The following is a 106,289-nucleotide window of genomic DNA, read 5'->3' on the forward strand; positions in this document are numbered from 1 at the left end:
ATATTTTTTATAAGTGTACTTAAGTTTCAGAAATAAGTGATACAGCCTAAATGATTATCACGTTTCTAAACGTCATCTCATCTGCAGATCATTTATATTTTGTTATTGCATTATTTTCAAATAATAAATAAACAAAATATATTCTTTCTATAAATTATTTAAATATTAGAAATGTTAATTATGTCTACAATTAAATAGTATCATTTGTTTCAAATGATTGTCAATATATGTTAATGAACGTATTGTTAGTAGTTGGTAGTTTGGTAGATTTCCATCAGAGCTTGGTATGTTTCACCGTGTCGGTCCAATAGTTCTGTATAGTCATAGCTTCCAATGAGTTCAGGAATGAGTCGTTGTCCAAACTGTACATCTCCTCGGAATTGTCCTGAAATTAACAAGTAAATATTATGACCTATACTTCCATAGTAATATAATATACTAGCTGTGCCCGTGGTCTCACTCGTATGAAATTTATAGTCTACTCGTATGTGTTATTCTGATGTATTAGCTATATTACTGAAAAATTTATCAAAATTCGTTCGGTAGTGTTTACGTGAAAGAGTAACAAACATCCATCCATCCATCCATACTCACAAACTTTCGCATTTATAATATTAGTCGAAGATGTCTGTCCATTCCACATATACATTTATATCTCATAACATTAAAAAATACATTACAAAGATAAGAATTGTTACAACCGCTAACATACATAGATAAGCAAAATTACGTCAAGTTATATATCAATTAAGGGTTGGTAACATTAATATACTTCTTGCTTGGATGTTAAAAAAGTTATTTAATGATCACGAAACTCCCCTTCCATATTTACTGTGACATTTTTATCAAGCATCTAATCGTTTTATGACAAAAAATTAACTATAAATAACGTCTATAAATAATAATAAATATTTCTGTTTTCCTTATTATATATTACCATAACAATAATCTACAGTACCGTATCTTCGATGCCTACTTGTTCGACAAGAAAATCCAACAAGATCAAATTATTTGTTTAATTAAATAATATGTATTATTGCATATATGACTTTTGCAATCAAAATCAATAATTCAGGATAGAAATGAATACGAGTATATAAAACACTTTTTCAAAACGTTGCTACAGGGTATTGTAATTTTTCATAATGATAACACTATATAGTTACATACAATCTTATTAATACATATTATAAACGCGAAAGTTTGTGAGTATGGATGTTTATTACTCTTTCACGCAAAAATTATTGAACGGATTTTGATGAAACTTTACAGTAATATAGTTTATACATCAGAATAACATATAGGCTATAAATGTCATGTGGGTGAAACCGCGGGTATCGCTCGTATAATATATTTGACATTATACACAGACAAAAATTTTAAATTCATATAAGATTATGTTCATATGTTGATTATAACTTAGGTGTATTACCTAAGTATAATGTACTTACCCTGATAGTACTATCATCAAGGTATCCACTGGAATCAGGATTCGAACACTTGTCATTCAAAGTCTGCGGTTTGTTCAAATACCGCCGTCTATAAAGAACGAAGGCTGTGCTGCCTGCTAGCGCTCCCAACACCAAAGTAGCAAACGCTATCCCAGCTATTGCCCCGGTGTCCATTCCCCCATCATTGGGTTCTATGATTCTTCTAGAAGATTCTATATTCGGTGGTATTCGTGTCTGCAAGAATGTCGTTTCAAGCGATAGTGGTTTCTCAGTCACAATCCTGCTTTCCGCTACTCCTTCTACGTTTGTGGTATCTTTAACGAAATCCGGTCGAGTTAGATTACGTTTCTTTGATGTAAACGTATTGTTTTGAGTTTCTGTTACATTATTGTATATTGGTATTACTGTTACATTAGTTTCTGTTGTCGTATTATTAGGAACCTCAGTGACTGTAGCGTTGTCAATTTCTGTAGTGTTTACTGGAGTCCATTGTATTGCTGGATGTGTTACCCCAAGAGTAGAATTAGATGTTGTGTTTCGAACAACTTTGTCAATTTCTTTTGTAGTTTGGTTACTTTCCGTTGCATTGGTAGGCGGTGGTTTTGTACCGACGACTTGAGGAGTTTTAGTGAAGTACATAGCCCGACCCTGCCTTTCTGAATGTTTCTGTTGATCAACTTGAATGTCTGTGCTTATGTGTTGCAGTTCTTCAGACTGGGGCGCAGCAAGGGTTCCACTGCCGCCTCCTGGAATGTCAAATAAATTTAGGTTATTATTGAAAAAAAAAATCTTTATCACATTTTCACATATAATAATAAGTAGAGACATAAATATAAATAAAATTCTAATAATAAACCCAGCAGAACAAAACAAAGGATCAATAAAATAACAATGAAAGATATGTAAGCTATTGTGTTTATATAAATATCAAAAGCTTAAAAAACAGACATTCGTGTAAACCGAAATCCACGAGGATTACTAACAATAGAGAAAAAGGCGAGTTCAATGCCATTGTGTGTTCTGTTGAAAACATTTGAAATTCATGATACTGCGTCGTTATTTACATAAATGTATGCCGTACACAAGTGTACGCAACAGTATAAACAATTGAAATTAATCCGTGGGGATTTCGTTTGTTTTGTAGCGAGTGGAAATATATTCTGAAGGCATTTATTTATTAACTCTATTGCACCAGAAATGACCATAATTTAAAGAGTGAGAACGTACAAAAGGCAGGTTTATCGCTTAAGCAATCTGTTCCAGACAACGTTTGCACTGAGGAATAAATACAAAAGGTGACGAAAAGATGATGATGATTATAATAGAAAACAAATAATGTTAGAATACACATTATATTAGACATGAAGTTATACTTAATACTAAAATTACTGTTTTTTTTTCACAAATATATGGACCGTGCACTTTAATTTGCTTTCTTTATTTCATTATATTAAGCTTCTTATTTTATTCCCTCATAACTGTTTACAATTCAAATTCTTAATCCATAATCACTTCAAATTAAAATTTCGAGTCATTAGATTTTGGCCTGGTCTCGTATAACGATTTAATGGATCAATATGATAATTAAACCTTGTAAAAATGTATGTTAATGCGAATAACGATATTAATTCAGAATTAAAATAATAATAAATAATAACTCAATTAAAATTTGCACAATTATTGTATACAAGGTATTCTGTATATTTACAATACTACTGTCAGAATAGTATAATTAGAAATTACTATTCCACATTATGAGAATGTTTGTCTGTCAAAAATAGCTTTACAGAGATTTGAAAAATTGAGTCTGTCATTCATTTAACCTGCATCGTCGTTAATTAATATTCACACCGCTAACTATATAGAGGTAAGGATATCCGATACGAGATACGAGCGTCGTGTACTGGAACAAGAACTGTATACATATTCATTACGTTAAGATATAAGCTTAAAACTGTGGCGGCATACAATCAATTATTTGTCAAGTCTTTTTTATTAAAATTTAAATATATATATATTTTTTTATGGATGATAATGGAATGGTACACCCGCATGGTCTAACGGTTTAAACTGTAGGGGCGCTAGCGGAGGATGATAAGATGAAGGGCAGGTCAGTTAGCCTATCGTGACAAATTCACTAGGAATTTATTATAATAGTTTTAAGGGGGAACAGCGTGGAGATCAACCTGACATGACCATTGCTAGCAATGGGATCATCAGTCGACTACTAACAATCCACTTTCCTCCAATATTTATATATTGGATAAACCAATTATTGAGCATCGTTTAGGGCTATCTAACATCATGACTATGATTCTTAGAACCAGGGCATATCAGAAAGAGCAGGGGAAAGCCAAACCTTCAATGCCGTTATTCGCACAAAGTTTTACCTGTGTAATATTTTAAAATTTTGCCAATATGCCAAAATTTTATGCCGAATGTGCATGCAATTTTTCCTAAGGCTAAAAATATTAGTTAAAATGTTGTAGTTGCTTCAAATTAAGTGAATTTGTGTAAACATGATTTCCATTTTCATTTAATATATCAATAGAACAGCTTTAGATAGACATACGATTTATATGTGTCTGTAGCACACACATAACAACAAAAAAGACATAATGGCACAAAAAGAACAAATGTGAATGAGCAATAAAACTGGTAATCATGTGTGCGTCGCATCACACATAATGATCATAGCTCAGTTTATTGTTTCGCCCGCAAACGAGGGATATTCTGTCAGAAACAAACGTTGGCCACGAAGTTCTGAAATAAAGAGTCCATTTACAGAACCTTAAATAAGTAAGGACTTATTTCCACTTATTCCATCCACTTACGTCCAGACGCAAAAAACTCACTTGATTCTAACCACTTCGTTCTTACGAAAGTTACTAAATCACGTGGGGTTTTCTCAACTAAAACCAATTCTAATTATTGTTCTCTAATTTGAAAGCTGGTGCTTCTCATATGATTAAGATCTAGCCAGTAGTTTATGAGCTCTCCCAATTAATGAGATTGAATTACCCCTTTCCGAGTCTTGAATATTTAATGATAATGATCATAGTGCTGCCGTCTGCGCTATCAGAATGAGACTGCAGTTTATTAAGATGGAGTCAGTCAGGTCAGTTATGAAATCTCTATCACGAGAAATTTGTTAGATTTATTAGACAATTTATTTAAGTATCTATTTATGTAGTTTTAAAGATCCTGACTAATCGAAAACAACCCATCCCACAATTGGTAATCTGGTAAGAAATTAGAGTGCCTAATAAATACCACACAACCCTCTGTTTGGATATTGCCACATTACAGAGTGAAAAGGATATAATGGGATTTATATTTACGGCATCGCCTGTCTCTGTTTATCGAACGCTAAAGGAGCTAGATAGAGATATGTCTTCAAACATCAAAAGTGGATTACGTTGTTTTTCCTTTAGCTTTGAGCCGAATAGTGAGTTACTGTGGATTTATATTACGAACTGGGTCGCAATCACAATATTAGAATTAGTAGCGATGTATGTCCAAAATTTATTATATTTATTTCCATTTCACGTTCAAAACAACTTGATCACTGCCGACGACTTTATTTGTATGGGGTTTGAAACCTGATTTAGAAAAACATATCCCTAAATCTTGACCTACAATGTTTCTCTACAATGACGTCAAACGCTAAGAAATTATATCTTCAATTATCAAATTAATAACACTATATCCTCATACTACACCATATTCTTGGGATGGAGGACCAGGTCGATGTCCAAGTGTGACTATTTGGATATCAAAGTAGTTATTTCCTGGTGAATTTGTCATGAGGATTAAACTGACTCAGCCAATTAGCGCAGATACAATATGTGCTTTCATAATCATCAATAAAAATGAACTAGTATCATTCTTGGATGGCAATTCTGTTTAAGACTTTTGACTTCTGACTAAGATAGTGTATAATTTACTACCGGAGCTTCGCACGGGTGTATATGACGGAGGAAGTGTTATGATAGGTACGTTATATATTACACATATAAATCTCCTAGAAGAAATTGTCGAAATAATAGTGAAATAGTAGCAAAACAGACGAAAACATTATATTATATTATTTATACATTTTGGACTTGATTATGTAAAGCTGTTGCACGCTTTGCCTTTTTAAAGCGATTGTAATTGGACCTATTGTGAAAAATAATGCATCATTTGACAGTTGAACATCCATCCATAAAATCTTTTCATATCTTGAAACTAGACCGCCGCTACGATTTACGAGTAGATCTTATAGGTTTTTCTTTTGTTTTATCACAGTTGAATAGAATCTCATAGAAATACGCACGTCACAGCTATTGGATGGCTGTTCTGACTGGGTCATTGTTTCGATCAATGCGGGTCGCGGGTCAGGGATAAAAAAGAGGAATTATATCGACGTAGGTCACATAAGTACGTATATATCTACCGCTATTTGTACGAAAACTAAACATACCACTAATGACTGTCCTGATAGTACAAACACTATTTTATGAACAACAAATCGTCTTACGTCCTAAAATATAATGTCATACGCTGTTTTCATCTATAATCTGGTTCTTTGTCTATTTCTTTGTAATGTTTTAAACTCATGAAGTACTTGACAGAATTTAAAAATTCTTGCACCTATATAGATTGGCTACATTGATAGTTAAAATAAGTTATATACTAAGCACGTAGCACCGCGGGACATAGCTAGTCAATCATAAAAATCAATTTGACCAATTTTACTCCTAGGAACTTCGAATACAAACTTAATCGTGATCAAGTCCTTATGTTCATCTTATCATCCTCCACTGGTGCCCCGTCAGCGTAAACCGTTAGCGCAAGCGGGTGCACCATTCCATTATCATCCATAAGTCGTTGTTACATGTAACCAACTCCCGTCGCTACATTTACACACCTACATAGATAATTGATTGTAAATGTAAGACCATTAGCACAACCTGTTGTAAAACAGTATTTTAAGTGATAACTTATCTACCTTGTTTTTGGGTCAAATTAGGATCTCGTGCATACAAAGCTCCGTTAAAAGCTAGTTAATTACAAAGGTTTTGTAAATAACTAAAAGCATATTGGACCCTTTTAAATTAGTTGACACAACCTCTAGAGAGGGACCTACATAGTTTAGGTTCAATTATTTGCGGTGAAAATACAACCTCTTTTATTTACTGAGGCACGACCCGTAGGGTTAACAAAATTAAGGGTTGCAGTTGTGTTTGCTGCAAAATGAGGGTGACCCTGAGTTTAATCATATTTGCTTTGAAGTAGGTTTTTTTTTCTCTTATTTTTCCCATCCCATCGTACCTATACTATTAATGTGAGTATCCTACTGTGTATTTAAAACTAGAAATATAGTCTATAATTCATAAAAATACACTTTTAAATTATACAATATTTAAATAACTGGCGCTTACCTGCCTATATAGGAAAGGATATATATTATATATAGGAAAGAAATATATTAAAAATTATTAAATGTCTTCCATTTAGTGATTGTTGGTATAAGTCAGTTGCATCTAATTAAAATATTTATATATAATTTATATTCCGAACCATCGATATCCCATTAAAACTAGCACTTTACCGCTTTTTATTAATACATATATTAATTTATACAAATGGTGATGGGTATAGTAGTTTAATACTCAATAAATATTTCTACGCTTCATATAAGCAAATTTTGTAATTGCCATGTCTTCATTAACATCTTGTACTGCACCCAAAAACGTTCACAAATGTATCAATTATTATTATAGTATAAAAATCAGACTATAATAAAGCTGTAATGGAAATTTATGAATGTTAAACCAACCGTTTCATCACAATTAAAGTTGTTTCTGACTTTTCGATTAGACCGAAGCACGTTTAATTAAATATAGCCATTAACAACTTAATTAATGCTAAGTAGCAAGATGGAGGACGTAACAAAGGAGTCGTTATGGACGATACCAGCAAACAATTAGGTGGGAATTAATTCCAAGGGATTGTTTTCATACAACTTCGCATACGGTCGGATTATCTCGATCTTTATTAATTTGCAAATTTACAGTTTTGTTATTGTACGCGTATCTATTTTATTAGCAAATATTAGTAGGAGGCTGTTCTTGATGGGGGTTAGTTTTGATGTACAGATTAAAGTGTTTTAAGAGGAGAGTATGCTCAGATATGACGGCCGATAGAGATCAGTGGAAGAGAATGACATACTGCGCCGACCCCAAATAATGGGATAAAAGCAAGGCAATGATAAAACTAAAGTAATTTCTTGAGGTAAAACTACTTCTACATAGATTGGTTACAGCTAAAAAACTAACCACAGCAGCCTATAGACGCATACTACTAATAATAAGAATATATAATAATATCTCTGGAAAATACACACTATCGTCTAGTCATCTAGTCCTAAACTAAGCAGAACTTATGTTATCAGTACTGGACAACTAAATAAATACATTATTTTTGTAAATGCACACATAATATACATAGAAAACATCCAGACCGCTACAAACAATCATAGTGATGAATACAAATATTTGCACCGTACGAGGAATGGAATCCGTTACCCCCAATATCGTCCAATACCATTAAACCGCTAGACCCCCAAAGCATAAAAATCTATCTATCTATAAAAATATAGATCACAACTAAACTAGCGAAGATGTCTAAACATTACATATTATAAAACAAAGTCGCTGCCGCTGTATGTCCGTTCCTATGTATGCTTAAATCTTAAAAACTACGCAACGGATTTTGAAGCGGTTTTTTTTAATAGATAGAGTGATTCAAGAATAAGGTTTATATGTATAAAACATGTTCACTCGGGGGAAGCCGGGGCAAGTAGCTAGTAACTTATATTATAGGGACCCTATCGATATAGGTATAGGCAAGAAATCCCATTTACCATCAGGTGGGCCGCCTGATTTACCATTCCAGTTACATAAAAAGAAATCTTTAGTAATTACCATGATTGCTATTTGTTAATAATTACGGCTATTAACTAGTTTCATGTTAACAATTATATATACCTGTAATAAGTACTATTAACTAGTATTGTAGAGCGTTATGGCCTAATACTCTTGATAATGGACGACAAAGGTGTACTACCCTCGGCGGAATTAAAAAAACATCAACTTTGACGTCATTCTAAATCATTAAGAACTACATAATTGTACAGCTGTTTAGCACATCGCCTTACTTTCAATGGTCGCGAGTTTGATTCCTCGTACGATACAGATATTTGTATTCATAAATATAATTATCTGTATCGGTATGGGTGTTTTCTATGTATATGACGTAAGTATATAGATAAAAAAGTGTATGTAAGTGTATTATAAATATAATATATAGAATATCTTAATACAAACACAGTAGCCGAAGAGTTAAAAACACTGCTACTCCAAATACAAAGCACGGCTAGTAAATCATCCTAATGTGCTGGCCAACCAACTGATAGTCGCCGACCATATATGTCGACTTAAAAGGCATAGGTTACTGGAACCTGATAATTAATCAGGACCACCAAAAGAAATGATGATTCTATTGCGAATCACATTACCCGCGACGTAACCTTTAACGGATGTGGTCCGTTCATAGTCTCGACTGATTGCAGGATGGACACAGAAAAAAAGTTATGATGTAGAAAATAAGAAATAGAAAAAACTTAAAATAAGCACTATGACGCTTATTATTATCTGATTGCACAAATAATCACAGCTTAGCGGTTTATATGTTGATTATCGCATACCTATTACTTGTTAAAGTAGAAGGCATGCGATATCGTATGCTTAATGAGTAGAATTAAAAATAAGGCCATCCAAAAGTGCTTATATCAAGTTTATATGAATAATAATATAATAATATAACCGTGCGGACAATTAACACAGCGCCATCTAGTCCAATGGTAAGCAGAACTTTTTTTTTTGGGTACTAGACAAATTATGTAAATAAATACTTTTATATTCTTATAAATACATACATAATATATATAGAATAAAGATAATTTCTATTTATTATTGAAGATTATTTCTGTTTATAAGTAGCAAGTAGCTTTGCACAAACTCTCGCTCAGTCAGAATGCAATCTCATTGATTTGCCGTTTTAGGTAGAAAAAGTTTTTTTTTCGGACTACTCTAATGCTGTTGGCCGCAGCTGGCCTTTACAGCTTCACCGGACGTTAGGGGGCGAGTGCAAATGGCACTCCAAACCCGCGGAAGGACTTATGGAGCGGCTGAAGGCCAGCTCCTGCCTGATGGATACGACTTTTGAGGGCACCAAAGGGGTTTGAACCTCGGCTCAGGTCGTCGTAATTTCGATCCTCGTTTGAATTGGATGGGGGATCGATCGGAGGGGGGTAGAAAAAGTACACGATGTACTTTTGTACGTCCTAGAATAAATTATGAAATAGTACCTATATAATATGCTGTAGTTACGTGAGTTGACGTCAGCATAAACATATTTATTAGCAGGTGACCTAGGAAAGTAATCTAGTTAAGTGCGTAAACAGCTGTTAGGAAAAGCTAGACAGACAACGAGAATAACTTGGTTGGTATAACAATAACTTTATTTTAGTAGATTTAGATTATATTTTATTTACAATCACTTTTCAATACTCTGTCCAAAGATAGTACAGACAGTGTACAGACTACTACTGATATTTTTTCTTTATTTTTGTGTTGCTAGTAGCTGAATGAAATTAATGAAAATGAATAAATAGAACCTTCTCATTAATTAATTTAGACTAGCTGTTGCCTGCGACTTCTTATTCCGTCATTTTTCGTAAAATAAGTAACCTATCCTTCTCACAGTTCAGTGGTTTTAATGTGTTTTCCTAACATTTCCCTTCACTGCTCTGCTCCTATTAATCGTAGCGTGATGAAAAGTATACTATAACCTGCCCAGGAGTATGAAGAATAATTGTATCAAGTTTCGTTAAAATCCGTCGAGTAGTTTTTGTTTCTATAACGAACATACAGACAGACAGACAGACAAACATTTTACTGATTGCATTTTTGGCATCAGTATCTATCTCACTAATCAGATATTCAGATAATCAGAATAACTATCAGGGGGTGACCCTGATAGTTATTCTGGAAATACATATATTTCATGTACAGATTTGACATCTTTACATAGTTATAAGTATAGAATAGAAGATATAGATTTGTGATAATTAGGTTACATATTCTTTAAAATGTTTGGTAAAAAAAGTGTTTAGAGCCTATAACACTTAAAGAGGTCTGCATTTAGCTTGTTGTTGTGACTTATAAAGCGTTATAGTGTTGTTTTGCTATAGCGCTGCAAAAATAAGTCTGTGGTAAGTATCCAGGCAAACGTAAACCAACATTCCAAGTCTCAGTTAAGGGCTACACCACACGATATATTTTGGTATCGGAAATAAAAGTAGTTTTTCCAATTGTTTTCTTTTCTTTTTCAAAAATAGGAAATTTCCCAAATGGTATGTGTGTATTTTAAGTGAATTTATCTTCAGCAATTCAGAACAGATTTGGTTGTCGTTGGATTTTTTCCTTTTTTTCTAGTTATAATTAATAATGTTCAGTTAATATTAATTCAATATTATTTAGTTATGGTCGAAATTGGATATGTGATACAAACATTTTTGGTAGGTCAATGCAGATGCCCTGCAGTCGTGGTGGACTGTTTCCATCGCGTGACTCCGGCATATGGCATCAGGGGACATCTTGGAGTTTTTAGTGAGTAGGAGTCTCACAGTACCCGCTTGCTTCCCCAGGGGTAGGCTGGTCTCCATGAGGAATTTTCTCCAAGTAAAAAAAGCTCAATGCAGATAGAAAACTCATGCCACAAATATTATCCACTCAGGATCTCCTTCCGATTGTTCAGATACCCTCTTGTATCTTTCCTCAAATCAAGAGAAAACCCATAAAAATTCAAAAATAATCTCTTTCCAAAGGTTGTCTGGAAAAGATTGCATTAGTGATAAGACCGCCTTTTGTACTTAGTTTATTATTAATGTTTTAATTTTGTTAATGTCCTTTCTATGTCAGTGCAATATAGTGTTATAAATTAAAAAAAAAAATGTAAAATGTCAACAAACTGTAGAGTGCGACAATCAAATGTAGATTAGTAAAGTTGCCATTAAGTTCAGGTTAAGACTCAGTACAGCACCAATGGTACCACAAAACCGTTAATATCATGTAGTCTTAACATCTTACTAATGTAATAAACGCTAAAGTTTGTCAGTGTATGGATGCATGTTTGTTACTATTTTGCGGAAACCGCGAGAACAGCTACTTATTTATATCTCAAAAAAAAAAAACTATTTATAAATAGTACATATATAGCAAAATCACTGTTATCATTGGTCTGTCATTACGCCTAGAATTTAAATACGATTTTACTATCATTTATAGAATAACTTTCAAATTATCTTATACGTGTGCAAAGGTAGGATAGTTCGTAGTCTATAGGTACTAATGTTATTAAGAGTATGGTTGATGTTGTTTTTTTGATGTTTGAGGATAAGGTGTAGCCTCATCCTCAAACAGCATCAAACTATGATCAATAGGAAAGAAGTTTTAATGAAAAATGTTGCAAAAACGAGGAAAATGCGGCACAGACGAAATTGGACGGGTTAACTAGTTACCTATGAATTGCTATTTAGACAGGGTACAAAAGTGTTTGCATACAAGTATTATTACAGGGGATTGTGTACTATAGCCCTTAATTCGCTAGGATAAACAGTACACCCATGCTTCTCGTGTCGCTGACCGTAGCACGGCCTACAAACCAGTTCCTACGCGGTTTAACCTTCCAAGGTTCGTACTTCCCAACAAACACCGCACCACACGTCCTTAGGGAACCATATTTTACCCCGACTTTACGGAAACTCGGCTAGTTTTTCACAGAATTATTTATTAACTCAATTATGCACTGAGTTAATTACAGTAAAGTTTTTTACTACTTCGTAATTAGTTTCTATTTTAGTGTGAGGCACTAAAATACAGATTCAAACAAACCTTACTTTGTACATAAAGATTAAAATATTGATTTTAAGAATATAAATACATACATACTATAACAAAAATGGTGACATCGGCTCTGACAATTACGCTCACACTCTCACTAAGGGTTTGACTGACACTGACACCTGTACTGACAAAGATGGAGGGATGTAATGAAAAGTAATTCTGCGGAGCTGTCAACAACAACCCTTAGGAATGAGGAAAATAATTTGGGGAGAAAGAGGTTAACAAAAATGTACCAGTCGATTTTATTACGTCTTTTCTTAATTGAGACATTTCTTAACAGAATATTGGAAGAGCTCATTGTACCATGAGAAATAAATATAACTAAAGACCATGCAATGCAATGAAAACAAAGAAGTATTATAGGAATGAACGAACTAATAAAGGAATTAACGAATAATGGCTATGTGGTTAATTTATATGCGGTTAAAGTGGGAGCGAGAGGTATCAGTAAAATCTCTCTAAAATATATTCGCCTATCTAGTAGTGGGTTTTATATTAGAACGTGTGTCTAAAGCTGTAGGAGCAGGTTCCTACCAAATTTGTTTGGGAAAGGAGAGAAACACGAGCGATGAAGGTGAGTAATGACATACGTCAGCTCAGGGACCCCTTAAACCTACAGGTCACAAATCCCGGGAGCTGCTCGGAGGTACCTATATCCTAATGGGTTCATTCCGTACTGTGAATCTACGGAATGATAAGAAGACGGTCTCTCTCTAGCTAAGGATGTTAAAATATAACGTGTAATTAACTAAATATAGACATATCATCATCCTCTACTGGTACTTCGCTAGAGTATACCGTTAACGCAGGCGAAAACATAATTCCATCATTATCCATTAATCTACCAAAGAGAGATGAGCAAAAAACTCAAAACAGGGCGAGGAAATAATCATATTTCGTCGAGAACGATCTGAAAAGGTTCAGTTGAATAATAAATACACTACTCAAGAGTCGAGTCTGGAATTTATCAAGCGTGAATTTGTCGTTGCACGTTAATCCATTTTATTTTCGAAACGTCTTTCTGGTAACATACATAATGCAATATTTGGAGGGAATTTATTTCGCTAAATGATATTGGGGGAATAATTATTGGTAAATGCAACAGATGGTTAAACTACTATATGAAGGCTTCATCACAACGCCGCTGGGACGATCGACACTGCGATGCAAGAGCGACGCTAATGCGACAATTTTCTTTGTATGTACTACATGACATAACAGGGCGTGTGGAATGCATTTACCAAGATAACATTTAACTAAAGGACATTCTTTACATTAATAAATATAATTAAATAAATTTAAAACTTCTGTTAAAACATACTTCCAGAGTAACGCCTGTTACTAAACGATTACTTTAAATGGTAAATGTGCATGACACTAGTTGTAGGGTATTTTCAATTGAATGTTAGGTAGACACCAAACTATTAACAAAGTGATTATAAAAAAACAAATTAATTAAGTTTCTTTGTCAGTTCTTCTCAATTGAAACTGAACTGGATGATAGGAGAAAACCATAACTATTAATACAAAAAAATGCTTAAGTAAAAAAAGGTCTACATTAATAAATAATTTTTAAAATAGGTAATCCCGATATAATTTCTAAAATAAAAGTTATTTTTTATAATATTATCTATCTACGAATGAAAGTCCTTTTAAAAATGGCCTAGCCGTTTCACAGATAAGCGAGAACAAACAGACAGAAAATATATATATGTATGTAAGTACATTTGCAAAAAGCTGTTAATTTGCAATTACAAATAGACACTTCAATTTCATTTATTTGTATGTATTGTATCGATAAATAACAATAAACTATTTTTAAATTTATACCTTTCGATTGAAAATAGCTACCCCTAGGACATCAAAGAAAAACTCATTAATTTCAACGCCTACATCGTGGCCATAAAATAAACAGAAACGAGTTCCGAGAATGCTCTGAAAGTGAGATATAAATTATTTTCTCGACGCACTTACGAGCAGGATTTATATATATAAAATCCACTCGTACATATCGCACTTGGCATTAACAAAAAAAAAATGGAAAATCGACTCTAAATAGGATCGATTAAAGTCTAATTTCGAAAACCTGCGATATTTGAGTTACTGCAGTTTATTATTAAAGGTGTGATATATTGAATGGGTGTTTGGAGAAGACATGATTTGGGTTCTTTTTTATGCCAACTTGCGGCTTCTTGTCATTTTATTACTATGTACTTACATAAGACATATTTTATTACTTCTATCTCGAAAAATCATTTAAACATTTAAATATTTTTTATTAATGTTAAATGGGGTTGCCAGTAAAGGTGTTATTTTTCTTGCATTAACTAGAATAGAATAAAATAATTAAGTGCCGTCGAGTCTAAACTTGATAATGTGAGCCCGCTTTATACATTAGGATCTTAATGCACCATGCGTTAGGTGACCAAACTTTGATCACCATTTGATAGCCATCAAATCGACCACAATAACCTAGCAGGGGGTACGAAAAGATATAAATACAGACCGATAAGTCGCAGGAGTATATTGTGTTTATGTAATCTTTGTATGTGGGATTTAAAAAAATGTTTCGTTAATCTATACAGCTCATTATCATACACCTACCGTTTCTATTAGAACGAACACGAAAATTCTCTCACTTCTAAAGAAGGGTACAGATGATTAGAATAATTATTGAGATAGTGTCACTCCATGGTGACTGAGAGTTAGCTGCTACTACTTATAGAGGCTTTATTAGGTGAAACTGCGGAACACCATCCCAGACTATGGCCCACCTATTTTCCTTTGTGCCTAACATCCTGCACATAAGGTTAAAATCTTGTGACTGAATGCGCTAAAGTGGTGGCAACTTTCTGAGGTAAAAATATTTAATTGCCATTCTACCTTAAGTCATAATACACGCATATAGAAAAAAGTCATAACAGTGACTGGGCCGTACGTGAATCTTGTGGATTTATATCTCGGTTTTGATATCAGCGTTTCCTTAACCGAAGAGTGATTCAGAAATTTAATTACACATAAAGGATGTCGGTGTCGGTGTCGGTGTCGGATGGATTTGAACTGGCTATATCTTGGGTGTGAATCAGGGTAGTAAACCACTAGGCTAGTATCTTAAATTATTAGTAATATAATTATATCGAAGTATTCTTAGTTTATTATAAACGGAATGTTTTCATCCTAGTCTGGTTACAGATTAATACCAAGTAATTACTGCGAATATCAATATAGAACCACTCTCTTTAGAAGTGAGCTCGAGTGACTGGTTTATCAAGCCAATTAATTGGAATAGGACCCTCACTGCTGTGATTATCGACCAACTCTCCATTGCCAATAATGTATAGTTATCTAAGCACAAAATCCAATTATTAGAACTTGGTTGGCGCTACACAAAGTTGTTTAGTATAGTAACGCACGTATGCTGAATCATTACTACTATTTCATTCAGTAACATGATATATTTAGGTTACTACTAATTATTACTCTCGTTCATGTGAAGGAAAGATCTTTGATTGGAATAAAAATTTAGTGTAGGTAATGTTCAAGCGAATAACACTATTATTCGTATAGTATAGTTCCGATCATTTGAGTCAATTATCTACATCAATGTTAATCAAATAAATCAACAACAAATACATAAAACAATCAAATAAATATACATATTTCACATCTATAGTAATTATTCGTATAGTTATTTAAAAGAGTGTGAATTTTGTAAGTTTTTGTATATGGGAATGCCGGAGTCTGAGACCATTGCAGGCATTGATTTGAAAGCTATTATGTACTTTATAAGCGATACAGACCATTACTTTAATAATATTAGTAAAAACATTCCTCTCGGCCAAACAAAAGAATACACTACAATTCAAAAATTCGTGCTCTCTAATGTAGGTTGACAAGAACATTTGAATAAAATATATAGATCTTATATTAAATAACGCCCTTTGATCTTTTTATCTCAAATACGAGAACCGTGTTGAGTATATGAGATGTAATATAATATATGCAAATAGGGACATCGCTTGAATTCAAATACGAGAGCTCGTCATTTCATGTCTGGAACATATCACATTCAGCTTTAGTTAAAGCCTTAATAGTTGCTTTGAATGGTTATCAGTCATCATTGTACGATACGAAGCAATGATTTTTTAAGACGTTGAAAACCGCATGCCACCGGTTGGTCACTCCGCAAAGATAGTAAATTTACACGTTGGGACTAGGTAATCAGCCGTGAGCACTTTAATTGAAACAAATCTAGGGGTTAAATAATGTCTACCTCAAACTATTGTACACTAAAAACTTAAAAAATAACGTAATTAATAATAATAAAAAAAAATGCCGGTCCCTATGTGAGAAATAAGATTTTTCAATGCGGTCTTCGACATGTTAAAAAATAAATGTATAATAATATATCCGACTGCATTAATGGTATACATATATACGCTGACGGGGTAACAGTGGAGGATAATAATAATATGATTAACAATAACACTGTCCAATTAGCCCATCTTGATAAATGCAACAGGAATATTGCAAGGAACGGAGCCAATAGTCCACCACTAGTACCAATCTGTTTACCCTTGAGTGGACTCACCAGCTAATGTAACTGTTTGAGAAGGCTGCTAAAGTGTTGCAAGCCTTGATCTATGTCAAGATCATGATTGCTTAAGGGTCTACGTCTGTTGGACAATGCGGGTAAAGAACCGTTTTCTATGATTCCAGATTTGACATAGTGCGCTATCTTTTAGACGTTCGCTTAGGTCTACTAGCTATGGTTTACCACTGATATTATTTCTGTATGCTCAAATAGAAACCGTTCGAATAGCGGATGTATTCGTGACGTCTGAATCCTTGCTGATAGTCTACACATGTCTTTGGAAGGTTACCTAGTGCTCGATATTATTGCTGGCGTTCTGACTAGGACTGCAGCTCGCAAAAAAATTCTGTCATGACACGGAAAATAGATCCGAAAACAGTTTTCGATTCCGATAACACTTTAAATTTAAATGCATTGGCATATTAGTATGCATGTATATACAGGTACATAACAGAGTCTACTCATGTCTAGGATTACTCAAATATGTAAAAGCATTAAATGTCGGGTTTGTTAGTTACTAAATGCTTTTAATGTTACAGTTTGACCTTTCATAATGTCTTTACGGCGTACAATTCTCATCTAGAGCTAAGTCGTTAATGTATAAGATAATTTTGTTGTTTAAGTTGCTTTTTGAAACTTACTGAGTAAAATGAGCAGCGTCGTAACCCAGAACCAATGCATCCACCAGTGCAGCGTCATGATAGTAGCGTTGCGGTGCTTGTTGATAACTCCGACCTGAAAGAAATATAAATATAATTAGTGTTTTTTTGTAGCAAAAATATAGCATATTATCATAAGTGGAAGCCACCGTATAATAAAAAACATCACTATAGAGATCATACAGTCTCTGTATGTACCATTTGGGAGGATTAAGAGATATATATTTTAAGAGTGATATTAGTACTTTAATAAGTATATATTCTCGGTGGTCGATAACTGACAATTTAAAATGATATTTAATCTTACGAAATGTTTATAATATATTTGTCCGCCATATTTTGAAAGAGAATGAAAACATTAGGTAATAGAAGGAATAATTGCTTGTATCGGTCTGGGTGTTTTCTTTTTAATATATGTATATATTTTAAAAAATCCATCTACTCAATTTTCAGAATGCTTGGAGACCAAAATAATCAGGACAAAGGTACCCATGAATTCGACTCTGTAAAAAGAATAAAGTTAAAATTGTGTTGCTTTTGTTTGAAGTAAAAAATTGGTTCTATCAATAAAAAAGTCAACACAATTACCGAGTCTACAGGTGACAACAATAAGAAATGCTATTACGAATTCTGTGAAGTTCACAAGTGCGAGGACTCATTAGCGCAACGTTTATTGAACGATGGTTTATGCGATAGACTGAGAGCGCTTTGTTAAACTTCATTTTTTTGCTTTGTTGTAGCCAATTTCTTTAACCCTTTCAAGCACTTCAAAATAAGGAACGAAGAAGTGCTTGAAAGGATTAAAGAAAAGAGACAGATCATAGATATTGTTGAGAATAGGCGGGGAAAAATATTGGGCACTTGATACGACACGACGGAACTAATTAATAACATTATCGAAGGAAAAATAGATGGAAAGAGAGGAAGGGGAAGACCAAGAAACAGCTATATCAAACAAGTTAAAGAAAAAGTTGGAGTAGTGTTGTATCAACAGCTAAAAAGATTGATAGAAGAACGTGGAAGGTGGCGAGACCCCAGCGACAAGAGCACAGCTCTAAAATTATAAATGAATGAATGTAGCCAATTTCGTATCAACATTTGAGAGATTTAACCGAAAACTAATTTAAACATGTCTAATGGTGTATTTAAACATTTAAGTTTTTAATCAATATCTGGGTGTACGGGCAATTGTCCTTGTTGTAGTCAATTTGGTATCAGCAGACTAACGTTTGTGAGATCTAACCGAAAACTAATCAGAAACATGTCTAATGGTGCATTTAATTAGCTTACCTGTCTTGTCTAAATTAATAGTATATTTTTTTATTTATGAATAGTTTCTGCTTGCAACTATACTTCTGTTACTTGGAATATAATTGAATAATTATATATTCATTTCTATCCTACATTCAAATACAACGTATTTGCCTAATTTTATGTCTATTGTTTGATGATTAATATAAGGACGTACACACACATAGATTTTCATGCCAGAAACCTCTGACGTTGTATGCAGAATAAATCAGCAAAGTTTCATCAAAATTGGATGAAAAGTTTAGGACCGCATAGAGTTAATTCTATTAAAACAACAACTTCAAAAACTCAAACAAAATTGGGACCAATCAGAAAGTATAATACTCTTTCAAATAAACTAAAGATTTTTTTTAAATCGGTTTATAAATTTCGGAGTAATGAAGTAACAAATAACAAAAGTTCAACCCTACTTGAGAATCCAGTCCTCTTTTTTTTGGAGTCGGTAAATTTGGAGTAATAAATATTCACTTGTAAATAATAATATTTGTAATGGTATCTCCATTACAAATATTAACTCAAAGATATTCTACTACTTTTGTTCCCGCTAGACGTCTCTACTTTGTTACACCACTTAAACAGTTTCAAAGTACTGGCGTGAATTATAGCACCTGAAATGAGTTTTGACAAAATTATAATGTTTCAGGAGCTAAGTATTTCTATTTATGTTGATAAATATAAAATAAATTTGCTTTAGTTTTTAGGTGTTTGTTTTAGTTTTGGATTTTTGTACGAGACTTTAACATCCAAAAAGAAATTTAATATTGTTTTTGAAAAGATATTTCACTTTTATATTTATATATTATAGCTATTACAACACACTTTACAGAATAATGTAAATATGCGTAGAAAAGAAGAAATTACCTGATCATGTGTTGTTAGAAAGATGTACATTATTTTTAAACAAAGAACGAATTAAACTAATACAAAGAAGTGCCATAACTAGTAAATTCAATTATATACAAGTAATATTACGTTTAGAAACCAATTAATTCATAAAACAAACTCTCTACAAACTCATTTCAACTAAATTGTGCTTTAAAACATTCAATAAAATTTAGATAGAGATTTAGATTAGATTAGTAGTTGTATAGATTTATTTGACGTTTCCAATCATTTTCATAATATCACAAAAAAAGAAGTACTAATTAACGAACTAACTACTAAGGTACATTAAAAATGATTCTTATTATTAACTAGCGATCCTAAAAAACGCTGGAACGACGTCATCATTAAAGTTGTGGGGCGCTCTTGGACGAGACTTGGTAAAGCGACAAGTGGAGAAGGCTGGAAGAGGCCTGTATTGAAGATAACTAAATGGATACATAAATAAAAAAGAAATAAACTAATGACATGTTAAATGTTATTTCATGCTAATAATATTATAATGAACGTGAATACAACAACATAATAGAAATAATAAATTAATTTAATTAACAAATAGAATAAATAAAAGTGGAGATGGATCTGGATGTATATAAATAATTAGGAAATGCATGTAATATTCTTGCTATTTTAGGAAGGCTTTTTTATTCATTAATTAACTACACGCCCCGGCTTTGCACGGGTGTGCATGTATTATTATAAACCTTATTCTTGAATCAGTCTATCTATTAAAAAAAACCGCTTCAAAATCCGTTGCGTAGTTTTAAAGATTTAAGCATATATAGGGACGGACAGATAGCGACAGCGGCTTTGTTTTATAGTATGTAATGATTATGAATTTGTTACATGGGTAGTAGTTTATTTTTAAAAACATTTGAAAACCCAATGATGACTCATAGGAAAGTAAGGTTATTCGCTAGAGAATTTCATATACTACAGAAATACCGATAAATAAAATAAACTCAAATATAATCGGGGTTGGAAATAACCTCGCGAATAAAGATGAAAGATTCATACTCAGCATTCAGCAGTGAGTACTAACAAACATCTTCCGGACCTTGAAAGCTCAATAATAATATAACGAAGCAATAAACGCGGAATATTAGGAAGCAAACAAATTTAATCAGAAATAAACGCAGGTGGGGTGTAACACCTCTCATAAAGTATGATATAACTTCGCAATATTTCCTCCTTGTTTGTTTCAGGGATCTTGGTATTTAATCAACAGAATGAGATTCAGAGGAAATTCTTGAGTTATGACTTCTTTATCTTTCACGTTCGTTTATATAAAAAGAATCTGATGTATCCTTTTTATATATCCTTATATTAATATACGGCAGTCGGTATCGCGAGTTAGATTCCTCATACGGTACAAACATTTGTATTCATAAATATGATGATTTGTACTGATTTGTTTTGTTTACAAAAAAATATATATGTATTTATATCAGTGTCTAGTACCCATAACACGAGCTCTTCTTATCTTGTGACTAGATGGAGCTGTGTGAGTTGTCTATTAGATATTATTACTATTATATTATTATTACAAAGGAATAGGACATCGCCCCGAGTATGTCATCGTACTATAAAGACTATAATCAAGGTAGGTAAACATGTAGGTTGTGCTAAATGCAATCTCAGACCGTGACGCCATTACAATTTTCGGGTGCAACCGTCAAGGTTCGATGAAAACGAGGTGCAGCATTATCGTGCCACAGTCATTCTTAATTATTTTATGTTTTTTTATAGTACTAAACATGCATACGGCCCATCTGATGGTAAATCGTTATCGTAGCAAAAAACCATTTATCATCAGATGAGCCGAACCGTGCCGTAAAAAGTAAAAAATTATCTTTGTACCAGCAATAACAATTAAACAAAAGAGATTAGTGGGTGTGTCTAATCCACGGTAGTGTGTGTAATTATTTTTTTCTAGATTTAATGTATTTTTTATACATAATTAAAAATAAAACATTCTGCACTCCTTCTCTCCATAAACTATAAGTGTGCGAAAATTCATACTCGTCCGCGCAAACCGTTTCTAACCCTTTTTGTAGAAAGTACAAACTTTTTGCTTCACGTATTGATAATGAAAGTTAATCGGGTCTTAACACGAATAAAATAATGGTAAATAATGTATTTACCTCTCATGAAGTTTCAACTATGTTGCACTAGACGTGGGAAGACGACTGGAATATAGCGATATCAATGTTGGCAGGTTTCAGTAGTTTGTCCAACTACCTTCATTAGATTGTATAACGTGACCGAAACATCGAGTGAGATATATAAATAATAGCAATAATATACAAGATTAAAGTTTCGTGTTTCAAGTTAATCTTAGCCTTCTCCGCTTTCTTGCATATACACGACTCGAAATGAAAGAGTTCTTAGTTTTCAACGTAGAGTCTACACTAGAAACGAGTGTGCTTCTATAAATAAAGCGAGGATAGCAAAGGTTGTATGCAGCGTTGACATAAAACCCGGAGATGTGGGTTCCCTTTAGACGTTTCTTTGGAAAGAGTCTTGAAAACGAGTGGTCCCGCCTTGAGTTTTAGTCTGCTTGGAAATAGAAAAACGTAACTATGGGTACTCGATTGTAAATAATGGTTACTTGTATTTTCGAGTTGTTTAATTAAGTAATGTTACTCTAATGAACTTCAATACTCAATATTTACTGCATTCCATAATATTACAGTGAAAGTTGTTCATAATTGGCTTTAGATTATTATGGACCCTGTTAGGGCACGCAAACATAACAAAATTATTATTATAACTAATCTATAGATATAAATGAAATTGGAGTGTCTGTTTGTAATAATGAAATAATCGTTTTTACTATGTGCATATGAATATAAATACGGTACATACACCAAAATAACATTTTTTACAATTTTTGTCTGTCTGTCTGTTTGTTCCGGCTAATCTCTGTAATGGTTGGACCTATTTTGACGGGACTTTTTTTTTATGTAGCTTATGTAATAATGAATAACTTAGGCTATTTTTATTTTAGAAAAAATCTCTTATATTAGTAAAACAAATTAAACTCCATGCAGACGAAGTCGCGTGTACAGCTATTTATAACATATAATTGACTATTATTAATACATATAGTATTAAATATTACAATATTGCATAAAAACTAAAATATATCATTTAAATATTCGCTTATACTATAATACTGATTATTAAACAGTAAATCTTCTAAATACTTACTTCTCTATGACAACGGAGTAATAATATGTGTAAACATATGTTTTTATTTTCAGGACGTCGCAGGCGGCAAGTACATCTGTCACTCGTCTTTTATGGGGAGAGACTTAAAAAATAAGAGATATTCTAAGAGTAAGATTTGACAATAACGTCTAAATGTGGCCAGTATTACATGTATGTGAGTCCGTTAGGATATTTTCATTTAACTACATGCACTGAGTAAAGAATCTGTACAGATTTAGCACGTGTTTACCTTGGCTTTCATTAAGTAACAATGTTACTAATAAGACTCCTTCGATTGAAATGTTTACAATTTTGTCGTTATATACAGACTCAGTAACAGTTGCAATTGCGAACTCTACAACTTGGCTCTTATCTGTAACTACAAAATGATTTATAGAAAATCCCATAGCTTGCTATTTAAATTAAAAATATGAATAACTAGAATCCCAGTCAGAAAGGTGCGTTAGGTGAGACCTGATCGTCTTATCGCTCGCTCGCTTGAAAGTGAGTTCTCGTGGTACGGTTTTAGATGTACGGTTTTGATTGTTTTTTGTTAGTTTGTGTGATGCCCTTCACACAACAATAGTGTTGAAGAAGCTGTTGTTTTTATATGAAAGATATGCCTGCCTATAGCCTTATAAGCTATGTATAATACAAATCCATATATATCTTATATATACTATACTCCAACTTATATATCTTTTCTTTATGATTAGTGAATTTATTCTGAAATGTCAAGTGTTGTGCATCACAACATCGAAAGTTGACAATGGAACTACTGCATCTTACTAATATTACGCGAAAAAAAATTGTGAGTATGTTTGGATAGGTGGATGTTTCTTATTCATTTATACAAAAAGTATTGAACGGATTTTGATGAAACTTTACAATAATATAGCTTATACATCAGAATAATTAATAGGTTATAAATTACACACAAGCGAAACCGCGGGGACAGCTCTTAATTAATAAGTGAAATATTCCAACTTTTTTATACAAACTCTCGACTAATATTCAACACTACTCTAGCTGTTGGCTTCTTCGCAGTTCAATTTCAAAGAAGCAAGATTATAATAAAACTGGTATCACCCGCTCGTTTAATTGAATCAGTTGTGCTATGTAATAATCATCTCTTAGCATCCGTTCTAATTATTTTACCCGATTCCTAAGGATTGCAGTGTAATCTTTATCTATATAGAAACGCCTTAGAGACAGCCTTCTCCAGGGAAACCAGTGCTGTGATGAACTGGACTAATTTAGCACTCAATTGTATACTATATATCTTCTACAAAAATTAGTTCATTAAAACTAAAAAACGATATACCGGTATAAAACACCGTTGTTTTTATACCCTTTAACTTTCTACTTCTAAAATACCTATACAAGTATACAAAGAAGCACTCCTTAACAGAATAGTGTGTCGTTTAATGTCGTTAGTGATTCATATACAGTAAAAAAATATTTTAATAAAAATACTTTTTTTTATAATACGTATATAGTGCGGCTCACCTGATGCTAAGTTATTACCGCTGCCCATAAACACCCACAATACTAAAAGAATTGCAAGTGAGTTGCTTGCCTTTTCAGAAGGAATGAGCTCTTTTCTTGAATGTTTAAATATCGTATCGGTTCGGAAATACCATTGCTGGTAAGTGATTTCACAATATGGTTGTGCGTGGCTAAAATATTCTGGAAAAACGAAGTGGTACCAACTACTACAGCAGTAAGGAATTACATATTAATATTATTTTATTTATTTAAAGGAAAAAAGGAAAGAAAAGTCATATATTTTTTAATTTAGACCTAGCAAATCATATCCGCCCGGATACAATAAAAGAGAACAAAAAAAGAACAAAAGAGAAAAGCATAATAAAAGGATAGTGAATACATTCAAAATGTTCAGAACCATAATAATGAACCTAAAGCTGAATTAAATCGTATCCTGGCCTCTCTCCAAGAAGTCGATGAACTATTCCTTCCTATATAACTTGCTCCCCGGTCCATACAGCTTGTGAACTGGAATAGATAGCCTGAATAGGGTTGTCCAAACTAAGATAAATTATGTTGTCTGACGATAAATTGAAGTTTGGAATTATACATGGTTGTTATTCTAGATATAGTAACGTTTATGAACATACCACTTGTCATGTCCACATTTGCTTCGTTATATTGAATTGGATATTCCAGGAGATGAGCTTAGTCGTCTCTCGGATTGGTTTGGTTTGTTATAGATGTTTACTAGCTTCTCGCCCCGGCTTTGCCCGGGTGTCACTAAACTATTTATTAAAAAAAACCCGCTTTAAAATACGCAATGGATTTTAAAGCTGTTTTTTTTAATAAATAGTGTAGTGACACCTTGCGTAGTTTTAAAGATTTAAGCATACATAGGGACAGACAGACAGCGACAGTAATTTTTTTTTACTATGTAATGATAATGATATCACCCGGGAGTTACAACATTTTTGTTGCCAGATTCGAGATCACGATCTTTTGGTCAAAGTCGCGGTAGTACCAATGGGCCATGATGCTTTCACGAATTAGACAGTTAAAAGTGCTATATATATTCTAGTTGGTAGGGTTTCTAGGTTTAAATGTAATAATTTGTTTAAAAATAGACAGCGGGATAAAATGACAATCAGATTGAGAAATATTAGTTATTATATAATTATATACGTAGTTTGGTTAAAGAAAAATCAAGCATTTTCAAAAATTCATGACAAAATTATTGCAATATATTTTTTAGAAAACTATCTATTAAAATATTAACTAAATTATAATAAAATTGAAGTGTTTTTACAATGACAATGAAAATATATTTATATTGAATATCTCTAGTTGTAGATTATATATGTCATATAATCTATAACTACAATATATATAATTTACAACTACTCAAAGCTACAACCCTACACATAAATTTATGTTATTTAGAGGCAATCTGAATGAATATAGGCAACCATTAGAAAACATGGGACGTTGCTCTTTTGCGATTATTATTATAAATGTCTGCAAATATTTTGCTATACACAATATAATTTTTTGTACCCACACTTTTTTTATGTTGATGTAGAGATCAAGTAAATAGTCATATTATAAATCACTAGCTGACCCCGCAAACATTATTTTCCCATAAAAATTAAAATCGCTAATAAAAAATAGGGGTTGATGGTAGGGGGTGAAAATTTAGGGTTGTATGCATTTTGTAAATCTACATTATAAAAAAAAATATGTACATAAAACAAAATAAAAATGTTAGGGGTAGACACTTCGGGTATGAAAAAGAAATCATCTATTATTAGACCTACTTTCTTAAATTAAATATCATAAAAATCGGTCAAGCCGTTTTGGAGGAGTATGGTCACTAACATTATGACACGAGAATTTTATGTATAAGATTATTATTAATTAATTCAATCTGCCTCATACAACCGAAACAACAAAACAAGCTGTTTGACTACTGAAGTAGGACATAAAGTGAGAATTGAGAATAAATGAGAAGACAAATTTTGACGTATTGAATCCGCAACCATAAGACGTGAAACAGTGTTATACCACTACGGCACAGTTCGTGTGCATATTGTTTTCTTATATATTACTTATAGAGGTATATAAAATTTATGAAATACACGCGAAAATTTCACTTGGGGGAAAAAAACTACCAATAACTTCTAAGCCATTAAAACCGTCGTTTCCTATTGTACGTCATCAGTCTAAATCATGATATCGTGACAGTTGAAAATCATAGCGTGTTTGGAACACCTAAAATACCCCACCGAGAATTCGGTACCGAATATTATACAGATTTCTATAATCACGCATGAGAAATTAAACTTTACTGTCTATTAATTAAAGATATAAACTGCGTGCCACGTTTAAACACCACAAGTGACTTGGAAACGTTCCTTTGTAACATGAATGAACTTGAATTTAATATGTAATTCGATTTCCTACCAACGTTTAGGGTATTAGCATAGTTTGAGCGTTCGACTTTATGCAAATTACTTTGCGCAAATGGGATAAAACAATTATGTGGTGTCCTTTAACGAACACCATTATTAATTTTAGCATAACATGTTACTTCAGTTGGTTTATTATCATGTATTTTTAGCATAACATATTACTTTAGTTGTTACGTTAGTTGGTTTATTATCATCGATTTTTAGCATAACATGTTACTTCAGTAATTAATCTTAAGTTGGTTTATTATCATCTCTTTTTAGCATAACACCTACGGTACATCAGTTGTTACTCATAAGTTGGTTTATTATCATCGATTATTAATATCGCCAGACAAACTGAACTAAGTCTTTAGTTCAGTGGTCTGGCGATATTGTATTTATATTTCGATGGTCATGGTTATTTTAAACAAAACTAAAACGGGGTGTTTCTATTTTGTTTGACTATAGAAACATGATGTTTTTCTTATAAAATTTATGTTTGTTACAAGTTCTACTTAAAATGGGATTTATTTGTGCTGTGTGAATTTTCCTTTGTATTATTATTATTTGTAATATTTGCTTTTCTTAAATAAATATCTTTTCCTATATTGACACTAAGCAAAATAATTTTACCATTTCGAGTAGACAAAGCCGTTATAAATGATTACAATAGTATATACAGTACATACCGAGAACAATCGGCCGGGATGTTCACCGCTCGAACATAAGTCTAAGCGAAGTGATCAAATCTGAAAATAAAAACAAAATATTGTAAATATATTGACCCCACGTCTAATAAATTTCTGAGGTAACTCTACAAAAATACCAGTTTATTTCAGACACTTCTCCTATTCATTGAGGAAATTGAAAATGGAAAACATTGTAAAAATTACCTGGTATGATAATTTTTACAAGAATTTCCATTCTCAAAATACACATGAATACTAACGGTTGCACCGTGTGATCGAACCCGCGACCATAGGACTGAAAGCAGTGTACTATACCGCTATATATTTCGCACAATGTACATAATATCTTTTTAAATTATAGCCTATATGTTATTCTGATGTATAAACTATATTACCGTACAATTTCGTAAATCCGTTCAGTACTTTTTGCGTGAAGAGTAACAAACATCCATCCACAATGTTTAAAAGTGACCACTGTGTTTAAAAATGAAACGTTTTACATGTATGTAATATTTGAATATAGATAGTATATCTAGTTCATTTACAATGAGTGAACAATATTGCTACGTTATGTATGTATTGTAACATATTCAGTAAATACCACGCCCATCCGGTCCCTCCTTGATTGGAACCCTAACTAGATAACTCTAGGAATAATTAATGGTTTTCGGTTCGTAGCTCGTATTGTATTGATACCATGGTTTCTGACAATCAACTAATATGTTTAATATTTTAACTATGGATTCATGGTACTTGTGTTAGTTGTGTTCAGATATAATCTTAGAAATGTAAATTAGAATAATATGTTTTTAAAAGGGCTTCAGTCAAATTTCTAGCTTATTCTTCTTGGCTGTTTGATTGGAACAAATATTTACTATTCAAAAGGGCTTACATGGTTAATAAACTAACTAATACGTTTAATATTTTAACTCTTATGGATTCGTGGTAGTTTGTGTTCACACAAAATCTTAGAAATTTGAATTATATATTTTTTTAAAAGCGCTACAGGAAAAAAATACGTTATTCTTAGATGTATATGCATTAGAATGAAATATTATTCTATTCTATTCCGTAATACACTATCGTTATTATCATAAAAGCCGAAAAGTTAGGCTTTGTTTTTCCGACCGAAATTAGATTTTACAGTCTAAACCGTTTCAACTTCGCTTCGAAACCCAATTAATGGGATAACCTGGATGCTACAGTATACCAGGGGGACCATAACCATTATAGTTCCATAAAATAACATTTATATATTTGTATTAGTTGCCAAGATATCAAATAACAATGATAATACAACTGGAACATAACTCCACTTGTACCCAAGGCTTGCGAAACAAGAAACATTATGTCATCTCAGTAAATATGATACTTGGGGATATTGGTTAGTGACTAAAAGCTGCGGGTAAGTTATGAACTCATCCACTTAGGTCATCGTACTGGCCTTCTATGGACATACATAAAAGACCGAATATTAATGTATTAATTATGTACTTCTTCAACCACAATGCAAAAAGTATGTTTAATAACAAAGAAATTTTAATAATTTACTTTTATATTCTTCGGAATACAAGATAGGAATTGATTAATTGAAATGTATACAATTACTGCACCCGTGCAAAGATAAGGCGAGTCGCTTATAAATACTTACTTCATCGTCTGCTTCTTACTATCACATTCATTTGGGGCAGATGTTATATGTTTTTCTCTTCCATTCATCCCTGTTCGCAGTTATCTCTTTATTCACTCCCACTTTTGCCATATCATATTTCACGATGATAATGGAATGGTGTACCCGCCTGCGCTAACGGTTTACGCTGGCGGGGCACCAGTGGAGGATGATAAGATGAGCATAACCTTATGGTCAGGTCAGTTAGCCCATCGTGACATATTCACCAAGAATTTATCACGATGGTTTCCAGGGAGAACCGCGTGGAGGTCAACTAGACATGGTACATTGTTAGCTATAAGATCATCAATCCACATTACTAACAATCCCCGTTCCCCCCCATTTTCGGCGTTTAAAATCATAATCCAACCATATACGTTGTAAATAGGTACTTACTTAATAAAGATTTATATTTTTTTAATGGATGATAATAGAAAAGTCAGGACGTCGCCTGAGCTAACGGTTTACACTGGGGCACCAGTGGAAGATGTTATGATGAGCTCGAGGTTCGGTCAGTTAGCCCGTAGTGGCCAATTGACCGTGGAATTTATTGGTTTCTAATTCGAACCACGTAGAGATCAACCTGACATGGACTTCACTAGCAATCAGGTAATTAGTCCACATTATTAAGAACCTCCTTTTCCCAAAGACTTAATTGTATCGACTAAAACACAATGCCTGAAGTTATAAGTAACAACGTAAGACAGTACGGAGCTGTTCAAATATTGAAATGGTTGAGGTGAGGCGAACCAAAATAAATATTAGACCGCAATTGCGACCGCCACCAATGTTCTACAATATAATTATTTGTTCAGCGTTGAATATTCTACACACCATGTGATATTTGTCTTCAAAACTTGAGGTCAGGGTTGTTATTGTAGGACATGACTGTACGAGTGTATATACGTTTAATTAGGAAACATTGAATATTCTTGCAATTCGATTGCGAAATCTTAGTAAGAACTGGCTGTTGTCTATGGTTTACCACGCTTGGTGAAATAAGTAAAATTTTTGACATTTTTTTGTTAAAGGATGTTTAGTCTAGGCTCACATTACTAGGTTCAGTACGAACGCTCCGTGTCTTGACGTAGTTCGATTGGCGCATTTCCAAAGTGGGCGGGGCGTAGTGATCAATGAGCCTATTGAACAGCGTCGTCAACACGAGCCGACCGATCCGAACCTGATAATGTGAGCCCAGTTTTACTTCACGAAATATCATATGAACTAGGAATGTATTCTACAGCAATATCTGTTTACTTCACTTAGAGTGCTGACTGTGATGACAGTCTGGTCAAAGGATTTTATATGGTAAGTAGGTATAGATAAATACGGAATCCCATTTTGGGATGAATAATGCACATAATATTATGCAAATAAATATATCACATAAACCGTTATAAATAAGAGAATGATACATGTATGTAAGTTGTAATTAAAAGTTCAAATATTCTGTATATTTTTTTTTTATCCATACTAATATTACAAAGACGAAGAGGATAATTTTGTGAACATACAAAACTATACTCTTCTTCTTATAATGACCTATATAATTTATTTTATTATATAGTATTAAGCTATATAATGCATAAACTCAACAAAAAATAAAAACTAGCTTAAACTTTTTTTTATTATATCACCTACTAAGCTAGGTATATATATTTTATAGCTTAGCAATTAAAAGTATATTAATACTTTTAATAACTCAAATCAATTTCTCTAATTATCTCTTTTATATTTATATATACACGATATGTACGAACAAGGAAAAGTCCTAAAGAAAACAAACCAAAAGATTCGTTAATGAGTAAGAGAAATGTTCTAACTTATCTAATTAGTTTGCCTTTGCGTTCCTATTGGATAGAGGCTGTTATGACAATTTGTTACATTATAATCCAGAAAACATAGTAATCTAGTGGTTTGATTCTCCGACTGCAAATGTCTTAAGTTCCAATCTAATCGACAACAAAAACCATAGAAATGTAATGCTGACAACATTTATTTAAATAACCAAAAAGTAACTTCCTTTCTCAGTTTTCTTGTGTTTTTGACGACGTTGGCAAACAAGCATGCAGCTCATCTGATGGTAAACGGTCACTGTAGTCTATAAACGTCTGAAACACCAGGGGTGTCAAATGTGCGTTGCCGACCCTTAAGAAACCTCAAAATAGTCTTCCTAAAAAAATACCATGCTGTAGTCTCTCGAGAAAACCTCGGAAGTTCAATCCACAATCTAAGTATACTGTGTGATGAATCTGCTTTCAGAATAGTAGAACAAAATAATATGACTGTTCCAAAATGTTCACATTAAGTTTATTTGAATATATAATATTTCTATTCTATTTTACAAAATTTTGTGTGTCATTTACATTATTGACTCGGAAGAGTTAATTATAGAATTTAAACAAAATTAATGTGAAAAGGGCGGTTAGCCACTGCAATGTAATGTAGACATATCAAGTGTCACGCTCTTCTGTTTGTCGACTTCGATAATGCAACTGACTATATACCCCATCTGTGATTATAGTCGAGAAGGTACATATATAATCCAGGAACTCATGAATCACTGCGTGAAACGGATTATCTAGTCACTAAACAAACAATGTGCTTTTAATCAACGTAATAGGATTTAAGAAGCGCTTAGCAAAATTATTACTCATCAGGGACCACCCATAAATTGTAACATTGTGTGATAAGGGATTTATAATTCGTGACGTCACATTTCAGTGATGTGTAGAATTCGTGGGAGCGCAAACAGCCTCCAAAACAAATATGTCGGATTGTCCGGTCCAGAGCCACTGCACATCACTGCACTGCTACGGACCCAGTGCTTCTGGACGTGAATATAGACATAAATATATGCATATTAAATGTATAAATTAAATAAATAAAATTTCAAAAGTAAATAAGTAAGACGGTCTTGTTGGTTTAGCGATTTAACTTGGTTGGTAGCGGTTTCGATTCCTCGAACGGTACAAACATTTTGTATTCATGAGTATGACTGTTTGTAGCAGTTTGGGTGTATTCTATGTATATTATTTATGTATTTACAATGTATATGTATCTATCAGCTGTGTAGTACACATAACACAAGCTCTAGCTCAGATTGCGATTAGAGGGCGCTGTCTGGATTGTCCCGAGATATCATTATTTCGTATTTTTATCATTCAACCACGAAATTTGAACTATTAGCAAAAATATTCCATAGTTCAAATTTAAACATATATGGCCCCATGTATAGGAAGGAGGTGACTCATAAATGTGACTGACTATGACTGAGAGATCAAAAATCACTAATTTCATGTGGCGTAAATTACAGATGGGCCCTTAGGATTTGTGTATTTGTGTGTTTTGCGTAAAATTTACTCGACTTAGCGTTGGCTTGGCTCATTTATTATTTCTTTAGCCAAGTAGATAGTGTTGTAAAATAAGCGAGTAGTTCCTCTGGGCTCAGTACAAATATAAATATATGCCGGTACAACTAAAACTGTTTGTTTAGGCTCAGTATTTTGCTGTTAGTCATAACAAATATTTGCTTGCTTAAGTTGTAATCATTTGTCTTAATCATTAATTTAATTTAATGGAGAGTTTGTACAAAATCGTCAGCGTGGATACCTCATCTCAACTAAAATCTATGAGTTAGGATTTCGCAGATATGTTCGCAGCTACGTACCTGACCAAGACCTGACAAGGTATTGTGGCATTTCACTGTCATATCTCACCGCACCGCCCAGGCATCGTTTTAGTAATCAGTTCAGCATTGTGCATCGTATGAGGTTCCATGGGCATCACAGTTTAATTTGTGACGTTCGTAATATTTACTCCTGTTTATAGGCAACAGTTAACACTTTCCATTAGGTGGGCTATCAGCAGGTCTAGTTTGAAAACTAATTCCAATCAATCATTGGTATGCATTACTTTGAATTTTCATACTCTTGAAAACATTATTAAAACTTTGATTCCATACTACGTGGTCAATGAACCAACTGACATTGTTATCGATTTAGTCCTGATTAGTTTAGTTTTTTAGTCCTAAGGAAGGAGTTGGGCCTGTCAAAAGACGATGCTTACCAACGAAACACATGGCGCCTCAAGATTAGGAAAGCCGACCCTGCGTAACGGGAAGACGTGAGGATAAAAAAGAAGGACTATTCTAATGCTGTTGGCCGTTGGCCTTTACTGCTTCACTGGACGATAATTTCCTGATTTAAAGGAACAAAATGGATTGCATTGAAATCGACATAGAGATTTGTACTTAGAGTACAGACGCTGCTTCTTTGCTCGCAATTACATCAAAACTATAGTATTTCTACTGCGTGTATTTAAATTGCAATTGTGTGTTTATAGTATATTATCTGACCTGCGTATTTGTGCCACAATTTCTCCGCTTTTGCAACATTTTTAATTGCAGCTCCGCTCCTATTGGTGGTAGTGTAATAATATATAACGTATATATAGCCTTTCTCGATAAATAAGGTATCTAACACTAAACGAATTTTCTAAATCAGTTCGGTAGTACCCGAGATTAGCCTGGACATAAAAACTAATAAAACCTCTTTAAAATTTGTATTCATGAGTATGATTGTTTGTATCGGTCTGGGTGTTTTCTATGTATATTATGTATGTATTAAAAAAAATCTATGTATATGGATCAGTTGTCTAGTACCCATAACACAAGCTTTAGCTAGCTTAGCTTGGGTCTAGATGGCGCTGTGTAAATTGTCCTGAGATTATTATTTATTTATAATATTAGTACCTATATCATTATACTATACCAACATATTACCTATATTTACAGTATTTAGTTATGTATTTATTGTTTCATTACAGTCATTGCTATCATCATTATGACCTTCCCTTGTCCTGTTGTTTTGTCAAGGCTGTATATTTTCCTCTTTTATTTTCCCTATTACCCATTGTTTCTGTGTTCATGTACCTAACATTATTTTTTCTTATGAATTAAAGTTTTTTGTTGGGTCAACTGAAATTTATGTATTACATTTTCCTACAATTGTTTCTTTCCCAAACTTTATTTTTTCTAGACTTTCTTACACGATGTACCTTGTAAGTACCAAGATATGATCAAAAATATATTATGATGACATATCATCTAAGTACAAAAATATAATAAAACTGTGTATTATGAAATAGAAAGTCCAAAATAGGACCAAAGCTAGATCTATTTATGACTATTATGGAGTACCTATAAGTATTATGTGTACATTAAGAATAATGCAAAGAGATCAAATTTCATTGTACCATCATCGGCATTTAGTCCAGTGCAATATGTCATTCATCTGTCAAAATAGCATAATTTATCATTAAATTCACACCTCCTATAGTTATTATTTACATCCTCACTGGTCTAGCCAACATAGTGCGCCGACCTCAAATAATAGGATAAAGGCAAGTCTAATACCCATAAAACAAATTCTGTTTAGCTTTAGATTGGATAGCTCAAGGTTATTATAATTATTTAAGTTGATTGTTTTTTTTTTAATTTACCATGAGAATATTACTTTTAGTGACTTAAATTTAGCAAGCTAAAAACAATAGAAAATCATCTGCCTTCTTAAAATCGGACACAAAATCGAGGCCTCAGCATCGAACGAATCAGTATTAGAACGTAGTAACAAGATTCTATAATTAGGAATTAATTAATTAACGTTAAAAGTCGAGATGTTAATTTTAATGAAGAAAAACAAGGGGGAGATTCAGTTTTAATTGAGTTGAGACGCCGGCCGGGAATATTGTTATGCGATGTTGCGTTACTTTGTTATTCATTACGTCAAGATTATAATTATCTTTGTCATACATAACAGAAAGATACCGGTAAAACTGTAATACTGGAACGAATAGTCAGAGATTTTATTAATGGATGATAATGGAATGGTGCGTTAACGGTTCACGCTGCCGGGGCATCAGTGGAGGATGACAGGATGGAGACGTCAGATCAGTTAGTCCATTGTGGCAAATATACAATGGTTACGACCGTTGACTGTGGATGGAGATCGATATGACATGGTATATTGTTAGCGTATAGTTAGGGGCACCAGTGGAATAAGACGAGTATGAGGTCAAGTTAGTTAACAACGTGATAAATTTACCAGCACTTTAACATGAATGTTTCCAGGGCCCAAACTAACATGGTACAATGCTAGAAATGGGGTTATTAAACCATTACTAACAATCCTCTTTCCCGAAGTCAGAGGTATAAACATCGTCATAGTAAACGCAACACTTGTCTTGTCCATATTTCGCTCAGTATACTTGAATCTAAAATGGCAGGGGGAGAGCCAACCGCCGTCTCTCGGTGTTTCTTTCACCGGAGAATCAGTAAAAAATATAAGTTGACAAAGTTCTGATTTTTATTCTTTATTGTACACACACACATAGTAAAAAACAACAGTAATAATGTAAATGGTACAAAGGTGAGCTTATCTCTAAAAAGAGATTTCTTCCTGCAAACCTAGAAAATTTTGTAGGATGCGGGATTTATGTGTGTCCATTAGATTTGAATTCACTACTAGGGCAGTAAACACTAAGCTTTAATTTTTAAATTTTTCACACGGGTATATACTTTGTACGTGACAGACAGTGTATGTGCAGTGGTATAACTACATGCAGTGCTTTCTATTATGCGTTGATGAATACCTACATACAGGAAGTGGCAGCTTCATATTGTATAAATGTCTGAATATTTTCTCTATTATATTGTATCTATAATTTAATCTATGCCCACTACATGCATGTACATACAACCTTCCGGAAGAAATTCTCGAAATTATAAAACGTTTCAAAATCTATCGGTAGTGAAATTCCTATTGCTATTAATTACTTATTTTATGTTAGACTGAATTTTCCGCATTTATCCTCGCATATGGGTAGTTATGCGTGTAATTAATTACTATAGTTGTCGTTATTTTATGTAATTGGAAGAAACAGCACACATGGCAGCAAGCGGCAACCATATATGAAGAGAGCGTTACAAAGCACGTCATCAAGTGAACACACAGTCGGATGCCTCATGCGTTGCCATTCCAGAGGACGAAGATTTGAATTGAATTTTGAATTTGAATTTTGAACTGACGCAAAGGCATATATGGTTAAAGAGAGACAGAGGTTCTTAAAAAGCACGTCATCAAGTGAACACACAGTCGGATGTCTCATGCGTTGCCATTCCAGAGGACGAAGATTTGAATTGAATTTTGAATTTGAATTTTGAACTGACGCAAAGGCTACAAAAGAATCTTTGCGGTTGGCTAATATGGGACGAGACAGAGGTACCCACTTAGACAGATGAACGAGTTATTCGTATATTTAAGTTTGTAGATGGTTTTGTACATTGTCTACTTTTGCTGACTTCAGTTTTACAGTATTACTGCGACCTCTTATCTTTCATCGAGTTATAATCATCCTTGGTGGTCTAGCAATTAAACATATTTCTTTACATCAGATGGTCGCGGGTGTGATTCCTCGCACGGCCCAATTATTTGTATTCATAACTACGATTGTTTATATCGATCTGGGTGTTATGTATATTATGTATGTATTTACAGAAAAATATATTTAAGTATTTATATCAATTGTCAAGTACCCGTAAAACAAGATGTGCATAGGACTGGATTACTCTCTTCGACTGACTAACTTAACTCTTCGATCATTCACTTATAACTGAACAATGCATAAGTACGACCCATTAAACCTGAAAGCTGATTACGAGCGGTGGTCATTGTTATGTCCCCATAAACCAACGTATAGATCGATACCCGTTAGTAGGGGAGAAAGATTTATTTTCACAGGTCAATTCACACAGCGCCATCTAGTCCCAAGCTAAGCAGAGCTTGTATTATGGGTACTAGATACCTGATATAAATATCTGTATATATTTATATATAATATGTAAGTGTATGTAATTAGTGTATTTATTGTATTAAAAAGTAGGTCAATTCTATTAATGTATGTATGTATCTATGTGTATTTTTTTTATTATAATTCTATTAGCTGTATTCATGTATCTCTGCACATCATACTCAAAAACTAACAATTATGATTATAATTGTTAGTTTTTGTATGATTGTTAGTTTTTGATGAGTCATCAATACAAATATTTGTCCGTGCGAGGAATCGATCCCGAGACCATCGTAAGTCAAGCGGTGTGCTAAACCGCTAGACCTAAGAGGCCGTCAAATAACACCTACACCTAAATAACATAAAGTCACAAGCGAAAGCCAATGATTGTGATTACTATGTTTAGACTAGATTTTCGATTACGTGAGACGCACGCGTAAACCCGATCGCATGTCCCATGGACCGATTAATTTGGATGCAGCGAAAGTGATTGTACAGTACCTAACTGTACGTAATTAAATATAAGACTTGCTAGAATTGATGGAGAGTATTATATGACGACATGACGGCCTCGGTGGTCTAGCGGTTTAACACACTGCTACTTCCGATGGTCGCGGGTTCCATTCCTCGCATGGTACGAACATTTGTATTTATGAATATGATTGTTTGTATTGATCTGCATGTTTTGTATACATATCATCATTACATAGTATAAAACTAAGTCGCTGTCGCTGTCTGTCCGTTCATTGATTGTAGTTGCCTGTCTTATGGCTAATGCTCTGCCTGAATTACCTATTTATAATGACTAATCTTTATCTTTACATAGTTTAAATTAAATCGCTGTCGCTGTCTGATGGACAGACAGCGACAGCGATTTAATTTAAACTATGTAAATTCCTATGTATGCTTAAATCTTGAAAACTACGCAACGGATTTTGCAGCGTTATTTTTTAATAGATAGAGTGATTTAAGAAGAAGGTTTATAAATATAATACATGTACACCCGTGCGAATCCGGGGCGAGTAGCTAGTATAATATATGTATTTAGAAAAAAATATATAGTAGTATGTATTCAGATCAGTTGTCTAGTACCAGTAACAGAAGTCTGCTTACCTTGGGACTAGATGACGTTGTGTGAATTGTCCAAAGATATTATAATTATAATAGGAAATCAAAAGTGAAGTATAGACTAGTAATTTTTTTTTACACGAAGTTTGTGATTGCTATTAATAATAATATTAAACTCTTTATTGTGCACATAGAAGAAATACAATAATAAAAAACAGTAAATAGAAAATCAAGAACAAAAGGCGGTCTTATCGCTATAACTAAATCCTTACAGACAACCTGAAAGATAGGACTAACGTACATATAGTAGAACAGGTAGATGGCGTATACAAGACACTATAATTATTAAACAAATAAATAGACATACATATATAGATATATATAAATAAATATACATACACATATACATACATATATACAACTATTAAATAGGAAAAAATAAGCTATAGAGACACATAATAGGTCCTTAGACGATTTTTAAATATTGCATGAGATTGAGCAATTTTGTGATTGAAAATTATATATACCTAACTAATTCAGAAATCGTAGTAAATACATTGTGGTTACCTATATACGGTTACAATTGTTCTCCGTTTGCATTCAATCCGTTCATGGCACAAGTACAATGGCTAGTTAAATGTTTATTTATTTAAATAACTGTAATGCACATAATTTCAAAGTACATACGGCGGACCTAACATCATGCGGCATCATCTACCAGTCTATCATGGGTAGTGCAGAATATAAGTGTTGGCGGTGCAAATATAAATAAATGATATAACGGACAAAACACATACAAATATATTTATATGAATAAATAACTACATTTATATATACACACTAGGGTTCCCGGGAATTCTCGAACCGAGAATTCCCGGGAAATTCATGGGTTTTGTTCCCGGGAAATCAAGCTCGAGAAAAGTCGAGAACTCGAGAAATCAAGTACCGATATAGAAATTAAATTGCCCTTTGTTTTGTTGCGTGGCGGCGCAATAATTTAAGATATTAACTTTTTTGTTTTCTTTCATGTTATTTTTTTATTTTGTAGAAACTATTTTTGTTTACGTTGTTTTTTTTTTAAATAAGCAGCCAAAAATGGTGCTGTCATCTATACATATAAGTCTGAATAATTAGGTCCTAAAAAATTGAAATTGGCGTTTTGTAAGGGAATAACCTGAAGTATTTTTTTTTTTTTCAAAATATATCAAAATAAATAATATATAAAATATATTTATTTATTCAAAGTACCATTTCTATTTATGCACTTTTGCCTTTTGTTGTTGCACTTTGGACTGCCCCATCGGAGTGTAATTTTTTCCCTTGCAAGAAGTTATCCAAATTTCTTGACGTTATTGGAACCAAATAATATGAGAAAACGTACGTAAATGTAAATTTCTCGACAATCCGAGAAGACCTGAGAAATTGACCTCGAGAATTCTCGAGACCCGAAATCATGAACCCTAACACATACATAAACCATACATAAATACGTCCTTACTAATATTATAAATGTGAAAGTAGCGATGTTTGTTACGCTTTCACACAAAAACTACTAAATCTATCATCATGAAATTTTGTGCACATGTTCTTAGAGGTATTAGAATGAACATACATAGGTTACTTATTATAAAAAAAAACATATATTTTTGGTTCAATGCGAGCGAAGCCGCGGGTAAAGGCTAGTGTCTAATAATCTGAACAATGAAATATCATGTACAGTCATAAATCATGGAAGAAAAAGAATGATTAAAATAGAAAAAAAACGAGCAAGGCAGCCATAGAAGAAAGGTTACAAGTTCTGATAATGTTCACGTAATTTATGTTTGAAGAAAAATCTTGTGGCAGCTTATATAATATTATAGATAAGTTGATTGCATTAGCGACCCCTGTGGTTTAGTGGTTTAAAACACCTCAATTGTCCTGGGTTATTATAATTTAATGTCTGTCTTATAGTGTTATGTTAGATGTTAGAAAAAAGAAGGATGTAGTTAAGAATGACGTCAATTCTATTGACCAGATGATTTGTATGACTAACCCACAATATAACTAGTACATATACTCTATCCTTGTGTGACCATAATAATCGTAACATATAATATCAGGACGATATAATAAAGAGATATGTTTAAGTAACTTAAGTACATCTATTTGTGTTGTGATATTTCTGCAATTAGATGTAATTTCTAATTTATTTTTAATTAAAATAATTTCGATATTTATGAAAAATGAAATAACAGTTGATATTTGACTGCTTTACTACACTTTACTACAGGATTTATGTAATAAAAAGTACATATTCTATATCTAAATCTAGCTACTCGCCCCGGCTTCGCATGGGTGTACATGTATGTACACATACAAACCTTCTGCTTGAATCACTCTATCTATTTAAAAAAACCGCTTCAAAATACGTTGCGTAGTTTTAAAGATTTAAGTATACATAGGGACGGACAGACAGCGACAGCGACTTCATTTTATACTGTGTGAAGAAGAGCATCACGCAAGTTTCTTGCTCATTCTTGTGATGAGACAGCTTTCCGTTTGAAAAAATGTGATGCTATACAAAAGTGCCTAAGTTTATTAGAATAAATGATTTTCTATTTTACTATAAATCAGGATGGTCTACCAAGCTACATGACAACCTATTTAATATCTACATCAGATATCTAATTTCTAAAATTGCAAATATCTATAATTCCTTTCTAACTTTTATACTTATCTATAATAATTGAGTTATTCTGTCAAAGTTCATCCACTTATTAGCAATTACAAAACTGCCCTTGAATCTTCTTTAACAAATTCTTCCCTTCTTATTTTTAAACGTACCGATACGAATATCATTATTAATAATGTAGCGCAGTATTTTAGATATCATTCCACTTTCTCACAATGGCGCTGTAATAAAATGTACTTTTAATAGTTTTTATTAAATTACTCCAAATGGTAATGTTCGACTAAATGGAAAGTGGTACTTTACCGTCACGTAAAGACATGAACAATTAAGATACTCCATGCACGCATACCACAGATAAAAAAATACTTTGTTGCCTATGGTACTTCAAATGCTTTACCATAAGGCCATAGACGCCATCTTTCACTTTATAGCGGAAATTACCAACACGGTAGTGACACTATATGAATTATATTAGTTTATCACTAGTAAAAGTTAATAATTATTAGTCTATGTCAGTGTTTCCCAACCCCCACAGGGGGGCACCCCGTGGGCCAAGGGAAACACGTTCTGATTCTTTAGGGGGCAATTCAAAAATGGACTCGACATGAATTTAACCCTTTCGCTGCGGGCCATTCTAGATTTCGCTGTCAAATTTAAAAAAAAAAAGGAAATTCTTAAATAATTGTTTTATCAATAAATTAACATAGAAAATACTTTATTAAAATTATTTGTAATTTGAATTTCAGATTTTCATTATATGTTTTGAAAATTTACTTACTGTGTTTCGTCGAGGATTTCTTAGTGCTTTCATTCTAAACCATATAATTTAAGTTTCTTAATAAACTATTAAATATTTTAGTATTAAAAATTGTGTATGTTACATAGGGGGACTCGTAAAAATGTCAGAAAGGCTATGGAGGGGCACAAAAAAGGTTGGGAAACACTGGTCTATACTTTATAGAGGAAGCTGAAGAAGAAACTGGATACGAGGACGTTTATGGAAGTTAAAATGTTGCAGCAAGTACACCTACGATGGTTTGATGTGAAGCTAAAGTTATGTAATTACGCAGTTGCAACTTCGTGGTTTCGCATAATGATCGCCGAGGATAACGTTAAGGTATTGTGCTCATGGTCAAATTAGATGATTTCGGTCAAGTGACATTGAATATTGATGACTCCTTTGATGCAAAAGACGTATTACAAATATTTGATGTGTTCTAACATAGAGTCATAAGTTTATTGCCGAATAAATATGATTTTAGTTAACTCTTAGAAATGATTAAAAATAAAAATATTTTTTAAAATATTAATAGTTTTTCAAATTACTGCCATTACTATATATGATATAAATTTTGATTTACAAATATAATTGATTTTGATAGCGACTGAATGTGTATACAACTAACAGATAATAATAAACATAAAGTAACAATATCGACCTCTCAACTACGGGTGTCATATTAAAACAGATGCATTAATCAATAAATATACTGAACTTAGAACCTGTAACCTTGGAATGCACCCGCATGGTCAGAAAATTCCTTCAAACTGATCAGACCGATATTAGTTACATATATCTATAGTATATATTCACGTAAAAATATAAGATTGTTATTTACTTGGCTTAGCAAAAATACCGGTGAAAGAGAAGAAAAATAATAATATATTTTATTACAAGTAATAGGTATTGGTCCCCTTAACATAAATAGAAAATAATAAAATACAAAATTATAATAGTATGGTCTCTGGCGACCACAGACAACGGCAATCTACCACGGTCACGCCGATACAATCGATTACTATTTAACTATAGAGACAGTAATTGATACCTACCTATGGTTAATAAATGAAGTACCAAGTAGTAAGTATAATAAAGCTTTATATCTAGTTTAAGAAACAGAGAGTAAGTAATTGGAAATAAAGATTATTATTATTATACACAGAAACTGTGTCGAAACGAGTACGAGAATTTCTTCATTTGTTAAATCTGACGATAAAACTTCCAAAACATATATTCATTAATGATTTGGATTAACATTGTCATATTGGAACACTGATTTTATAAACAACTTGGTAAGGGTTATTTTGGATTGCCGCCATGGGCTTTTTTCATGAGTAGAAGAGTAAAATAATATAATATTTCGTTTATGCATGAATGGGCTACAACCACATAGGATATGTACTTGTGTAGTGTAGTCCTCTTCTGCTTAGCAAAATCTGCAAATTAATGTTAAGCTAATTTTGCCATGTGTTAATTCAATGTGCAGTGTCCAGAGAGGGCCCAAAAGATAGTAATTAGTAGTAGTTGGGATAGTAGGAAAACAGAACGAAATTATTGAAAAACTTATTCATGTATTCACGTTTAGCAACCTTCAGATGACATAATCTCTAGCAAATTATCTAATTATGTCTACCATTCAATAATATGGTAAAATCGTAAGTCAACGCACAATAGAATTGTGTGAATATTGTTAGTGTTAGGTTGCGTTATACTTGTACAAATGTTGTTCATAGATTATGGTGTTTCGTTCAATGTTGATAAATAACGGCTGTGCGAATATGATTATCAATGTTTATGGTTGTTTACGTTTTTGTATATTGGTTGTCATTTGGTCTACGTTTAATAGCATGTTTACTTTTATTTTGAATTTATTTTTGACATTAATTTGACTTTGAATTTATTGTTATTTTAGCATTCTTTTTTTATATTATAACCATAAGAAATGTAACTAAAACACAGGATATAAATGTCAAAACTAGAAAGCTGAAAGGGGCTGGGTTGGTCACACATTACGTGGAAAGGATGAATAGAGCAAGGTCATAACTACTTGGTACCCAAGACAAGGACAAAGAAAAAGAGGGCGACCAAATAGAAGATGGGCAGATATAATAGTTAGTACAGCAGGGAAACTATGGACCAGAATCAACCGAGACAAAACAGAGTGGAAAAAATTAGAAGAGGCCTTTGCTTGGAAGCAAGCAGACGATCAAGAACTACTATATATAATATGAACAGTAAAATATAAATATTTCTGAATAAAGGGTTATAATTAGTATTAATTATTCGGTCGAAATTGCCATGCCTTAACCAAACTAAAATTCTTATCACTCCTTTATTGTCGATCAATAAAGGCTAGTTATTTCAAAATCTAGTCGATGAAACCATTTCAAAATACATAGAGTGTGGTAATTATTTTTTTGTATTTGTGAATACACTTTAAATTACAATATCGCTTTCAATTTGGTGCAGTTTTGTAACGATACTCTGAAATGTAATCAAGAGTAAACCAAATAAATCTATTACAATGTACGTTAGTTCATTCAATGACTACAAAATATGGAACTAATACGTTATATTTATACAAAAGAGTAAGAAAACTTGTGAAACGACACATTCCAAAGTCGTCGATCGATAGAAATACGTTTTAAGAATTGACAGGCCTTTTTTAGTGGATGACAATGGCATGATTCACTCGTCTGCGCTAACAGCTTATGCTGGCAGCAGTGGAGGATGATAAAACAAGCAAGATGTCAGATCAGCTAGCCCACCATGACAATTTCACCAGGAAAACAGGGGGATTCGCGTGGTCCTCAACATAGTACTTTGCTAGAAATGGGGTGATTGGACTCCATTACTAACAATTTATTTCCCCCTGCCTATCAGATTAATCTTTCTTTCGAGAGAAGAAAGATCAATTAATAAGAAGAATTATCGAGTGGTCTCAAATTTAATGACAAAGAATTCAGGTTAATCAGCTGATGGCATTAAAGCGATATTGAACCTTAACGAGAAACAGCTAACTGCTCAAAATCCATTGAAATGAAGTCTACAGATTATTTATTTCGCAAATGACATGTCTACTACGTTGTTTCCTCCGAAAGCTTTAATTTAGTTTTTAATTTACTTTTACTGGTAGGTGAGCAGAAAAAGAAGATAATTAAAACTCCTCTAACACCGGCGGTTCATTAATTATCTCGTGGATGGTGGGCGACTAGCATCTAATAAAATCAGCAATGTTTTTTTCTGTTTTAGGCTTTGGAGAACATCAAAGTTAATCTTTTATCCTTGTTTATGTTGGTATAAATATTTTCCATTTAGGTACTACCTACCTATCATTGTAATATAGGATTTTCCTCTTTTAAAATATAAATATTGAAAATGTTGTGTATAAAATACATATTTATTTTTCATGTTATATAAATTATAATAAATATGGTAAATATAGGTATCATATTTACCATATTTTTTTAAATCAATACAATAATATACCTAAAGTACAGAATTACCTCATGTAAAATGTAAATATTGAAAATGTTGTCCATAAATATTTTGATGTTATTGTATATTTATTGTATACACAATTAATAGTAAATAGGTATCATGTTTTATTATCATTATTGTCGTGCCTTTGTTCCATTATTTGTCAGCGCAGTATGTCCTCATCTTCCACTGATCCCTATCGGTCTTTTTTTTTCGGATTACTCTAATGCTGTTGGCCGCAGCTGGACTTTTACAGCTTCACTGGATGTTAGGCGGCGAGTGTAGCTGGCACTCCAAACCCGCGGAAGGACTTATGGAGCGGCTGAAGGCCAACTCCTACCTGACGGATACGACTTTAGTCTGAGGGCACCACTAGGGGTTCGAACCTCGGCTCAGGCCGTCGTAATTTCGATCCCCGTTTGAATTGGACGGGGGATCGATCGCAGTGGCGTCCGGGGGCGTCGGTGTGGAGCGGCCGGGCGCGCTCAGGCGCCCGGTTGAATGCGCGATATTATGTGTTTGAGGTCGTCGTCTTCGCCGGCGAGGACGGTGTCGTGTGTGTGTGTAAAAGTGTGGTCGGGGTGGTCCCTATCGGCCTGAGCTTACCTCCTTTTATACATATCATCTTTTACACAATCCATCTATCTCTTTTTCGGTAGTCCTCTATCTTTAAGACATTGTCATCGCTTCTCCGCATAACATGGTCATACTAACTCAATCTATTACTTCGCAACTTGTCCATAACTAGAGCAATAGGTCTAATTTTTAACTCGACTATTTATTCGACCAATATTTAATATCGAATTTAATGTTAAATAAAAATCCACGGTTTTTTTATATTTTCAAAGAGAAATTACTGCTTTTAGCACTAATAAATAAATAATTTTAAAACATTATAAAACAAACTCATTCCTCCAAGTAATTATACAAACCAAGCCTTACTCATACTTGTGAGGTTTTATATCACCAAGGCCAGTGAAAATTGCTCCGCTACATAGATTGCTCAAAGCCGTCACTCACAAAAAGCCTAATTGCGTATCGCTTTTCTGTTTAGAAACAAACAGATTCACTGTAAATAAAATCGAGTAAGATAATAAAAATGCTACGGGTGATAGCGGTTGTTTTTAACGAGTTTCGAAAGGAAGAATTTTAAGAGCCGTAGGTAAAAAGCATGACAGTTATGTACCTCTCTGACTATTTTATGTAATAAATCTGGTATGAAGGTAAGATCCCCGTTCCGTCCCGACCACATTTTTACACACACACACACGACACCGTCCACGCCGGCGAAGATGACGACCTCAACCACTCCATACCGCGCAATCAGCCGGGCGCGTAAGACAACAGAATGTTGTAACTTTGTTTAATACTTTTAGATAAATTAGAGGAACACAATCATGAGTTCTACAATCTATACAAATAAAAAACCCGGCCGAAGCCGGGGCGAGTAGCTAGTGGTACGTATATAAAATAAAAACAATTGATAAACTGACGATTTTGAAGGCTCTTTCACTCGCGGATAGCTAATGTTATAAGGCTACTTATATTTTAGACATTTTAGAAAAAAAGCTAAATCCTACGTAGATTAACTCGCTGATAAAAGTTAGTTGTGTAGTTATACGTAGCTTAAAGTATCTTTACGGATATGGCAGAAGATTAATCAACCATCTTCCAAATGATAAAAGATTTCACTCGGTATAGTAATCGTCTACAATACGCTGGTATAATCTCGCCACATAAAGTACATTGCTTTCAGGCGTATCACACTTGCCACCTTGTAAATAATTCAGAAGTCGACACACATTCATTTGTAGCTTCTTTGTAGAAAAGCAATCCAATTTTATTTATAGCTTTTAGGGACAGCAATAATATGTTTGGTAAAGTTAAATATTTTCCTGTTTCTTTGACATAATACGTATAATATTATATTCTAACTAGCTGTACTCGCGACTTCGTTCGTGTGGAATTTAACTTAATGTTTCTAAAATAAAAGTAGCCTAAGTTATTCCTTATTACATCAGCTACTTACCAATAAAAGTATTTAAATATAGCCATATGCATGTAGTAAAAAACGGTTATTTTAATATTACAAACAGACACTTCAATTTTATTTATATGTATAGATAATGTAAAATACGTAAATTAAATTTAAAAATATGCTGATTGTATACCATTGTCATCTATCCATAGCAGTCACTCTCCATAACTAACTTTCCTAACTTCCATTTCGAGTTTAACTTTTTCTGCGTTGTTGTTACTGTCTTACACGACTCTAAGTTTGTCTTTAATTTACTTGCTGTTACTGTGCCGTGGTTTTCGCCTCATCATTTTTTTTTCTTTATTTTCTTAAATAATATTTTTTTTAATTCATCGTGCCGTATCAAGTGTCCCAACATTTTACCTGGTTGGCCATTTACGATAGACTGGAGATAAAAAGAGTGGTAATACACATATACTTTAACTTCAAGGTAAATGGTACCATTATCTCTACAAATGGTGACAAATAAATTTCAAACATCATTAGTATAGATACCAATACAATGAAACTAAATATATAATCCTAACCTTTTTATCGAAAAAGTAGTATTCACAGAACGCTATCTAAAATCTGATCAACCGTTAAAAATTGTTCAGCACTCAAGTCTTTACGTGAACAGTACCGGAAAAGGGTCCAACCGTCTTACGCTCAATTGCGCTTCCAATAAATTGCTGAGTAGAGGTCAAAATGATTGTATTAATCACTGCTATAGAAAGAAAATAGAAAGAAATAGGTCAGTCAGAGGAAGTAGGGTACAAAAATTGTTTCCGTCACAATATATTTTATCTAGGATCTAAGTACAAGAATATATAGAAGCTCATTAGGCCCTAATTGACACTAAAACGCACGACATGACCGTGTCATTAGATAACCTCGTCATTTGCCATTTGAAGGTTTGCTTAAAACTGGAACTAACCAAATTAAGACAAAGACGGCTCCAGTCATCATCACCTTCACCTCGGGACTAATAGCTTCGTTGCGGACGTGCTAGAATTTCGATAATAGCCTTATGGGAGATGCAAAATATTCGTCGGGCTATTGCTCATTATATTGAACAAATAATGCAACTAGTAAAAGAAATTAGACCATAATTAAATTAAAAAGTTTGAACATTAATATGGTTGTATTGTCAAAGATATACTTCCACGCGTATGTGTCAAGTACAGGACAGTGTATGTAATGATTTGTTTAATGATGTAATGTATTTTCATTGCATAATTTTAAAATAACATTAGAATTCTACACTACTGCTCTATATAAAGTGTAAGTGTGCGAAATTTCATACTGCGCCGTCCACGCAATTTTCGTAAAAAGGCGTACAAGGTTTTTGCTTCACGTATTAATCTAATGATAATGAAAGGACAATATATTTTATGAGTAGACTTATAAATTTGTGAACATTTCAAATCATTTAACGATAGTGAGCGTTCCAGACGGCTGCTAGAAAAAGAAGATAATATTGTTGTACCCAGTTCAGAGTCATGATGCCAGTTTCCTAATTTAAGAACTAGGACAACAGTGTTAACATCCAAAAAACTAAACTCAATGTCACATCATTACTACATTTAATAGTGACGTTTATTTGAGATTTAGTTCCTCAAAAACTACTTTCAATGATAACAGTTCCAAGCAAAGAACTTGGCTAATGCATAGTTGACAACTGATAGACATAATTAAATCAATCTTTTTTTGTAAATACATACATAATATATATAGAAAGAACGATACAAACAATCAAACTTATGATTACAAATGTTTGCACCGTGCGAGGAATCTAACCCGGGACGAATCAGAAGTAAAGCGGTGTGCTAAACAGCTAAACTACCGAGATTGTCTAATACAATAATGAAAGTAAAAGATAGTAGATTAAAAAATAATTACTATGTCATAGATATGAATAAATAAAATTGAAATAAAAAAATATGTTGAATATTTAAAAATAATTACGATATAGCATATAGGTAGGTACTCACAAGAATCTATCAAATTGAAAACAAAACACAGATGTAGAACATCATATACGTACATCAATATAAAAAAACAATGATAATTATGATAATTACGACAAATAAAGAATTATCGTTCGCACGTTAGTGTGATGCGTTAGAATTATTTGTTTGTGTAAATAAGTTAATTTGAAATGTAAATTCAATCTCAAGGATCGTTGAGCTGATGTTTGCACGCAAGTTCATACGATATCTCGCATACGATCTGTCATAACTGTTAAAATAAATATTAAATTCACGGTCCCGTATAATATTAGGTTTTTAAGCTGTCAACCAATATTATAGTTAAGATACATTGTATGCAATTTGTTTTTTAGTCGATTAGTCTTTTAGGTACAATGACACTATTGTCATTGTAAAACGTAAAATGAAAGATGCATGTAGGCGACCCGTTTGTTAGTTAATTGACGTACATTATTGACGTATTTTGGGCACTGTACTACACACTGGACACTGTATAATACATACACAAAAATGTAATTATTCTGCGTATTTATATTAAAAATATATAACCCCTTATCACTTTTGTGACGAATATACGGTGGTCTAGCGTCTTAATATACTGCTTTACTTCCGATGATCGCGGATACGATTCCTCTCATGGTGAAAACATTTATATTGAATGAGTATATTTTTTTATTAGTTTAGAGATTTTCTATGTATATTATGTATGCATTTCCAAAAAAATGTATTTAAGTATCAATATCAGTCGAATGCCCATAACACAAGCTCTGCTTATCGTGGGACTAGATGGCGCTGTGTTAATTATTCAGAGTTATTTCTTTATTTATATATTATAATATAAAATTACCTGTAGACGAAAGCGAACGATACTTACATGTGTCAATCAATATAAAAGATGCATACATTAACACACCGTAATCAAGTCAATGTACCTCTATGGAGCGAGTAAATAATTACCTAAAGACCATTTTTATAGAAACTCCTAAAATACTTGAGTAAAACTCGATGTCGCATCAAATGATTGTCGTTATGTTATAATAGTGCGTTGCGTGCTGTCGGACATATCATTAATGATTTAACATTATATCGTTGTCACGATTTCATAATAGGACACTTCGACTACAATGTTTACTAATGGAAAATGCAATATTGCGTCGCGAAATATTGCAATTTGACTTACAAATGCCTTAATTTAAAGTAGTTTATTACAATATTTTACATACTAATGTTTAACAGTACGGTTCACGGTTTTTTTATGGATGTTAATGGAATGGTGCATACTCCTGCATTAACGGTTTACGCTGGCGAGACACTAGTGGAAGATGATATGATGAGCACGAAGTCAGGTTAGATACCCCATCCTGACAAATTCACCAAGAATTTGTCACGATGGTTTCTAGGAAGAACCGTTAGGAGGTCAACCTAACATGGTACATTGCTATAATAAGATAATAAGATCAACAGTCCACATTGAGACAACGAGTCGGGTATAGTGAAGGTTACATTCTGTTTCCAATTATATTATTAAACCTGTGTGAGGATGGGTACCGTTAGTAATAAGGATTAATAACCTAATTGCTAGCAACGTATCATATCATTGACCTCCACGCGGTTCCCCCAGAAACCATTATGTTAAGTTTTTGGTGAATTAGTCTAACGATGGACTAACTAACCTGACCTCATACTCGTATCGCGTATACCGTAAGCGAAGGAGAGTACACGATTCCCTTACCATCCCTTAAAAACAAAACTAAAGCGTGACTTTAAAAAATTCAACCATAATATAACTTTAAATAATTTCAATGCTTAAAATCTTAAACGAATAAATAGCCTAAAGGAAGGAAATATTAAACAGAAAGGAAAATTTAATAATGAGCCGAAGCATATCAAGAACTACAATTCGTTTGTTAATAATCTAATATCAATTAATTTAATCTAATCTAAACCAAACATACTGCTTATTAAAGTTAGTTAGCTATTAAAGTAGTTAGGTAATACAACCTTGTAAAAAGACATCGTTGGTCAGAGCAATACGAGTAAATAGACAAATACTTGTTGGGTAGACTGTAATGATATTCTGACAATTGCAAATAAACTCTTCTATAAACTAGATATTTACCACAATAATATTATATAATAGTGGGACTGGAGGGGGATCGCTAGACAAGTAATAAAAAAAATTACACATTAATTTCTCTTAATAGTGTTATAGTGTGTTAATAGTGTTATATTACTTTTAAATTTCCTAAGAGCGCTCGCAAGTCAAATAGGGACATATAAAAAAGAGTATCAAAATAATATGTTTATAAAAAGAATAGTGAACAAGCTGCCAGCAACAAAAATCTTTAAAAAAGTATAAAACAATTCTAAAATGTTAAACCCACATTACCATACCACACGGAAAGAATTGGAGATGTAGATGTTTAACGACGATTTATTCAAATGATGGGGAAGAAACATTAACACAAAAAATATACTAATATTTATGTATTATTTTATTTTAAACTAGTCACTTGCCCCGAGTTATTCTATATATAAACCTTCCTCTTGAATCACTCTATCTTTTAAAAAAAACCGCTTTAAAATCCGTTGCGTACTTTTAAAGATTTAAGCATATATAGGACAGCGAAAGCGATTTTATTTTATAGTATGTAAAGATAAAGAATAGTCATTATAAATAGGTAATTCAGGCAGATCATTAGCCATAAGACAGGCAACTACAACCAATGTAGTCTATTTGTGTTTAAAAAATTAATTGTAAAAAGTTCATATTGCATACTTAGTATTTATGTTCGAAATGGTTCTGTAATATTTTCCACAGAGAGTTGATAGATAAGCAACTAAAAGATGCTTCTGTACATACAGTCATTAGTCATAAGACAGGCGACGAGACGGGACGAGACGAGGATTTGTACGAGGACTAATGTATAATATATTTATATTTAGAATTGAATTGTAAAAAAATCATATTCATATTTGCATACACAGTTGCGTTCGAGATTGTTCTTAAATATTTTCGACCGAGAGTTTGTTTTTTGTAATTGTTTATATAGAAAATTTATATTGAGAAATAATATTATATATTAAACAAAATATTTAGAATTGAATTGTAAAAAAATCATATTCATATTTGCATACACAGTTGCGTTCGAGATTGTTCTTAAATATTTTCAACTGAGAGTTTACAGTAGATAAGCAACTTCGACTATGATCTTGGGAGGGGAGGGATTAAGCGTAATTTCCTTGTACTTTTTGTTGAAAAGAGAGTTTTCCAGATCGAGTGTCAAAGAATATAAGATCGAGCGATTTAGCTACGCTCCTTATAAGGTTTGGTTGGGTTTGAACATCGTTTTTTGTAATTCTAAGACGTTATCTTTCAGACTGGATATAATATCAAAGGCAATGGAATGAATCACAAAATAAGCGACATTTTTAGGTATTTTTATTCCAAATACAGGCTCTGTTTTTTAGATCATTTGGTATTGGATGAAATATAATAATATTACGAAACAATCTTTTCGTATTAGGATAAAGATTTAAAACATGTCATATATTTTTGTTGGATCAGTAAAAAAATAATTGCAAAGAGTTCTACACGTAGTTTTAAATTACTTATTATTTAGTTATTTAACAAACTGGATAAAGAATTTAATAATAATATATTTACAGCGCCATCTATTCCCGAGTTAAGCAGAGCTTTTGTTATGGGTGCTAGACAGCTAATATAACTACGTAGATACATGTTTAAAATACATATATAGTATAAATAAAACACAAAGACCGATACAAACAATCATCATAATTACATATGATATACTCATAAAAACAAATGTGAATAGCATGCGAGGAATCGAACCCGCGAGCATCAGAAAGTGCTGTGCTAAACCGCTAGACCACCGACCGAGGCTGTCAAAAATTATGATGGTTTGAATGATGAATGCATAACTATTCAGTTTGGTTACATTGTAATCTAGATATTTTGAACAGATATAACAAGAATTTAGTATCACCTTGGATATCTTTATAATAGTAATAGAATGTATAATTTTATGTAACATATCAGGATAACTCAGAGTTTCTTGCACAACGATTTCAGCGTACTAGAATGGAAGATATTGGGGGAGAGCAATTTTTTATCCCACCTATAGAACAATAAGTTGAATAGGACACTATATGTATATAGAATCTATTGTAGATTTATAACCTTGCAGTCTTTGCATTACTATTAGCAAAGTTATAGAGAAATTGTGATCAAAAGGGTGAAAATTATCAAAGTGTTTAAAATATATATTACAATGGTGGCTAACGAGTGTATGGTCCATCTGATGGTAAACGTTTATACATTATACATAGGCTACGGGCCTATGGACGCCAGAAACACTAGGGGTTTCCGACCCTTACGAAACCTTTGATGTTGTAAAGAATATTAGGATTACTATAACCATAACCAAAAAAGGTATAACACGTTGTGTCTTGATAGCGGTGCAAATATCTATACAGAAATATTAGGTTAAAAGGCAATACTTGCATTTTTTAATGAATGATAATAGAATGGTGTACCCGCCTACACCAACGGTTTACGCTGGCCGGTCACTAGTGGAGGATGATAAGATGAGCATGAGATCAGGTCAGTTAGCCCATCGTGGTGAATTCATCACAATAATATCCAGGAGGCCAGTCTGACATGGTATATTGCGTATAATGGGGTCATCAGTCATTATTACTAACAATCGCCTTCCCCCGGTACTGTAAGGTGGGCGTGACTCTGTTCACCATAGACAAAATCCAATAGTAATGGCCATCAATGGTATCAATACTGTTCATTTACCACATTTCATCTATTTTAGGCAACCATTGCCACATTTCATCTAGTTGTTGAATCGCTTATTTGCCACTCCAATATTATAAATGCTACAAGAATCACTTACCGTCAGAGAGTCCTGTGTTCCAGTAGCCACCTGTGTACAATACAAAACAAATTAATCAAAATGGTCATTAACAACAGGCAGGGTTTTCCTAAGGGGAGTAATGATTTTTTTATTAATGGAACAACATCCGAGATATTAATTTTCGAGAAGACCCGACCAGCGGCTTAGTCATGAAAACGTAAAAGATATATTTTTAAATTTATAATATTAAATTCAATCAAGTGGAAAATTTTACACTTATGCATGTGAATATTTTTGTGTTATTTTCTCCTGGACGGTATCCAGTTCAGGCTAAAGTTTTAGGTGAAAGGAATCGGTAAGAAAGTTAACAGTCGTTCTTATAGTGTTAAGTATGATATGGGATGAGATTTCACTACTTATTTGTTCCGTGTAGTACCTTCGTCGTGAGTTAGTGCTGGAGTTTAGTGTACAGGTGGAATATATCTACCATACCCAATTATTACGTTTATTTCATTTTGCGCTACACGGGCTTATGATTTCTGATAACACTCAATGAGTCTTAATGCGGAGTGATTAAATTGTGTCCAAATTGTACTAACATTAAGTTATTTATATCAGCTGCTGGAATAAACTTTAATTAGTTAAAAATAATGTAGTTTTATCTAAAGTTAGTAGTTTAAGTAGTACCTCTAAAAAAACAGTTGAAATCGCGGGTCAAATTAGTGACATTATAAATCACGCAGGTCTGAACGTAGCTGCTGTTTTCAGTGTGCTGCTTTCGTTATGCCTACGTGCCGAGTTCAACGAGACAGTAAACGTGACTATAGTTGATATCGAAAATAAAAACCCTGGACAATTCACACAGCGCCATTTAGTTCCAAGTCAAAACAAAACTTGTGTGATGGATACTAAACAACCGTTACAAATACTATATTATCTTTTGTAATTAGAGGCAATAATATAGAAATATTAGAATAATACAAAGAAATATACACGGAATTGAACATGCGTCCATCGGAAGTAAGTCTGTCGAACCGCTAGTCCACTGAGGCAGTCAATAATTGAAAGTTGTCCAGTTTATAAATACTATCACTGGATTTCGAATTATTGTCCCTTTCCATTATATAACACATGTACATTATTTATCTGTATCAACTCTGTTATGGGTACGTTACGTGGTATACTTATTAACCAAAAGTGAATGGATTTCAGTTCTTTTTCAACATATAATTATTTGTTGTTTCCCGTCAATTGTAATTCCAATCATTGTAATTTGTAAGACGAGGGAACTGGTACCTAAAATACTAGTTTTCTACTTAGTAGTGAACAATGTAAAATGTAAATATTGAATAAAAAATTAATTATTATTACATTTGTTTGCAGTTTTTATTAAAAATTATTGCTTACCAGTTACTAAGTACTAGCCAAGCATTCGTTTCGTTAAACAGCTGTAAAACCCAACGAATACATAAAAAATATTTCAAAATAGTTATCAACGTAATCAATAGGAAAAGCTATTTTAATAACAAACATAATCATTAGTCATATTATATATAGTTATGGTTGTTTTAAATTTTTATTATTTATTAGTGACATTTAATTTAAATAATCTGACCTATTGTATGCTCTTGGACTAGCACATGGAGTGCAATATATTATTTTTGCAACCACTTTACATGACCACTATAAAGGTATGCCTCGTCTTTGTTCCATCATTTGGATTCAACGCAGTATGTCCTCTTCCTCCACTGATCCCTACCAGTTTTCTCTCCTTTTTTACAAATCACCTTTCATACAATTCAACCATCTTGTTTTTGGCCGTGCTCTCCTTTTCCATTATTCCATCCATTTTTACGATTCATTTATTAAGAGCTATTACGCCCCAGCTTCGCACTAGTGTACATATATTATACATATAAACCTTTCTTATAAATCACTCTATATATTGCTTAAAACTGCATTAAAATCCGCTGCGTAGTTTAAAAGATCTAAGTGAACAGACAGCGGAAGCAACTTCATTTCATATTCTGTGAAGATATGTTTCTGTGAAAAAAATTAATTAGGTACTATAAACACACGCCTTCACAATGGAGTAGGGCGATTTAGGTCGTCCTAATCTCAGCGAGATGGGGCCTGCCCTACTACACCTATAGGGCGGTCCTTCGCCGTCGGCCCCGTGGAATGCACATGCGAAATCCCTAGTTCCAGCATAGGCGTTTGCAGGTACATCATGTGGTTTTTAGTGGGTAAACCCCACACACCACCCTGCCATTCCTCCGGCGTGAAGTATATGGAAGATTTTGCATACGTTGAAAAAATTTTAGGTATTATAAACATACACATCTCTCATCAATTATCAAATATTGTGAAATCAAGTGACATACACATTGATTGTAAAGAAAATTTATCATATTTGTAGCCAGTTTATATGATAAAAATATAGTGATAAAACTAAAGTGACAATGCGATATTTTACGATATTATTATTATATAACCTAGTGATATGTTCCATTGTCATTGTCTATGACTTGTTTTTGATGTTAGAATGATACGAGTATATTAATTCTAATTTCAAAAAGAAATCATAGATAATCCATACTGCTTAAACTTGACACTTGCTGGCAACTTATAAAAAATAACAACTAATTCGCGATATTTTTATTTATATTTTCAAACACATGCTGTTGCGGCAGGAAATGAACCCGGAAACAAATGAAGCCATGCCATAAATAAGCGTACCAATAAGCCCTTAACGTTTCAAGGGTGACACAGTGTCGGTATCCGCTGATAGCGTTCTTTGGGCCAATGTCATTTTATTATGAGGTAAAAGTCAGTTGACCTTCGACTTAGTTTAACAAACAATAAGGCATATTATACGTTTGTTTTCTCTTCATGTCACCCTGTATCTATATTCTCTACAGACAAAAGACAGCGTATATTACGAAATTTCTTGCCTGCCCGGAATGCGTTTTATATCATACAGCATCTGGTATGCTGTATGATATAAAACGCATTCCGGGTAAAGTAATTCCTAAAATAACAATGTTTTAAAGAAAATGTTTTTTCACGAAAAAGGAATGGTAAACAAGCCAACAACTGATGGTAAGTAGTAACCGTCGTATATGATATAAACAGCATAATGTGCATTACGTTATAATGTGACGCCCACGTGTTATCATTTCGGAAGACTAAGACGTCATACCTCTTATCCTGTAATTTCACTGCCTTTACTCGCTTTACAACCGAAACAGGCCTTACAAAGCAAACTGCGGGACGGCTGAAATAGGTAAGCCTGAGGCACCTACGTAGACACTTACTTCACAGCAAACTTCATCTACTTCAATAAAAAAATGTAATGTATATTTATATAGGCCATTTTTTGTTTTACTTTTTCTCTTTTTACAATACTAATGGCTACAGCCAGCAATACATTTTATACAATACATTGTATAAAAATATTATCAATCGAGAGTAACTGCCAAGAACTTCGATTGTTGTTTTTATAAAAAGAACACGTAGCACAGAGTACTTAATTGTATATATAACAATACCATTACTACTTCCTGAACTGGACATAAAACGAAAAAATTAAACAAATATGACGCAATAAGTGACTGGTATGAGTCAAAATAAATATATTTTTAAATTTCGAATGCCCGATAAAGACTAGATATTTACTCTCACGACCTCTCCTCTCTTTTTACGACCACTAGGTCTACAATCGACCATATTAAAAAATACAAAACGATCTTTGAATCAGCAATAACAATTAAACAAAAGAGTATATATGCGAAAGTGAGTCAAATGTTTTATTGAGTTTTAAATAGACATATTTTAGCATTCTGTACTCCTTCTCTATATAAACAATAAGAGTGTGAAATTTAATACTCTTGTAAACATGTACAAGCTCATTTGAAAAGAATAAGAGCTAAGTTTCTTGTCAGTTTCACACAGAAGGCACTCCGAACTTACGGTAGATTTGACATATCATAAGAGTCTGATGATATGATTGATTTTGTTCTTGACTCCTCCGTTCTCGCAAATTTCGTAAAATGCTAATTTTGCTTTATGTATTAATATAATGATTAAGAATTACAAATAATTACCAACATATTGAAATGACGAAACGAAGTTATTTAAAACGTTCCAAATCATAAGAATTTTCAAATGTTTTCAATAGAAAGTAATCTAGAATCTCCATTTGTAGCTGTCTATTAAATTCGTGACACGTGGACAGTTGTAACTACTGTTACAACTGTCCACGTGTCACGAATTTAAGTTATCGCATCTAGATCTATATAGACCATTGAATATAAAGATAAAGCATTGGTTGTAACGTTTATTGACAGTTGTGATGTACTTACTTCTGATGTGGGTGTTTAGAAACCTATCTGTACATTTCTATCTACATTTACTTAAGAAGTACAAGCATTTTTTTTTAAACTGAATTGTTGACGGCCTTATAACAACAACTATAGATACGCCCATATTTCTCTGGAAATATTTTTGTACTGTAAAGTTTTAAAAAAAATCCGTTCAGTAGATTTTGCGTAAAAGAGTAACAAAAATCCCTCCATTCATTCATTCACAAGCTTTTGCATTTATAATATTAGTGATTAGATTAGATTTATAGAATGTATAAATTGTCTAATATATATTTTATACTACTGTACATATAGTGTCCTCAACTTGACGACGTGTTAATACTAAACGATTAAGTCAGAATTACAAAGATGTTTGTTGAAAGTCCTTTCAACTCTCAAATACTGGATGAGCAACTTCTAAAGACGCCATCAATCAGTCTGCCACAGATAAAGGAATGCTCGAATTTCCGCAACAGCGAAAATCATATTTGGCAACAAAAGTGGTGAAGCAATACAATTGTTAATGAGTGAGGCCTACACATTTGGCACCGGTTCAATGTACTTTCATTCACAATTTGCGAGTCAATGGCACTGTGTACCAGCATAGACGATAACTATGAAATGTCATCTTTGATTATTGTGAACTTAACGCCCAATGCTGTACAAGTTTTGTCTGGATGGTAGCGAAAAAATTATGATGCAAAAAATGTGACGTTGATAACCAACCAACATGTTGCCCACTGTCATAAGGAGGACTACTGGCCGAAGGGGGGTGATGTATCGGCGCCACCGTGGCAGATTGCCGTCGTTACTGCCGTGACCATAGAGACAATTTGATATATTTTATTATTATTTCTTATGTATGTAACATAAGAAATAATAATAAAATACAAATTCAAAGTTATATTATGGGCCATGTAGCCTGAATTAAATAAAATAAATAAAAAATGAGCGGCTAAAATGTCCTACATGAATAAATGTTTTTTGAATTTTGTTTGTTCTATACATTTGTGCATGCTAATCTCAGAAACGACTTAATATAGCTATATGTGGTTACATAAATCACCGTATCACGTTACCTTTAACGTTTAGTATTTGTTACATTATCGATTTATAAATAAAGTTAAGTTACAATAAGTTAATGTCGGGAAATTTACATTAAGATGATTGGGGGGAGGGGTATGTTCGTAGTGGAGACTAGGGACTAAACAATGGGGACATTTCTAACAAAGTTCAATGGGGGGAAATGGAATTGATCGTAATGTGGACTAATTAAGTCATTGCTGACTATGTACCATGTCAAATTGACCGCAGTTCCCCATGGAAACCATCGTGATAAATTCCTGGTGGATTTGTTACGGTGAGCTAATTCTGGCCTGACATCATGCTCATCCTATCGTCCACTAGGGCCTGCCATGATAAACAGCGCAAACGGGTGCACCATTCCATTATCATCCATAAGACAAAAATAAGATAACTAAGGAAATACATATCAACATCCAGACACTATGAAGATATCTTTTAATATTATAAATTGTACTATATGTTGTTCATATTGACTGTATACTGTCCTAAAGTTCAATCCAAAAGTACTTCTGTACTAGAAATTCCAGTAACAAAACCACAAAGTCCTCACAAACCGTAATTACGGATGTCACGATCTCTGCAAAGCTCTGCTACGTTGTAAAATCACAGTAAAACTTCTTGAGTGAAAAGGAATAAAATAATTTGGAATTAACACGAGTGCCAACCCATGTTCTTGTCTACGTGTGTGTGTGAGAAGTGTTTCCATGTCCATGTTACTTCAAGGCCTAGATTTCTTCTGGAGTAATGTTTTAGTTGCTTTTGAATTGGTAAGTTCACACTTGTTGAATATTATCTTTATTAAGAGCTAATAAAACTTAACAATATCATCTATTAAATGTTACACTTATTTATGAATCACATAGATAATTAATTTTTATAATTAAAATTGAATTCAAATCAATAATTCTTTATTTATGTATCACATATTTTTCTAAGTTATATATAATTGTTGAAACTTCCTTTTAAGCATAAAAATGCCGGGCTCCTCTTTTCTTTAGCTTATATAGTAAGATTTGAAGTATGTACTTCTAATTTATATTATATTTTCTTTAAGTCACGAAAAACGAATTTATAAGTAGTAGTATACAAAGTTTATTTTTGATAAAGCAGACTCAAACTCAAAATAATTTATTCACATAGCACCTTTCGGCCACTTGTGCACGTTTTATTTTTTATCATTATCACTACAGCTACTTCAGTTGAGAAAAAGTGGCAAGAAACTCAACTGGTACATTTTCGTTATTGTTATTTCTTTTAGTCACTCATAGTGAGTAGTGAGTAGTAAATGAGTTTCAAGTGACATATAAGTACATTTTTTTAGACTGTTTTTTAGCTGTGAGTCTCGAGTTATTTATAAGTAGATATACATTATATTAATACATACCTACGTTACAATAGTTCACTAATTAAAGCTTTTGCAACTCTAAATAATTAACGTGACTGATAATTGGTAGTCAGGTTTTTCTTTGTATTTTTAATGTAGATATCGAAGACACAAGTGGGTCAGTAAAAGTAACTCAATTCGAAACAAACATAAACAATAACCAAATGATCTTAACTTTGAGATTGCCAATTCCAATTCGAGTACACTAATGAACAGACATTAGCAGAAAGTGAAATCATTATTGGAGAAATGAATGTTGAATGAAAACTGAATATAATAAATTCAATTATTTGCTTTATAAAAACAGCAGAAAACTAACTTATGTACTTTTAATTTATAGTGCTGACAATAATATCTGATTACACAAAGAAGTAGCAGTTTACTCATATACCTCATCCTGTTTAATGTGTATTTACTTAAATACAAAACGCAAGTTTCTTGCGCATTCTTCTTGTAATGAGTCTACGTTACGTTGTAAGTTGTAAAAAAACATGACTATTCTATTGATTATATTAAATTATTTCTATTTCTCTAACTACTGCAATAAGTCTAAAGATGAGTAATCATCGAGTATTTATTTAGATGAAGATTAATGATAGAAATAGGAGTTATTAAATTTTCATCAAAATCATGGAATACGGTATAATATAAATTACCAACGGGCGTTGCAGAAAGTTTAATCAGTCTGTCAGTCAGTCCAAGACAAAATTCATTACCACATATATCACATTCAAGAAAAATGTGTAATATAAAATATGAGTAGATACTTATTCATACAGAATATGACCTACTTTCGAATTGATACCTATGCATATCATAATATAACTGATCGCTATTTATATATAAATCTAGCTGTACCCCCGACTTCGTCCGCGTGGCAGTTAACTTTATTTTTCTAAAAGCCGAAGTTACTCCTTATTACATCAGTTACCTACCAAAAAAAGTCCCGTCAAAATCTGTCTTGTATTTCAGAGATTAGCCGGAACAAACAGATAGACAAACAAAAATTGTAAAAAATGTTATTTTGATGTATATACTGTATTTATATTTATATGCATGTAGTAAAAAACGGTTGTTTCAATATTACAAACAGACACTCCAATTTTATGTAATGTATAATATATATATGTAAAAAGAAACTATTATTAGGGGACTTTGTAATAGAAAATAGAAAATATAGTTTTTGTTTGAATTTATACGTTTTTGTTTGTTTATTTTTTGGATCTCTTAAATGGCTTAACCGATTTGGGTGTGGTCTTCATTAATATATTGTGGTAAGCTTCGCTTAAAATTTTGTGTTTATTTTATACCAATCAATTGCCTACTACCCATAACACAAGCTTTTCTTAGCTGGAGCTAGATGGCGTTGTATGAATTGTCCATGAACTTTATATATTTTTAATATTGCACGTCATAATTTTTTATTACAATATCCACGGTCCAGTTGGGCTACTTGAATTGAGAAGAACTGGCAAGAAACTCTATTTCAATAAAACTTGAACATAAAATCCAATTGACTGAGACTAGATTAGAAAACGTGAAAGTAGATATTACACTGAACTGGACTGGTAGGGAAAAAGTTATAATATAATAAAATTACGTTAATAAGCGGCTAAAATATCTTGAACAAATGAACAAATGATTTTTGAACTCGTGTAGTTCGATGTCAAGTAGAAAAAATGTAACAATAAATTATAGAAGATTACCACAGTAAGGCCAGCCAAACTGTAGCCTGCCAAGTCGTGGAAAACGCAGATATGGCTTCGTTGACCTATTTAGGTAAGCCGCTTTTCACACTTTCCCTGTACCTATATTCAACGTTTAACGTGCGCCATATGCTAGAAATTTTGAATTCAACGAGGAGTTATCTAGGTAGATTTCAAAATAAAGAATTACAGGATAAGAGGCATGATATCTTAGTCATCCAAAATAGCAAAGCCTGAATTACATTATATCTTAAGTACGCATACCGAGAAAGTTTATGGAAGGATGGATGGATGTTCATTACTCTTTCACGCAAAAACTACTAAATTTTACAGTAATATAGTATAAAATTAGAATCAAAATAACACATAACATATAATTTAAAATGATATTTATCAATTTTCTGTCCCGGACAAATGTTTACACCGTGCGAGGAACCGAACCAGCGTCCATCAGAAGTAAAGCGACATGCTATACCGTTAGACCACCTAGGCAGTGCTATAACTGAGCGAAATGCAATGATGAATGTCAACACATACTTACTTGACATTGTCACGTAAGTATATGTAAAAAAATAATAATAGTCTGCAAAATTTGTAATTGTGTGGGCATAGTGTATATATACTTTTACCAAGTTAATAAAGAGATGATAAGAGTGAACGTTTCCCTAAAAACTATAGTATTCGTATAAATATTAATAAAAAATATAATAATTTATTTCTTCAAAGATCAACATATATTTAAAAACTAATACAAGTTAATAAAATGTATTTTGTTTCAAATAAACACATACACAGCGAATACAGAGGGTCATTAACAAAAATGTAAACTATAACAAAAGCCTTCGCAAATTAGTAGACAGGAAATAATTAAGTAATGGATGACTTTCTTAAAAACATATTGACTAATTAAGTTCCGACGTTGTCCAGCACAATGTTTCTAAACGAAAAACACATTACAACAAAATTGATGAAAGTGTGGAATGAGTATTGAAATATCGAATGATGACTTGTACAAAAACAATGTGACTGACTGTTAGGAAGAGCATTTTATATAACCTCACTTTTTAAAGAAAGCGGGTTTGAAAGTAATGTAAATCCTAGAACTAAAACGTACATTTAATATTATTTCAAAGTTATTTTAATGATACTTAGCCTTAGGTAGATAAAGAATCAGATTATTCATTGTAGTAATAATGTTTTCGATCTTTAAAGATCTAAATAAATTAAAGATAACTTAACTACTTTCGGATTATAAACATCATTAATAAATCGCAGCTACTGTATAAATTAAAAACAATTTTGTTTAGTAAGCAGTCAATGTAATGCCACAGGCAGAAAATGAACAACCGAAACTCGGCCCACTTTAAAGGCTGACTTGGAAGGAAAATGATTGCTTTAAACGGAAATATTGTATGTTGTCTTTGGTCATTATTCCGTTCTAAATTTGAACTTCGTCTTCGGAAATGACATTTTAATGGGTTCCTATTGCTTTGAATGTCAACCGTTGGACATTCGCAAAGGATCCTTCAAATATAGGTAGGTATCGCCAAATAAAGATTTTCACGACATTTTGTAATTAATTGACAACGATGAAACTTCAAATTAAGCAATTCAAATTCAGAATATCTTTATTCTTGTAGGTCTATTACAGACTCTTATGATATGTCAAATCTACCGTCAGTTCGGAATGATTTCGAGATGAGAAGCACTGACGAGAAACTCAGCTCGTATTCTTTTCAAATAAATGTTGAACATGTTTACAATAACATAGATTATTTTTTAAATACAAATTTGGGATTAATTGTTTGATATAGATGTTTAATGGAAAGTTAAGATAACAATAACCCAAGTCTCACACAACGGCATCTAGGCTAAGGAGAGCTTGTGTTATGGGTACTAGACAACTGATATACATAGAAAATACCCAGATCATTATTATTATACATTACGCTACTGTTAGTAGTTTTACAATACTAAAAAATATGTGAAAAAATCAGGCTAAAATAATAACGTTTGCAGCAGCTCTTGTTAGTATGCCAAATGGGTCATGACAATAAAAATATACTGAATTATTGTAGTGTATTTTAAGATTATCCCGAAGACATATAAAATTTATGTGTTACATACCTATGTTTATATTATATTCCTCAGAATCATAGTGCAATTCAAAAATTGTTGATTTCGCTACAAACATTTAAGATTCAATATCTATTATTAATCCCCAGATTTAAAATACACTTGTATTGTTAAATAACTGAACGATTTTGGCTGAATTCAAATTTTATTATCCTCTCCGGTTCATACTCCCATCCTGCCCCCTGCAGGTTGCCACCAATTAGACAGGTAATCCATCTCAATAGTATATATACCTAAATGCAAAAACCTTAAAACCATAAGGTATACCACGCAAAGCCATTTTATGAAGTTCGAGTTTTTACTCTATAAGGACAGGCTATATCCTAAAAAAAAAAGGATACTTTTATAACTCTGTAAATAGGAGATATTTACAATCTATCTATACACACTCTATCCTGAGGGATAAAAACCATTGTTCTTAAGAATATCCTTCAATTATTGTACCTGACGGACCTAGGTACCCAACTTTGAATAAGGGCGAGTACAATAGAATCACATCGCAGTGCTACATGTCTCTTTAGCATTGAGTAATAGCCCAAATACCTTATTAAGAAAGTCTGAGAATTATTACGTCACGATGAACTTATAAATATTATCATAGGAAAAATAAAAGGAAAGAGGAGAAGAAGTCCAAAACACAGCTGTAACAAGCAGATTAGGAAAAAGTTGGAGCTTGTCATTTCAATAAAGATATTGATGGAAGATCAAGAAGGCATGAGAATGTAAGAACTGCAAGAGCTCCACCGACAAGAGCGCGGATCTTAAATAATGAATGGATGAATGAATAATAAACATACAGGTTGAATAATTCTTTTAAATGTTTAATATTATCCTCGCTACCAGCCTCTGTTGTCAAGCGTATATATTTTCAATGACACATTGTACAAACTATATGCTCATTCCAGAACAATTCCAGATGTCATTCATTTTTTGAAATAGTTGAAAGGTTGAAAGAATGATTATATATCTTTTATTCTTTAAATGTCACGCTCTACATATTGAGTTGACATGCGAAAGAAGAGTAATTAGCCTTTCTAGTTTTCTCGAAAGGAAAATAGGCCAGATGTTCAAGTTAGAGCGACAACAGATGCCGGGGAAGTGTGTTCCTTTTGTTTACGATGAATGGTTATTTATGTTAAATCTATACATATAAATAAAATTGGAGTGTCTGTTTGTAATATTGAAATAACAGTTTTTTACTATATGCATATGAATATATAATAAATACACACCAAAATAACATTTTTTACAATTTTTGTCTGTCTGTTTGTTCTGGCTAATATCTGGAATGGCTGGACCGATTTTGATGGGATTTTTCTTGAAAGTAGCTTGATAATAAGGTAGCTGATGTAGTAAGAAGTAACTTAGGTTACTTTTATTTTAGAAAAATAAAGTTAAACTCCATGCGGACGAAGTCGCGGATGCAGCTAGCTAATAATAAATTTACTTTGTTTACTTTATTTTATACAACGTAATATAATTTATATTCACAATATTTATACAGACATGCCAAGACATTACGTAGGTGTTTTAATTATCAGCTTCTGGCTTTTGGCCGGGGCTAGTGTGGTCGAGATGTAATCTACATATGTAATTCTTCTTCCCAATTACTTACCAAATCTATACCAAATTTCATTACAATGAGATAAGCTATTAAAGCACCAAGTGGTGCCAAAAATGTAAGTGATAGTCAGAAATAGAAATAATCTTTCTTAAAATAAACTTAATATAAGCACTTTTAAATAGTCATAGAATATTTTTTGATTCCACCGATCAATTTAATTTTGATTTTTAACACTTCGATAAAAAAATATTTATAATATATTTTTTTAAGTGACCATAATATTGCAGGTCAATCAATTCACACAGCGCCATCCAGTCACAAACTAAGCAGAGCTTGTGTACTTGTGTACTAGACAAATTATACAAATACATAGATAATTTTGTAAATACATACACAATATATATAGAAAACACCTAGACCTATACAAAAAAAATGTACTCATGACGTGACAAATGTTTTTGCGAGGAATCGAACCCGCGACCATCCAAAGCAAGGCGATGTGCTGAACCGTTAGACCACCGACGCCGTGAAATCTTAAAATCGTTAAAGAAATTTTGTTTACCACATTAGATATTGCACCTGCGTAAACGCAACACGTTGTTTGGTATACTAAATACCTATAAAATAAACATACAAATGAACTACTTATTACACGTTATCCGGTTCTAGTTAAACAAATTAGTACAAAACCTACAAATACTTAATTCCACGTTGGCACGAATTATATGAGAAATAAGCAACAAAGCCGGTACGTAAATAAGTGCGATTGTGCTCAAGGTCTTGTCAAATTGCTCAAAGTAAAGAAAAACGAACACAAGTATGTTTTTTTATTTACTCCACTTACATCCCAAGGCAAAGACGCATGGCTTATAGTTCTATAATAAACATCTCATCCTGATCAATAAGTATTTAATGTTATTCTACTGTAAATCCGTACAAATTCAACCAGAGCTTGTCGGTAGCAGAAAGCGAGATCGCCTTATGAAATGTGTTTTTTAACTTACTGTTTTTAATCTGTTTTCTTTATTATCTGTGCGCAATAAAGAATTATTAATAGTATTATGAATATATAATAATATGCACGTACGTCGTTTCGGTTTAACCATTATCGTAAATAAAGGTATCATTAGTATTATAATATTAATTCATATGTATGTTCGACTATAAGGTATTTATAATATGGGCGCTAGTAGCCTGAAGTAAATAAATGGAGACAGGCTACTTTTTATCCTGGTCAATCATGTGCATGCGGTTGACACGCAAGCAGTAACTAGTCAACGTAGAAATTATCAAAATGCTTTAATCCAAACTATTCGGAGATCCCAGAGGACGTTTGGGTTTTGCCAGATATCATAAATTCTCAGGAACCACCGCGAGTTCGGAATCTGAATTTCACGGATCTCGTACATACGTGTAAACAATATTCCATGATGAAGCAGAAACGGCCATTTATTACATTACTATTGTTTCTTCGAAAATAGAAATATGCGCATTCCTAGCGATGTGAAGATAAGAAATATTATTAAAGTATGAAATTTACAACCTTGGTAGTATGGTGTTCGTCTAAACTGACATTATCCATAGCAAAGATTTGATTTTTGCAAGGAATGAATAAATTTAAAATTCCAAATCCTTGACCTATTATAAAAATACTCTATTGAAAGCTATTACTGAGTAACATAATTTATTTTAATGGATGATAATGGACCGTGCACACGTCTTTTTTGCTATGGTTTACGCTGGCGGGATACCAGTGGATAAAGTTGAGGTTAGCCCATTGTGGAAAATTCTCCAGGAATTTATACATCCACCAGGTCAACCTGACACGGTCGCTAATAATGGATTAGTAATAGATTAATTAGTCTAAATTACCAACAATCCTTTTCCCCACACTAACATGGGTTATAGAGTTACCTATATAGTTTTTTGTAATTGTTGCAATGTTTTAAGTTTTGTATGTTTTATGGTTCACTTTCTATGAAATTTATTGAAATTGAGTATCGTGTGTTTAAGCATTTACCGAATAAATACTGTTTCATTTCATATATTAGTCCTCTGTAACTGTGTCAGTTATATCATTACTATAATTTATTGTATTTTCCAATAATTCTATTCAATAATTAACGTACAATTTCAAAGCGACTATATAACTCGATTTGTATAATATCTGCAGATTCTACGAATTTATTGACACGAAGAAAGACAAAATCTAACTTTTAACTTTCCTTTCCAACAATGTAATCAAATCACATTAATGTAACGAAATCGCAAAACTTCTTCCATCTTTCACGCTCTGCCAAAACCAAAACGGTTATAGGTCAAATTTTGCATTGAGATAGATTTCAGCCTGGAATAGCAGCAACATAGATCTCGTGGGAACTTACTAACATTGTTACTGCGAAATTTGTAAACATGGTTCTTGTTGTTAGTTGTTCAATGTGTAAACCTGTTTTGGAATGCTGGCCCCGATCGTTGTGTTCCCTCTAATATGGTTCAGTGCAATCATGGCTGGCTCATCAATGATACTCATGAACTATTGCTGTCTGTCTACCGACTCTTGAAACTAATTCCGATTTAATAACTTTGGATTGCGCCTTTTTATATATTACTTCTGTGTAGTCTTGATTACATTTCAAAAGATCAGTCCAATCCTATCTTGTATTGATTTTTTGATTGACATCAAAATTGAGATTAGAACCCAGAGTAGACTATTGGTCTGCTCAGACAATGTGCTGATAAAATAGTTATGTTCAAGTAACTATTTTATAAGCAGTAAACTTTTCTATAGTAGCGCCACGCTGTGTAACCATGTATGGTTCTGGAGCATGATTGACTCGATAAACAAAAGATTACACCTCCACAGAATACCGGCACTAATCGTAAATTAATATCCATAATACATATTGTCCAAATTTAAGCGGGAAACGTCGCTCAAATGTTTGAACTCATACATTTGAAAAGGCGAATCGTTAACATTTGGCATTTAATGTTGTACCCTATGCCCCGGTCACGGTGGCGTAACTACGCCCTACGCGGCAGGTGGCACGACCGTTATGTCCCTTATTTTAATAGAATTATAATAAAATCTGAATTCCACGGCGTAGTAAAATTTAGATGAAAAGTAGATAAAACATATCTCGCCGCCAGACTCGCGGAAGAACGTTGGCCAGAGTCCGTGACTCCAGTATATAGTGTATTTAGTTCGGTAATCGTTTCACATTCCCTAACGGCTTCCCTCAGTCGTGGGATAGTATATTGAAAATTTTCCACGTGTTATAAAAAAGGACATACAACTTTACTCGAATTTATCAAGTTGCTTTTGCGCGAATTTGCGACAATCGTTAGATGCATATTTCTCACAAACTTCCGCGGTTGTAACAAAATCACATTTCCGTTTCTTTATATTGAACTCACTATACGGAACTCTGGATGCGTAAACTACGAAGTTATTCGCTGATAAATGTAGCGACCTATACGTGAAAGAATTTTTAATATCCGGTTAAGTATTTTTTTGTGTTTATCTGTTACAAACAAAAAATGTACTCTTTTTTGCATTAGATATACAGGTTATTACCAAGGTAGACTTTTATACAAAGTACTCTACCAGGATACCTTTGTATCTCCTATTTTAGCTGAAAAGAAGATTCATAGCTTGCTTTCGGTTTGAAGTCTGAGGATATGGCAATTAAATTACTGTCTATAGAGACATGATACCTTAGTAACCTTAACGTAAGAATGGCATCATTGTGGAATCACCATCCAGTGCGGGTATTTCCAAACAAACAATATTAAAACCTTTAAGAAAAGAGCTTATTCCTTCTTAAAATGCTGGCATCGTGTTGCGTGTGTTCATGGGAGGCGGTAATTACTTACTATCAGGTGAGCCTCAAGCTCGTTTGTCCCCTATGCTATAACAAATATGGCAACCCATTACAGATACTATGTCTACGTCACACGATGACGTGATGACTTAATTCCGCTTCTGGGGGGGAAGGGAATTGTTAATAATTTGGATTTATTGCTAGCAATGTACCAGGTCAGGTTGATCCACGCGGTTCCTCCTTGAAAACATCGTGATAAATTCTTGGTGGATTTGTCACGATGGGCTAACTGACGTAACCTCGGGCTCATCTTATCATCCTCCACTGGTGCCCTGCGAGCGTAAACCGCTAGAGCAGGCGGCACCATTTAATTATTTCCATAAAAAAAAGTGCTGCTTATGTATATAGGCGACGGATATAACTTAAAAGCACGTGGGCTGTCATGTTTCCCTTCCAGTTACATAAAAATGTAGGTAACGATGTGCCATAACAATTAAAACGTGTTTATAAAATAACATGTCATCAGTTTATTGTTTGTACGTGCTATTAATATTTCCACAATTCAAATAAAACCCACTTGTGTGCGAACTCCCACGAACTGTCCGACTTAATTTATATGTGAATTCAATAGGTAGAAAGATTATGACATTAGCTTTTTTATGTAACTGGAAGGCTATGACGATCTACATGGTGGCCATAGATTGTTAAAAAATACGTCACATGTTAAATAGGGGGTGAAACAAAGGGTGAAAGTATTTCTTTTTATGTATGTTTATCGATAATTATATTTTTTTTATTCTTAGGAAAACATTTTATAGTGTTTTTTTTATTGTACACGTAAAATATCCCTCGCTCTGCGGCTAGTACAGGATATTGCAAGAATTCAAGCATAAAACGGATTATTTTTACTTTATGGAATAAAGAATAATCGTGTGTCATTTTATAAGGTTTCCCCGTGTTGACTCATTGTCCTTGGTACTTATTTCTACTTATACGTAGGTATACAAGTTTGTATCGTGTATAGTAAGTTTTACATAAATTGTCTGTAACGTCGTGTAAAACGATAAGGTAAAAAAGTGTATTTAATAAAAGTTCATTAATTATAATGAATTATATTAATATATATATCAAAAATCATTTATTCATGTAGGACATTTTCTTATGAACGTCAAATTTTCAATCAATCAATCAATCAATAATTAGGATCAAGACGTAATGCTGTTAAGTCAATGTGTAAATTTTAGTTATATCAAACTACATGAGAAGTCAGTATGTAAGTTGAAAATGATCAGTGTTGTTTTAATTAAGTTAAAATGTTATTAAAACAGAAAGAAGTTGGCGATAAAACGTACAATGTTGGCAATGTTGGCACAATTTAAGTAACTACTGGAGCTATTTCTTAAATAAATAACTGTAATATCATTATGTGTACCTATTCTAAAAACATTGTAGGCATATTTTTAATACTAAAATTATGTGAAATGTCAGTTCCTAATTCTAAAACTTTTGCTTCATCTACATTTTTCTACAGGAAACACGTGGAAACGTAAACTTGCTCAGCAAGTCCTATTTAGGTCTTAAACGCACTGCTACCTTTTGCCTCCTTAATTATTAGACCAAAAAGGCCGCAATAAACACTGAATATTAATACAGCTGGTTAATGAAAATACCTCTATTAATTTCCAGAGTACACAGCAATACACATACACTTAGTCAATCAAATCCATACAGAAAATCACAATACACATTCAAATTTCCAGAAATTGTTCAATATTATTTCACGGCAATGTACCAGAGTCACATAAACGTAGTCGAATAACACGAGTGAACGTATTGCGTGCCAAAACGCGACTGTAGGCTGCGTCAGCGAGCCAGGTTTACCGGTATCACGATTCACGACCATTCACCAAGAAAACATACAGTACGTAGCATTCAAACGTTCGCGTCCATTGCTGTAATTGTAATGTACATAATCCAAACACACTGTTGTAAGGTGCAATGTATAACATAATGTTTTTATGGCAACTTGCATTGCATGATTCAGACAGTGAAAAAGCGAAATTGTATTTAATTATTAGTTGATCGGCAAATATTATACAATAATAGACGTTGATAGGATGTAGTGACATGGATTGTTATAATTAAGTCTATTTATGAGCAAGAGTTCATAGCTGTGTAGAAAATTGTAATCTAGAGTGATTCATAACACCTAATATTAGAAGAGACTCCACACTTACCTGCTACGTCTTTGGTCTTTCTATATTTCAAATAGACATTTGCTAATGAGTCTCCCATTGACAATAGAAATATTGTCTAATACTATAATTTTGTCGTATTTCTAATCAGATGTATAAAAAAAATCGACATTAAAAATTAAATAAAAACAGTACTGTTTTATACAGCCATCTATTAATCCAGGGACATATCTGTATATTCAGAAAAAAATATTATAAACGTTTACATAATCTTTACGATACAACAATGTAAGTCCCGCTGTCTGTACGCTTAGAACTTATAAACTACGATATGGAATTTTATGCAGTTTCCAGCAGTAGATAGAGTGATTTAAGAGGAAAGTCTGTATGTATAATACATGCATTTTATAGTACAGAAAAGCCGAGATATTCAAAGGTTGTACACCCGTATGAAGCCGGGGCGGTCGCTAGTTAGTATTAATTTAGAATTAGAAATAAAAAATTACTTACACGAAATGCAGTTTGCACACATATTATACACTTGTCTGTTACTCCTTTATACAAATTGCTGGACCTTAAGTTATACCGAAGATAACGTACGTATATAACCAAATACCCCATTGGGCGCCAGCCTGCAAGCATATTATACACTGGTCTAATTACGCCTTTATTCAAATTGGCGGACATCAAGTTATTTCGATGATAATGTACACCTATAACCAAATACCCGGCGGCTGCTAACAAATCTGCTAAAAGTGTGTTCACTTCCGTGGTTGATTTCACGCTTTAAAAACTTTTGATATAATAAAGGAAAGGTAAAATTGAGGCGGAGAACAAAAGTTGTTCTACATTCGTGAATCATATCTGACGGAAGAGATATTATATAGTAAAAATTATTACCACCTTATTTTAAGTGCCTACAGTTAGCATACCTACAGGTGATTGGTGAATCTGTTGAATCAATTTTATAGATGCACAAAATATCTTACTAATCGCGAAAGTTTGTGAGTATGGATGGATGTTTGTTACTCTTTTACGCAGAAACTATTGAACGGATTTTGATGAAACTTTACAATAATATAGCTAATACATTAGAATAATGGATAAGCTATAATTTAATAAGATATATTGTAATTTGCGCGAAATATTATGATAAATATCAAGTGATCAATGATGCACATGAAGTTGAGCGGGTTAACGAGTAAAATATATTATACCACAGATTGTTTTTATTTTACCTGACCGGTTTCGCCTTTTTTGTGCAGTATCAAAGTTTTACGTAGATAACACGTTTTTATTCCCACCAATCAACTGACGAGACGTTCTAAAATCACAATAAAATGAATTGACATTGACAAATACTACATATTTAATTTAAACATATAATACAAAATAATTTACAATATAAAAAATACTATATCTGAATAATGACGATACATCTCTACATCTAGATATAGCAGTCTATCATCTAAAGTAACATAACAATGAAGACAGATTTTATTTTTGTTTTAAAAATACTTTCACCTATAGATATTAAGCTACATTATCAGCCAGTTATAGTTAGGCATGAATTTATATAATAAAAACAATTTTTTTTTAACAATCACAATTATCGTAAGTATAAATAAACACATGGCAAACAGGCCTGCGGACGTATTATGAACTCTTATTCCCAGGCAGTTTGTAGCAGCAGGCCGTAAACTGACTGCCTGGAAACTGACTGGATTTTAAAAAGTTCATAATATGCCCCCTATGCTTAACAAAGATTAGCAAATTTTGCCAAATAGAAGAGTATACGCCACTACTAGGATGTGTAGTAGCGTTTACTCTTCCAATATAGTTACAACCACGCTTATGTATAAATGAAATATCTCCTTTGGAAGTACATGCTCTATCTTGAGGAGATAGAAATCATCACTTCTAAGAATATCTTCCAATTTTTGCCCCTGATGTGCGTACACAGCCAGCTCTAAAAAAGAGCGAGCACAATATTTTGAACAATTGCAGGTCAGTGCTACAGGTCTAAGTAATGAGAAATAGCCCAAAACCAAACAAATTATATTAAGAAATAAAAAAATAATATTGTAAAGAACATATAATTAAGTAATGAGAAATAGCCCAAAACCAAACAAATTATATTAAGAAATAAAAAAATAATATTGTAGGGACCTCGAGATCCCTACATATAATTGCACCGCTGCGAGGCAGGAGCGTGTCGCTCGCAGTCAATATACCAGTTCGAATAGAGATTACATCTGCTCTAGATAAGCCGGAACGAGCAAACACAGTTGCCGACACTTCCTTTTATGATGCACGTCCTGCTCACATGTGTTATAAATTCTCTTGTGAACTACGCCAACATTCCGATGGTAAACTGCGAATACTAGTACATATGTCATTGACAACAAACAGCCTTCTAACCGTTCATGGGAAGAGCTTTACTTTACTCTAAGCTAGCTAGCTAGGAGTAAAGACCGTCATAATGATCATTACATAGTATAAAATAAAGTCGCTGTCACTGTCTGTCCGTATATATGCTTAAATCTTTAAAACTATGTAACTGATTTTGAAGCGGCATTTTTAATAAACAATGGGAATCTAGATGAAGTTTTATATATATTGTTACGGAAGGAAGGAAGGACTGTATTAAGGCTGGTTAAAAATGAGACACGTTCCTAGATGAGGTAAAATAGGTGTAATCAGCTCGCTAGCAATAATATAAAGACCATATGGCATAAGAAAACAAACGGTATACAAAAACAGAACGTCAAAATATAAAATTCAAATATATATAAAAAACATAAAAACTATCAAAAAGGTTGCCATCGGCAACATATATAATACATGTACACCCGCCGAGTAGCTAGTCCATAATAAATCTATCGGCATTGTGCTGGACTGTAACAATTTACTGATATCCAGAGACCGAGAATTATAGTATACTAGCTTTTACCCGCGACTTCGCTCGCATAGCTTCATTACTGACTGCTGATGGCGCTGAAGTAACAAAATGTTACCTGTTTACCTCAAAGAGCCTGTGTAGAATCAGCTATAGGTTCCTGATTGACTAAATAATTTGTTATTTAACTTAAGTTTAAAAAACTGAATGGATAAATACTGGTACATTTTCACGCAAAAACTACGGAAATTTTTGAATAAATTTTACAGTAATATAATTTATACATCAGAATAGGTTATATATATTTAAAAAAAGATACATACAAATTGGGAGAAATATATTGATAAATATTTTTTAAATCAATCTTTTGGATACATTTTATCAATCATTTACTACCAGATGTTTGCTTACATTCGTGGTACAAAAACCTATCATTGTTAAAATCAATATCTCGTCAGAAAAAAAAAATATCGCAGTATTTTTTTTGTATTATCACGATACAAATACTATCTATTGGGGTGTATAATTAATTTTTAAATGTACAAGTATATTTAAAAAATGTCTGGTTCAAAATTTCAATACTCCAATTAAGATGGCCCGTTTAACTTAAGTAAAGAATAGAGAGGAGACAATACAACAGCCTTGTGTTAGTGAATGTTCCGTTCCAGTAAAAATGGCATTGTATTGTACTATTTGATATCCATATAAATTATCCATTTGACGGCCTCGGTGCTCTCGTGGTTTAGCACACCGCCTTACTTCCGATGGTCGCGGTTTCGATTCCCCGCACGGCAGAGACGTTTATATTCATGAGTATGATTGTTTGTATCTTGTTTTCTATGTATGTATTTACGAAAAAAATGTATGTATTTGTATCAGTTATCTAGTACCCATAACACAGCGTGTAGCTAGCTTAACTTGGGTCTAGATGGCTTGAGATCATAGATTATTATCCAGACATGGTATAAAATCAAGTCGAGGTCGAGACGGTTTTAGCTTACTTTTTTTTTTGGCTACGGGACAAATAATCGAAATTTTATAGATTTCCGAAACATTAAACAACTACAGATTTTATGAAGCCAATTAGTTATGATTTACATAACAGTCTTATAAAACAACTTATTATGTAATATATAATGTATGTATGTCACATCAACTCCATAATAGGAAGTACTTTCCTTTTCATTTAGTTACAATCAATATTTAATCTAGACTTGTATAAAAAATATAAATAATCAAATCTATTCGCTTTATATGAGTACTGCTGTGCTGTGCGATTTACGCGCGTAATATTTATAGCCTATGTATTATTCCTATGTATAAGCTATATTATTGTACAGTTACATAAAAAAAATATGCTATGCTATTCAAAAATACTTACATTAAGGTTATTTGCAGGAAAATACGAGATATCCAAATCAGAATAAGAGCTAAAAACGCGAGAAATAGATGTTATTACTAGTTGAACCGAGCTAATTCGCCTGCATCGCATTTGTCATTATGTTTCGCCCAATTTACACAATATCCTTCTAAATCATAGCCTATGTATTATTCTGATGTATAAACTATGTTACTTTAAAGTTTCATCAAAATCTGTTCAGTAGTTATTGCTTGAAAGTGTAACAAACTTGCACCCATCCATACTCATAACCTTTCAAGGTTATGGTAAGGTACAATATTAATAGGGTTGACTATATATTTTCATGGCACTTGTTTAATTAAAAAAAGAGTAACTGTTTTATTCTTTTTTTAAATGTACTTAGTGATGAGACAGCTTTCCGAATTATTAAAAAAAAATATTATGACTATTCAAAAGTGCTGAAATTTAAATTTATTTGAATTTAGAATATTCTATTCCTCAATTTTATTTGGTCCTTTAGTCTGTGGTCAAATACAAGTTTCTTGCTCGTTCTTGGGATGAGTCTGCTTTCTGAATCATTCATTCAGAAAGCAGACTCATCCTATCATCATAGATAAGAAAAAAATATGACTAGTTATTAAAAAAATCTTACATTAAGTTTATTTGTATGAGGATACGACATACAAATCAGTATAAAACGCGAGAAACATATGTTATTTGTTTTAAGTCAACGTTTAAATTTGTAGTTTAAAAAGTTGTAACAAGATTAATGTGTTGGCGCTGCGCTGTTTGGCTCCAACGGTACGGTGTCCTTGACCTGACTAGACCAACCTTCATATTTTATGTTCTATGACACTCGATGCGGCACTAAATAATCAATTCCATACGATTTTTTTATGTAACTGGAATGTATACAAGTTAACGGCCCACCTGATGAAGTATTAGGCATTTTGATAGCTTATTATTTTGCGGTTTACCACACAGCCTTACATCCGATGGTCGCGGGTTCAATTCCTCGCGCGGTGTAAACATTTGAATTCATAAGTACGATTTGTATGGACCGATGAAACAATAATGCGCATGTTTGTACCGTGAATTGAACCTACGACCTTTAGATGTAAGGCGGTGTGCTAACCCGCTAGACCACCGAGGCCGTCTGTTCGAAGTCTAACTCGGCGACACCTCGTGTCTGTGGGTAAAGGTTTTTTTTAATTTGAATTAATTAACCAAGCAGGGATGGAGATGGTTAGTAATGTGCCATTCCTAGCAATGTCAGCTTGACCTCCCCCTGGAAACCATTGTTATAAATTCCTGGTGAAACTGTCACGATGGGCTAACTGACCTGACCTCATGTTCATCTCATCATACTCCACTGGTGCCCCGCCAACGTAAACCATTAGTGCAGTGCTGGCAGGTGCGCCATTTCATTATTATCCTTTAAAAAAAACCAAGGACACAGCTCTATTAAGATAGATTCTTATGGTCATTCCATTGGAGCCGCGGATGAATGCTCGCGCGGATGGGTCCCATGATATGGCTCCGGCATATAAAAGCTGATACAAAAAGCTGAATCAACTGTAATCCGATCCAGTACTAATTTGAAATCAATATGGATTCAATCAGAATCATTACTTCACGGATGGTCAGCCCACAGGATGATTAATTCATTCTGTGCCGCTTCATCGATCTTTTATAACAGTTTGTTTACCGGTTCGATACAAGTTAATAGTCGTGTGCCGGGTTATAAATGTTTTCATCGGGACAGATTTTGCGTAAACTCGTAGCATCGACGCGTGGGTACATATGTCTCGCTTATTTCCGCTGCTAACTTGAGAATAGAATAAACATTGACGACCTCGGTGGTCTAGCGGTCTAGCACACCGCTTTACGCCCGATGATCGCGGGTTCGATTCCTCGCACGGCACAAACATTTGTATTCTTGAGTATGATTGTTTGTATCGGTCTGGGTGTTTTCTATGTATAATATGTATGTATTTACGAATAAAAAATTATATATGCATTTGTATTAGTTATCTAGTACCCATAACATAAGCTTTAGCTAGCTTAAATTGTGTCTAGATGGCGCTTTGTTTTGTCCTGAGATTATTATTATTATAATTGTTAGGTTTTTAATTTCTTGATATAAATAAAATTAAATATCTTGAATAGAACGTATATTTCCTTATTTACAATAATATTTCTTGGCGAAATATAAAGAATGTTACTTCAGTAAGTCACAGATAATATATAATAATTTAATGACGGTGGTAACAAAACAAAACTACGCTACTATCTGCTACGAATAATAAGAGTATTGCCTTTAACAAACATGCAGGCGTTAACAAACATGTTTTTAGTAATATATATATAATAATCTTTATTCATTCATATACAATTTATAATTTTGCAGTCGTTACAAAGATATAGTTTTTCTACATAAATTTGTTAAAAAACGTATTTAATTTTTTTTTTGAAATCGTTATGAAATTAAGTCTCATTCAAATATATGTATATAATTATGTATATGTTAAAGTATTTAATATCTGTAAAAATAAATATATAGCTGGTAGAGAATGCCATATGGCACTAAGTTCGACAAATGGTGTAATTATGTAAGTGCAATAAAGAATAAATAAATACTTTTATTTGCATTATACAGAAAAGAGAAAAATTACATTTTCTTAGTATTATTATGAATGAGTTTGCACATGGTCTTAGCTCATCTGATGGGAATTTTGTTGAGACCTAGGATGCAGTGCGGTTACCCAGAAGATATCTATTCACCATAGATTTGAAGAATCCGAGGTTGTATTTCTTCGTGAACACAAAAGCTGGAAGTGTTTCCATTCTTTGGCACTCTTAAACATTTATCGATACCTACATCTGTGTAAATACTATAAGGCGGATTGCCTTGTAGCTTACAACGTATTTCTACAGCAAGCCTGAAAAGTCTGAAGATGATATGGCAGTAAAATTATAAGATCACAGGCAAGATACCATTGTACTCAGAAATGGCAACGGACGAGAGATACGACTATGTGATATTCGGAAGTATCTTTTAGATATTCCTTCCCTATAATTAACGTACATAATAAACATATTTATCGTAATATTAGCCCAACATACATATATAATTAAAATGTTATCGAGTGTCTTATATTACTTAAGATTTACATGTTTGTATGTAAATGTGAAAATCGTCAAACGTTGTTATTCTGTTATTACAAAAAATTAAATTACAATGAATGTGGTGGAACTAGATATCAGTATTTTAAATCTTTACATAGTATAAAATAATGTCGCTTCCGCTGTCTGTTCGTTTAGATCTTTTAAAGTAAACGTCGGATTTTAACGAAGTTTTTAGCTGTAGATATGAGTGATTCAAGAGTAGGGTTTATATGCATCATACATGTCCACACGTACGAAGCCAGGGTGGGTAGCAAGTATTATATAATCCGTAGTATTAGGTATACTAATGAATTTTCATCACGAAGTTACAACACAGTAATCTTATGTAAATTCAAAGTAACAACCAGCACAAAGTCATAAAAATCAAGACAATAAACATTGGATTTTGTGTAACAAATCAGTCAGTGCTGATATATTGATGTACCAACAATGAACGTTCATTATGCATATAGTAGATATGTAGATAGTGAAATAACAGAGTATAACGGCAGACGTCTTAGTTTCCAAGTATAGCAACACATGAGAGCTAGAAGACGGTTACCACGATCTAAGTGAGCCGTCTGTTTTATATGAAAAAAATAATAATTATCTGTGATTCTTTTAAATATAGACAGATTATATTAATTACCTGTGATCGTGGTGTTATTCTTTTAAATATAGACGTCATTATTCTCGCAGCAAATAATACAGTCTCCTTGACCAATTCTCACGATGTTTCTGTACAATAGCACAATGGCAGACAAGCGTTGACCACATTAGGAATTAAGAACAGTCTATTGATTCTTCGTAATTGTTTGCGGTAACAAATCACGTAACATAACGGCACACGAGCATGTCTTTGCATAATGTTAATTCGAAAAAAAAACGGACCAGTTAGCAGAGGAATACCGCGAAACGCCGAAATGGCGCAGTTTGCAAATTATGGTTTGTAGTAATAACAATAAGCATATAATATGACATTTGAAGTGATGATGAATAGGGAGAGGTTATCTAATTAGATTCAAATTTGAATTACATTTTGCGTTTATTCTTTTTCTCATATATTATTTCTATTATACACACGAATGTTAGTTTGTTTTGGATTGGATTTAGATGTTTCTCTTTGACACAAAAACTACTTACAGATTTTGATGAAACTTTACAGTTATATACAATGTAATATACAATGAATAACATACAGGACATAATAAAAAAAAAATTGTCGTGCAGCTTAAACCTTTACAGTTAAACAAAGATGATGCTTAACGGGACTGTTTTTTTAAATAGCTATAAAAACATATTAATCTTTTTTTCGTCAACGCCGTCAAAGCCTAAATAGTGAACAATAAATATATTTAATTTGATATTTGTAATATAAATGCCAAATTGAAAGTACTCAATTTAATTTAAAATATGTACGTTTATCGGTTTCGACATTTAATGGAAAATATCTTTGTCCTTTACATTAAGTAATTTGGATAAATACTATGAAAGTTACGACTGGATTATTTATAACATGACATGCTCTCAGTGAGTATTACAGTACAATAGCAATGCACTCACCAAGGAATAAACGTATGCAATACATACATTAATAATATTTATAGGTCATAAAAAAAACAAAATTAAAATTAATAAAAATAAAAACAGCAACTATACTAATTACAATAATATGAATAATCTAGAAATATACTAATACTGTGACTCCACAAAATTTGTTACCGCTCTGTGAAACTCTGTGGCAGTACAATTAAATATGTCAAGTGGAAAAATAATATATAACTCATTAAGCAGACGGAGTGCTCTTGGGAGTGGTGCATGATCAGCATTTAAGGTTCTACACAGGGGCAGGGCAAATAAATTGTATTTACGATCACGCTTTCCAAGTTCTGGGGCGTGAAAGCTGATCAGGCCCAATATAGTTGGATTATATCTTATTCCTCTGAATCTCTGAATTTTGAATATCTATATTATCTACACTACACTGGAGTATCTTAATATTGAGACAAATAACAAACAATATATATGGGCGTATAGCATGCACGATATATGGATAGCCTAAGTGCATCTACATTAAAATTTCATGAACACCTAACATAGTACGTATACAGCCACAAATAAACATAAATTCTATTGTAGTACTACTCAGTACCCAAAGAAATAATTATAATAACTCAAGACAATTCACACAGTGCCATCTAGTCCATAGCTAAGCAGAGCTTGTATTGTGGGTACTAAACAACTGATATAAATATATACATACGTTTTTGTAATAAAAATCACCCAGATCGAAACAAACAGTAATACTCAAGAATATGTGTGTACCATTCGAGGAATCGAATCCGCGACCATCGGAAGTAAGGCGATCTCTAAACCGCTAGACCACCGAGGCCGTCAAAATAGAATATCCGACTTTGAAGAATCTAAAAAAATGTTTCCTACACGTCGCGTGGTGAGTAACGTCTACACTTGGAAGTGTATAATTACACTTTTCCGGAAATGCGGGCAACACAGTATAATCCGGCTGTGATTCCCTCAGTACATAATAAACGTTGCAGTAAAAAAAATTGCTACCTATGATCATTTCTGACCACCTTTAAAAATTCAAAAATCATTTATTCATTTAGGACATTTTCGTCGCTTATGAAGTTCAAGTTTTTACATTATAATTTTTTCGCTACCATTCAGGAGGTCCCCTTTTCAAAGTGGTAACTGGCTCCTATATACATATGTGTATAGGCGAAGGGACAATCAATATTGCCATTCTAGAGGACTCATTAGATTTATCTCCGTATATATAATCAATGTCAAAATAGGTCATGTAATTATTAAATATGTTTCAGAGTTAGTTTGTCCAACAAACTTGATTGCGTAATAAGCCCTTTAATCATTATTAATAAACTTTTAGAAGATAAATCTCGAGTCCATTTCTCAATACAAGATGTATCAAATAAGATATGTATTATTACAGATATATATCAAGATATATATAATACTAGCTGTATCAGCGACATCGTCCGCGTGGAATTTAACTTAGTTTTCTAAAATAAAAGTAGTCTAAGTTACTACTTATTATTAAATCAGCTACCTGCCAATAAAAGTCTCGTCAAAATCGGTCCAGCCATTTCAGAGATTAGTCGGAATAAACAGACAGAAAGACAGACAGACAAAAATTATAAAAAATGTTATTTCAATATACAAACAGACACTCCAATTTTATTTATATGTATAGATGTATATATTACATATATTATTTTTTTAATATCTTTTTAGTGTACAACAATTTGATGTAAACATTACTTATCCTCTAGAATTATTTCAATTAAAGTGATCACCCGGTCCCAAAGTGCAAATTTACTTTCTTTGCGGAGTGACCCACCGGTGGGCGTGGGCATTATTTCAATATTACAAACAGACACTCCAATTTTATCTATATGTATAGATTGCATCCGATATATGTATAAGATTACAATCACAATGAACCAGTTTGAACGGGCTCGTTGTGATTGTGTTGTATGAATTTCCGATTCGATTGATGTAACATGTTGAGAGACTCGTTTGATCAGCTTACTCGTTTTTTACTTTTTATTGTATCTACAAATGAGCAGAAATGGGTTATAAATATTCAACAAATAATATATAAACTACAATCTATAATAAAACTAAGTTATATTATATATGTTCTTTGTATAATTCAGAACAAAAAAAAAACAGTTTAGTCTTCAGTTTCTTTTTCTCTTACCTTTTCTTTTCAAAGAATAAATTATATCTACGTCATAGTCAAATGTGTAAAGTTCTATTGATGTTGTTTTAGTAATAATATGATTATCTTTTAATATGCAATGAGAAAGTAACTATTTAAAATTTTATATAATCAACATATACATTATAGCATCTAATCACCTCGGATCTGTGATTCTGTGCAACATTTTATTTGTAATCTGTGCGCCCTCTATTTTATTTATGTTTATCTGTAGCGTAGTCGGTATTGGGTCGTCTGTGCAAAGAGTACGTACTTTACATATACAAGTCTAGATAGTCTGTGGTAGATAGTCAAATTGCATTGTTTGTATGACTCTAATTTTAGTAAAATAATTATTTGTATCCAGTTTATAATTAAAATATCAGTATTGATTACGATTTTCTTTTCACTCGGCCCAAAAAGCTGATAAAACAGACATTTGTCTCTACAAAATTTGTTTTTGCACACACACTTTTAAAACTTGGAATAGTTTATTTTTATGAGCATGGGGTTGTTTAAGAATGGTATATTAAGGTGTCTTAAGGGTCGGCAACGCGTACGTGACGCCCCTGGTGTCTTAGGCGTCCATAACCTACGGTAACCATTTACCATCACATGAGTCGTATGTTTGTTAGCCACCATCTTTTTAGTATTAAAAAAGCAACAGACAAATTTCTTGCTGTTTCTTCTTGGCTAAATGTACTTTCAGAATGAGCGGTATATTGAGAGTAATATAATGAAACTTCCATGTTTGCCTCTCCGGGAGTCACAATGCATTAACCTGAACTCTTATCGCTTTCATCGACGTGTGCATTGTACAAGACCGCATCTAATGCATTATTAATTACTGCAGATTTAATGTGAGCCGAAATGGAAAGTGCGTGTGTGAATTGGGTCGCGACCGGGTATTGTCAATGATGGTGTGACGTCACAGTTGCAACATGCTGCATTGCCTTTATTGATATTTGCTGTTTTGTTAAATATTTTAATTTTTATAAGTAACTGTATGACAGTATACATAAGGTTGAAATCTAAACTTGTTTTGTAAACGAATAGAAGAGCATAGTTGTGACTACTGACTTCATAAACGTCAGACAATAGGACATCAAAGCTATTGTTATAATTATTGAACTCAGTACGCGGCGTTGTCCATATGAATTCGAGTAAAAAGTATACTGTGAAAAACTCTATGGCAAATTTCATTAGAATCAACTTAGCCGTTAAAACGTGACTTAGTAACAACAGACATTTTCAAATTTTTAGTAAGTAACCAATAAAATTATAAATGTGTAAAGCTAACTTCTCAGTCCTTTTATTTAAAAAATGACTGACATCTATTAATTAAAAAAAAATCCATGGCGTGTCAGTATATTTATAAGGTTAAAACATAATTTAAAAATAGAACGACTCAATAAATAAGAGATGGCCGTACCCTGCTCCCCTGGATTATCCCAATATGCTTTAGGGAAATGTGGGCGAAACGAGAAGTGAATTATTGTCACCACAATACCATGAACGAGTAGAAACACCTGAATATAATACTCCACAGGGATTAAATATTTCTATATGATCCCATTATTGTAACAACAATAAATAAATAATTACGGTCCGGCAAAGTAGAACATTCAAAGGACGCATTCTTTAATAAATGTTGTCTATGGTACACCATAGACAACATTTACAAAGAATGCTTTTGTTTATCAGGAATGTTTAATAATGTATATACGAAATTGCGCTCAACATTTTTGTTTTGTTTGCTTTACATTTCCGTATTTCCAGATACACACAATTTCTTTACGCGTGAATTATTTTCCGTGAACTTTAACTTTGATCTCAATGAAACCACGTAAGACCCTTTTGGTTGCAAATGTTTTCTTTTTTTTTTTACACTTTATACAATAAAGTTTGAAGTAAAATATACAAACTTCCTTATTTATTATTACAATTTCGGCTAATATTAACATGAAAGCCACGGGCATAGCTAGTATAAAATAAAATGACTATTGTGTTCTTACTCTATCAGGATAGCAATAAATTGTAGAATTGAGACTGTTGTATTTATACTGGAATACTCTATAACCCAGGAGTACTTACACAGCGTTATCTAGACTCAAGCTAAACAGAGCTTGTATTATAAGTACCAGACAACTGATACATATAAATACTTAGATTCACTTTGTCGTAAATACATACATCTTTCCTGTGCTAACGGTATACGCTGGCGGGGCACCAGTGGAGGACGATAAGATGAGTATGAGGTCAACTCAGTTAGGCCATCGTGGCAAATTCACCAGGAATTTGACATGATGGTTTTCAGTGGGAACCGCGCGGAGTTCAATGGTACATTGCTACCACATTACTAACAATCCCTTATCACTTATGTCTTTAACTTTAAGTAACCAACCGTAAGAGGCTGGAGGGGTTGTTGCCGCTGGAGATGATGGCGGGGCATAGAGGTCTGTCCTGATCCCCCTTCTGGTCACCACACCCCCTAGAGGGATCTCTAGGGGGTGTGGATGACCAGTACCAGTCAGGCGACAAGTGTCATGGGCGACAATTGTTTGCTAGATTCCATAAAGAATTTGTTTTGTTTATGGTACGCCATAAACAAAAAAAATCTTTATGGAACCCTTGCGTACTCTTTCGTGTGCTGTCTTTACCTAACCAGCAGTGATAGTAATTGGCGTCCAGTAAATAGCATCGCGAATACAAAGATGGCATTTTAAAGTATAATGTCTGTGGTACATCACGACTTCACGATTTTTGTGTCACGCCTCGTTATTTCAAGACGCCAACCATGAATCTCCATTCTCATTTGTACTGGCGACGGGATCCGGCCTGAGTAACAATTTGGCAATTTACTTTTATATTGCATCACTGTTTATTAACAATGTGCTCTACATATAATAAAATCGTTAAATCGTGATGAAGGGAAAACGGTTTATTTCTGTGTTTACAAACAGAAAAAGTGTGTTCAACTTTCACATATAAAAAGAGATAAATTTTCACATTCTGTGAAATATTAGTCATCAGATAGAATTGGAAGCTGAGTAAAACACCCCGCAATGCATATTTTTTGCGACTTTTCTACACTAAATGTGACGATAATGAACCCACTGTACCTATACTAAATAATAAAAAAAATTAACTTAAATAATTATGTGATACCAGCCATAACGATGCAATGATTTAATTTATTTTAATAATAGTTTCAATATTACCATCACTTACGAAGAAATACTCATGCACGTTGATTTAAAATACATAGCAAACACCCAGACCAATACAAACAATCGTACTCGTAAATACAAATGTTTCTATCATGCAAGGAATCCAACCCGCGACCATCGGAAGAAAAGTGGTGTGCTAAAAGACTAGATCACCGATGCTGTCAATAAAAGCAATATGATCTCTGAGTGAAATCGTTCAACTCTCGTAGAAATTTCGAAGTCATATCAATGACATAAAATTTATTTACAATATTGAATTATGCCTGAAAAGTTTATACCTGTAAACTAACTGTCTAAAACATAAGTATATATTTTCTATAGGTTGTAATATTAACAAACTTTTGGATAGACAAGCGTGCGATGGGAACTTTTTAAACTGTCTACAAACTATCACCGTTGGGTAACTTTGACGTTTCGTTGGTCGCGGATAAAATACTTGAGTAGGAAGGATTAAAAGTGAATGCACTTAAATGGAACATAATTTCTTATCATTACTTTTTTGACGAATATGCACAGCTCGTCGATGTTAATACTGACCCAATAGCTACTTAGACCAGAAAACATCGAGGGCCATTCAGAGAGGGAACTGCAAATATCTTGAAAACATTATCCTTGCCATGTTAGATAATAATGATTGTTTATAACCATTACATTTATTTATAAGTTAATTTCGCTTAAATAAATTTCATGTTATAGAAGAAATGGAAAAAGGAGTTTCCTAGTAAAAGACCTACAGCGCTCTACTTCCAAATCTAATCATAGATACAAACAAGTTCAAAGCAATTTAAATCATATTTCTAAGCATATAAATTTTATTATCCCTTGAATTTATGGAATAGTAATAATTTTCATATTATCAACTATTTACATAAACAAGAACTATTGACATATGTATTTATAGACCAGAACAAAAGAGGACCCAAAAGCGACAGATCAAAGGGATATGTACGTTTAGTAATAAGTTAACGATAGCCAGTATTGACTGAGCCTTCCTCGTATCATGCAGTATTGTTCCCTCGAGGAAAATTAAAAGAGTAAATATAGATCGGAGGTCTAATGAAATTGGGCGGGGAAGAACGGTCATTAGGTGGTAGGTACATAATGTGAAGGCTATCCTACGCCAATTTTATACATTATATTACATAGACAAGGATGATAACTTGTCGTCTCTTTCCATTTCTTATAAGAGTACCTACTCTAAATATAGAGCCGCAATAAAGTTATTTCTGATTTTCTTAGAAATGTATTTTATACTAAAAATAATACAACAAAAATGGTCAACAGTTGGAATCTTGATAATTTCTAAGATAGAGCATCCCACGCGTTATAAGGAACTGACTATTACCGGCGACTCTGTTCCTTTTTTGCTTTTTATGATAGAATATTCATTAGGATGTCAAACTTCATCCCTCCGATTGATCCCCCGTCCAATTCAAACGGGAACCTAAATTACGACGACCTGATCCATCAAGCGGGAGTTGGCCTTCAGCCGTTCCATACTCCTTTTGCGGGTTTGGAATATCTGTACTCGCCCCCTATCGTCCGGTGAAACTGTTAAGGCCCGTTGCGGCCAACAGCATTAGAGCGGTCCAAAAAAAAAAATACAAACTTCATTTAGACCAATTCAGCGGTTTAGTCGTAAAAGTATAAGATAACAAACAAAGAGCCATAATTTTTTTCATATTTATAATGTTAGTTTACATATATAAGATAACAAACAAAGAGCCATAACCTAGTTTTAAGGTTGTCAATTATTTTATTCTCATTAGAATAAACCTCATTCATAATCATTTGTATAAGTGAATAAACCTCATTCATAATCAATATAACAACTATCAGTAATGAAATCAATTATAGCAATCAAATAATTAAGTCTCACACTCATACATCATTTTTAATTATCATAATTATTATCAGTACTTCTGCCAATATATTGCTTTTGGATTGGCAGCTTATTAATAATGGATGTGCAATAATAAAATTCGAATATTTTAACGAAAGACAAAAATTGCATTAACAAAACGAATTGGGGTGCAGCGAAGCGTTGAAAATTAACTCATTCTGTGCACAGATTGCTTCATTCAGTTTTGTTTCAGTTAGTTTAGAGATCAGATTGTACTGTATTGTCGTTATTACATAGAAATCCTTAAGTGAAGGCGATTGGTACTGATCACCAATCACTTCAACATTTCTTATTCATGCTTTATTCTATTATTTGCTATATTTTTTTATCTTATTTGTATATGGTAAACAAGCTGATTGGATTACTTGATTGTAAGCGATTTAACTTCAAATCAAACTACTTGGCGTCTGAAATAGCTAGGTGAGATTGTAAAAAATTGTCTTCATCTCTCGGGTAACATTTTACAGTCAATATAATTGTATTTTTATCAAATAAATCACATAAATTAAAAAATATTCTGGATACCACAAAAAGACCATATTTTATTGTCACATCTTTTTTGAGTTTACCTCACGGTCACATTTTGAGTTTAGAAAGATGGCGAGATCCATTTTCATTACAAATGATGCAAAGGGCATAGACAGCCTCGGTGTTGTAGCAGTTTAGCACACCGCTTTACTTCCGATTGTCATCGGGTTAGATCCTAGCACGGTGCAAATATTTGTATTCATGAGTATGATTGTTTGTGAGTGTTTTATATGTATATTATGTATTTAGAAAAATATATATCTATGTATTTATAACCGTTGTCTAATATCCATAACATAAGCTCCGCTTACCTTGGGACTGGATAGGATTGTATGAATTGTCCAGGGTTATTATCATTATCTGGCGTCCTGTTCATTTTCATGCTTGCGTTAGTTATGGATTCATTACTATAATTATTTGCACAAAATAACATTATATCTTCGTGTTCAACACTTTTTACTATTACAGTAAATAATGTTGTAAACCGTGACTAATGGGAGTTAATTAGTGGGTTGCAAGCCTTCCGCACGGCTGATCGGATCGAGTCAAGGGCGTACGGGGCTCGGCCAACAAAGTTCCATTCCAGTACCTTCACTGGCCATACGTTTTTACCATCATCTATTTCTTCCTTATCCCATTTATTACATTCATCCCTGTTCGCAGTCACCTCGTTATTTACTTCCTTTCTTACCACATCATCCATCCATCTCTTTTTCGGTCTTCCTCTGCCCTCATAACCATCAACATTCATATGTAACACCTTCCTTAAAATATGTTCTTCATTATCACTGGCTATATTGTTTTATTTACAATAATAGATGTCCTCTCATCATGGGGCTTTTATCACGGGAAATGGCAAACAGTGATAAATGATGAAAAGTGACGTCAGCAATTTCTCACGAACACCTAAGTACTTTAATGATGAGGCTTCTGATATCTATTTTTAAAATTTCACGATTAGTAAACATTATTATTAACACGAATAATTCTATGGTGAATAAAGGTTTTACCTCTCTCGACGTTTTGACTAGGTTGCTTGTACAGGCTAGTGCTGTGGTCCCGAGCTTACGAGAGGTAAATAACTATATGTATTTGTATTTCTATTTGCCGGTGAAAATATTATGAATCCAAATACACTATTAATGCTAGTAAAATGCGTTAGAGCTGCTTAGGAAGTTATGAAGTTATTATGGTTACATCCTATGTAGTAGTACATATATATACATATATATAGTAAATATATATATATATATTACATAATAAAAGTAATTAAAAAAAAAACTGTTACGCGAATGACTTTTGACGTGTCAAATAAAGAATGGGATTGAAATTCTAGAAAATAAATTTGCAAGAACACATAAAATAGATAAAATAGTCAATATATATTATTTATATATTAATACGTGTAATATGAACTGTGTAAAGAAATTTTTCGCAAAGGACGCACATTACATTACACACATTAATATGCCTCTGACACATACATACTTACTTACAAATACATTTAGTTGTTAACAATAGAACATTAATAACGTTTACGTTGTTGGATTAATAATGCTTTTAATATAATATTTTTAATTAATTGTATGCCTTGATAGTTAGTGACAGTTTGAATGAATCTTTTTTTTTGGGCCATTACAAAACGAAAATATATACTACAAAATATTTATATTTAAGTTCAAATTGTCTTGAACAACGTATAAAATTTTAATTAATTATCTCAATTATCTTTTAATCAATATAGAGTTAATCATAATATTATTTCTTTCTATCATTATTCCATATTTGAATATCCACTATACTTACAGCTTCATGTCTGGCTGACATTTGGCATGCTTTTCAGGAGGCTTCAGATGTCTCAATCCACCTACTTAATACATAATATTACAAATACCTACTCCATTAATGTAAACAAAGTAATATAGATCTAAGTAATGTTAGATTTAAATATACTAAATAAATGTCCTAATTTATACCACAATTTCTAAAGGCTTAAATAATTTAAGATATTTTACAAAGGTAGAGCTGAACTTTCACATTTACCTTCATTAATACAGCAGAGAAAATACCCCTTGTATTATAGAATATTAAACAGCTATTTGGAGTTAGCAATATAAACGATGTGGGTGAACTTAAACATCATCAGCCCACATCGACTTAAAGATTAAACAGACAACACGTTATTACAGGATGTAAAACAAAATTGTTTCGGAAATTGAAGATTTCTTGCTAATCTAATACAACGAATAATATCCCTGAAATTCGCACAGCGCCCAAGGTTAGCAGAGCTTATGTTGTGGTTACTAGACAACTGATATAAATACTTATTTTTTTATAAAATACATACATAATATACATAGAAAACGCCCAAATCGATGGAAACAATAATACTTACGGACATAAATAAATAGTAATTTTACGACGAATATGTTGGGTATAGATCAGTTTCCTGTAATCATTTTTTATGGGTGACAATGGAATGATGCACCCGCCACCGATAACGGTTTACGCTGGCGGGGCACCAGTGGAGGATGCTAAATAAGCATGAAGACAAGCTAGTTAGCCCATATTGGCCAGGTTTCCAGGGAGAAACGCTGGCTAGCAATAGGTATATTAGTCCATATTACTAACAATCCCCTACCCCCGTCTGATCCTCATTACAAACAACTCAAATTATTCAGAATTTGAAATATCTTCGCTGGCTTTATAAACTAAACTATAATAAAATATACTATCAGGATTATATTATATCTTAAAGATTTAACAGAAAAAAATCTTATCTATGACGAAGATAAGATGTTTAAAGCCGTGAATAATGATGTAACATTGGAAGATATTTGTAAATTATGTATAAAATGAAATTCATATCTTACTAATATAATATACGCAAAAGTTTGTGAGTATGAATGGATGGAAGTTTCTTACTCTACACACTTACTCTACACAAAAACTGTAAAACGGATTTTGATGAAAGAGAGAAATGAAACTTTATGAAATATAATTATAATATAATATAAAAAAAAATTGTATATGGCATTTTTTTTTTATCACCTTACATTATATATTTTGGTTTATTATATATTATATATTTACATAGTATATTTAGGTTATAACAGTCAGTTCGTTTATCATACTAATTATATTAATGAAATTGTGAAATTGAAACTCTATTAAATCTACCTCAGACCTTATCTATGCTTTATTTAACCTTATGTAGGTTAAATAAACCATAGGTAAGATCTGTTTTATTAAGGACGCACTGACTGTATAACTGAATTATTCAGACCAAAAATTCTATTTATTTCTAGTTCAATAATTGGCCTAAGAATAATTCAATAAGGCTTTCAATCGATGTTGAATGGAAATAAGTTTCAATCGTCTCAATTGAAAAAGGTTTTATATCGGTAGCAATTTGGGTTTTTGGTGCACCAGTTGATGAACTTTCCAATGTTTTAAACAGTCGAGAAACTGAAGCCTGGACCAGATTAAACGTAAATGATATTGTTTTTAAAGAGAACTAAGATAATAAAACATACAAAGTTATTAGAACAGAAATGTTTATTGTTAGCATGAAGCTTAATTAACAGAGCTACTACGTATCTCATTCTTGAGATCTGCAAAGTCTTTCATTCTGTGAGACTGGAACTCACTGATGGCACGCTATAACAAATTATAGGAAAATATTAGATGACTGTTTGGAATCAGCGACTTTGTGGATCTTAAAATAACGGTGGTTATCACCTCACCACTGTAGCGTTTTGTATATGATGTGATGAGTTGTCGCTACATAATATATTGTTTATTCTAGAGTCTAGTAGTGAGTATACCGGAGAAATAATTGCACTATTTATTCTACATTACTAAGTTTATTTGGTAGGTTGGTACTAAGGCATTCGACGCGGAGTCAAAATGCGTCCTATAACTTTAAACTCAATTTAAATGTATGTTAAGCCGAAGGTAATAAACAGATAAATACATATACATTTGGATTTGTAATATTAGGATGGAGTTAGATTTTATTTAAAAATGTATGACTTGTGTTATTATGTTTAGATTTGCTATATTTACTACTACAAAATTATACCAGCTAAGTATTTATCCTACTCAACTTAGCGAACTTGCTGTAGCTTCTCTAATATGCAATGTACCGACATCTGTAGATACAAATTGTGGCCAGTGTTGCTCACAAAGGCTATTGTCTATCTACGAGTATGTAGGATAACATAAGGCTGATTTTTATCCAAATTGAATCGTTTGCAAGTATTTTTAATCGAGACTTTAATTCTACTGATAAATTCGACGAATTCGACAAAAAAATTACGAATATTTATCTCTACCGTGAGAAAATACACTATTTATTCTTTTCAAATCACACAATTTACTATTTTTAAGTCATTTTTCAAAGCAATTGAGAAATTCCTTTATTTAAAATGACTATTAACAGAGGAAAAGTGCATTTATTATTCACATTATTAACTTACGGAAATGCTTTGTCGTTCCATTCTACGCTATTACAAAGGTATAATTCAATATTCATAATAATGCACTAACAATACGATGTAACCAATGTGAGAATAATGTGAATAAAGTAGTTTATCCTCGGGTTTAACATATAGAAGAATTATACTATGGCATGCAACATGATTCTAATAAAAAACACAATCTAAAAAGTCGATACAAGACTAACGACTCTAATAATAATATCTCCAATAGTCATACACAAACGACAATATATATTTTTGATGTGGATGATAATAATATAATGATAACGTCGGCGCTAATGATTTAGAGGTACCAAATAAAGGGGTAAGAGATGTAACATAGCCTGTTGGCATGGTGTGGTTAATTCATCAAGAATTAACCGTAATGGTTACTAAATAGCATCGCTGGAAGATCAACTTGATACAGTAGCAATGAAATCAACGCCAATAGATGATATAAAACAAAAAAGTGTGGATATCATTTGATAAATATTAAGGAAGGCATATTAAGGCATCTTTTTCTATTTATAACGCGCTGGAAACTATTTCCAGCATTATGCTGAGTTGTGGCCCACATTGACTCCGTTTTTTAATGTGTAAATTATTCTTGTATTTCTTATGTTATTACTGTAAAAACGAGTTAATAAAAAAATTCTATTCTATTCTATTCTATTCTTATAAGTCACAGCAAAAAGTATAGAGAAGTCTTAATGTAGCACTTTTGTAAAGCAGAATCATAGTCTATACGTCACTAATTTTGATTTCGCACGACCATAAAGGTTGTTCACATGGAACAGCTTCTGATACTATTGGTGGAATCGAAAGATGGCCCCGATTACAATTTATCACACGCCACAAGCGGTTCTTTGTTTCGCATTAGCAAAGGCCAGATTTAGGTAGATTACCTTATTTTACATTATGTTCACTTATATAATTATGTTGTTGATGGTCTTGTACAATGTATGTATTATTACGGATGATTATGAAATGGTGCAGCCTCTTGAACAAACAGGTATCGGAGCTCTATAGAAGAATGATCCGATGAGTATCAAGTTTGGTCAGTTAGTCGTCGCGAATACACCTGGAGTTAACCCGATTGGCCTAGTAGATTGACTTAAAATGGTGCACTGCTACAAATATTCCACAACTCTCCATTACTAAAAAGCCCTTCCCCCATACGTGTAAATATGTTAACATTTAAATTCCATAGAAGTATACATGTCCACAAGTGTGACGTAGATGAAATCTACAGTACGTCGACGTAACAAGGACAATCGACTTGCAGACAGTACATATATATATGTATATATGTATATACTTCTAAGTTAATTAAAAAAAATAATATCACGGTTGCTGATCTAATTAACGTAATTGTACAGGAACAAACGTTTAATTACTGTAATCTATAATTTTCAACAACCAACGTAGCGTAGTTTTCGCGTTTGTTTCAATTGGAAAAATGCTGAAAGATATTTAGTTTACCAAAACATCGACAAATTTAGAATATCAACACTCACCTTTACTTGTTTTAACCATTACATGTAAAACTTTTGGACTCTGGGTCTCAATAAGATTTAAATCTTACTACATACTTATTATAATACTGGTATAGTAAATTTTACATACAATGTTTGGACCTAAATATATTACAGCTGCTGACCCTTCTTATTCAATTTGTGGAAAATACCGTAAAGTATATTTGAGGGAACTCCAGTGAAAGCTTAATTATATAAATTCTCTTCGTGGTGGCGAATAAATTAGGTAGCCATTGCCGAAGTAAACAGGTCGAATTTTCTATATATTATTATATATTAACTATAATCAATGAAAACAACAAGAACATGTTTGCGTTGATTTAGGCTTTTATTCACACTGTCTGTAAACTGTGATAGCAATTGTGTTGTGTTCTTATGTGGTTGGAACCCGAACTGTTTCTCTGTTAATAAGTTATTCGAACTATAAAAATCGTATATGCGTTGACTGATATACTTTTCAATAATTTTATCTATTGCTGTTAAAATAGTAATACGTCGGTAATTATCATAGTTGTCCTTTAGACCTTTTTTGTGGATAGGACGGACTAACCCTTTTTTGAGTTCATCAGGATAATATCCAGATGCATAGGTCGCCGAAGTAAACAAGCTTATGCAATTAATTCACCAAAAAGAATAGGGTTAGGTAATAACAATAAGAATACATTCTGTATTCTAAAAATCGGTTTCAAAGTTAGTCAAATAGGGGACGAAATTGCATCAAAGTAACAGTTTGGTAGTCTCATCGGGCATGCGGTGAGTCTTGAGAGACGAGATATCCATTCCTCAAGACTTCTGACTTCTACATTTGAAGCACTTTTTAGTACTCCATTAAAAGTGCAACTTGATTTTTAATGATCTAAACATTATGTGTTAATAGAATCATGGAAAGATAAAATCTATTGTTAATACTATTAATATTTTTTACGGTAAAACTTGATGTTCATAAGTGGCTAAAATGTCCAAAATGATAATTTAATACGGATTTAGATTTTTTAATAAAATTCTTGATACTTTGCATAATTATGAAGTGCTTATGAACTCACTAATCCACAAACTGTTTAATTTACCTAAGCGATTTAGATTAAGAAAAATTTCTGAATATACTTAGAGACTTTAAATTTAAAATTTAAAACAATAATAATTATACAAGAAGTATTAATTAGAGCAGGGCTCATGGCCTTTCCTCTTAAACCTTCGGTTATTTTTAGATAGTCTTACAGCTGTGCCACATTATGAGATCCTTTAATGACAAGCTGTTGAGGAAACAAAAGGTAAAAATAAATTAGCTCTCTCAAGGTAAGTCGTAAGTAAAGTTGCTGGTCTTAAAACGAAATAAAATATATAAAATAAACGCTTTAAATTTACTGATATGACACTTTAGTTTAAGGACATATCTTTAACTAGAGTGTCACATCAGTAAATTTAAACTTGAATTTAGTTTACATCTTGCAAAGCAAGCTGTTGAGGGCAAAAATAGATTAGAGAAGAAATGAATAGAAATACATTTCATAACATATATTGTAACTAAAAAAATTTGGGATTTTTTATTTCTTTGTAATTTAGGCACAAAATATACACCGTAACTTTTACTTGAATCTATTTAATATTGATTCGTCATGGCAAGATGAAATTTGTAACGAAACAAAATTAATTAAACAGCAGTTTGGGATGGTAGTTGCCTTGCAAAAAGCCCGAGGACCGTCACCATATTTCGTCAAGTTGTGTCTGCAAATGTCAAATTAAAATACACTAGTATGACTGTGCTCAACTGTAACAATTCTTCAAATGTCCATTATGAAATGCGACCGTATAATATTGTCCATTAGCTTCTTTTTTTCTTTAAATTACACCTATTTTCGTAATGTTCGCGACAGTGAGCCATTGTTTCTGGTTACGTGTACATTAACCATAATCATGGCAATTTCATCTCAAAAGAATAATAGAATTATGGTACAGATCTATAGTATAAGTGTTTTAGACTTATGATAGTCATTTATTACTTGCTATGTCCCGCGTTCTCTGGGTATTCGTTATCGTATGTAATTGCAGAAATTTCGGGAAAATTCTTGATAGAGCTCACTTAGAAAACCTTACACGTTATTCCATTTTCTTTGACCCAACTTTTTGGGTATCCAGAGTACCAAGTGTTTTTATACCTAAGATAGTATTTATTACGAGCTCCCGAGTCTTCGAACTCTACAAACACGTTAATCAGTTACTAATTGAAGGAATTTACCTCATAATGCTATCTTAGATAAACTCTTGCACGATATTCCGTTTTCTATGACCCAGCTTTTTGGGTAATACGTTGATTAGTCAGTCAATTAGTTTTAGAATAAATTTATTAAATAATTAATATACACTTATTATTAGTAACATTGTGTATATGTATTATACATATTGTGTATGTAGCGTAGCCCATTTATGGATAAATGAAATATCTCCTTTGAAAAGTACGCATTCTATCCTGAGATAAAACCAAAAACCATCGCTCCTAAGAATATCCTTCTATTCTCGTCGTTGACTAGCGAAGCGTAGCGAACTCTAATGATAGGCGGGCACAATAGATGTATGCAGGTTGCAGTGCTACAAGTCTAAACACCAAGTAATAGCCTAAAATATTTAATAAAAAAAACATTATAATAAATGTTTTCCTTTGAAAGTGGGAAAATAGATCACGTTAACGTAATGTGTAGTAAAAATAAAATTACTGACTGACTTTAGCCGCAAAATGGACGCTGGCGTATACATACTGCAGTTTAAATAACCTTCGAATACTACAAGTTAATAGCATTTACTGTGGCACGAATAGAAATAACATAACAACATACCAAACTGCAGTAAAATAGATTAAACTATTAACTTTGGAAGTTTTAAGAATCGTCTGGACATACGTAATGTTCAGATTCTCAAATTTATCATCACTTACATATATTTATAATACGCTATTTATATGCTATTTTTTAAATGTTTATTAGTACAAACGCGAAGGTTTGTGAGTATGGATGGATAGATAGAAGTTTCGTTAAAATCCATTCAGTAGTTTTTGCATGAAAGAATAACAAGCATCCATCCATCCATCCACAAACTTCCGCCTTTATAATTTTAGATTACTCTTTAAAAAGACTTCGGTGCCCACAAAGACGTTTTATTACTTACTAGCTGTGCCCGCTGCGTCAGCCGCATTAAATTTAAAGCCTATATGCTATTCTGATGTATAAACTATATTACTGCAAAGTTTCACCAAAATCCGTCCAATAGTTTTTGCGTGAAAGAGTAACAAACATCCATCCATACTCATAAACTTTCGCGTTTATAATATCAATAAGATTGTAGGTACTTTTAAAGAAAAATTATGCTAAGGACTTAGAGTGCTTTTGTATTTGCGCATAATCTAATACACGTTGGATCAGTACGAGCATTTACATAGGCAAGCGTCTTGAATCAAACGCACACATATTATCACTGGTAAGATCGACAAAATAAGATGTAGCTTGAGTGAAGTACAAGACCGAGCGTCTACATATGCGGTAAAATGAGCGTGATTCATATATTAAACCACATGACCATCTATGGGCTTATTTTATAGTATGTATGACTAAGACTGTAATATAATATCCACATGTAAAATTCACCATTTATGTATACAAATAAATAAAATCGATGTGTCTGTTTTTTCATTCTTTCTATTTCATATTATGGCATTTCACTAAATGCAAATAAAAGTATATACAGCACTTACATGAAAAAAATGATTTAAAAAAATTTGTCTGTCTGTCCAATTGTTCTTGTTGATCTATAAAACGGCTGAACCAATTTTGCCGAGAGTTTCATTCGCAGATAGCTACTGTTATAAAGACTAACTTTGTCTTAGAAATTTTATTTATACAAATAAATAAAGGTTATTACATATGGACAAAGTCGTGGGTAACAGCTAGTTACACAATACACTTCTTCAGTTTGAAGTTTCACTTTAACAGCTATGACTATATGAATTAAATCATAGCCCTAACAAGCAACTGTCTTAAGTTAATGGAATTTTATTTATTTAGGTACCTGATTTTAAATTTTTATCTTGATAATTTAGAAGAATTCTGAAATCTATAGTTTATTTTGATTTACCATACAGATAAATTATATCAGAGAATTAATAGTATAGTAATAAGTAGGTATAGTAGTAAATTACAGTGTAAGTAAATTATAAAAAACAAATTACATGGTTATCATATTAACCTGTAATGACTGTGGAAACAATTAGTATTTTAAGTTAATAGTATAGTAGTAGATATATTATAAAAAAAAGATTTTCATTTACATTGTTATTGTATTAACCTATTAGGACTGCAGGAACAGTATTAGTATAGTCAGTATTATAAGTAAACAGTTTTATATATGTTTCAAAACACTCTAATTCCAGCCCTATGTTAAGGACTTAAGTTACAAACTACAATAGTTTCTGCTTATTTTATTATTAACTATACCATTTGCACAATAAAAGTAAGTTGCTATAATCATTGTTGATTTTTTATTGTATTAACTTATCAATACTCTGAAAAGTAGGTAGTTCATTTCTTATGTTATCTCTTGTGAATATTAGATATTATTTCTTCAATTATATTTCCATCTTCATCATCATCATCAAATCAATTTCAATCATCAATTGATTAAACATTAATTGGTTATATGCAAAATTCAAGACTTCACACACTCTGCCAACCGGCATTCTGGACGTATAATAAGTCAACTTCTTTTTCTGATTACAAATTAAAAATAAAAACAATAAACAATCAAGAAACAGACACATAAGTAAGTAAATTCAATTTATTTTTATATTAAACGTAAGATGCTATCATCATTGTTTATTCTTTATTTTAATAATTTACAGACAAAGGTACATATTAGCAGAGAGGGTGGACTCACTGCCCTTTGTGAGTTGTAGACCATATTGTCACAATAAATACCTTTTAATTAAATTATAACAGTTCAGTATTTGAGACAAATAAAGATGATTTGTCTCAAATACTAAATCATATCGGAACATCCATTGTAGCAAAACTTAGATACAGTAAATACTTAGGTATTACAGTTACATATTGTAGATAATTGATTGAGAGTTGAGTAAGAAGTATCAAAGTATCATTATTATTTGACAGGCTAACAGAAGATATCTTGAGTAATAACAAACATGTGATGGATTGGATTTAAATGTGCTAAAACTTATCAAATCGTTTACGGCTATAGGAGACAGTCATAATAAGTAGTAATAAACTACTATGTTTATTACTTATTTCAATATTTGTTTAACAAATATAACAAATATTTGTATTTAAGAGTAGAAATTTTTTGTATTGGTCTGAGAGTCTTAATTTATATACTATATATTTATATATAAAATATAGTGTAGCAACCTTAGCCTTGTTTAGTTAAATAGTGCTGTGTGAATTGTCCTGGATTATAATTATTTCACACTACTGGCAATATTAAAAAAAAACAGAATTTAATAAATAATAAAAAATATTAGTGGTCATATTCATAAATAATTATCTATTGGCGTTTACCAATTAGAAATAGACATAAGTGTAAATACTTGTTTCTATTTGCATCATCCAAAAAGCATTTAATTACTCGATAATCGTAAAATATGCTAAATAATCATGACAGAAAAATTATTAAAAACTTGTGTGTAAATAAATGAATTAAAGAAATTAATATTATTCAAATTCAGTTACTTCCAAAGTATTGATAATAAATATATATTCCGTTATATATTATAAAAGTAGATTTATAAACAGTTACACTCTGAAGGCGTTAGAATTAGATTAAAATAAAAACAAAAACTCACCTGTTTCCTTTGTCTTAAGAATGGACGCACTCTTAAAAACTACTGCACCTGTTATATTATGTACCACATAATCTTATTATACAGTTCTTCCTAAGAAAAATCACTTAATAAATGCTATTTTTTATTTGAATTTTAATTAAAAACAAAGAATGAACGAGTAATACACAACAAGCATTAACGAAGTTTCCTACAAGACTGTAAATGACATTTGACTGACAGTATATGACATTTTTGACATGATACTGACATTTTGACGATGGATTGATGTTCCAACCGAACTGAATGGATTTTAATGCAAAAAGGGCTGTATGGGGGCAGTGCCCTTTGCCTTTCCTTTAAAGGATAAATAGAAGCAAAAATAATGGATTTTATCGTTCCCACTGTTTTGTTTATAGTTTAGAATTTTGTCAAACCTAGAGACTGTAATTTAACTTTCAATAATGTTATTAGCGCTTTAAAAAGCCATCTGTAATATAAGCATGAAATTACAAAAGTCACTTGAATTTTGCTGAATGTCTTGGCGGTATTGTCCATAGATGTCGCTACATGGTTAATGTAGGAATGGTATTGAATAGAAGCTAAGAATTTTAATGCCAGCATTAATTATGTCATGCCAGCATTGTTACTTTTATATAACGTAGGTAATAAATATAATGTAATAAATATTCTTTGGTATATAGTTCCCTTGGTTGTATAATTCTTAAGTCTTTAATTGTACTGCGATGTACAGAATACAAACAGTACAGAATAGTTACTTAATATTAGCTGAGCCCGCGGTTTCACCTGTGTTAAATTTCAATATATAAAATTCAATAAAAAATATAGCTCATTAGCATATTCTGATGCTAGCTGATATAAGCTATATTTCTGTAAAGTTTCATCAAAAACTACTTACCAACTTTCGCGTTTATTAACATTAAGATTTATTAGGTATATCATCATATAAATAAACAAAAGTGAAGGTTACAAATATAGCTGATATTTAACAAATTTTATCTAATTGTCCTGAAATACAACCCAAAGGTAGTGATTGCTTAACGGTAAGACCACCTTTTGTATTAGTTCATGTTTATTTACCTACTATTAACAAAATTTTTGTGCAATAATGAATTGAAATTTAATTGTTTTTTTTTAAACAGATAGGTCGCTAATACACCAAAGTTTCATTAGAGAACGCACATTATATTTCATCAAAGTTAAAAAAAAACCTAGTCATAGGTTTTTTTTTACCTAGTAAAGTTTAAGTTTAAGTTTAAACCTAGTCATAGGTGAGCTACGTTAAATTTATACTTACATGTTTACAAATAAAAAAATAATAATACAGGACTTGTAGTTATAAAGGCAAAGGAATTACATTGAACTGTTTACGATTTATCAGAGCAAAGAGCATAACTTTTTTATTATTTTGTTATGTATCTGAGTAGCATAGCTTACGAACTGGTGGTCCACTTGACGGAAGTGGTAACGTTTATAGACTAGATAGGAAGGAATTGTCAGTAGTTAGTAATGGGGATAGTGGCCCCTCTAATGAACAGCACTGCGGATAAACGTCATCTCATGAGACAGCCGTGTTACCCTTATAATTAGGGACTTAGGTATCATACCCCTGTTAAGCTTCTAATCAAATAAAGACAAAATGAGAGCCGTGTCGTATCAACATTTAAAGAGCATGATGAAAGATTGCAGAGAGTGGCAAGAGTTCCACCGATAAGAGCGTAGCTCTTAAATTATGGATGATTTCTAATCTGTTAGCTGCAGCTAGCCTTTACAACTTCACCGAACAATAGAGGGGAGGATACTGGAGGTATAAATGGCACTATAAACCCGAGAAAGGACTTATGGAGCAGCTGAAGCTGAAGGACAAGTCCTACCTGACGGATATATCTGAGAGCACCGCTAGGTTCGAACCTCGGCTGTCCGTCGTAGTTCTGATCCCCGTTTGAATTCGATGGAAGATCGATCAGTAAGGTAATTGGACTGGCGTATTTCACCTTTTAAATGATAAATAAACTTGCAAACTAATTTCTAGCATTTTTATTTAATATTAATATTTTATATTATATATTAGGTATATAATATTTTATATTACACAATTAAATATATAAAAACCGATATAAGTGTGAATTAAAACTAATCTCCATACGTTTATATTCATGCATGCATTTCCATAAAGCGACTAAGCTTTGTCAACGTTAATCGATTAAAGTGACATCGAAAAAATTCGATATCCACTGCCGAAAATTGGTAACCAGGCAACGGTATATCGAACACTTGCACTAGTCGATATACCTTTTTACGCATCCCCAACACAATAAATCATATGTTTTACATACGTACCTGTGCTATAGTGCTGTAGGGTGAGTGACGACCATAGAAGCATAAATCACTACGAGTAAGTACGATATTGTTGTTCCTCTCTAATGTAGGGATGTCGGCACAGGGCGCGGCACAGGCTTGGTTTGTTCTGTTGTAAATGACTTATGGAGGAAAAACTATGCTTTTGAATGATATTTAATGTTCTATTAGTAAATGTATAGCGTACTTGATGAATTGACTTATTTATTGTATACGTTATTATTTAGCGTACGGCTATAAATACGTACGTATATGTACAAACTTTCATTCTGTTAATTATACTTCTTATTTCTTTGTAGCGATACCTCTTACATCTAAGCATAAAAGATAAATACATATGATGTATTAAAATTAAAAAGTTTTATGTTTTATAAATTACTAACAAAACCTGCATATATTTCAAAAGTAATTAAAACCCCATTGATATATCTTTACCAGAGATGTTAGGGAGCTCCGTAACCGTAATTATCGGATATCCGATATAAAAAAATATTCGTAACCGTAACCGAATCCGAAATAAAAGTTTCGGATAATATCTGATTGGGGCGGAGCCTAATTGAAACACGTTATGTAACCATTTTATTAGCTATTTGTATTTTACTTTTGAAATTCCTTAAAAAAATAATATCCGTAATCGAAATTATTCGAAACTAAGGGATAATCCGAAATAATTTCATATCCGCATCCGTATCCGTATCCGGTATAATAATCATTCCTATATCCGAAACCTATCCGTATCCGAAATTTCATATCCATAACATCCCTGATCTTTACATAGTATAAAACAAAGTTGCCGCCACTAACTGTTCGGTTATATCTATCTTTTAAATTACACAACAGATTTTAATGCAACTATAGATAAAGTGATTCAAGAGGAAGATTTATATGTAATACATGCGCGTTAAAAAATAGAACAATACGATAATTTCAAAGATTTGTACATACATCCGTGCGAAGTCCGGACGGGTCTCTAGTTCTATATAAAGTTCAAGAACATTTGAATTATAATACCTACATATTATTGAGAAATGCACCTACTACAAAATTCCTCAACCTATTTCTGTGTTATACAAATAATACTTAAAGTATAATTTCAAGATATACCAATGTTTATACTTGTTGTTTTGTCATGAAAATATTGTTACCTGTTTTAGTCGTATCCTTGGCCGACTATAATTTGAGAAAGCCGCAATATGATATCATTTACATTCTCTTTAATTTACTTTATAATGGCTCTTCGTTCTGATTTTTATTTGCCACTGCCGTTGTTTATGTAGGTACGTATTTAGCTGTTAGAGGGACTTGAAGTCCATATACGTACGTAGACTTATAGTCCTTCTACTACTAATTGCCCGCAATATCACATGGATGTGTTTTACTTTATATTAATTGTAGCTAAAAGAATATATATATATACTTTTTTTTTAATAATTTGAATTAATAATTGTAAGTATATATAGTTAGATTATCTCTATATTTTTAAAGGTATCTCTAACTAATAAGGATTTATACATTCATATACTGAAATATGAATGTATAAATCCTTATTATTAGTAAGTAGGAATTATAATTTAAGGTGTGTATATACACCTATATATATATAACCTATATTTAAAAGGTATATAATAACAATCTGTGATAATAATAATAATAATAATAATAATCTCAGGACAATTCACACAGCGCCATCTCGACCCAAGTTAAGCTAGCTAAAGCTTATGTTATGGGTACTAGATAACTGATATAAGTACATAGATATTTTTTTTTCGTAAATACATACATATTATACATAGAAAACACCCAGACCTGTACAATCATACTCATGAATACAAATGTTTGTGCCGTGCGAGGAATCGAACCCGCGACCATCGGTCGTAAAGCGGTGTGCTAGACCGCTAGACTACCGAGGTCGTCTTATATATATAGCAAATATATTAGGGCACTACTGGTAAATTCTTAATACTCTGCTATTCTCTCAACCACGATGGATCAAGCAATAATTATATAATAATTTTACAGCTCTGTCTTGGTTTTTCTAAGATAGTAGGTACTTCAACTGACTGATTCAATGTTTCATACCGACCCAATCAAATTTGTTTCTTACTACAAATCGACCAAATTGTTATATAGCAATAGAACCCTCTGCTTGGGGGGAAGGTGATTGTAACGTGGATTGATAACCTCATCGCTAGCAATATACTATGTCAGGTTGACCTCCACGCGGTTCCCCCTGGAAACTATCGTGATAAATTCCTAGTGAATATATCATAATGGGCTAACTAACCTGACCTCATACTCATCTTATCATCTTCCACTGGTACCCTACCAGCGTAAACTGTTAGCGCAGGCGGGTGCACCATTTTATTATCATCAAAAAAAAATCCTCGGCTTCTTTACATAGTATAAACTGTCTATTGGCTTATATCTTTTAAATTACGCAACGTATTTTAATGCGCTTTTCACCACTGTATAGACTAATTCAAGAGGAAGGTTTATATGTATAATACATGCGTGTTATAGTATTGAACAAACCGAGAAAATCCAAGATTGCAATTTGATTGATTGAATGCGTTATAGTATTCGTGCGAAGCCGGGGCGGATCGCTAGTATTACATAAAATCATGGTTTCAAATACGTCGTAAATATCTTAGATTTGTAAACGGCCGTCATATCAAGACGGTAATAAGCGTATATCAGCCACTACAAGTTTGTAACCAACATAGCATGTGATGTCGCGTGCAAATGTTAGCTTCATTTACATTTCTATGCAAACTCGAGCATGCATGGCGTGCGTATATCCACGCTTGTAACTAATGTATAT

The 106,289-nt window shown here is 32.6% G+C and overlaps 1 protein-coding gene across 2 annotated transcripts; it reads right to left on the minus strand.

The window, feature by feature from the left end:
- Positions 1-249: 249 nt before the first annotated feature.
- On the minus strand, positions 250-101,295 carry LOC131845916 (uncharacterized). Of its 2 annotated transcripts, none has more exons than XM_059195075.1 (6): positions 101,114-101,295; positions 54,209-54,238; positions 27,753-27,812; positions 17,702-17,795; positions 1,452-2,197; positions 250-385 (listed from the first exon to the last, which is right to left on the minus strand). In XM_059195075.1, exons 4-6 carry the CDS (start codon positions 17,757-17,759, stop codon positions 275-277), a joined length of 915 nt encoding a protein of 304 aa, XP_059051058.1. In that variant the 5' UTR covers positions 17,760-17,795; positions 27,753-27,812; positions 54,209-54,238; positions 101,114-101,295; the 3' UTR covers positions 250-274. The 2 variants fall into 2 exon arrangements, with proteins under 2 accessions (XP_059051058.1, XP_059051057.1); XM_059195074.1 differs by lacking the exon at positions 101,114-101,295 and adding an exon at positions 71,901-72,038.
- Positions 101,296-106,289: the final 4,994 nt, after the last annotated feature.

Source organism: Achroia grisella, unplaced genomic scaffold (assembly GCF_030625045.1).
Source record: "Achroia grisella isolate CSIRO2021 unplaced genomic scaffold, CSIRO_AGI_Agris_v1 utg487, whole genome shotgun sequence".
Classification (NCBI taxonomy): Eukaryota; Metazoa; Arthropoda; class Insecta; order Lepidoptera; family Pyralidae; genus Achroia; species Achroia grisella.

Coding starts and splice junctions, on each gene's coding strand:
- LOC131845916 (XM_059195075.1), bottom strand. CDS start 17,759: ATGACGCTGCACTGGTGGATGCATTGGTTCTGGGTTACGACGCTGCTC. Junction 2,198..17,701: donor GACGCTGCTCATTTTACTCA/GTAAGTTTCAAA, acceptor TTGACATTCCAG/GAGGCGGCAGTGGAACCCTT. Junction 386..1,451: donor TTGATGATAGTACTATCAGG/GTAAGTACATTA, acceptor TGTTAATTTCAG/GACAATTCCGAGGAGATGTA.